This window comes from Neovison vison, chromosome 1, assembly GCF_020171115.1.
Source record: "Neovison vison isolate M4711 chromosome 1, ASM_NN_V1, whole genome shotgun sequence".
Lineage (NCBI taxonomy): Eukaryota > Metazoa > Chordata > Mammalia > Carnivora > Mustelidae > Neogale > Neogale vison.
The window spans coordinates 16181873-16326051 of NC_058091.1; the positions used below are offsets into that span (position 1 = coordinate 16181873).

The following is a 144179-nucleotide window of genomic DNA, read 5'->3' on the forward strand; positions in this document are numbered from 1 at the left end:
GAGGGGCTCTCTGTCTCCAGGGTTCAGGAAACCCCCTCCAAGTGACTCATGAGCTGTCTGGTACCGCTTGTGACATCTCGCCCCTCCTTCCATAACAGGTGCTGTCTCAGAAGGAGCAGAGGGAAATTCAGAAAAATTCTTATCACTCCAAACGAAGGGGATCCCAGGCTGCCACCACCATTAAGAAAGAGCTTCTTTTAGTCTCGTGACTATTGCCAAAATGGAATAAGCTCTATTCCGTTGCTGTAACTCATTGCTACAGCATCCCCCTGCTGTGCAAGGTGTGGCGCTAGATGGATGTTCTCCGCTCCCAGCCTCTAGGAAAGGGACTTAGCATGTGCTTGGGGAGAGTGACGTGTAGGGCATTAAGGATATAATACGCTATAGCAGCAACAGACCCACAGTTGCGTGGGTTTTGGTCTGTAATTGGGTTGGTTTGTATATTGAAAGGTGTTTTGAAATGAGTCACAATAACCATGTGCAGCATTCACAGGTTGGTGCAGAATGAGGCGTGGGTGCTGGGTGAGAAGGGGAGAGGACAGAAAAGGAGGAGAGGGGCTGGAGTGTCCTCCCCTCGGTCAGCACTGGCCCGGAGTGAGGGTTCATCTCCCTTGACAGAGAAGCCAAGTCCACAAAGGCCAGTGGGTCTTCGAAGTTCACAGAGCTGGCAGCTGCACCCACTGTTCCTGGGTGGGAAGGATAGGTGGGCCGGGCTTCTCTGATCAAACTGGCTGAACCCACGGGGTTGACATCAGTTTACACTGACAATCTCCAGTTCCTCCTCACGGAAGTGGACACTCAGTTGAGTGTCCAGTAGAGTCTCATGGATATTTTTTCCAGGTTGCTAAGAGCTCCCTCTTCACTCTCAGCAGCATGTGGCTGAGCATTAATGAAATGGTCATCCTACTATTTAATGAAGGTAAAGAACTTAAGGTTCGGGACATGCCTGCAAGTGCCTGCCAGGCCTCCTGGACAAGTAAGAGGGAAGGTGTCCCCAGACCCAGCTGGAAGACTGCAGGCCCCCTAAGATGGCCCGAAGCTTGTGTCCAATCATGCTTGTTTTCTTCATCCAGCTCTTTCCCAAAGTATTGGTTAAGTTCAAAGTCTTTTTTTTTTTTTTTTTTTTTTTTAAACACTGTGCAGCCATGTTCTTCATGCACACAAAGCTCATGGCTTGTTTTCCGAGAAACCAGTTCCAGAGCAAGACCAGACCAGGTGCAGACAACACTGTTCAGCACATCTGCCCCACCCCTTCCCACAGAACAGCCCAGACCCTTCCACCAGTCCTGGGGAGCAGCGATAGCAAAGCTTGAGAACCCTTTCCCCCTTGAAGTTCTGGCTTGACATTGGGTGCTCTTGGAGAAAGGAAAAGGTTAGAAGTGTTTGGTGTTGAGAACACTTGGTGTTGAACAACAAATACCCAAGTCTGGACAGAAGAGAGTTAAAGGTAAACATCAAGTGGTTCCTTGAAATACAGTGGGATTCTGAGCATCCTGGCATTCAACAAAGGGAGGAGAGACAGTGGGTGACAACAAAAGGAAGAGAGGCCATGGGTGACAATAAGGGGAGGAGAGACAGTGGGTGACACTGCTCTGAGCAGGTTTCTCGAAGCGTGAACTGAGGACTTCCTGAGGATGTGGTGGTGACTACAGATTCTTGATCCGTGTCCAGGAATCTGAGAACAAGGTCAGAAGCTACATCTATAAAGACTCCAGGATCTTCTAATCTAAAACACATGCTTGAAAGAAATTGATTTTGAAACGTGTTTCAATACACTCTGACCATTCTTTTTATGCCTTTTCTACACCACCATGTGGTTGCTTAATGGGCCTTTTTCCCGAGATCCCTGAAGACACATTCTGATTAATGATGGAAAGAATCAATCAATCCATCCATCCATCACAGAGGGGCAAAGGGAGGTGAGGAAGGGAGAATCAATCATGTGAACATCCCGCTGTCTACAGTGAACTGCCCCTCCCCCTCAGATAACACAGCTGACTGGGCTCATGGGATTCAGATATTTCCCCCTGGTATTGTCCTGGTGGGTTGCAGGCCTCATCTCCCCGTGGCCTCACCTTCTGCTCATCCTATTTGCTGTAGGGCGCCATCAAATATCTTTTTCTCTCCAAGCCACGATGCAGAAAAGATGGAAAAGTGCTGAAATTATTTCACCACACACTGTTAACCTTCCAAGATTCTGCACCTAATTCTAAGGGGTGCAGGACTCCCCACGGACGAGGAAGTCTTCCACAACGGCTGCGTGTTCTGCGATTGAACTCAAGTCTGACGCTATCTACCCAGAGACAGCATCCGATCCCACAGGTTAAGGACTCGGTCCACAACACTTCTCCCCCAGTACCCCAACTTCAAATGCCAAGTGTAAGCCCAGGTAGTCACCCAATGTTTCTAACTGCCCAACTATGGATTGGAGCTTCCAACGACCCCCCTCCTTGGATTCTACTGATTTTCTAGAGTGGCCCACAAAACTCAAGAAATATTTTACTTAGTAGAAGAATAGTTTGTTATAAAAGAATGTAACTCAGGCTGGAAGAGAGGCATAGGGCAAGGTAAGGGAAAAAGGGCAGACCTTTCATGCCCTCTCTGGGGCACCACTCTCCTGGTGCCTTCCTGTGTTCACCAGTCTGGAAGCTCTTCAAACCCCATTTTTTGGTTTCTATAGAAGCTTGCTTACATACAGATGATCGATTAAATTATTGGCCACTGATGATTGACTCAACCTTGAGCCCCTCTCCCATGTCCAAGGTTAGGAGGTGAGACTGAAAGTTCTGACCTTCTGATCCCACAGCTGGTTCCTCTGGCCACCAGCCCCCATCCTTGTGGCTACCTGGTGGAGGGGTGAGGAATGTTTTCCAAAAGAGACGTCATCTATAAAACAAGCGATGCCTTTATTGCTCTCATCACGTAGGGACTTTGAAGGGTCTTAGGAGCTCTGTGCCAGAAACAGGGATGAAGACCAAATATATAATTTTTATTATAAGCCACAGCACCATATCCTCTCTTTCACAGGTTGATTTTGGGTGGAAAGTGCTTTCCGTTTGCTTGTTACTGAGTGGGGCAGGGAAGCAATGTTGTCTTATCCGCGTGTTCTTTGTCAAAGTCCTACCATCAACACAAGACTGGTTGATCACCAGAACAGATGGAAGGTTGTCTGTCTGCCCATAGATTCTCTTCAGAAGAGGCTGAAGCTCACACACGAATTCGACCTGAAAACCTCGCATCTTACGCCTCCCTCTTCTCCCCCTGCTTTCCTTCTGAGTTCACTTCTCCTGCCACATTTGCTGGAGGCTTGTGAGGTGTCGGCAATAAAAAGGAAAAGCGTGGGGTAGGGGTCGGGGGAGTATCTGAGTGGAGAGGAGAACAGGAAGTGCTGAGATGCTGCTCACCAGCCCTGCCCAGCCCAGCTGGTGCCCGTCTGCCTGGCAGTCTCACCAGAAGGTCCAAGAAGCCAATGCATTTCAGACCTTTTATGTCTCTGCAAACTGTATGGCTCAAAGAGAGAAAATGAATATGGCTTTACCTCTGAGAGAATCCATTTAGGACCGATTTGCCCTTTCAAGTCCTGCAAGTGTGACGCCAGAAGATGTGGGAGGCTCTATTTAACCTCCACCCCAAACCCAAACCTCAGCCGTGGTCAGGGTGAGGAATCAGCCAGCACTGGCCTTCCCTCTCACCCACAACGAGGTCAAGCAAGGCCAGACCGGCTGGGAGCCCTCAGAAGGATATTTATTGGTAGCAAAGCCGCAGACACTGCTTTTTCCAGAGCAAAAGGCTGCAGCAAGCTAGCGGACTTGCCCTGGCCTGCTGTTTTCCCCTGGGGGAAGAGAAAGGAAACCATGTGCTAACTTTTTGTGAGCTTCTGTAACGAGTCTGAACGGATGTTAAGGGAGTCATGGAGATGCTCCCCGTTTAGCACGACCTTTGTCCACACGCTCTGGGGAGAACGAAAAGCCCTTATTCATTCAAGGCTCTTCCTCCCACTGGCCAGACACCAGGCAGCCGTTTGACAATTCTACCAAGTGTCTTCTTTGTTGACTGGAGAAGACTGTGAGCCTTTCTTCATACCTTCCGGAGAGTGATGGCCAAATGCTATCTATCAGCATGGGCAAAAGCCTGAACATACAGGCTGTAACTATACCAGTTTTTTTTTTTTTTTCAGTTAGCTGTAAAAAATGAATTTGCTCGGGGTGCTGACTGCTACAACAGTAAGGGGTGATGTATGCCTCGAATGTGGATCTAGAAAGATCCGCATTCACACAACGACCTCACTCCGCTATACGTTCCTGGGTCTTGTTGGGTTGTTTTTAAAATCCCAGACTCGGAGGGAAAAAATGCCCAAATGTTACTATGTGGGACAATTAAAATTAGTTTTCTTTTACTTCCTGTTAGACACATTTTCCAATGTTCTGCAAAAAGCCATCTAATACCTTTGTCATCAGAAAGGAGACATGTTCTTGGCACTGGGACGGCTCTATGTTGTGCTATGCAAATGGGGTCCCTTCGTGGCAGGTGCTCTGTTCCGTGGCATGGAGGCGTCACCTTCGTGAATCCTGCAGGTGGAATCCAGCGTCAAGAAGTCGGCCACCACATGGGCAGAACTGCCCTCCCTCAGGAATATGGCTAAACCCAGAACCAACCCAGCCCTGGAGTTAGGTAGGGAAGCAGAGGTTCATGAGGTGTGGCTCAGTCACACTTAAAAATCCCATTGTAAGCAGGCTTCCAGAAACCGTCTTGAAAGTTCAAGAACCTCTTTCTCCAAAAAAGACATCCCAATGGCCAGCAGACACGTGAAAAAAATGTTCCCCATCACTCGGCATCAGGGAAATACAAATCAAAACCACAGTGAGATACTACCTCACATCGGTCAGAAGAGCTAAAATGAACAAGCTGGGAAACAACAGATGTTGATGAGGATGTAGAGAAAGGGGAGCCCTTGCACTGTTGGTGGGAATGCAAGCTGGTGCAGCCACTCTAAAAAACAGTATGGGGGGGTCCTCAAAAAGTTGAAAATAGAGCTATCCTAAAACCCAGCTATTGTACTACTGGGGATTTACCCCCAAAATACAAATGTAGTGATCTGAAATGGGACATGCACCCCAATGTTTATAGCAGCAATATCCACAATATCCAAACCATGAAAGAACCTAGATGTCCATCAAGAGATGACTGGATAAAGAATATGTGGTATGCACACACACACACACACACACACACACAGAGACACACACATACACACTGGAAAATTACTCAGCTGTCAAAAAGAATGACATCTTGCCATTTGCGATGACATGGATGGAACTAGAGAGTATTATGCTAAGCAAAATACATCAGTCAGAGAAAGACAAATACCCTGTGATTTCACTCATATGTGGAATTTAAGAAACAGAACAGATTAATATAGGGGAAGAAAGGAAAAATAACACAAGATAACCATAAGAGACTCTTAATTATAGGAAACAAATTGAGGGTTACTGGAGGAGAGGTGGGGGGGATGGGGTAACTACGTGATGGGCACTAAGGAGGGCATTGAATATAGTGACCACTGTGTGTTATATGCAACTGATGGATTACTACATTCTACCCTTGACACTAATAGTACATTTTATGTTCACTAAATTGAATTTAAATTAAATTTTTTTAAAGTTTGAGAGCTCTCAGCTTTAATGAGAGCTATCATCAACCATCCAGTCTTGGCAAGGGGTCTGGGAACAAGATTTGAAGAGAAAGAAAGGAAGATGAATGGGCTGCCTTTGGCCCAGCTGATTCTGTCTCTAGCTCCTAATAGTGGCCATTGTCAGAAATCATCGTGAGACTTGCCTCATATTGGTTTAGCAAGTCATTTCTCCAAACTGTAGTTGCCTTGAGCACAAATTGGGTACAGGGGACAGAGTAAGTGTTTGGATTTTCTAGGTAGATCTATATGGGCTTCAGTTAGGAAGCTCATGAAAATATTCCCTCTTTCCGTCTCCCAACACTAAGCTTTAATAGCATATACTAGACAAAGGCATATTCAGATACTTAGTGAAGTAGAAATGCTCACCTGGTAGCTCCTTACTCCAACATTTTTCTAAGGACTTTCATATATTATAGGCCTTTTGAACAGATTCTAAGCAGAATTTCCCAGACCCTTTGCAACTAGGGTTTCTGGAGGGATTGGAATTTACCACTCAAATGCACTCATGCAGCCTTGAAGAAGCACCTGAGTTAAGTTGGGGGGGGGCGGTGGGGAGAAGCAGGACTCATAGACATTGTTTAGTTTTTCAGCTAACAGGTTGGATAGTAGCTTTTGATCCTAGGATCAAAGCTAGGCCAGTGTGTTTCTGGAACCAGTATTTGGAATACCTACTTCCTGATCCTTGGAGTATGTCTAAGGGATAGGACCTGGAGCCTTGTATTTGCTACAGTGGCTTTGCTGATCCCCTAGTTTCCTCAAATTCCCTTAGTGGCTCTGTCCTGCACTCCTGTTTTCCTGAGAGTCATTTCTGGGGGCCCAGCCTATAATTCCACTCCTTTAGCCCTTCTGACAATTTTGTAAGCAGCTAATGCTCTGTATTGAATCCCTTTCTACTTAAAATAGCTATTATGGACCCTGTTACCTGCAACGGAACCCCAGCTCTCAGTAGTGGTATGCTGAATGCCCATAATATGCCAGGATCTGTGCCACCCAGAGACTACAGACATGAGTTAATCTGTATTGAGCACCTCTTCCATGCCATACATCATTCTGATATCCCTTTCCTTCAAGACCTTATTGGTGATAACTACATTTGGGTATGTGTAAAAATAATGACAGATGGTTCATTATTATGTAACCAGTTGGTGTTATAATAGGAGATCTAAATACAGTTAAGGAGGAGCAGAAAAGACAGAGAAAGAGTTGGTTTCGGAAGTGGGGTTGCACACCCCCATCCTTGTAGGACTACTACCAGCTGCTGCTAGACCTGCTACGTTCTCTGCTTGTGCACCTGCTGGGGTTTGCCCCCTTCCACTCCAGCCAGCTTGGTCTTCTCATGATTTCCCACTTCTCTGTCTTTGCTCATTTTAATCCCCAACACTTTAAGTGTGCCTCCCTGCCCACCAAGATTGGCTTTCTCATTCAGCTCTACTTTCTCTGTGTTCCTGTATTACTGGGGGGCCACACTCACAGTTTTGGGCTCAGTCTCTGTTGTGTGGGGCCTGGATAGTTTGTCACTGTCACCATTCTGCTTATTCAGTTCCCCTGGCCTTTGGAAACAAGGGACTATTCATTAGGCATGTGACAGTCGCTGCACAAGTGGGTAGACACACTTGATTTGCGAGTAGCCACCATATCACGATTCACCTGCTTATGCACAGGCCCTCACCCTTGCTGTCCTGAAATGAGATCAACAGCAATTGGAGTTTAAAATTGAAGAGAGGACAAGAAAGGCAGGAAGGAAGGGAGTCATGCACAAGAAAGGAGATGAAAAAGGGAAAGGTAAAAAATACTTTGAACCTGGCTGGCTCAGTCTGAAGAACATGTGATTCTTGATCTCAGGGTTGTGAATTTGAACCCTGCATGGGTGTCGAGCTTACTTTAAAAAATAAATAAGTACACTTAAAAATTTTAAAAAAATGTTTGCTCTTAGTCTAGACAATACTTTTCTGTCTTCGTTTGGAGGCATTTCCATCCTAGATGGTACCAGTCTGACTTTCTAAGTGCCCAGTCAGAATATATGAGTCATCCTGGATCTTTATGATGCCCACAGGAGTGGAAAAACAGAGTCCAAGTTCCCAAGAAGCCTCTCCCCACAAATTAAAACCCCCCAGCCTGCTATTTGTAACCCCCATCAGCTAAGGCTGTGCAAGCCACTGGCATTTTCTAAGCATCAGTTATTCTTTATCCCAGGACCAAGAACAAAACCCTATCCACCCTTTTCTGTCCACCATACCGCTAGGAAAATCAATCTGTCTCTCTTCCGCCAGTAAGCTCAGAAAAATAGAATACTTCCCCTGGGAGCAAACTGGGGTTTGGAAGGTCTTACGATATTTATGTCATCTACTCATCCTCCACATAGTCCCACACACAGTAGTCCATGTGACCAGCGAAATGTCTTGTCAGCAGCTGACCTGCATATGGCATGAGCGTGGGTAAATACCGGCCGGTACCCGGAGATACATGGGTCTTCAATGGGTCCAAGGTTTTTTAACCTGGAACTCATAGGCCCTTGCTTTTAACACAGAGACGATTGCTTGTGCTGTTTTATGATTCTTCCCCAGGGACTCTTTCTAGACATCACTTACTCATCTAGACACTCCCAAGAGTGAGATGCGGATATGTGGTATGACAGTGTGTATTCAGGGTTATCCAAAGACACAGAACCCACAGACAATGAAAGGGGTGTGTGTGTGTGTGTGTGTGTGTGTGTGTGTGTGTGTGTGAGAAGGTATTTATTATAAGAAATTGGCTCACATGATTATGATTGTGGACAAGTCTTAAGATCCGTAGAGTGGGTCAACAAGCTAGAGACCACTGAGAGCTGATAGTTTCATTCCAGTCCAAGTCTGAAGGCCCAAGAGCAGGACAGCCTATGGTGTAATTCCTGCCCAAAGACCAGCAGGCGAGAGATCCAGGAAGAGCCATCGCTCTAGTTCTCATCCAAAGGCAGAAAAAGACCCAAAGTCTCTGTTCAAGGCAGTCAGGTGGGAAGAATTTTTTCTTACTTGGGGAGAGTCAGCCTTTTTTTATCCTGTTCTGGCCTTTAATTGAGTGGGGGAGGCCCACCCACCCTAGGGAGGGCAATCTGCTTTACTTAGTCTACCAGTTTAAATGTTAGCCCCCTTTAAAAACGCCTTTGCAGAAACTCCCAGAACGATGTTGGACCTAATGTCTGAGCACCCCTTGGCCCATTATATTGACACATAAATTAACTATCACAGGGTGCCATGAGGACAGACAGCTAGAAACCCAATCACGGGCTTCCATGATTCCCCCCAAGACCCCACTCAGGGTCTTTTCTCTCTGTTTCATAGTCCTCATCACAGCCCTTGTCAGAACATAAAGCTGTTGGTTGTGTGTCTCTCCCACTAGACTACAAGCTCCTCAGCGTTTCCACAGTGCTGCTAAGACCTTGCCATGAAGTCACACCAACTAGGTCAACGCCCTGGCTTTCCTACATTTCTTTCTTTTTTATTTTTCCTAAAGATTTTATTTATTTAATTGACAGAGAAAGAGAAAGAGCACAAGCAGGGGGAGCAGCAGACAGAGGGAGAGGGAGACACAGACGCCCCGCTGAGCAAGGAGCCCGATGCGGGATCCGATCCCAGGACCCTGGGAACATGATCTGTTGGCTCTCCTACTTTTAGCTGGATACGTGGGCAAGTTTTCTAACAATACTGAGGTTCAGTTTTATTTGTGAAAAGGGATCGTAACAGTTCCTACCAGCCTCACAGGAATGCCGTGAGGGTTAAATGACATAGTAAATGGGAAGTGCTTAGTGCTATCTGGTACACAGTAGGTCCTCAGAAAATAGTGGCCATTACGGTCACTCACTGGGGAGCTCCCAGCATGTGACCAGCCCCATCCAGTAAGATCTTCTGTTCACAGAAAGACTGACTTCAATCAGGGAACTAACTTTTTGGCCAATCACTTGAAAGGAGCAGAGCTCCAGACAGTCCATTATCAAGCATTTGATTTCCACTTGAAGGAGAAACAGTATTCAGGGGAATGAATCAACATGGGACAATTTCATCTTTTTCCATCAGTAAGAATGTGTCTTTCTCAAGAAAGAGACTTTAGTTCCTTGTTAGTCTGAACTCAGTGGTGGGTTCCCGTTGCCTACCACAACCTTCCACCTGCAGCTGCCGAGTGAGTCTAGGAGGGGGATCTCCCTTCAGACCCTGCCTCTCTCTACTCTGTATCTCAGTTACTGCACCTGTAAAGTGGGGACAATCACCTTGTCTATGCTTCAGGGTGATCTCTTGTGATACAATACCTGTGTCAGGGAATACTGGTAAAAGGGGTGGGAGAGTACACAGTGTTACACACATACACACACACACACACACACACACACAGCAGTAACACTACATGGGAGGAATTCAGCCTGAAGGCCTTGAATAACCAAAACTAATTCTTACATGGGAATAAATGTAAAGTGGGAGAAATAACTTCTCACAGCATGTAAATCAACAACTGAAGTTGTACTGCTTTAGAAAATTATCTAGCATCATCTCTAATTATTTCAGCGAGCTCCCTTTCTTCTGAAGCTAATAGCATAGTGTACCACGGTGCCCGGCCTTCATCATAGCTTTTTGTTTCTAGTTTTCATTCCAACCCATCCTTCAGCACTAGCACCACCAATTTAATGAGCTAAAGATATAAAGATAAGCAATTTAAAAGATGCTAAAACATAACCACAGTGAATTTCAAAATAACAGCACAGTGGCCCCCAGCTTCACTCTGGCTGGAGGCCCTGGGCATATTCCACTGTGTACTTTAGAATTAGCTCTTTATTTATCAGCTAGAGAGCACTGCCTCAGGGACAGAACATAAACACAGCTTATCATTCAATAAGCCCAGTATGAAAGCTGGGTATTATGTTTTGAACAGTGTTCCTCTTAAAAGATACTGAAATCCTAACCTCCATCCTCTTGAATACAACCTTATTTTGAAATAGCAGATTTGCAGATGATGAAGGTGTAAGATAAAGTCATTAGGGTGGGCCCTAGTCCCGTATGACTGATTTTCTTATGAGAAGGGGAAATTTGGACACAGAGATAGACACACATAGAAAGAGGATAAGGACTATGTGAAGACACAGGTAGGAGATAGCTACCTACAAACCAAGGAATGTCTGAGAATATTTTTTAAATTATTTAAATATCAGAGAGCTTATGATATGCACAATAAGTAGTAGTAACCTAATGATCTAGAAAATGTTTGAGGAAGAAGGATGTGTGGATCTCTGGACTTCCTACAGACAAAGAGTGTGGGGCTCAGAGCGAAAGAATTAAGTGTTGATATGTACATAATAATAGAATTGATAACTAATATTTATTGGGTAGTGCCATGTGGGAGGCACTGAGTAAGCCCTTCACATGCATTAATTCATTTAATGTGCACAAGAGCTCTATGTAATAGATACAGTGATCACCCCCATCTTTCGAATGAGGGGAATGGTCGCAGAGAGGTTTAGTTACTTGCCTAAGGTGGCATAGGTAGCAAGTGGGAATGCCATGCGTTAGTCCCTGGCAGTCAGGCTCCAGAGCACACCTCTTATGGCCAGAAAGACCTGAAGCCATTGATTTTACAAGTTATGGCTAATTCCATGATCTGCCTCTCTGAGATAATGGGTGGGTGACCCAAGGCAGGTGGATACATATTTACGGATGGCATATGGTGGCCAGGTACTATTCTGGGTGTCCAGGATCCCAAGCTGAACTTGATGCAGACCCTTCCTACAGGGGACACATCATTTATCAGTTTCATTTTCATCCCACTGTATTAAGTCTTAGTTCTGCCCACCACAAAACTGAGACCTACTAGGAAGATTTCTATAATACGGTTGTGATGGTTAGTTTTATGTATCAACTTGACTAGACCATGTACCCAGGTATTTAATCAAATGCTACTCTAGGAATCCCTGAGAAGGTATTTTGTAGATGTGGTTCACATCTGCCATCTTGATGGTAGATAAAGATTAATCTTGACAGTGGGGATGCACGTCATCCCATCAGATCCATTAGATCCATCCATTCAAGATCCTTAGAGCAAAAATTGAAGTTTCCCAGAGAACAGGAGCTCTGCCTGAAGACTACAGTGCTGACTGGTACTTGCTCCTGTCAGTGTATTGCAGAGAGCTCAACAGTCATCCCTGGAGTCTTCCCGAAGCCTCCACTCCTCCCCCTTGTCTTCTCACATCCTTCACAAAGCCAGATGACATGGTGCCTGTAGGGCCACAGGACCACTTAGCTGTTCCCAGGTCTTCCAGGTTTTATCCAGGCCAACAGACTGTTTCTGAGAACAAAACGCTTTCTTCGCAGATCCAACAGAGCCAACATTCCTCTCATATTGTAATTATAATTTAAAAAGTGTCCAGTGTGGGGCATCTGGGTGGTTCAGTCAGTTAGGCTGACTCTTGATTTCGACTCAGGTCATGATCTCAGGGTCATGAGATTGAGCCCTGGGTCAGCCTCCCTGCTGGGTGTGGAGCCTGCTTAAGATTCTCTCTCTCCATCTTCCTCTGGTCTTCCCCACATGCTCATTTACACATGAGCTCACTTGGTCTCTCTCTAAGAAAAGTGTCCTGTGTGACTGGCATGGGCTTGTTGGACACCCCACTGCCTACAGGCTGGGATTTCCTCATTTTCTCGAAGCTCCTTACCATACATATTCATCATAAATATTGATCCCATACTTACCCCCTGAAGACTTGTCATACTTTTATATTTTCAAGACTGTTCAGTGTTAATATTTGCTTTGTCTTCTAGGATTACCTCCTTTCCCCATATATTCTTCCCTCTACGTAGTCATAAAAATCAAAAGCCTGAATCAGTATGTGCCATCAAGTATGCCAAATAGTTCAAGCATATTTATGGCTCCATGTCCAGTGGGCACTATCTACCGCATTATCTCCATGACAGCATCTGCTCTGGAGCTCCGCCCCTAGAGGCAGCAGACTGTTCCCACACTGCACCCCTGGCCAGGCCATCACTTGGGTTTCTGGAAGTAGGATAAGCCTCATTCTAGAATTCTTCAAATATAGTTGATAAACATCTGAGCTCAAGCAAGAAGGTTCATTGTATAAAGAAATGATTGATTTGTGTGCAAACAGCATGTTGGAAGGAAGGAAGGAAGGGAGGAAGGAAGGAAATCAGTCATCATGGACCACCAGGCAGAAAACAGAGATGCCAGATTTTGTGCCTCTTCAAAATCACCGTGAGCATTTGATGATACCTGGTAAGTTTAGAGGTATGGATAGCCTCATTCCCAGCAGATGCCAGACCAGGGCCCGGCACTCTGCCAACAAGATGGCCAAATCCAGCTGGAGTAATATGTATGACCCTCAAGTTGAAAATGGTTTTTACATTTTTATAGGGTTGTTAAGAAAGGGGTGGTGGGGAGAGATGAAATGGCAGGACTTATCAAAAGCTGTGTGGCCTGCAAAGCTTAAAAATGCACGGCTTGCATGGAGCACTGGGTGTGGTGAAAAAATAATGAATACTGTTTTTCTGAAAATAAATAAATTGGAGAAAAAAAAAAAGAAAACACAGTAACTGGGAAAAAAAAAATACACAGGCTCTAGCCCTTTCCAGAGAAAGTTTGCTGCTCAATCTCAGGACTCTGAAATCATGACCTGAGCCAAAATCAGGAGTCTGACGCTTAACTGACTGAGCCACCCAGGTGCCCTGTAGCATTGCTTTTAATCACTAGAAGTCAGAGCTGGTCTCATTCATGAACAAATTGATATCTCCCTTAGAATAAATGAAGTGGCCATGAGTATTCAAAAAGGAAATTCTCACATGTAAAAAGCATATTGCAGATTAAGAAATGGAATATGATAGGGGTGCCTGGGTGGCTCAATGGGTTAAAGCCTCTGTTTTCAGCTCAGGTCGTGATCTCGGGGTCCTGGGATCGAGCCCCCCATCAGGCTCTCTGCTCAGCGGGGAGCCTGCTTCCTCCTCTCTCTCTGCCTGTCTCTCAGCCTACTTGGGATCTCTGTCAAATAAATAAATAAAATATTAAAAAAAAAAGAAACGACACATTCTTTAAAAAAAAAAGAAATGGAATACGATACTCTTTATATGAAATTTGAATTGGAACATCATTTATGGAACTTACATAAGTAGTAAAAATATAAAGAAATACATGGGAAGGGTGAAGATCAAATCCAGGTTAACAGCTGCCCCTACAGAGGGAAAGGGGTAGAGGCTTCAGTTTTATCTAGAACACAAGTAGATGGACAGATCATAGATTGCTATAAACAGAGGTTGGTATTCCAATATCATTGCCTGGATTTTTCTGGACACCAGAAATAGTTTATAATAGCGATCTTTAAAAAAATTACTGCTGATCTTCCTAATGGATATTCCAGGAAGCCAAAGTCTTTTAGGGTTACAGTGTGGGTCACATGAAAGAAACCCTGAATTTTCTGGTTCCTTTTTCAAGGATGAATTTATTGAGTGAGGAAGATTTCAAAAATCAACTAGGTTTTTCTGATTTTAAGAAAAGTCAGCAGGGTCCATGCCTGATTAAGGAGGTTTTTCTACCTCTTCTCCCAAAATTCCTTTTATCCCCTCGGAGTTTCTGGCTGAAAAAAGGGAATATCGCTTCTTTCTGGAAACAGCAGGAAATGCTGGTCAACATCTTCATCAAAAGACTGTGGACAGGTGGAGGCCAATGCAGGGGAAAGCAGGAGTGAGGGCCACTGGGGTGGTGATGAGCAGGGGGTGGGGAGTTAAGAGAGAGCGGGCTCTGCCCTTCACTGGCTCACAGCCAGACCCACTGGAAGAGAACAGAATGCAAGCTGAGACAGCAAGAAGAAATCCTCCAGATGACGCTTCCAGATAGGAGCTGCCGGGGAGAGACAAGACCTGTGAATAAAACCTCGAGGCCAGCGGGAGGTCTCTGCTAATTAGAGTATATAATTTAAGAGGTGAACGTAGCACAAAGCCCTCGAGAGACTGACTGCAGGTTTAATTAAAGATGATCTTCCATAACCTTGTCCTTCGTTTAAGATCACTGGCCCGGAGAAATGCTGGGGAAAACAGATATGCCTCGTTAAACGAATCTCCTCCTTTTTTGAACGTCGGATCTGGAAGGCCATCTCCCACCCATAATTTGGCCCACTGGGATGGCTGTTGGATTTAGGATTTTTGCTCAAGGACCACCTCCCTATGCCAGCCAAATAGGAGCCCCCAGGAGGGAAAAGTAATACACATACATTTCAATATTAAAAAGTAGAAAGTCTAACCCACAGACAACAACGATCAAAACACAAGTTTTTTTCAGGACCTCGAAGTGTCTGACTACAGAATTCCAGAGCTTGAGAATTCTGGGGTACAGATGCTTGTCCCCCACAGGCAAGCGCTCCAGACTTACTTCTAAAGCCACCTCCTGCATGTAACCCAGTTCCTTACAATGCCCCTGAACTTCCTATGGCTACCTCTCTTGTGGGTTAGCAGAAGCAGATGAATCATGGGAACTGACCAAGAGGGAAAAGGGAGGAGGAAGAATTAAGAGTCTTTAGGGAAGTGATTGCGTTTTTTTTTTAAACTGAAAATGAGCAAGAAAAGTATTCTGAGTACTTACATGTAGTCTTTTCCTAATTATAGAATCGTAACAGGTGCTTTTTATAGAACAGGCTTATAGACCTGTAAAATCTAATCTTGTTATTTTTCTAATTTATAGATAAAGCAAGCAAAGGGTGGGAAGCTAAGGCAGCACCAAAAACCACATGGGGAGGAAGCGGCGTGCAGGGCTGATTCTGAGCCCAACGTTGTGGAGTGAGGGAGTGACAGGTATCTCATTGTTGCAACTATTCCGGCTCCCGATCTGACAAACATACGACCTCATTTCTACAGGCATCTGTCCACTGCTGGACCTTTTTGCATTAATTGCTCATTTGCTCCTTTCTACATCTGGGCAGAATCACTTGCCCTAGGACACCAGGCTGGGTTGTGACAGATCCAGATATTCTTCTCACTCTATCAATCTCCCAGGGCCCACTCGAGGCCCACAGAAAAATCACAATAAAGACCATACCCTTCCCCACCTACTCCCTTGCCATTTTTTGTCTCATGGCTCCTAGGGTATTTTCCTGAACTAGGCCTTTCTCTGTGACATTTGCATTGAGGGAACGAAATATGCTGATCAACAAACCAGAATCATAGACTGCTTAATCTAGCACCCAGGGCCTACCTAATCTAGGCTTGAGTTTTGCTATTTTTTATTTTCAACACGGAAGGAAGCCCATACTCTGTTTGGGGAGGCCTGTATCACAAGACGGGAGCCAAGAAACAGACAGCCCCTCCTTCCCTAGCTCAGACAACTGCGTCACTTGGAATCCTAGTGAGAGCTTTAGCTTGGACTGGGTTTCTCTGCACAATGAGCATGTAGTGGTGGGGGCTGGTCAGGAAGGGCGTGCAGAGGCTGGATGGGGTTATCCAAGAGGAACAGTGGAAGGGCCGTCTTGCACCTGCTGTAGCTACTGCTGCTTTTCTGGAGAAGAAAAAATAAACCCTTCTCCCTGTCCCCAATTCTTCACCGTGTCTTTGGAGATCAGGAGACTGGGTTCCAATTGACCTTCAGCCTTTTCTCTCAGAGGAAAAATGCCTCTGGCTAAACCTTCTCTGCCAGGGCCTGTTGGAACCTTCCAGACTCTCTGAGCAGTCACCCAGGCCCAAGAACACAGGCCAGGCAGTGCAAACCACACTCAGCCTACCACAGACAGAGGTGTGAGGCTCACAGAGGCCCTGGGCGAGGCACCTTCCACCAACAGGTCTTATTCAAACATTGTCTCCTCACTAAAAATACTCAAACATGGGGCATCTGAGCATCTTAGTCATTCAAGCATCTGACTCTTGATTTCAGCTCAGGTCATGATCTCACGGATTGTGGGATCGAGCCCCTCGTCAGGCTCCATGCTCAGCTTGGAGTCTGCTTTAGACTCTCTCTCCCATTCCCTCTGCTCCTCCTCACCGCTCTCTCTTTCTCTCAAAGGAATAAATAAGTGAATGATTAAATGAATAAATCTTTTTTTTTTAAAGAAAGAAAATACTCAGACACGACAGAAATGTAATCAATAGTAAGTGGTCTTCCCAACACCTGACCCTATATTGTTATCAGGATAACAATTGATGACAAAGTATTCTTCTACTTTTTAAAAATGTATATGATCATATGTACATATTGTTTTTAAAAAGTGGGATTACAGGGATGCCTGGGTGGCTCAGTTGGTTAAGCAGCTGCCTTCAGCTCAGGTCATGATCCCAGCATCCTGGGATCGAGTCCCACATTGGGCTCCTTGCTTGGAGGGGAGCCTGCTTCTGCCTCTGACTCTGCTGCCACTCGGCCTGCCTGTGCTTGCTTTCTCTCTCTCTCTCCCTGGCAAATAAATAAATAAAATCTTTTAAAAAAAAAGTGGGATTACATTAAATTCTCCTGTGTAATTTCCTTTCCTCTCCTGGTAACCAACACCATGTTGGTGTATCTTTCTTAGAAAACCCATATAATGTTTGTAGATAGGCTTGAGTTGGTTTCCATTTTTCTCTATTACAAAAACACTAACAAAGAAACTTTACACATATATTTGTATAAGTATTAGGTACATATTAAAAAGTGTAACTATTGAATCAAAAAATATTAACATTTTATATTTTAATAAATATTTCGAAGTTGCCCTCCTAAAGTATGGTATCAGTTTATATGCCTCCTCTGCTCAGTCTATTGGCAAAGATTTTGACCTCCTTTTAGCTTGACTTCTTGTAAATGGAACATGAAGCTGCTCACATCACAGGGTTGCTGTAGGAGATAACTGAAATTCAAATGACATTCAAACAACCATTGGTCAGGTCCCCATTTCCCACTTTAACTAGCCCTCACAGCCTCATAACCTAACCCTCCTCCAAAATAAGGAATTGGATGAAAGTAAATATGCTTATAGTTTAAAGGCTCCTACCTGGGATATGGGCGGGTTAACTTGAAGGAGAATGGGGGTCTGGTTGTAGGATCTCCGGCACTGACGTGGGGGGGGGGGCGCGTTACAGAATTAGAGCAGAAGGAGAGCTGGGCTTCTGGAAGCTCACCGAGTGGTGCTGTTGACTCCACCAATTCTACTAACCTAAGCTTGTTCCTTAGAAGATTTTTCTTTTTGAAATCCAGGGCACATAGCTTAGCCTCATAGCCACCATTTAGGAGGAGAACAGAGGGTACCGGGCATTACTTTAAAAACCTGATGGGCAGTATAGTGGGCAAGCTCCATTCATCTTCTTGAGGAACCAATGTGCTCTGACAATTACAGGTAATTTAAAAGCTTTTATGGAGCCTTGGGTGGGACCCAGTGAAACTTCCAATCCCAGGCAATTCAATACAAGCATCTGAAAATTTAGTCATAAAACATCCCTTCCTAAACCATAGCAGACATTAACGTTGACTTTCCCAATGACCAATGAATAACCCTCAAGGACTTTTCACTAAAACTGACAACACAGAAATTATAAGCCCCTCAGTAATGAAATTAGTATCTGAGGGAGACACTGAATTGATTATTGGTTAGGATTTTTAAAGCACCTTCCTTTCTGCTTGTTTGTGTCTGGATAGTCATCACCGAATAAACATTAAGTTTGATATTATTGGCAACAAAATGGGAATTCCAGTTCTTTCACAGTTTCTGCCTCCAGGATCTGGATCTCATTAGAAATATGACTTTGTGTGGCCCACAGTAGGGGTGGATGGGTCATTCTGAATCTCAGGGAGTGGGAGGGGGAGCGAGTACTCATGCAGGTGCCATTTCTGCTGCTAATATGACATGTGCCTCATGGCTTTAAGTATCTTTAGTATTTCCGCCATACAAAGACCATAAATCATGGACCCGTGCTTTGGATTAAATGAGACTCGTGATAAGACACAAGCAAAACAAACAGCTAAGAGCTTCCTTCCTCCTAGAAGGTATAAAATATTTTATGGTATTTAAATTCCCAGCCCCAATTAAACACCAGCCCCAATAAAACACAATAGCTTTCTTTCTTTGCACACCTATGAAACAACAAAAGAATGTTTCAAAGAAGTGGCTTGTTCTTACCTTCTTTTCCTCTTTTTCTCCCCCCAGGGACAAGACGAACAAGTATGGACTTTTCTCCCACCCGTTGCTCTGCCCCGTATACCAGTATTCACATGCCCATCTCAACGTGTTTGTTTGAGAAGCTAAACAAGATGGCAGCAGGGAGTGGAGGCGGGGGTTAGGCTGAGGAAAGATCTTTCTGCAGGTGCCCTCTGGCACCCACCGCAGGCTTGTTAGCCAACGGCGCTGGCGGTTGAAGCAGACTGTGGAGCTGGGCATGTTGGAGATGAAGCTGTTCTGGAAGCTTATGATCATGGGAACCTTTGCACAGAGCCCAGTGCTGAAGGCAGAAGAGGAAAGACACCTGGAATCTGCCTCCAGAACAAGCCTGTTGTTCTCTGCCAGGCAGGCTGTTACTTGCTCCTGGGGCAGTGTGTCTGGGAGACTCCATCATCCATGGAAGGAATTCAGCAAAGTGGAACATCTGAGTATGAGGTGGGAAGGAAGGAGTTTGGGGAGTGCATTCGGGGAGGTCTGAGGCCGAGGAGGAGAGGCTGGCCTTGCCACCAGCTCTTTGGGGGGCTCCTGGCAACCCTAGCTTCCTGCACAGCTGTGGCCTCCAAAGTTCCACACCCTGGTTCTTCTCCAATTTTTGGTATGGACATTTTGAAAACCCAGTGGTAGCACAGACCCTCTCCTCCTCAAATTGTCCGTGCCTCTCTGCCACTTTTTGTGTCCTTTTCCTTTCTGACACATGATCTCTCTCTGCTGCTCTGTGTATGGTTCCGTCTCAATTCTGTTCTCTCTCTCTCTTTCCTGCAAAGTCTCAGAGGTTTTGAGGACTCCCCGAAGCCTCCATGAGCTGTAGCTTTAGGAAAATTTAGCTTAAAGTTATTGGCAGGGAGTTCTCAGTACACCTATTCAAACAGAAAATAAGATTCAGAAGGAAAAAAAAAAAACAATTTCTCACTCATCACTAATTTCAGGAAGAGGGAGGTCTCTAGGGCTTTGAGGTATTCTGTTTAAAGTGAGGTAAACCTACACTACCGATTGTACATTTTGGTCCCCACGCCCACAGCCCGAACACTGATCCCCTCTGGGATTATAGCTGAAAAGAGTAAGGCTCTGTGCTAAGGGCTATAAAAATATTTCTTAAAGATAAATTATCTTATTTATCTCCTTATCCATGAGAGATCAGAAAGGGGGTTTTGTCAGTGATGTCCCCTTTTAGGAATATAATCAGCCACAAAGGAGCATTTTCCTGCTACTAACAATAGAAAAACCAAATAGTAAATCACTTGGGCTCAAGCCACTTGTGACCCAGAAGGGCGTGTTGGGTTACACTTTCTATGAATCATCCTGCGAACTGACAGGAACCAATCTGGTAGCAGCAGATATTCCATGAACTCTTTTTCTATTTTTGGCTTCAGAAACTGGGTGTACTGGGATACACAAAGATATGACGGTCACATACCTGCTGTGGAGTTCAGTTTGGGCACTTCAAAACCACAAGCGATAATGTGCTACTCATATTATTCAGCCCCTGCCTGCTCTTTGCTTTAGAGGGAGAAATGTATTTTTGTCTTCCAATACTAACATTAATTCAAGCATGCAGAAACACAAGAGACCTGTGTAGAATTGTCTCCCAACAACAATCACACAGAGTTAAAAATATGTATTTAGATGAGATCAAGTCTATATAGCCATGATGGTAAAAGTGTACTTTTCTTTACCCTCATGTGCTTGCTAGGACTATCTACCTCTAGAGTCTACCAGAACAAGGTCAGCCCTGAGAAGGCCATCCAACAGAGTCACTCCTGAAGATGAAGGAAAACTGTACTAGAGATTAATCTGGACTTCTTTCTCCAATGGATCCAAGGAAAGCCCTAGAAAACCAGATTTCCAGGATTGGATTTGTAGTTGCTTTAACGTCAGTGTTCTAGTGAAATGCCTGTCCACCATGTTGTAGTAAGAACACCCATGGAGCCAAGAGAAGGGTTGAATGATCCAGTCTTTTAAAAATAATTCATCCTCAGCCAAGATATGCCATGATGGCTTAAGTACACTGAGAAAGTGAAACGTTTCTGGCATATGCATCCAAATAGGGGTGGAAAGAAACCCCACCAAGTCTGGAGAGACTCTGAGAAGCCAGCCATTTTTTCACAGGCAAAATACAAACACATAGTAAGGGATATCCTGAAACCCAAAGAAAATGGCACTAGTTCTTAGTAAAAACTCTGCAGGCCCCAAGTAAATTCGAGAAGAGGAAAGCAATGGGGAAACTACTGGTATTCCTACCTATGTCCAATTTGAAATGGGCTTTTTACAAAGTTCCAGTTACTGAATACATTGAATTATTTTGGTTTTTTAAGACTGAAGACCAGGGGTCCCTCCAACCCCAAAGTACTTTCCACCAGGCCTTCTTAGGTCCTTTGTGCCATTAGAGGGCCCCGAGTCTAGTGACCAAAGACGGGGAAAAGGAGGAGGCAATGGGGTTGGGAAGAGGGGAGAGAGCACCTCCAAAGTGGATGCTCTAAGAGAAGTTTCCTGAGAAGTGGAGGGAATCCTGAGGATCTTTGCCTCAGAAGCAAAAATGATGTGAGGATAGGGATGTGTCCATCAGCTGTGAGGCCTGCCTTTCCCCAGGCTGTTAGTCACATAGAAGCCTGGCTCAAGGCCTGGGAGTCTTGCAGAGCAAGAAAGTGGCAAAATCCTAGCACTGGGTGGGAGCAGTGCCCACCACAGAGCTAAGCCATGGAGCACATTTCTGGCCCCCACTGGCAGCCTCACTGGGGGACATCTCCCAGAAGCTATCCCACCTGCTTCTCCAGGTGCTGGGCTAAGTGCCTGGGCCATACTGGCCACTCTCGGTGGTGGCCCCTTTGGTCAGTGTCTCCTGGGGACACGGTAGCCATGGTTCAAAACAGCTCATGTTCCCAACCACTGGGTCTTCTTGGAAAGAGCCAATATAATCATGTACTTATCTATTGTTGATAACGGATTCTGCACAGCATGCTACCTTTTATGGGGGTTTTAGTAGTAAATGAAAATCAGGTATCTGTGTTACAGGAATTGAGAAACACCTTCCTTGAGCTGTTCTTCCTCCCAATTTTGCCTCCTTGGGAAACTGATGGGAGGTATTCCATGCTGAGTCTCCAAGACAAAGTCCAGGAGCTTTCTGTCAGGGGAGAGAGGGCAGGGGACAACAGCCCAAAGCCTGGGAGCCCCTCTTCTCAGGAGTGAGAGAGAGCCCATAGGGAGCCAAGGAACTGCTTCAACCACAGAGCTTCCCACTCCCCACCTCTCAGCTCAGGGGCTCGGCTCAATTTCGACGCATCTCCTGGCTTTCACTCCTATGGGGGGAGCTGAGAGCAATCCCCCTCTAAGGGGCAGAAAAGCCTAACAGTCAAGGGGCTTTGAATCAGACATAGCACTGGGTTTCAGTATCAGCTCTGGGACCACATGACCTCCAGGAACCTGCTCAGTGTGTCTGAGTTTACTTCCTCTTCCATAAAATGAGGATAATGCAATTTACCTCATAAGATTCATTTCATGATTAAATGAAATAAGTCAGATAAGTACCCAGGACAGTGATAAATAAGTGGGGACTATTATTATAATTGTTATAAATGGATCAAATTTAAACTTAGATTTCTTCACACTCAAGTGGAGCACCAAACTAGAAGTTGGGTACTTTGGAGTCATTCCCCTAGTTCTGGACTATAAACTCTTCTCCAGCAGAAGACAAAATGAGAAATAGTCAATGTGTTAAAGCCACAGATGCCACCTGCTGTAACAGCATCCAAGTGATGAACTGAGGTCAATGAGGTTAGACTTGTATGCCAGACTCCATGAGAATGAGCCAACGGCCCAGTTGGTGCTCAGTCTGGGTATTTGAAAAAGAAAAATGTCCAAGGTCTGTTCCTTCAAATTCTGATTAAATGGGCCACGACTTGTTTTTAAAGATTTCCAGGTGATACAAATGCATATTCAGTCCTAAGAACCGCTATCCCTGCCAAGAAGGAAACAGTTGAGTTTTCTTGAAGAATCTTTTATTATGTTTTTCAGTTGCAAACATGTATTGACCCCTTGGATGGACCAGACTCAGGACTAGGTGCTGTATTTCTAAGACTTGGTCCCAATCTCAAGGATCCTAGAGTCTAAAAGAAGAGATGAACAGGCGAATAGACAGTAATAATATGGCGGGTACTTGCTGTGATGGGGGTAAATACTAGAAGCTTGGGAAGGGCTGTAGACCAGTTTTCCAGATAGAACCCATGCATGGTCAGGGTATTCCAGACTGAGACAACAGTTTTGCAAAGCTTCAGGGGGAGAAAATACCTATGTTCTGGAAACCCTAGTTATTCAGTAAGACTGGATGTTAGTGGAAGGCCAAAAGATGAGGAAGGAGAGGCAGGGACTAATGTCTTGTAAGAAATGCAGAGGAGTTTGGGTTTTAAGTAGGGGGTAGAGTGTAGAGTGATCTTAGCTGTCTTTCAGAAAAATTATTCTGGCTACTGAGCAGATCAAAGATAGGCAAGATTGGACATGGGGAAGCTAATCCCCAAGATGGTTACAGAAATCAAGGCAAGATTTAACTAGGGATATGAGAGGTATTAGCAGTGGAAGAAGAGCGTGGTGATTGAGGGTGTACTGAGGGCAGAGATGAGGAATCAAGGAGGAGTCAGGGGAGTCAGGTGATGCAAGGCCCTCAGTGAGGGAAGGACAAGAGTAAGCTGTGTGGCAGCATCAAAGGGCTTCCTCCTTCATTAGCCCATAACCTGAGCTGGTCAGGCCTAGTGGAAATCTGGCACATGCGTACTTTTGTGTTTCTAGGGTGCATGGCATTCTTGCATAATTGGAGTATCTGATTAATTTGAAATTTTCTTCAGAATTTCTATCATATGGGTAAAAGGGAGTTTAAATTAAATGCAAAGCCCATGGCCCGAGAGGCCCCAGAGCACACAGTCAGGCAGGACCAAATACACAGAGCTCATTCTCACTTTTCTTCCTAACCCAGCAACGTGTCCCAACACCTCTGCTCTCCTCAGGAGAGAACCAGGATCAAAGGCCTGAAAATTTCTGGGGAATGAAAAGCGAAGTGTAAGGACTTGGTACCCCGGTCTGTGGAACATCTCACAGACTCAAATTATCCTTCAAACATGGCTTGCAATGCAAAGGTGGAAGCAGATTTGTAAGCAGCTCCATTTATTTGAGTAAATAGCTTGTAAATAAATCATTGGTAAACATTACAAAATTAAATACATTTTCCAAAGCTTGCCAGTATACATAAAATTCACAAACATAGTTCTTGTAAAAAATAAAATATGTTCAGAGCACCCTTGTTATAAAATGTCTGACTCCTGTCCTCTGACAGGGCCGCCTAGAGATGCCTTACAGTAGGTGGGGTTTCTGTGGGGAGGCGGTGGGGGCCTCCGGGGGGAAAGGGAGAGTTTCTACTCTGACCTTTTACCCAGCCCACATCCATCTGAATTTTGACCCGTCTCCAAGGAACTGATCTATCACTGGGAGGCAGGGGCCCTAAGCCTAGCTCCAAGCAAGGAGGCCGGGGTGCGTAACTGGGGCCAGGAGCCAGAATCCTCAGCACATGCCATTGAGAGGAGCCAGAAATGCAATCTCCACCACCCTTCCAAAGCAGCCAACACTCCTATATCAACTTTCTTGAAAGCAGGGGAGGCTTTCTCATCTCTTACCATGTTCAACCCTCCATTGACCTGCTCTGGTCTAATGCTACCCAGGCATGGAATTGACCAGAGCTATTTCTTAGGAGGAAAATGGGTGATTTGCTAACTTCCTTATGACCTGCTTTCATGGACAGAGAAGAATACACAGTATTTGGTTGAAAGCAGAGAGTTAATTGCTACACAGTGCTCCCTTTTTCCACTGTGAGACACCCCTTGCCGTGGGCATTTCTCTAGAAATCTGAGTAGTTCTTCAAGTGAAGGGTTCGTAAAATTTTAAAATACCACGAACGAGGCAAGAAGTACATGACCTGGCAAAGCATCTCAATGAATGAAATAATATGAAGTCCATGAATTAAGCCCTTGACCAACTCAACTTTTTGTGGCGTAGCTCATTAAAATAATGGATACGCTGAATTCTTTCACTTTGGTGCAGAAAGTGAGTACTGGAGGTCAGCTGAAGTCACATGAAGAATAGCTAGTGGCTTCTTGAAAACCCATGTGCTGTGACCTCCAATTAAAGGACAACCACAAGTGTATCCCATCAATGTGAAATAAAACCCACGTCTACATTTTAACTTAGTTGTGTGTAGATATATACAAGTACGAGAAATTTGACATCTGAGACAACTGTACAAGTTAAGAAAAAGTATTACCAAACAAGTCATGAGAAAACCATCATCCCTGTATAGTTAGGTTCTAAACCTGCGATTTCTCAAAGAATCTGCTGCTGGGATCAACCCATTCCTGCGTGTCTGCCTGGTTTGATAATCCTTGGTCGTGTTGAAACCAAAGACCTGCTGCCTTGCTATTAAAATAGTACACTAACAAAACCTCCCCAAACAAAAAAGGAACACTCTTGAATAAATGTCTAATAGACACCCCCCCCAAAAAAAAAGTTTCTCAGAAGGGCAACTATGCTTTAATAAATGTCTTCATGAAGCCCAAATCCCAGGACCCTTCTTCGTCTCTGGGAGAGTTGCACCCTGTGCCAGCATTACACGGTCTTTTTCTGTGGAGGGCTCAGCTTCCTCATGCCTCTTATCCGAGAGAGCAGCTCCTGGATAAATTCCTAGAAGAGAGCAGAAGGAGTTAATAATGACAGGCTCACTCTACTACAATTGGGGGTTAAAATCTGCTTGAAGTCATTGCGGTCAACGCAGTTATCTTGGGTTGATGAGTTTGGTGGGAGGTGCCAAGCCCAGGGTCTTCAGTAGAGGACATTTTTAAGCAAATGAAGCATGCTTGAACCTCACACCACCATCAATACCTTCTCCCTGTTGCTCTCTTTGGGGGAGAAACACAGGCTGCCTTCACCCACTGACATTGTCTACATGGCCTCTGAAGACACTTGTGGTTTTAGATCAGCCTTCTCAACCTTTAATAAACCTTTTATATGAGCACACAAGTCACACAGGGAGCTTGTGCCTTCTGAATCAGTAGACCCAGGTGGGGACCAGGAATTCTGCATCTCTAACTGGCTGCGAGGTGATGCCCATGTTAGTCTCTGGACCATGCCTGAAACAGCAAAGATTGACCAGTGGCTCTCAGATGTAAGTCCTTACCTAAATCACCAGGGGGGCTTATGAAACCAGAGTGCTGGGCCCAAGAATTTGATTCAGTAGTTCTTGGGGGGGTGTTTGGGGGGGTAGGTCCTGAAAATGTGCACCGCTGAGAAGTTCTCAGCAGACACCGGCTCCTGGCTCCAAGGATCGTTCTGAGAACCACTTACCTAGATCTCAAAAGAGTCTTCTGACTTCTCTTGACTGCTAATCAGTTTTTTAAAAAAGCCAAACACGTTTTACATTTACAATTCAGTATATTCAAATACATACCTGCAATAAAAATCTAAAGAATGAATACTTAATATATAGAATACACCCTCTATTTTCTATTCTAATTTCATTTAAAGGGGTTGCAGAGGGAGATCCACTAAAATGATTCCATGTCCTAGTCACAGACGAACACGCAAAGACCAAAGAACAATCTAGAATAGTTCCTATGTTCTACCATCAGGAATCTTTCCTTGTCGCCTTCTGTTTTAAAATATTTGCTATCTAAACAGTCACATTTATTAGATAATAATTACTTTGTCTTTCTATGTTATATATCACAGACAAAGAGGACAGCCAGACTTTCTGATCAACAAGTGGCAGTTGTGGGTACATCAAGAATGTACCGAGAGTGAAAACACTAAGAAATCTTCCTCTCCATTTGGCCTTCTGAGAAACCATGCTCAATCTACCCTTCCAATCATGAGCTCCCATGAGCTCCCAGGCCAAGTGATCCCAGCAACTATTCTCCAGCTCTAAAACACAGTAAGCTTAAACGTTCAGTATTTTGTTAGCCACCCAAATTTTAACATTTTTGCCTTATAAAGTAATATGTGCTTTTTCTAGACAACTTGGAAAATATAAGCCAGCAACAATTACCCTCAGAACGAACCACTAAAGTATTTTCCCTTATGCAAATGAATTTTTACCTAATTAAGATCACACTGAATAAATATGCCCTTTTCTTCAACGTAGCATTATGCCAGAAGCTTTCTCCCACAACACTAGATAGCCTTCCTAAAAATTTACTTCAATGGTTATACGATCCTTTATTATATGGATATTCTACCATCTGCTTAATTCCTCCATTATTGGATATGTGGTTGGTTCCGGACTTTTCAAAAGTAGAAACAATGTTACAATTAACATCTCTGTGTATAAATCTGCAGTTTTGAATATTCCCTTTGGAGAGTTTATCCAGAAAAGTGGTACAATTCCCTCTCTCTGTATCATGATGCCCAGGGGGGACATCTTTTTTAGTAAGCAACCAAGATGAGTAATTTTAATCTAATTGCAAACCAAACTAAAATGACTTCAAGTGTGTGTGAAAAACACAGTGATCCTTTAATGTTTACACATGGGGAAGGGCTGACCAGAAATGTGGAGGACTGTTTCATAGGTAAGCTCTGGGAAGCTGTCTCCAGAGCACGAACCTGCCCTCCATTCTGCTCACAGCCTCTTCCCAACACATGAATATCTCAGAAGCCCTAAGCTGCTGCCTTCTAGACTAGAGCGAACTCATAAATTAGAGAAGAAAAAGAGGAGGAGGAAGAGGATGGAGCAAAAAGGAGAGAATGAGAGAAGGGAGAAAGGAAGAGGAGAGGGAAGCCGGAGTGTTGACCTTTCTTTTGCCCACTGAAACCCAGGTTCTGCCCAGCCAGCTGACTCCTCGGGGCTCCCCATGGCCACGTGCCCCTGCCAAGCTCTCTTCATCTGACCCTGCTAGGACAACTTTCTCTCTCTCCCTCTTCCATCCATCCATCTTTCCTTCCTCCCTCCCTCTCTTTCTTTCTTCCTTTCTTCCTCATAGCTTGCCCCTCTCCTCTACATTCTCTTTGTAAGACTCTGACTTTCACCCTTCACTCTTCTTTTTTGGCCACTTACTTCTGCCCCTGATCTGCTGGTGGAATGTGGGCATTCTCCAAAGCCTGGTTCCCAGCCTTCTCAAGGCACTGTCTCTCAGTCAGCCAATTCCTCATACTCTCGGGCCTACTCTTGGGCCTCCTCTCGGTCTTCCCCCTTGAGATCCAGGCCTGCATTTCCTGTGGCTCCCAGAGGTCTCCACAGGGAAGTTCCATGGGCACACCAGTCTCAAAATGACCAAAAGCAAACTCACTGTTACCTATCCTTTCTTCTAAGTGTCCCTCACCCTGAGGAATTCACAGTTTTTATTATTCGGTCCTGAACAAACCATCATAAAGATATCACTTACCCCCCAATTAATCTATAAGTTTAATGCAGTTCCAAACAAAATATAAATATTTAAGAATAGTCAAGATACTTTTAAATTTTTTTATTAACATATAACGTATTGTTTGCTTCAGGGGTACAGGTCTGTAAATCATCAGTCACACATTTCACAGCGCTCACCATAGCACATACCCTCCCTGATGTCCATCACCCAGCCACCCTATCCCTACCCCCCACCCCCCAACAACTCTCAGTTTGTTTCCTGAGATTAAGAATCTCTTAACGGTTTGTCTCCCTCCCTGGTCCCATCTTGTTTCATTTTTCCCTCCCTTCTCCCTGCCCCCACCCTGCCTCTCACATTCCTCATATCAGAGGAATCATATGATAATTGATTATCATCAATTATGATGAGAGATCATATGATAATTGATCATATGATAATTGTGAGATCATATGATAATTGTCTCTGACTGACTGACTTCACTTAACATAATAGCCTCTAGTTCCATCCACATTGTTGCAAATGGCAAGATTTGGGGGACTTTTGATGGCTGCATAATATTCCATCATATGTATATTGAATAAGAAAATCCTGGCCCTTGCTAAGAACTGATTATAAAGCCCTGGCAAGGGGCACCAGGGTAGCTCAGTCGGTTAAGCATCCGCTCAGGTTGTGATCTCAGGGTCCTGGGATCGAGCCCCAGCATTGGGTTCCCTGTTTAGTAGGGAGTCTGCTTCTCCCTCTGACTCTCCACCATCTGCCCCTGCTTATACTCTTCATCTCTCTCTCTTTCTCTAAAATAAATGAATAAAACCTTTAAAATAAAATAAAATAAAACAAAGCAAAATAAATCCCCGATAATTGTGATAGTGTGCAGTGATAGACAAACAGCAAGTTCTGCATATCAGGAAAATTTGATATACAACACAAGATGATTACCTATCAGTGGGAGTAAGGGCATAAGGATGGACTGACTGCATAATAAACGGTACTAGAACAACACAGCTAAGGTAAAGTTAGATCTCTATTTCACACCATACACAAAAGTAAGTTCAAGATGGTTTAAGTATCTGAGTGTGAAAAATAAAAGTGAAAAGTTGTAGCAAAAAATATAAGATGATTATCTTTTTTTTTTAAGAGAGAGAGAGAGTTCAAGCTATGGGGGGAGGGGCAGACAGAGAGGGAGAGAGAGAATCTTAAGCAGGCTCCATGCCCAGCACAGAGCCCAACCCTGAGACCTGAGCCGAAATCAAGAGTCACCCACTCAACCGACTGAGCCAATCAGGTACCCGAAGGAGACTGTCTTTAAGACACCGGAGTAGTAAAATCTTTCTTAGGTGCACATCTTTTAAAAGCATAAGCCATAAAGGATGTCATGGATAAATCTGATTTCAATTAAAATGTAAAACTTCTATACACAAAAGACAACACAAGCAAAATAAGCTTCACAGTTTGTGAAACATATTTGCAACCTACACAAAGGTCAAAGGATTGTCATCCACAAAATATAAATAACTCTTAAAAATCAATAAGAAAAACGCAAACAACTTGAAAGCAGACAAAGGATTTGAAATGGAAACCCCCAAAAAGGAAACATAAACAAACAATAAGCACATGAAGAAAAAAATGTGTTCAATCTTACTAGCGAGCAGTCAGGAAAAGGTGTGCTAAAACAATGAGATCTCCTCAGATTGGCAAAAAAGTCTACCGTTTGGCAATACCAGGTATGGGGATGACAAGGTTAAGGAGAATTCTTAAATTCTGCTGGTGGGCATGCAAGCTGGGGCCAACTTTTATGAGCAACTCTATTTCTTGGTATATTCCTGGGAGACTCTTTGTATGCGAGTCAACAGATCAGGAGTTTTTAATCACATCATTATTCATAATAATAAAAAACTGGACACAGCGTAAATGAGTGTCAGCAGAAGAAGAGATAAGTACTTTAATACATCAGAATGCCACACAGCAGTGAAAATGAATGAACCAGAGCCTCCTACATCAGCAGGAGCAAATCTCAGAAATCTAATAATGGGCAAAATAAGCAGGTTGAAGGAAATTTGCAAAACATTACTTACATAGTTCTACAGCATACAAGATAATCCATAAGCCTTTCTGTCACTGCTGCTTTGTTGCCAGAACCCCATTCCTGTCTTCCTAGCATGGTGTGTAATATACAAGAGTTCCTGGGCAAAGGTTTGCAAAGTAAAGGAATACATGCGTGGACTCATTAAATCACACAATAGTGGCAGTGAGGGGAAGGAGCAGAGAGGGGAGACACTAGCATCCCTGTGCACTAATTCTGCATGTGTGTGCATGCATGGGTATGTGTGTGGGGGGGGTTGTACAAAGTATCTGTTGGCCCCCACTACTATGGAGGAAGGTTCTAAAGGTTCTCCTTTAAGCACAGGAAAACTAGCCAATGTAGGGGAGTTAGGCAAGAGGAGAAGCATCTGGGGAAGCATGCAGCCCAGGAAGCGTGTGTGCACACACGGGTTCACAAGCACACGCACACACGCACAGAGAGCTTAAAGAAACAATAGAAAGAAAAGAAATAGTTCCAGTGACCTCATAAACCTGACTACATAACACGCAGCCCCCTGACTGATGAGAGACTTCTAAGAGCCAAAGCATGTTTGTGAAGGGATCTGGCAGCAGACGTGAAAACAGACGGTCCTTCCTCGCTCTGGAGTTTCTGCCGGGTGGCACTGTCATGGGGCATGGCGTCCCAGTGCCACGTTCTGCTCTGAGCTCTCATCCCCGCATCCCTCCTTGGCCCCGTGGCTTTCAGCTTCCACCCCCTCCCGCCTGCCCCGGCCAGGACCAGAGGCGGCAGATGGACACTCAGTCTGTAATTACCACCGTGGCCAGGCGTCTGGGACCTTTCCCTTGTCACTCACAGTGATTCATGTTACATTCATTGATGTTCTGCGCTGCGGTAACAATGACGGGTCCAACGGAAAGCAGGAAAAGGAGAAACCACAGTATGTTTGCAGATCTCTGCTTTGTGCATAATTAAACCAACTTCTGTCATAATTTCAGTATTTAGAGTCATTTAAAAAGACAAATGGATATTATGTGGCAGCCCTTGAATTATAAGTCTTTCCCCACAAAAGGACTTTTTGAAAGATATGCTTAAAACTGTTGCTTAGTGCGTACTGTCACCGATCACAATAGTTGTGCAGATCAAGTGAGCTCACGTAAAAGGTGGGTATTATAGAGGGCACAGTTTGCATGGAGCACTGGGTGTGGTGCAAAAATAATGAATACTGTTATGCTGAAAATAAATTAAAAATAAATTAAAAAAAAAAAGGTGCCCAGCAGAACTCTGCAGAACTCTGAAGGCTCAAACTGCTTTTCCAAAAAATATCATCCATCCCTGATACAGAGTCCAGGGTGGAGTGGAGAGAGAGAGAGCAGGTGAAGATTCTGAAGGCTGGGATCCGTGTGGCTCAGTGACTTCCCCTTGTACTGTCCCCTCTTTGTCACCCCAATCAATGCATCAGTCACTTCCTTAAAAGGCATATTCATGGGGACCATCTGCTTAGTCTCACTGCCCAATGACAGCAAACCCAAGTCAACCACCCAACTTTCACAGATCAACCTGACAGTTCCCAAAAGCCTGACATGCATCAGAAGACATGGGGATCAGGCAATGCATGATCAGGGGGAGGGAAAGAAGAATTTCCAAATCCACTGAAGTTTAAATAGGTGAGGGTGATGGAAAGGCAGTACTCGCCTCTTTTAAAAGTGATGGCAACAACTGAGAACTATTCCAAATGGCAAAACGTCCCTGCTTGAAGAACCAACCAGGCATTTGGAAAAATCACACTTTAAGTTTTTATCAGCTTGCGTATGCAGGTCATTGACAACAGACAGGCAGTGAGTCAGCACTGACAAACAGCTTTGGGGGGTTCCCCAGCCCTGCGTCCTCCAACCCAGCCAGGATTTGCTCCCTGCCCTCTGAGGCATTTCAGCACCACAAGTGCCAGCATCACTCACAGGTGAATATTTAATTGTCCCCCTCTTTTTAGAGGGGTGGGGAGAGTGTTATTTATCTTTAGAGAGGTTTGTCTGTTCACCATGCACAGCAGAACGGTCCATTTTCATGATCTGAAAAGAGGTTTATGAAATCTGTTACGGGGAATAGTTTATGCCTGCTCTCATTATAACCCCTGCTGCCCACGGAAATTCCAGAAGGTCATAAGTGCATCCTGGTTGTTTTCCTCTTTCCTTCTTCAAACTTAAAGCCACTTGACACTGTGCTGTCCATTTATGTTCTTGACTGTCTGCCTTTAGAGATTAATTTGTTTTGCTGGTGAAAGTGGTCCCATTAATCTATTTTAGAGACTCAGGCCACTGCTCTTAGACTAATTATTTTGTACCCAGAGTCTAACCTTCATTTGTATGTGGCACAACAGTTCACCTGCCCTCTCCATACTCAGCCTCTTCGGCATTCAATTCTTCCTTCACTTACTAATGACTGGCTTCGCAGAACTAGTACACTTGCTATTTGGACAATGTAAAATAAAACCCACATCAATAATCCCACTGCAGTAAACCACCAGTGGAGTAAATCCAGCAAAATTTTAATCTCTAACTTTATAATCACTAAGAAAAACTGAAATAATTTTATCAAGGGCCCCATTATCAATGAGAGAGAATATTACTTGTTACCAACACCTAAATCTTGTTAAAATGACATCTTACTGAATTTACAAGCGATGAGATTTGTTTCTGATTATGACTCCCTTTTCTAACGATTTAGAAATCCAAAAGTCATGTGTCAAATTGTCTTTAATTGGTGTTCTTTCTTCTGTCCAAATTAAGTCCAAACCCAAGAAGAGAATGTGGAGCTGTTTATAATTTGGATTGATCAGCTTCAAAAACATGTTCATTCTGAATTTAATGAACAAGGAAAAGGCCAAAAAATCACCAACAATCAAAAATGCCAGTCACTTAAAGACCCACTGTCCTTGAAAGCCTGTACTGCCTCCATCGTATGTTTTTAAAAAATAACCATCATTAATTACTGGGGGGAAAGGGTTGGGTTCCCTGGGTGGCTCAGTTGGTTAAGCAACTGCCTTCAGCTTAGGTCATGATCCTGGAGTCCTGGGATCGAGTCCCACATCAAGTTCTCTGCTCAGAAGGGAGTCTGCTTCCCCTCTAATTTTCCCCTTCTCATGCTTTCTCTCTCACTTTCTCATTCTCTCTCTTTCAAATAAATAGATAAAATCTTTAAAAATAATTATAATAATTACTGGGGGGGCATCTAAAGCCAGACCTATATGGCTCACCCTATAATAGCATCTACCTCTTCTTTCCTTATGTCCCAATATTGTCATCATCATCATTATCACTCTTCTCATGGCCATCCTGCTTGGTAAAGAATTTCACCTTGCCCCAGAAGAGGTGGTCTTTGCCCTCAGTTTCTGGGAGGTGAGCTCTAAGCTCTTGGACTGCCTTGCCTGATAAAAGTATCTTTGTTTACCCCAGGGCCCTTGACCCACACTAGAGAGTCTAACAGTGTGATTTATTGGGGGAGGGGCTTTGGGTGATGTGATATCAGCTCAGTATATCAAGGGACTGGTGACTGAAGTCAAGCTCATGGGCAGTCTAAGTAACCAAGTCCCAGGAAAAACTCTGGGCATCAAGGACCTGGTGAGCTTCTTCCCTGGTTGGCAAGACTCTGTACACAGTGTTGCATGTCATAGCTAAGAGAATCAGTGCTGCCCAGGATGCCACCGAGAGAGGACAGCTGGAGGCCCCGTGTTTGGAACTTTCCTGGACTCTGTCCCATGTATCCTTCCCTTGGCTGATTTTCATCTGTAGCCTTTGACTGTAACAGAATGAAATGATGCATATAGAAGCGCACAGTGAGTGCCGTGGGTCCTTCTAGCACATTGTCAAATATGAACAGGGTCTTGGTGACTTCTACACTTACAATAGGTGCTGGAAATGAGGATGGGCTTGTGGACTGTTCCCTAACTCTGCAAAACATGCTGAATAAAGATGGAAGGAGACATGTGGAGTTTTGCTCCATGACTTCATGTCCTTGGCAAGCTTACTTAACCCTTCCGGGTTGATTTCCTCAAGGAAGACAACCTGAACCAGGTTTACAAATATTCCAAAGGGGTGCTGGTGCTGACCTAGTAAGAGTTCAGAGAAAGGCAGTGAGAGGTAGACAGAGCACAGATGTGGACTCAAATATGGGTCCAAGGGCGAGCTTCAGCACCTCCTGGCTCCTTCTCCCTGGGCAGAGGATGCCTGGTGCCTAAGGAGCCCTCAGGAGAAAGTATGTGAGTGACGGGCATGTGGGGGCCAAAATCCTTTTGGCTACTTGGTAAAGCTACTCCTGTTTCTGGTTAATAAATCCCAGTCCTTTATTACTAACCACTCTAATTACCCTAGAACATAACAAGGCTTTCCTAGCCAATGGCTACAACCTCTAGAATGTCATAGTCATTGATTCCAGGCTTTTCTTGGAAGCTCCTGATGTCCTCACTCTTTGGAAACATTGTTCTAAAGCTGACAGCTTCCAACTGGTGTATTTCAACTCATTAATCCGGCATTCAAGCTCTCTTCCTCATCTCAGCCCCAAACTGCAGTCTTTCTTGAGCAAACCCCATGAGAGCTGAGAAGAAAGAAGGTTTCTCTGCATGGAGTCACTGTGACCCATTTATAATGGAGTGAAATGGCTATTCCCTTGTCTTTCTCTACCAAGTGCGGAGCCACTCAAAGCACATTCCAGTAGACAGTTTGGTAACTAACTTGGAAAGCGATGGGATAAGCTGACATCCTGGCATTTCTGGCCTTTTATTCCTATTTTAATACCCTTTGAATACTTAATTCTCACCATAGTCAACTGTGAACTTAGGAGAGACTGTTTTCTCAATGGATGCCCAGGTTCACTGCGTTATCTAAGTCCCTAGATTCATTATAGGCACATAGATGTCCAATAAACATTTGTTGAGCAAATGAGTAGAGAGAAGATAGCAAAATGCCAAGCCATGTCTCCTCCGGTCACACACGCAAACTTTCTATGTTAGAAATACCCAGTTTATCTCTTCTGTCCACCGCAATGAGCTCAGAACAGGAGCTCTGAGCACTACCATGACTTCCACGTATACATAGCTGAACGATATTTTGCAGGATGGCTTAAAATGCTAAATGGAGCAAGACCAATGTGAGCGGGGTGAGTAACAATGGGCCCCACAAAAGTCGGTCAGAAAAGTGAGATGCAGTCACCAAGATGCCATCGCGAAAGAGGGAGATCCTACCTTCCCACCATCAACATGGGGAGAACAACAATGCACGCCTGCGTTTTCGAAACCACTAGTCAATTTCTACTGCAAACCACGATCAGACATCCATTTCCTGCATCATCATGTGTCTGTGACATTTCTGTGACCCGACAGATTACTAGGACCCAGATATGCCTCTCACCACCTACTCATAGGTAGTCATGTGTAAAAGCCTGATGCGTATCAACCTACAGGCTCTGATTGCTAAATGCACAGAAAAAAAAATATGATGTTTATCAGAGAACAATGGCACAGCCATCAGCTATAAAAAGAGATTCCTACGAGTCCATTGACTGGACTGACAACTCCTGTAACAGATGGTAAGACAGATGCCCTCGAGCCCAAATTAAAAGTATTTTCTGTCCACCATAGCAGTAAGTGGAAATGCTCCTGTGTGATCCTAAGATTTGAAAACCATGCAAAGTAAGAATGAGAAATAAGACAAGAAGCTCTTCCCCAGCCTGGCTAGCTGGCCCCAATAGCCCATCTCAGATTTCTATAATGTTCACCAGGCTGTCACTACTGATCATTCAAATCCAAATATCAACCAAAATTAAATGACTCCTTTTCCTCTTACATTATATAGAAACATTATTTTTCTACATTTAAATCAGCTCTGTTTTAGGGTGCCTGGGTGGCTCAGTGGGTTAAAGCCTCTGACTTCGGCTCAGGTCATGATCCCAGGGTCCTGCATCGGGCTCTCTGCTCAGCAGAGAGCCTGCTTCCTCCTCTCTCTGCCTGCCTCTCTGCCTACTTGTCATCTCTGTCTGTCAAATATATAAATAAAATCTTTAAAAAAAATCAGCTCTGTTTTAATATCAGCTACATCAGAAATGTCATCCACTCAGGGGGAAAAAAAATTAAAACACCACTCTTACTAATCAACCACAAATACATTAGTGTGGTGACCACAATTACATTGCTGTGTCTTGAAAGGCCTAGTCAGAAAAGATTTGCACACTGAAAGTCCACAGCTAAGAATATGAATCAAAATGAGAACATACAAGTTCTTTTTTGATTAACCAGCACCCTTTCTAAAATGAAACCATGGACCCAAAGCACATGACACACCAAAAACAATATCACTTCTGTGAAAATAGCAAGTTCTTTAAAGCGCACTCTTCAAGCTGAATAATTCAAGATGTCATTATTGGCGAACTGGGATATTTTGCATATTTAATATGTAATGGAGAAATATTACATTATATAGAACAAGATTTGACTAACATGTGTCAAGCTCTATGCTGGGTGCTTTTGTACATATCCTGACTTCTCCAACTATTAATTATATCACTTCAGGCAAATGACATAGTCCTTCTATGTCTCAAATTCCTGGTAACAATAGTGTCAACCTCACAGTTTTGTTGTGGAGAAGAAATAAGTTAATACATGTAACGTACTTAGATCAGTCCCTGACATGTGCTTAGTAATTATTGAGCTATTATTATTATTATTATTATTGCTATCTCTAAAATTATCAGTGCAAATACTGGTTATGAAAACCCAGAGAGGTGGTTATTACCTCCATTTTACAGGGGAGGAAATGGAGGCTCAGAGAGGTTGAGAAAATGCTGAAAGTCACACACATGTAGTGCTGTTGCTCACATAAAACTCTTGTTTTAGAGGGCGCCTTGGTGCTCAGATGGCTGAGAATCTGATTCTTGATTTTGACTCATGTCATGATCTCAGGGTCCTGGGATGGAGCCCTGGGTGGGGTTCCACACTCAGCGGGGGGTCTCCTTAAAGATACTTCTCCCTCTCCCCCTTTCTCACTTGCATGCTTACTCTCTCTCTCTCTCAATCTCTCTTTAATTTTAAAGAGTGTTGAGAGTCACACTTTAAAATTTAAAATTTTTAAATCTCTCTTAAAATTAAAAAAAATAAAAATTAAAAAAAAAAAAAGACTCTTGTCTTAAAGTCCAGTCTTCCTACCACCCACCCCACCTCAGCAAGGAGACTATAAATAAATGTCCCCGAATCAGCAGAGATAATTTCCTTACATTGGTTAACTTCAAAGTGACATAAAAATGTATGCCAATTCCTTTGATCAAAAAAATAGCACCTTCACAATGGGCTACTTTGAAAAGAACATTGTTAATTGGTAGGCACTTAGTTGAGATAGGACAAAGTCCTTTGATGTCCTAAATGTCTTTTCAAGTCTAGTAGCTTAGGGAGCCAAGCAGGGGGAAAGAATGAGCACAAGATCAGGTGTCTGAAACTCAGGGTTGAGTCTTCCCTTTGCTCACTGCTGTGAGGTCAGAGACAAAATAACTTAACTTTCTTCTTCAGGTCATGACTGTGAGAATTAAATAAGATAATGTTTATTACTGCGATGTGAACTCTAGAGCTTTGGGAAAACAATAAGCTATAATTTTTACCATCATAACCCAACTGCCAACCTTTCCTGAAATGACCCCTTTAATGGATGAATGAACTTGCCTGAAATTCCTTAGCATTTGTCACCATTTCTATTTCTAGAAACCATGAGCTAAAGGACAGAGAGAAGTTCACATGTAAATGCTTTTTCTTCTTTCTTCCTTTGGAACTCCAAAGAGAATTCAAGTATTACATCTTTCATCTCTTAAACCTCATCATAAAAACCAGATGAGGAATACTTTTATTCTTGGGGGAAGCAAGACTCATCGTTTTCATTTAACTGCCTGGCTTTTAACAAGTGTGAATATTTTGCTTCCTAGATACTGCACAATTGGAAGAGAATAGGTCTTATGAAAGTCCAACCTTTCTTACCTAAATACCAGAACATGAACTGCCCCACTAGAAGGAGAAGTGAAGAAGGGAATGATTAACTGAGTAAATGGCACGTCTACACCGAGTCTGGATCTACTTTCAACAGCAACCCTCCCACCCCCACAACACACGTGATCAGTGACACAATCTATTACCTTTCTTGACTATTCTACTATTCTTATTTAACCTTTCACAACAATTTAATATAACTCTCCAAATATCTAATTAATTTCTTTTTTTAAGATTTAATATATTTATTTGAGAAAGAGAGGGAAAGCACAGAGAGAGCAAGAGGGAGAAGCAGACTCCCCACCTAGCAGAGAGCCCAACATGGAGCTCGACCCCAGCACCCTGAGATCATGACCTAAAGGCAGACACTTTAACCAAATGAGACACCCAGGTGCCCCTCATTAATTTAACTCTTCCATTAATTCCCCAGATAACTATAAACAAAGAAGTTATTTTCCCAAAAAAGCTGATGGTGAGGTCTCTTGCCTCCATCCTTGTCCTTGTTTCCAGAAAGCCTCTAATCTAACTATCAACTCCTCAAGGAGTTTATATGGTCCAACTCTTAAAAAAACAAAACCAAAACCTGAATCTTTTCAGTAAAAAGGTGTTCAAATAGTGACATTTTTTTCATTTATTTTCAGCATAACAGTATCATTATTTTTTCACCACACCCAGTGCTCCATGCAATCCGTGCCCTCTATAATACCCATCACCTGGTACCCCGACCTCCCACCCCCCCACCATTTCAAACCCCTCAGATTGTTTTTCAGAGTCCATAGTCTCTCAAGATTCACCTCCCCTTCCAATTTATCTCAACACCTTTCTCTCTAACTCCCCATGTCCTCCATGCTTTTTGTTATGCTCCACAAATAAGTGAAACCATATGATAATTGACTCTCTCTGCTTGACTTATTTCACTCAGCATAATCTCTTCCAGTCCCGTCCATATACACTATGGAGTATTATGCCTCCATCAGAAAGGACGAATACCCAACTTTTGTAGCAACATGGACGGGACTGGAAGAGATTATGCTGAGTGAAATAAGTCAAGCAGAGAGAGTCAATTATCAAATAGTGACATTTTGAGTTGAGTTGGGACCACTTCTTTTGCACACACACACACACCATCACCACCACCACCACCATCACCAAAAAAAAAAAAGTTGGTTTGTAACCTAATCACTCCATGGTGAGACCCACCAGTAGACAAGCTGTGCTCATGCTACATGAATTTAGTCAGTTTACTGGGTCCTAACACTCATGGACATGCTGCCAAAAATAAGCAAGGACAGATGAAAACAAAAAGAAAAAAAGTGAGATTCAGAGAAAACAGAGAACACACATGGAGCAGAAAAATCTTAAAAACAAAAATAAAGAAATCAAACATTTGTTAATATCCTCAAAAAAGAGAAAAAAATTATAAAATGTGTCCATGAAACACTAAGAAATAGTAAAACAAAATAGTGAACAGAGACCAAGAAAGTGCTCTTAAATATTAAAAATAACACAGCTGAAATTTTAAAATATCAGTAAAAAGACTAGATAGTAAAGTCAGAAATCTTTCAGAAAGTAGAATAAAAATGGCCACAGTCGCCAAACTATGGAAAGAACCAAGATGCCCTTCAACGGATGAATGGATAAGGAAGATGTGGTCCATATACACTATGGAGTATTATGCCTCCATCAGAAAGGACGAATATCCAACTTTTGTAGCAACATGGACGGGACTGGAAGAGATTATGCTGAGTGAAATCAGTCAAGCAGAGAGAGCCAATTATCATATGGTTTCACTCATTTGTGGAGCATAACCAATAGCATGGAGGACAAGGGGCGTTAGAGAGGAGTAGGGAATTTGGGTAAATTGGAAGGGGAGGTGAACCATGAGAGACTATGGACTCTGAAAAACAGTCTGAAGGGTTTGAAGTGGCGGGGGGGTGGGAGGTTGGGGTACCAGGTGGTGGGTATTATAGAGGGCACAGCTTGCATGGAGCACTGGGTGTGGTGAAAAAATAATGAATACTGTTTTTCTGAAAATAAATAAATTGGGGGAAAAAAAAAATCAAGGAGATGGACAATGAAAGGGAAAAGATAAGAAATTAGAGGCTCCATCCAAAAGACGTAACATCTAAATAAAAGGAGAGCCAGTATTATAGAATACTGAGGAAGAAATTGTTAATAAATAAATAAATAAATAAATTTTGAAGGATTGAAATACATATAACTACAGACTAAAAGAGTTTGCAAAGTACGCAGCACGTGAATAAGAAAGGACCCACACTGAGGCATATTACCATAAAATTTCAAAGTGTGGATAATCCTAAATGTAATTGTGGGGGGAAATAGGTCACATACAAAAGTCTGAGAATGGAAGTGGCATCAGACTTTTAATATGAGAAATGATTAAAAAATAGGATAATGCCTTAAAATCCCAGAATTCTATACCATCCAAACGATTAATCAAGATACATTTTTATACAAGCAAGGATTCAAAACATTTACCTTCTATGCATCTTTTCCCAAAAACCTACTGGAGGATGTACTCCCACAAAAATGAGGAAGACTGAGATTTGAGAAACAAAGCATCAAACAGGACAACAGTGAACAGAAATCTTATTACAGTAGCTACTCAGTAGACCCAGAGAATAACTTCTCCAGATTGTTGCATAGGGGTACTACGAGGAAAGCCTGGGGTGGGAGCACAGTAATGACAGGTTTGAGTACACAGAGAAGAATCTACCTGTTTGACAAAGATATTGGAGAGTTCATTAAAAAATAGCAATAGGTACTAGACAAAAATAAAAGACAAGATAGCATGAACTCCAGAAAAAACAAAGAGCTATACAAAAAAGGAGCAATGGTTATATGTTACTGTTTGGCTTAGCAGTGAAAGATATCTGTTTAAATCATAATACTATAAACCTTGACCACTGATTCAACAAAATACTGGTCAATAACTTTATCAAGGGGATGGAGGGAAATGAATTACAGGGAAAGTGAGAGAGCTATCATATTTCTCCTTAGGTGAATAAATGAAAAAAAAAATAGCAGTTGCATATTTAGGAATACAAGAGAAAATAGTAGGAAAACAGCCAAAAGTGTTGATGTATAAATCTATTTGAATATAATATATAAATATAAAATATATACCTTTAGGAAGAGGGACTGAAGAATGAAACAGGCAATGTTATATTTCCTTTATAAGCATAGCTGTATATATGGCTTTCAAAACTATGACTCAAAACTATGACTATATGCTACATTGATTTAAAATATATACTTAATATCTTTACAATTTTAAAATTAGAATTAAAAATCTCTACGATGCAATCAGCATAAAGGAACACTGGAGACTATAAGAATAAAGCTCAAGTAAGTAACTGGCCAAAGCCAAACAATCACAAAACACCATATTCATTTTAATCTTATACAATCTTGTGGAAGTATGCTTTCCTCTCTCTTTGTAGCTACATCACTTTAAAAATCAGAAGTCCTAGTACCACTGCTCCAATGTTGTGAAAAACATTGGATGGATATTCTAATTTCTCTGATTTATCACAGGAACAAATTGAAAAGACTTCTTTTATTAATTTTTTTCATGATTGATCAAATCCCTAATTTCTCCACCATGCTTTCACTCTTTGGAGTATACCTTAAATGCTTTGGTCTAACCAAACTAATACCCACTGTTTTTTATACTAATATTTATCCACTTGATGGTAAATACGCAAACACAGCATAAAACTTCTTCCAATAAAGGCAATTCTTCTGAATGACAGACTTCACTTAACATTTCTTAAAAATGCATATCTATTTAATAAATGAATGCATTCTCCAGTTACAGATCTAACACTTTACTAATATTTTTCTAAAACACTAACAATTCACTAAAATGATTCCAAACCCTCTCATAATTACCTTTGAATTTGGCTTTTGGGGATTACTGGGTGATGGGCATTAGGGAGGGCAGTTGATGTAATGGGTGTTATGCACAACTGATGCATCACTAAATTCTACCCCTGAAACTAATAATAGAGTATATGTTAACAATATCAGATATAAATAAAGAATTTTTTAAAAAGACAAGCAACACACCCAATTCCATTAGTTTTAAATCATCCTGAACCAGATATGCCTGGGCATACATTTAAGGAAGTTAATACTAGTCAAGCATGCACTTGACCTACAGGTAAGAATAATTCCTTAGTATACACATAACCAAACCACGTATTGTTGTTTGGCTTTAAAAATATGCAAACTGGTTTAATAAAAACGAATTCAAACACAGCATTTAGGAAAAGCGATTTGTTTACCTCTGTTGGTTTGTAGCAGTCTACAAGAGCTTCCTAGAATAAAATACACAGAAGGTAAGTTTGATTATTTTAAAATCCATTATCATTTTAAAAGTGAAATTAAAAATTATTTTCTCTTCATGGTGTTCTACTATGCATGGTAAATCCAGATTTTCTATCGACCGTCTAGAAACACACTTTATCTCAGCACCCGTGGGGTCGTCTTGAAGATATCGAAAATTGTACATTCCTACGCACGAACGCTTTGCACTCTTCAGAACACACACACGCCTTTCCTTCGGGCTACCAAATGGTTAATAGTAAACCGTATATGCTGAAGTCGAGACAGCCTGTGGGAAACGGTAATGATTAGCCCGGACATGGAAAGCCAGGGGTCTGGCTGTGATTCCTCCACAAACCACCATGTCACACCCCTCCAGGCCTCAGTGTCCTCGCCTGGAAACCAAAGAGGGTGGCCTGAGTAGCTAAAGCCCCTTTGAAGTTCTTAATTTTATAAAAAACCTTTTATAGGCCACTACATTTTCTGCAGAACCTGGTGCCTGCTTTACTGTTTCTAACTTTCGTAACTAGATGCTAATGCAACCCAAGTAAATTTACCAACAAGGAATGATCACTAAGCTGAGACTGTTCACCACACGAGGGACACTAGTAATTATTAACACACGGAACATATTAATACATTAAAACGTGTCCTTTCGTTGCCTTTAGAGATCCCTTGCCGTTGGTGATGACCAACGACCATTAGCAGTAATTATCAGTGACCACAAAGAGCCATGACAGGGCAGAAGCTAATTGGTTTTCGAAACTCCCAAATGCAGATATTAAAATGATAGATCTGACCTCCTGTGGGAAGGGAAAGAAGTGTTGTTTTGCTCTGGACTGAGGAAACAGGAGACAGCTTCAACATCCGCTGTTGGACTAGGAGGTTAGCAGGCAAGTGTACTCTAACAATCTTTCTTTTATTAGGTTGTAAACCATCTGCTCTAGAAACTGATTTCATGGGTGATAGAATCCAAAACCGGGAGACCAGAGTCCTGGCTTGGGCGCCCCAGATCTGGCCCAGCACCTCTCCTCTCACATAACTGTGGAACATCACTTCCTGTCCTGGCAAACGGATTTCTGGAAGCCAGAACCAGCTCTTCCTCCAAGAAGATGTGGCTACAGAAGCTCATAGCCGGTAGGCAGTTTGAGAACTGACCATAGTCAAGAACTGCTTTACCATCAGAGATGCCGTGCAGGGGAACGGATATTGAGCACCCCCCCACCCCGTCTCCTCTCGGCCCACTGCCTGCTCGGGTCCTGGTGCTAACACCTGGTGCTGGGGCAGGATCAGTGCACACCAGGTTCGGAGATGCAAGCCGATTCAAGCACTCACAACAGGCAAGTTCTAGATTTTGAAAGCTGCTTACCCGTAACTTTAAAGCTCTCTCTTCTTCGCTGTCAGCATCAAGAAGATCATCAATGTCAATTTCTACTTCTGGCATTTCTTCTTCCTGGTTCAGGGAGGCAAATGGGAAGGCATTCTATTTAGTGAGAGACTACATTGCACCAAACCAACTTAGTTGACTTTTAAAGAAATAACTAGATCACTGATGGGGCAGGGTGGGGAGTGGGGCGGGGATCAACAATGGAAGGAGAGACCAGATGGAAGAAGAGGGAAAGGGGGGGATGGGGAAGAAGTAGGAGAAAGAGAGAAAGTGGGGAGAAAGGGGAAGCCAGAAGAAAAGGGAAGAAAAAGAGGGAGGGAGTAAGTGGAAGGCAGGAGGGGGAAAGGAAGCGGCAGGGGAGAGGGAGCAAAAAAAAGATTTAAGAGTCACAAAACAAATTGGAAGGGGAGGTGAACCATGAGAGACTATGGACTCTGAAAAACAATCTGAGGGGTTTGAAGTGGCGGGGGGGTGGGAGGTTGGGGTACCAGGTGGTGGGTATTACAGAGGGCACGGCTTGCATGGAGCACTGGGTATGGTGAAAAAATAATGAATAATGTTTTTCTGAAAATAAATAAATTGGAAAAAAAAATAAACTAATAAAAAAAAGAGTCACAAAACAGTAGAAAGTATTTCAAAGATGACAATTTCCTACGTTATGGTAGAAAGCTACAATTATGAGTAGAGGACGGGCGTCAGAAGATTACAGAAAGAACAGTGACACCTTCCCGGTAGGGGTCACCTCCTCCCCAGCTCCTCCCCGTCGCAGGGATGGGTCTGCAGAAGCTAGAGAGAGACCTCTATGAGGGACATCTGGGCTTAGTCGCTCAGTACTGGCTGCATCACGTGGTCCTCGGGGGCAAGGCCCACTTCCTGAGTATCTCCTTTCTAGTTAGATGCGTTCACTAATAGTGCTCAACCATTCTCTTTTTTCTATTCCAACAAACAAGAGGACCCAGGCTTTTGGAGGAAAACAAGAAATATGATATAGCAGTGTGAAAGGATAAGAAATCTATATATTGGTCTCTACCCTGGTTCCTGGCACAGAGCTCCTAAAACCCTCATGAATGGGGGTGCCAACATTTGTTCTAACATTTAGTCTCTGACCCCAGTTCCTGAAACAGCGCTCCTAAATCCCTTAGGATTTCCTGGCTGGTAGGAACATCTTGAGTTTTAATGAGGTAACTCTTGGTGGGCTCCTGGATGGGAGCTGCTCACAAGAAAGACCAAACCATGATCAGAAGTTTGGAACTTTCCACCATACCCCTCACCCATCCTTCTAGAAAAGGGAGGGCTGGAAATGGAGGGAAGCACAAACGTAGCCTCTATACCAGGTTGAAGCTGCTGAGCAGATCCGCACTCCATGGTCAGGATGCTGGGAAACCCCACGCTGGATGTGCGTGCTGCTTCCGTCCATCCGTGGCTACCAGCCTCCCTGGCCGCCACCATGTCCCCTCCCCCACAAGCTGGTGCTCTGTCACTCAAAGCTGCCCATGCCCCACCTCCTATTTTTGTGTGTATGTGAAATCCCGTCTGAAAGGAGTCATTTAGAAAGCCACAAACAGAGGGGTGGTAGAGCTCTCAAGGGTCTACCTGACTTCCCACAGTGAAAGGACGTGTGGAGACTGAAACACCAACAGAGAAAATCACCAGTTTCTGAAACAGCCGGTAGCCCACAAACACAGACCACAGCTAGGGAGCCACAGTGTGGACGGAGCCCACAGGGAACCTCCCCAGGCCCATGAAAGCTGAACCAATGGCCATCGGAGCGGAGCCCAGCGCACACTGGCTTACGTTCTGGTAAATGTGGTTAGAGTTACATCCACAGTGCAATGCGGCTTTAAAAACTACCATATAAGGCCAAAATACCCACCGCCAGTTTCAGCTGCTTCTACTCAAGAAAAGCAAAAGAGACAAACCCACAATTTCCTATCTGACGATCCACACAGAACCTTCTTCCGTTTCTCCACTCCTCCCCCCAAAACAGTCATCTGCGTTTGGCATTAATTTTTGGTGAGGACACGAAGTCTATATTTAAGGCAAGGTTCAACGTCCTGGAGCATGGGAGCAGAATACAGAACCTGCTTGAGGAATCACGGCTAGGGGAAGATCAACGTCTGCTATTCGTAAAGGAAATGACAGAGTAAGTCAATAAGGCTCTCCTCAGAAGAGTAAGGCGGTGGGTTTCCCTGCAAACATTATTCAGCTCTGATTCCCGGCCAAATTCGGCCAAATGGGCCTTTACTTGCTAGCAAAGCAGACTCCCACCCCTGCAGGAGGCATCCGCCGTACTCTCATTAAGAAACACACTCGGCTCTCCCTCAGATACTACATTTGACCCATTTTCTCCAACCCGCGAGATCTGGGCTGTCCAATATGGCAACCAAAATATGGTATTTTCATTTAAATTCACTAAATGAAATCCAATTAAAAATTCAGTTCTGCAGTCTCATTAGCCACACTTCAGTGCCCAGCGGCCACACGTGGCCCATGGCTCCTGCGCAGATGCGGAACATTTCATTCCATTGGACAGGACTGCCCTAGAGTCCACTCACCACCTGGCCCAGATATTGGGAAGCAAAGCCTCCTTCCCTCTCAAAGGAGCTTGACAGGAGGAGAGAAAACGCCCGTATCACAAGGTCAATACCATTACCAAGGGTATATAGCAGGGAAAACCTAGGTTTGGCTTTCCTGAAGCAGACTGTCTTCACCGACTCAGTAATTACAACAATCATTGGGCATGGACACTTGCTACCAAACGAGGACGCTTCTCATTACCACCACCCTGTCTGTCAGTGGCTGGGAGGAGTCCAAGCTCCATGTACACCCCAGGAGGGTGGAGTAGGGGGATGTTCTGAAGGTCGGTGATGGCGAAACCAAAGCCCGGGGCACAATGACATGGAGACATGGGCCATGGAAGGAGACATGGGCCATGGAAGTAAACATGGGAGAGACCTGGGGAGCAAGGAATGATCTAGTATCAAGTAGAGAATCCTATGTATATTTGGAGGCACCTGGGTGGCTCAGTGGGTGAAGCCTCTGCCTTCGGCTCAGGTCATGATCTCAGAGTCCTGGGATCGAGCCCCGCATCAGGCTTTCTGCTCAACAGGGAGCCTGCTTCCTCACCTCTCTCTCTGTCTGCCTCTCTGCCTACTTGTGATCTCTGTCTGTCAAATAAATAAAATCTTAAAAAAAAAAAGAACCCTATGCATAGTTGGTATTTAAAATTTTTAATGAGGAATGCAGAAATAGTCCACATTTCATGGAAATTCTCTTTGGCGCTATTCAATGTATAGAGCAGTGTCACCAAATAAACAACTTTAGTGACAGATCACATCGTCGACGAGGGAGTAACCACAGCCACAGCTTACTCTGATGTCCTCGTGTTTAGCTGGGTTTGAGGATTTCCCCACATTAAAAATAAATCAGAGGTTATGGTAACACTAAGTGAAACCATCTCCTCAGGATCCCTGGGCTAAGTCACCAGCCAACATATCCCCCTTTCAGTCAGAGGCCTTCCTGTTGGTACCACAGAACAAGCCCCTTGATCATCACAACCCATCTTCTTGTTCATACATCTGTTGGGAACCCACTATACGCGAGACATTGTGGGCCAGGCCCTGTGAGACTCAGCCTGCGAGGGACTGTCTGTCAGTCGAAGCTCGAAACAAAATAACATACAATGGCACCCAAAGAGAAAAACAAACCCCAAGTTCTTGAGTAATTCAAGAGAGGGCAACCTTCCTCCACAGGCTGCCTGGGAGGGTTTCAGGCAGGATTTGGAGAGGGTTGTGGGGGAGGGAGATTGTCCACAAGAGGCAAAATGTACACAGGAGGCAAAAATACAATGTGAGTTGTAAATATGGCATGTAGGAAGGTCCTTGGCCCAGGAGTTAGACAGCTCTGTGTTGTCAATTTGAATGCCTATGGAGAGCAGAGGGGTTATAGAAATGAGCACTAAGGCAGCTGGGGGCACTATAAGGAGTAGTGAGGAGAAGGGCAAACTGGAGTAAACACGCCCTGAAGAAAAACAGCAAAGACCACTCCATTCCTGCCAATTAGAGCCACCAGATTTTCTAACTTCTCAAAAGTTGAAAACACAGTTTTTTAATATAAAAACATTGCAATATTTTAAAAGTTGGCTAACAATCCCTTAAAATCCTGTAAAGGACAAACAAAATCCATCCCCCTACAGGCTGCAGTTTTTCCTCATCCTGCAGAGACTGGCCCACAGAGGGCTCCGGAGCAAGGCTGGAAACTGCAAGAAGGGGAATCCGCTGCAGGGCCGCGGGCCAAAGGGAGGAGGAGAGGAGAAGCAGAGGCCCGCGGAGAAGCACACACTCATCCCAGAGTGAGCGAACCGGGCTTGAATGAGTTGTGGCAAGAACGAAAAGATCTTAAACCAAGATTAACCGGGAGGGAAAACGGATGGCATCTGGAAGTGAGCTGGGTGGCAGGTGAGGGAGAAGGAAAGGGTAAGAGAAGATCCAGGTTTCAAGCCCCAGAGGTGTTGGGGGAAAATGCCATAATAAGGAGCACATCTGGGCCCTGGAGTGCGGTTCACGACCAGCAAGCAGTTCAGAGGGAACCCATCGGCAATGCCCACTCCCCGCCCCAAAGCTCCCAGCTCTGGAGCAGATGCCAGAGATGCAGGACCCCTGCCGTTGCCACTGCAAAGGGACACGCTACCGTGCTGAGCAGCAGAGGCCCAGCCCGGAGCGGGCAGAGGCTGCGGCCTGGAGGTGGCCATCTCCGCTGGGAGCGCACAACAGGCCCCGGCAGGAGGACACGCTCAGGCCGCCACGCAGGCTCCCGAAGCTTGGCCGGCCTGTGGGAACACACACACCCTTGCACATGCACACATTCTCACATACTCTCATGCATACATACACCCTCTCCCACGTGCATTACACACACACACACACACACGTGTGCATTCACATGCATACACTCTCATAGGCACATGTGGACACACTCATGCACATTCTCATATATGCATACACTCACCAGCACACACTCACATACACCCACACCCAGGCTCATACGCACACTCTCACGTGCACACACACTCACATCTCACACTCTCACGTGCACAAACTCATGTACACACACTCTCACCTGCAGTCTCCCAGCACACACACGCACATGCTCACACTCTTTCACATGCACACATGTATACACACTCTCACATGTGCACATGCACTCAGATGCACACAGTGCCATGCTCACACACTCAGGCACACACATTCACGTGTGCACACACACTCACATACCATATACACACACACTTGCCAGAAAATTTACACCATGAACCCTGTTCAGTGTGGTGTCAAGTGTGCTTGTATTTTAAAAAAAGACAGCTCCGCAGCAGTGATGGGGCCAGGAGCACAGGAGCTAAAACAGCTTGTACACGGATTCTGGTTTTCCAGCTCTGTGACCCACAGCCTAACGGCTCCCCAGAAGTGCCAGAGGCTCCCAGTTCTCAGCAAGCCTCCAGCTCCAACAGGGCTGTGAAGGGCTGCGGGACGGGAGCCTGTGACCCTGGCGGGGCGCGGATGGACACACACGGGGTGGGACACCCAGGCGGCAGGGCAGGGCTGGGCAAGGGCCCGAACCCGCAGTCGCATTCACAGCCGCCTGCTGGGAACACGCAGGGCAACTGGCTTAGGAAGAACATAAAGAGAAGAGAGGCGAGCATTCCGGGAGTTCCCTCTGAAAATATTTACATTTCAGGTTCTCACTTTAATGACAAACCCCAAAATTTCTGTAAGTAAGAATATTTGTCTAAGAATCGTCTGGACGACCACCCTCTAACCTTCAACTCGATTCTGTCTACACATTGGCATCAAGCAGAATGAGTGTAACTGTCCTGGGGCTAATGAGTAGAAGGCCAAAGGTTTAACACCCACTGGATGTTAAACATAGAGACCCGTTAGATTCCTACCCCCGCGAGTATGCCCACCAGGTGAAGCCAGAAGACCTCTCTCACGGGATGCACAGGGGCAGGGCGGGGCCTCCTTCCTAACTTGGAAGGAGTGACATTAGCTACCCCGGCTAAATTCATGTTGTGTCCCTGAATTCCATTGGCTGGGTGCTTTCCAGTCAATTTGCAATTTTTATTTGATTTTATAACTGGAAAAACCATTAGCATCAAGAGTTACGCTTAGTTTTAAGTGTCACATATTTAAATATTATATTACATGTACAAGTAAGTCCTGGAAACTGCCAGAAATCCTTTCCACTTAAAAAGGAACCTGGCCTGCCCTACGGTACCTTGCTGTGGAATTTCAGAACATAGGGGACCAAGAGAAGACACTGGAAATGTCCAGAAAGGGAACAGGTCACGGAGGCAGGCAGAGAATCGGTGTCATCAAGCATGGGAGCAGTAATTTCAAAATCCTGAGGGAAAACGATTTCCAAATGGGACGCCTCCATGCCCACAAACTGCCAACCGAGAGAGAAACACCACAGACATTTCAAGACACCTCAGGTTTTACATCTTAATAGATGTGCCTCCCATCTGAGGAAGAAGTGCTCCAGTGAAACAAAGAACTAGGAAAGGCATCTGTGGTTGATCTGTGGTTGGCAATGGTACGGACTGGAGGGCACACGCCCCAGTCGAGCTGGAGGAGGGTACCTGGGAGGCCGGGAAGTGAAGAACAAAGCACGTGGGCCCTCAAACCTGGGAAGCTGAGCAGAAAGAACGGAGCTGAGTGTACTGGGCAACAGAGGCTTGGGGACGAGCACACACCTGCCTGGGGCCAGGCATTCAGGGGGCTGGAAGAGGATGGCCTCACGTGGATCCAAAATGGGGCAACACATGAGGTCATCCCAGCTCCGATGCCCTTGGCAAGTCCTATGATCCCACATTACCAGCCTTTCCCTAATACCCACTTATTTTAAAATTTAAATAAGCTTCAAGGGTTGAAGCTGGCTTCAGGCCAAAAAGCAGTACCCCCCAAACTCTTCCTTTAAAATAAAAAAAAATGAAAGAGCCTAACGAAACTTGATCCTGTGGCAAAGGGACTGTTAAGGTAACATCCACGAGGGATGCTCTTCTTGCCATCCAGAAGAGCAAGTCTGTGTCTCCCTTTATCCCAGACACCTCCCAGCTGAAGTTCACTGCCAGAGCACGTAGAGCACCCCTCCATTGTCACCACCCACATCCACCTAGTACCCCACACAGAGAGCCACCCCTGTCCTCTCGCCAAGAAAACATGATGTGATACAGGTGAGCAACACTGACGTGATTTGATAAACACCATAAACTGTTCTAATATGTTGGTAACTCACGTGCTTGATTTGGTACTTCCCACCATTATCATTGAACAAATGACCTGTCACACAGCCTCAAGTCACAGCAGCCCAGGGGAGAGCTGCCGCCTTAACATTCAACAAGAGAAAATGAACACGGACTCATAGAAAGATTCGCGTTACTGGTCTTGTGAGATTATTCTAGAACAAGCACATCTACGGCAAACGCTCAGAGCACCAGGAAGACCCACGCAACATCTACTGGCAACATACCTACCACCGCCGAGCACTTTCTAGACGCCAGAGAGAAAGAACAGACAACCGACAAAAACACCCGTTCTTGTGGAGATCAAACCTTGGAAGGGGAAGACACACAATAAACATGTAAGCACCACAGACAGCACAGCAGACAGCGGTAAATACTTGGGAGGAAAAATAGGCAGAGGGGAGGGGCAGGGAGCAGCAAGGCTAGAATTTTACCCCTGGTGAGAGAAATATCCGAATAAAAGACCTCGAAGAGAGAGAGGGAAGCGGGTTCGATGTCCGGAGGGAGACATCGAGGGGGACTAGCAAGTGCTCAGGTGTATCTGAGAGCTGCCAGGAGTCAGGCGTCACTAGAGGGGGCTGGGGGTGGCGCCCCTGTGAGGACTGACTTGTCCCACCCGTGAGAGAAAAGCCACTCCGAGTTGGAGCAGAGTGGTGGTGTGATCTGAGTCACCTTTTAGAAAGGGTCACACCGGGCTCTGCGAGCTATGGGCGTGAGCAGAGTCCCCGGTAGAGGCGGCAGAAATCACCTGGTAAGAGACAATGCTGCCGTAGACCAGGCGACAGAAGTGAATACGTAATTCTCCTCCTACTTGGTTCGCTGGGAAGTCAGGGGGGGCCGCTGAGGTGCTGTGTGGGAAGCAGCAGGACGGCGCCGAGCCGAGCTAGGGAGGTGCTTTCCTGGATGCGAACCTCATTCCCTGGCCCCCGTGTCAATTGTTCCTCTGCTGACGGGCTACACGGGGCAGGCCTCTGCCACCCCCAATCTCTGCCACTCCCCAAACCTGCACAAACTCAAGGATCAGTAACACGACCTCAGACGTGGCTAAGGTTTCCGAGCCCATCTGATCAGCGGATCCCTCTTTTAAAAAATTTAATATCAATGTTTCTTCTGGCACATCCTTCACTCCTTACACCTGAAAACTGCAAGTAAAGACCTAACACATCACCAACTTACTCAAAACCACAAGGATTAAACGGGCAGGGGCAGGGACAAATGTAAGCAAAAATCCCCAGAAGCAGAGCTTTCAGGAAACAGTAACACTTTGCGTTTCTGCGTTCTGCGTATGAACGCTCAACAGGCACAGCGGGTCATGAACAATGCCAGAGTGACCAGAAAAATATCAGAGGTTGTGTTCCTAAGCAGGTATTTGACAATACGGGAGAGCTTAGGCAGGTTGCAGAGACGGCGAGGACAGCCTTCTCAGCCAGGGCAGAATGGATGTCCCGAAGGTTCTGGCTGCATGTGGCCCCCTGTGCTGACCCACAGCAGGGGGACGCCTCTAGGTCCCCAGACCCCAAGAGCAGCACCTGCATCACCAGGAGCACCATGTGCAAGCTCCCAGACCAGCGTAGAGAGGGCTGGTGGACACACACGCTCAGAAGCACGTCAAGCAGAAGACAGGAGGGATCAGATGGGTCAAGAACGTGGACAAGATAGCGGGGCCATGAGCTCAAGTTGCTGTGGGGCCGCAGCAACAGCTAAGGACATGGGGAAAGAATAAAGGGCTGTCCCAGAAGAGAGGGCTGCTGTCACCCTCGGGGAACAAGAGGCAATGGGTGTGCAGCCTGTCCCTAAGAAGTCACACTGGGCTATGACCTGCTTCTCCTCCCTTTAGTCATATGGACGAGACGGTCTTCTGATGGATGATGATTCATTCCTACGCTGAAGGGCCCAGCAGAAGTCTTCAGGCTGGAAACACTCAGACCCAGGGTGTCACAAAGGCAAACATCTGTTCCAGCTCAGTTCTTAGAAGGCAGTCCTCCCGCACTTTCAAACTGGTCACCGCACTGTTCGTGACTCAGTCGTTCCAATGGGAAACAGCGTGACCAGGGTGTTGGGAATACGGGAACACAGAATACTGAATGTGGACATTTTCCCATCTCCTATCTTGGGAAAGCTGCTACATCTGCTATGGCTACACGTGTTGGGGGTTGACAGGTACACAGAAGAGTAAGACTGAGAAGGAGTCGTAGAGCTGCTATTTGGAAGAGACGCCAGACACCGAAAAGAAAGTGGGATTCCCCTCTGGAGACTTCCAGGTACAGACCGGCAGGCATGGCGCACTTGCAGTGTGGCAGACCATGGGTGATATGAGCTCTCAGGTCACAAAAGAGACACGGAGGAACCTTATATACCTATCGCTAAGAGAAAGAAGCCAACTGGGAAAGGCTCCATGCCAGAAGATTCCAACCATATGACGTTCTGGAAAAAGGCAAAACTATGGAGACAGTGGAAAGATCAGCGGTTGCCAAAGGCTTGAGGGGAAAGGAGGGCTAAACGGGTGGGGCACAGGACAGTTAAGGGTAGTGAGAGTGTATGACATTGTCGTGGTGGATCAATGTCCTTAGCGTCAAGCCCATAGAGGGGACAACACAAAGAGTGAGCCTCAGTGAAAACTCTGGTGAGTGGCTGAGAAAACTGTATCAAAATCCTTTTTAAGTGGAAGGCAGGCAGGCAGGGACAAGGGGTTCCCCCGGCTCCGCCCTCAGGGGAAACCATCCTTACAAGGATTTTACACCGCCCTGGAAGGAGCCCTCCACCCTTTCCCATATTATAGATCGGTGACAAAACCCGGATTGGATGACAGGTGCGGGGGGTGGTATTCAGAAGGAAACAGCCCGCCAACAAGCCCATAAAAACCCCTGGACTGGGGCGCCTGGGTGGCTCAGTGGGTTAAGCCACTGCCTTCGGCTCGGGTCATGATCTCAGGGTCCTGGGATCGAGTCCCGCGTCGGGCTCTCTGCTCAGCAGGGAGCCTGCTTCCTCCTCTCTCTCTCTGCCTGCCTCTCTGCCTGCTTGTAATCTCTCTGTGTCAAATAAATAAAATCTTAAAAAAAAAAAAAAAAAAACCCTGGACTTAGAAACTCTGGTGGCAACACCCTTGGGTCCCCTCCCTCCTTGGGAGCTCTGTACTCTCACTTTGCTATCACTCAATAAACCCTTGCTTTGCTGCCCACCAAAAAAAAAAAAAGTATCAATACTGGCTCATCTCTTGTAATAAATACACCAGACTAATACTAGATTTAGCAACAACGGAAGCAGGAGGAGGGGAGGGGATGCCGCGGGAGTGTATGGGGGTACTTTCCAGAAGCTCGGTACCTTCTAGGGTACAGGTGAGAGCTCAGGGCCACCCACTGGGATGTTCTGCCTGAGGAGGAGAACTTGCCAGAAGTTCCTTCCATTACCTCTCTCACACGGCAAGGGAGGGGAGGGTCTAGAGGAGCTCTTGCTCCAGGGACCACAGTGGGATCAGAGGGCAGGTCCCTGGGCACACTGGGCACACCCAACTTTGGTCAAACTCTAGACTCAGAAAGAAAGGCCAGCCAGGGGCGCCTGGGTGGCTCAGTGGGTTAAGCCTCTGCCTTTGGCTCAGGTCATGATCTCAGGGTCCTGGGATCGAGCCCCGCATCGGGCTCTCTGTTCGGCGGGGAGCCTGCTTCCTCCTCTCCTCTCTGCCTGCTTGTGATCTCTCTCTCTCTCTGTCAAGCAAATAAATAAATAAATAAATAAATAAAAGGCCAGCCAAAGAAAGTGACTCACCAGCACTTCTGTGCGAAAGGAACAGATCAAATGGAGCGCTGCTTCACAAACTGCCATGATCATTTCCACGTAATAAGTGCTACTCAGCCTCAGCGAGGTCACCGTTCCAGGAAGTGTGGCCCCGGACCCCGCCTGCCCCTCCATTCCCCTCATCTAATCCATCGCCAAGTCTATCTGTTCTCTGGCTTAAATGGCTCCTGAACCTGCACTTTCACCTCCTGCACTACCCCACACCTATGCTAAATCATCTCTTGCCTGAATTATTACCGGTTTCTCCCAATGGCTGCCACACATCCAGTCTCATCCCTCTATCGGTCCAGTCTCCACTCTGTAGCCAGGGTAGCAACTTTAAGAACACGAATCTGGCACTGCCCTGCCGAAGACCTTTCGGTGGCTTCCCATTAGTCTTAAAACCAAAATTCCTGGCACGGCTTATGTGGCGTGCTGGGTGCCTGCCCCTTACCCCCCACCCTGCCCTGTCCTGATCCCTCAACATGCTCCCCTCTGAGGCCTCCACAGGGCCTTTGCACATGCACATGTGATATGTTCTTCTCATTAGCTGAAGTCAGCAGTCACTTCCTAAGGGGGAACTTCCTTGGTCTCGCTTGTGCCAAGGTCAACCTCCCCACCCCTGAAACTGTATTCCTAAGACCACACACTTCTTTGTTGCAGGTACCACACAGGTCAAGTTTTACACCTGTTGGTGTCCCTCCCTAAACTGTAAGTCCCCAGAGCAGTGCCTTGCATGGAGCCCGGCACACGGGAAGCCCTGGCTAATCATTTCTTGAATTAAAGTCTGAACAATTCACTGAGTTAGGTCTTATCCTTGCTGCGGTTTCTGGAAATGTTTGAGTATCTTGACTCATGGACTGAGGGCTTAGTTTCAAACTCAGACAAGCTGACCCCAATCTGCATGGCTTTATGCCAACATGTGTGTTCTCCACCTTTCAGGATGCAGCGTGCTGAGCAAAAGATTTGTCCCTGCTGATTTCAGTGACTTTGGGAGCAGCAGGAGAATGGCAGAGCCCTTTCCAGAGTGCTGGACGGCAGCCAGAGGGCCCTCCAGGGATTGCTTCACTATCATGGCTTCTGGACGCTCCAACACATCAGAAATAGCCCAGGCACTCACCAATCTGGAACCCGGGAGGTGATTCCAAGTTTCCATGATAGCTGGAAGACCTGAGCCTCATGTGTTACAAACATGGCGGAGATGGTCGGTGCAAGCATTGTTCTTTCCTGGGGCTGTCACAGAAAAGCCCATGTCCACACCGGAGGATATGATCCATCAGGACAGACAGTTGGGATGTGGGCAAGGGACCAGTGTCTGTACTAGTCTACATTACCTACTGGTCAGCAGTGGGAATGGGAACTGGACAGAGCTACCCTAGGGTGCCAAGTGAAACCTAAGTCTTGGACAGAGAAAGATTCAAGATTATAAGGGAGTGGGGAAAAGGCCAGTTGTTCCACAGAAGCAAGTAATTAGGAAGCTACTTGGGAAGTGGCTGTGATATATTGCCAGTCTCCTGGGGCTAACACAGAGTTTATTTAAGATCTGGTGCTTTGGAAATTTAACCAATTTTTAATTGTAGGTCTAGTAATTTATTTTGTGACTGCTCTTCTACAAAAGTACTCAATTTTCTAAATGTCAACAGGTTTCAGCCATGCCACTGAATAGTTAGAGTGTACTTGAAGAGCACGGCAAAAGGTCCCCATGGGACTCGATGGCGCAGTACACAAGAAATCAAAGGTGTGGAAAATTCCGGGTGTGTGATCAAAGCAGCGGGAATGAGTCAGAGTTCCTTCTTGGATTGTTGACTCCCCACTTGAAAAGCCTACTTCCAGAGCACTCTGCGGCGAGAAGCAGGAAGCACTCCTTCTCAAGTCCTGACCTGCAGAACACCTGCCTCAGAAGCCCCATGTGAAATCGCAGACCCCTGGGCACTGCCCCCCACCCAAGAGCCACTGGACCACAGCCTCTACACAGGTAACGGGAGCCACAGAGGATTCACAATCCAATTAGTTTGCTTCAGAAGGGGTTGAGTGTCTTTGCAGAAAGGGAAGACATTCCGTGCCAGAGAAGGGCAACAAAAAGGAAGAGCTACTCCTCACATAGGGTGTCCACTCCCCATCTAGAACCTTCGTTCTACCGTGATGGGCTGGGTGCTGAGGATTCTACCACCAACGAGACATGAGACCCCCACCTGACGTTTGGGGAGCAAGACAAAGGCAAATGGAATGGCAGCTACACAGAAGAACACTGTGGCACGTGGTTTGGCTGTGAAACACAAGCAAGAAGTGGCTGTTCCGTCCTACTCCATCAGGGGCCACACAAAGACCAATCCCCGCTCAAGGCCACTGTTGCTCGGCCGCTTCTCCTTTCTGCTTCTCCTAGACCCTCCGTGAACAGATGGCACTGCCGGGCTCACCGGAGTGTCCCTCAGCTCCTGCCAGGGGCTCCATTTTGAAAGTGAGTCAAAAAACCCATCCTCCACAGTGTTTGTCATTGTACAGGTCTTCAACACAGAATGAGGCGAGATCAGGGAGAATGCCAAGGAAAAACAAAGCTCTGGCAAGGGAACCGAGCCCTCTACACACCTCTCACCACGGAGCAGCCCTCCTGTCCCTGTGGAGGGAGGTCTTCTGATGTCGGGTAGCCAGGCCACACACAAAACCCTGAAGCCAGTCCTCCTCCTCACAGCCTGTGGTGACAGGGGGACAGATGTCATAACCAGATTGTTTCCACCCTGGAAAGCAATGCTTCAACTGCTTGCATACCCACCACCAGATATCCCATAACAGTCTGGAAATCAGCAATTTGCCAATCCTATACATCAACCCTTTAACTCTGGGGCCACCCACACCCATCTCCCTAATCCTACAGATCCTGGGCAAGCAGCAAACATTCAATTCAGTTCAAACTCAGTGCCTTCCCCACATGTGAGCCCAGAGCTCCCCAGAGCCAGAGATCCACTGGTGTGGACCTTCTGGGAGTGGCTGTTGATGAAGGGGGTACACAGCATCACTTCCTAGACAAACACCAGCAACTAGAAGGTCAGCCTTCACCCACAGTGGATCGGTAGCAGGTTCTCCTTGAACTCAACAGGCCAGAGCTGAGCCTCTTACACTGGGCTCTTCTGACTTTTTCCTCCCCAAGAAAATACTCCCCCCATCCTCCATCTTGAGGAATGCAAGTTCAGGAGATAATCCTTGGGAACACTGGGTTGAGATATAAGTGCCCCCCACCTTAAGGTTATGGGTCTGGAACCAAAAGGGGGAAGCCAGGGGCAGAAGTTTGAGCCTCAGTCTGTGGCAGGTGGGAGGTCACGTTTATGTGAAGGGAAGGGGAGAGAAAGAGCGTCCAGAACTTTCTTATACCTAGAAACTCTCATCTGTCTTCCAAAATGCTGTCAGCCCTGACTCTGAAAGAGTTTCACCTTCGATTCCAGGCAAGTCGCACAAAACACAATTCCAGTCTTTCCAAAAAGGCCAATTCTGTTATTCTGATTCATTGCAAAGTAAGCTTCAACTAAGACAGCAAGTTGTTACCTCATATGCATCTGTCACTTTTGCTACTGGAACAGACACTCATTTTAGCACACGAGTAATGGCAAATGCACAGAAAGAAAGGGATGCCATGCTTTATTTTTAATTTCCACAAACGGACCGATCTCCATGTCAAAGGAAAAAAGCGGTGACAGATAACAAAGGTGCAAATGCCTTACTCCGATCTATGTTTTTATTCCCAGAAAGAGGGGTGACATGGTCAAATCTTTCCCCAAATCCTTATTTAGTTTCTTCCGGGCGGGGAATAATTTGGATTGAAGATGACATCTTCTAAAAACCTTGCAAATTAAAACAAAACAAAACCCAAAATCAAAAGTTCTCTGGAACAGAAATTAATTAGATTTAAGAATCTGATGCCCTGCAGTCTGCTAACTTCTGACATCAATGAGAGAGGAGACAGAAGGCCTCACACATAGTGGGCACTCCATAATTGTCTGTTGAGTGTCCAATCACATGATTTATCCCAAGTCCCAAAGGCTCTTTGCACTTGCAAGCTAATTCAGTTGTCATAAAGGCAAGCAAGGTAGAAGATTTATGATTACCCGGTTACCCCAAATGACCACAAATCCTTGCCAACCTCTAGACTGTTCCAAGCATCCCAGCTAGTAGTTCGGCAGGCATAATGATGGTATATTTTGATGATTCCCTTTGGAAGGCCTTGGTGATGCTCTTATTTAGAAAGTGAAGGTCTACCAGGAGTACGGTTCTTATTCGGCCTCTGTAACACAGACCGGGAGAATCCCATCCCTCCACTCACGGAGACAGGTTCTTCAGCCCAGAAAGGGACCAGCCTGAAGGATCTTGGGTCTTCAATCTTCGATACCCAGTGCACATCAGAAGATGGGGTGAAAGTCATTCGGGCTGACCACTGCCCATGACCCAATCTGGGTCTGGATCTCCTGTCCTCTTAGGACCTGGATCTCCTGTCCTCTGGCCTCCCACAGCTCTGTAGTCACGGGCACATTACATTCCATCATGATCCCTAGCCCATTAAAACCCTAAAACCCATCAAGATGTATATATCTGTTGTCTCCACCACTACAGTAAGAGGTCCTTGAGGGTAGGGACTATGTCTTATTTTGTAATGCTCACACCTATCCGGCCCATGTACCTGCATGGTGAATTTTTTATCAAGTGAATAAATGGAAGCTCTCACCAAAATAAAATAGTTAGGCCTAGAACTACCTTTAGACACATTTTCTAGGATACTGACGTTAAGAATAAAAGGAAATCGTGTAACGCCATGAATACTTAATTTCTTCTTGAAATTGACCCAGAACTGGAGATAAAATGGTCGTGCAGGTTTATGTAAGAAAAGGGCTATAAATAGAAACTTCTCTAGCTGTGTTAGTAAAGAAAATGTGAGGGAAAGTAGAATATATTCTTTTTATAACTCTTGCCTTCATTGATTGAGAGACAATGAGACAGCCTCTTGGATCAATTACTGTGTTTATGAACTGGCTCCATCTCACCCAGAAATTTCTTGTCAATAACTACATTCAATGTGCATGAGCACTTCAGTGAGCAGACTTCCCCCTTGACTCATTGAGATGCTAAAGAACAGCAAATATCTAGCACCAAGCAATTTTTTGATTAATTTTTTTTTTACCCAAGTGTAGTTGATGTACAATATCATATTAGTTTCCAGCATAGAACACAGTGACTCAACATGTATATTCATTACAAAGTGATCTCCATGGTAAATGTAGCTTGGTCATTGTACAGGTCTTTGTACAGGCCCCTCACCATACAAAGTTATTACATATTACTAACTATATTCCTATATGCTCTACATTGTATCCATGTACCTTATTTATTTATTTTATAACTGCAAGTTTGTAGCTTCTGCTCCCCTTCTCTTATTTCCTTCATCTGCTCCCTCCCTATCCCCACCTTGTTCTGGCAACTACTGGACTGTTCTCTGTATCTATGAGTCTCTTTTGTTTTACATTATTGTTCATTTGTCTTGTTTTTTTAGATTCCACATACAAGGGAAATCTCAGGGTATTCTCTTTCTCTGATTTATTTCACTTGGAATAATACCCTTTGGGTCCATGGCAAATGGCAAGATTTCATTCCTTTTTGTGGCCAAGTAATATTCCATTGTATATAAATACATTTTCTTTATCCATTCATCTTATCAATGGACATGGACTGCTTCAATAACTTGGCTATTGTCATAAGGCTGAGGGCTAATCCCTGAGGCCTCCAGTAGGTAAAATTAGAAGTGGAGAACCAGCAAAGTGACTGGAGAGCGTTTGGTGCCTGGGAAGCCAGAAGAGGAACATGCCTTAAGGAGGAGGGAATGAGATCACCTGTGCCAAGCTATGAAAGTGAGACAAGGACCAAGACTGGACCATTGGGTTGAGCAACAGGGAAGTCATGGTTACTCAACAAAGCAGCTTTGGAACAGGGCTGAGGCAGAATCCCAGAGTCAGTTCCAGACACAGTGGGAGACTGGGACTGGGTTTGGTATTCAAGAAAGCAGTCATCCTACCCACCATCTCCAAGTTTCAAATACCTGTGGTCAAAGTTGGTCTGGAAGCAGATGACCCTCCTTCTGACCAAGCAGCAAAAGTTCAAGAGCAGCCTAGCACAATATCCCAAAGCTTAGGTCACTCCCTTCATCTCATCACACAGGCTCACACCATTACACCATCACACCACACAAGAAGCAGGCTGAGTGCAGTGCAGTAAGGTATCATGAGAGAGAGAGAGAGACCATGCTCGCAAACTTTTATTTCAATATGCTGCTGTAACCATTCTATTTCATTATTAGTTATTGTTGCTAACCTGTTACTGTGTCTAACTTATTGATTAAACTTTATCACGGGTAGGAACACAGAAGGGAAAAACACAGCATATTCAGGTTTTGGAGTTAGGTACAACTGGAGGCATCCATGAGCAATCTTGGTAGGTATCCCCTGCAAAAGTGGGGAGCCGCTGCGCAGAAAACTTTCTCAAGTTGTTTTGAAGAGAAGGACAGGGTTGTTAGCTAACAGGAGGAAGTGGGGTCAAGAAAGGATTCTAGACTTTTTCTTAGGGATGAAGAAGTAATAGCATGTTTATACTCCGCGGGGAACGAACAAAGCAGGAAAGTGGGAAAAGTTACCAGAACAATATCCCTGAGTAGACCAGAAGGGTGGAGCCCCCTGCAGAAGGGAGAGTCCTTCTTGGGCTGGAGACAGCTCATCCGCCGCACTAGGAAGTGAGCAATGTGTGTGGGCACACAAGCCCGTGGGGCACTAGGAGGGCCCTCCAACTGTCCCCGTTTTCTCTATGGGAAACCAGAAGGCTGAGGCGGGGCCTGTGGAACGTAGCTGCCTCTGGCATCTCAGGGAACAGGAGAGCAGCCAGTCTGGGCTGGCTGGTGCACGCAGGGCCTGTCTCTAGTTCATCGTCGTGAAATTACAGTGTGTCCAGGCAGAGTGGTAAGAGTGAGGAGAGAGCCCCAAGCCAGAATCTCTACAAAACAAAGTCTGGCTGCCTCCCTTTTGTCCTCCAAGATGAAGTCCCAGCAACACTGGGTACCATAGGTAATGGGTCCTTTTCCATGGGCCTCAGGCACCTCCTTGCACATTGCTGTCCCCTCATGAAATATTTGCTCTCAATAAATGCATATCCAACGTCACTTTTGCCTTCAAGTGGGAATAGTACTTCCAGAACACCGACTTGTGGCCGAGCAGACCAGGGGCTTGGTCCCAGCCCCGCCCATCACTCACCATGTGACCTAAACCTCTCTGCGCCTCTACTTCCTCATCCATAAAACGGGACTAAGTAAGAATAGTTCTCAGTGGGCTGCCAAAAGGATTAAGTAGTATGTCCTGTGCCTCACGCTGTGTCTGCCTTATTCTGTGTGCTTCACCAGCGAGAGCTAACAATCAGTCTGAGGAGTCAAGAGCAGACCCAGGCCAGAGAAAGATGGGTCCTGATCCAAATTCCTTATCACATCTGAGCAATGCCTTTGTTGGCAGAGCTCAAAATGTAAGTTTTATTAGTGGCTGTTCAGGGTTCCTGGCCTCTGTCCAGATGACTGCTTAGTACCACCTGTCTACACCCTCTAAGATTCAATAAATCAGTCCCAGAGCAGAGAATATTACGTTCAGTGATTAATAATAAAAAGACAAAGTTTCAAGCCATAAATCAGCTACAAATGAGTGACTTAGAGTCACTTATGAGTCACTAAGTCACAGTGACTTAGAGTGTATATTTTCTTTAAGAAACTTGTGTAAAAGCCAAATTATCACAAAGCATGGTCCTAGGTCTGGTCAAGAAGTACCAAGTTGGGTATTATTTTTTCAAAATAATAATAGTTCCTATTTGTAGTACCACTGTGCTGGGCACCATGCCAATAACTTCTACCATCAAGAATTTAATTACGGCTCATCTCAACCCTCGCAGCAGGTGCTATTATTACAAATGAGGACATGAAGACTTGGAGAGGTGACAGGATTTGTCCTGGGTCAGGCAGCTTGATCTACAGGTGGTTTGAACCAAAACCATCTTTCTTCCCTCTTTAATGTGCAAGTGGAATGGGAAACTAAGGTCCAGTTAGGAGCCTTGCTGAACAGGGACCCTCTTGGCCTTCCCCTTCCTATAGCTTCCGGGACCTGTTCTTGTCTGGGAGGGGAGTGGACAACAACCCAGACCAGATTGGTGTGATCCAGTTCAACCCCACTAGGGAGGTGGTAGCTGAAAGAGTCAGTAGAGAACAAGCCAGAATTACAGTTCCAAGCTACGGTTGTTGATGTTAAGGTGTCTATGGCTTTCAAACTCCATCCAGAATTGTGTGGGGACAAGGAAACATTCGAAATTGGTCTGAAGGAAAGTTTTAAAGGTTCCAAATGAGAGTAGCCTAGAATGTGAAGTCAGAAAATGTTCCCACTGCAAGAGAAGTTAAAACACAGAGAGATGGAGAGGAAAAGGGAGTTGGGGGAAAATGGAGGGGGAGAAAACCATGAGAGACTATGGACTCTGAGAAAAAATCTGAGGGTTTTTTTTGTTTTGTTTTGTTTTGTTTTTTTTATTTGACAGACAGAGATCACAAGTAGGCAGAGAGGCAGGCAGAGAGGAGGAAGTGGGTTCCCCGCTGAGCAGAGAGCCTGATGTGGGGCTCGATCCCAGGACCCTGGGATCATGATCTGAGCCGAAGGCAGAGGCTTTAACTCACTGAACCACCCAGGCACCCCGAATCTGAGGGTTTTGGAGGGGAGGTGAGAGGGAGGTTGGGTGAGCCTGGTGATGGGTATTATGGAGGGCACATATTGCATAAAGCACTGGGTGTGGTGCATAAACAATGAATTCTGGAACACTGAAAAGAAATTTAAAAAATAAAAAATTTTTTAAAAAGAGAAGTTAAAACAATCGATATCAACATGATGAACTTAGCCGTCGCCAGAAATCCCTCTGTCATACAAGATGGTGTGGTAATATATTACAGATGAGACTTGGGTATTTTTCTAGCCCTCCACGAGGAGGCTAGAACTGTTGCTAGATTCAATCAGGGACACCCAGGTGTCTTCCTTATCCAATCAAGAGACCAGAGTCCCCCTCAAATCCAATAACTGTGACCATGAAAAATGGCATGAGGATGTCAATTAAGTCATCAAAGAACACTGCAAATCTTCTCTATTGCATTAGGTCCACCGTCTGAGTGGGTGCTATGTCAACAGAAAGAAATATATGAGGATGGGGAGTGAAAGCAAAACACTGGAAACTTATCGCTCTGCACCTGGCACTTTTGGGGAGAAGGGATTGCACAGACCCTCAAGGGTTGATTTCAGTTATATCCAGAAAAACAAACGCAAAGGAGTGGGAATTTCGTGTGCGAACAAAGTTTTGAGCAAAGGGAAGGCGGCTCCCTTTGTTCTGTTCATCACCAGCCAAGCTTCTGATTTCCATTCCCGTCTCCCAGGTGCACTGCCCACCTGGACAGCGTGTCCTGAGCAAAGGACCACTGTCACCTTCCTGCTGGACATCACGCCCTTCCACCGGCAAGTCCCATCCATCCTATCTCCAAAGAACACCCCATCGGCACACCTCGCCACATCCCCACCGCTAACATCTTCTTGGTCCCCTTCTGCCCCCTCCAGCTCTTCACTCCTCTCGACCTTTGCCACTTGCCATTCCCCACACAGCAGCCACACGGCACTTTTCAAAATTCTAATCTGCCGTCAAGTCATTTAGGAGCAGAACTTCAAGCTTCTGAACGTGTCGTATAAACGTTTGTGTGACCATCGGATTAAACTATTACCAAAAGAAGAAAGATTTGAATGAATAGAGTATCTCACCACAAAACTGACAAAAGCAGCAGCAGATTTGTCTGTTCTAAACTAGAAACTTTCATGCTTTAAATCCATACGTACAAAGTTAAATTTTGACAAGATAATGAATTGTAGCAACCACCTAATGAAACAAACAAGCCCTGAGAATAATCAGACCTCTCTCTCTCTCTCTCTCCTCTCTCTCTCTCTCTCTCTGCTGTGATTGAGTCTATGTTACAGTATAACATTCCACTTCAGTTTTCTCACATGGCTAAATTTTCTGTGTGAGTGAAAAAAAAAATACTGGAAATGATCAGATTTAAATGCGGGTATTCGGTGTAAAATAGAACTTGAGGTTTAAAACAGAAAGTAATTAGTTGTGGAAATGTAAATCATACCAAGAAGTAAGGCATGTAAGAAGTAATGAACAAATCCAGCATAAGTTAAATTTAAAAATTCAAGGCATTTTGTTTCGAGGCATCTTTGAGCTTGCCGAGCAGACACGATAAGCAAAACTCCTCTCCTGAGATGAAAAAAATGATGGGCCAGAAGTTATGGTCACAATTAAATGGTGGCAGATGAGGCCAAGGAGTACCGAGGGGATCTGGTCCCTTTATGATACTTTTGACGGATAACCGTGTGGAGATGAGGCGACGGAACAATGTGGGAATGGTGGGGACGGGGGGAAAGAGCCTTGGCGGGAGCACAGGTGACAGCCATGTTCACCCAGTGAGAACCACTCTTTCTGTGTGTCCCTCTTCACAGCACCTTTTTTTTCTAGGATATAAAAATCAGGTTGTGTACCTTCTAATATTGAACTTTCCTGTTCAATACACTTTTGTAATAGTAAAAAAATAATATTCTGAACTGACCACCTCAATACCCTGTGTCTGCGGTTTCTAACTAAACTTAAAATTCTGACTCCCTTACTTGGCTCACAAAGTTCTCACGGTATGAACCCTCTGTGTCTCCCGATTCTGCTGCCCTACGGCCTGGAACCATCTCTGGACCACGCCCCTCCTCTTCATGTCAGGTGAGCAGATTTCTCAACCTTGGAGAATCTTCTGCGGGAAGCTCTCCCCTACCTGCTCTCTCCTTCGCTTATTCTCTGGCACACTTCCCTTTGCTGCTTCTTCCCTCAGGCTGCCGTCATTTTATTAGCCATTCTGCCACATAACCTTAGAACCCCAGCTCCCAGCTCAGGACTGAGCCCAGAGAGGCCAGTCCCCAGAGGCTTATTTATGCTTCTTACGGTGGATTAAAGGCCATATAAACCCTGAACACACGAAAGGTCTCAGCAATAGCCCAATAAAATAATGAGTCAACCGAGGGGCTTTTCATGTGAATCACTCTCCTTGGAGGCCCAGCTCTAGATTACTTAGAATATTTTCTCTTCAGACAGATAGTTATTTCCTTCAAAGTGGATGAGTTCCTCAGAGCTTTGGAAGGAAAACTCCATTTGTGAAGCTTCCTGGGATTCATGCCTTTTCTCACAGACTAAATTATTTTGAATGAGGATGGATATGCGGCATGGAACAATCCATTTGAAGAGTGACAGTAACAATTAGGAAACACTCTCTTTGTCAGCAAAATCTCTCTCTGGTCACGAGTATCTTAGTGGCTCCTTCAGGCTTGGCTGGTCCCTCTAAGGTTAGATGTGGAGCGAGACTGGCTTTGGCCAATGAACGAGGTGGTGGGAGCGATGGGTGCCCTTCCTGGTGGAAGCTTTTGGAGTCAGTGGGTGTTTCTCAGGGTCCTCGCCCTGGCCTGCTAATTACAGAAGCATGGTTCTAGATGCAGCCTCATGGGTCTGGGTCCCCGAGTGACACTGAGGAGCGGAACCCCCACATCAGGTCAACACTGGTTACACAGCTTGAGTGGGAAATACAATGTTATTATTTATAGCTGGGAAAATTTGGGGTCACTCCTAGCCTATCTGGACTGACACAGCGAGCTGATTTGTCTCCAGTTGCCAGAATGATAAATGATCTTTCGGTTCCTGTCACAGGCAGGAGGCTGGAGAGCCACCACGCAGCAGCCTGGAGCCCCCAGTACGGGGCGAGGCCAGCTCACAATCTTCCAACTAACAAGTGTTCACTGATGTGCATTTTTCATCAGATGCTAAGCTGAGTGCTAGGGAGACAGTGGACTGTCACTAGAAGATTCCAGTGGATGCTGTGAGGAGGGTCCCCCTGGCAAGCTGAACAAAGTCGGGAAAGCATGAGGTGGCTGGCAGGGCCAAGAGTGTGGGGGAGATGGCCTGGGCCTCAGCGGGGGCAGCTGTGCTGGTGCACAGGACAGGGTGGGTGACTCGGGGATCAGAACAGACTACCGCAGGCCCTTTCCCAGGCAGCCACTCCCTGCATCCCCCCAGAGCCTATGCGATAGGAGGCATGACTGCTGTCATTTCCTACACAAAGAAAGTGACACAGAAAGAAGTTACGTTAAAAAAAAAAAAAAAAAAAAACAGTTACATTAAATAACACCCCAGCTGCACTGAGAGGCAAGGGCGTGAAAAACACACACATTAGAAATTAGGAAGGGTAATAATAAGCTAGAGTGGAAAGGGGAAAGGCCTGCCACACAGGGTGACAGCCAAGACCCAACCACAGGTGGCACGGTCAGCTGAGAGAAGCTGCTGGCTGCCCAGACAAGGAATCAAGTGGATGAAAGGGGAAGCGGCCATTCCAGCCTTGGTGGGGGAGTCAGGACCATGACTTCCTGCTCACCGGTCTCAGCTGGGCCAACGGCATCCATTAACTCAGTCACCCATCCCTGGGGCACCTGCCGTGTGTGAGTCACTGTGTGCTCCAAGATACAACAGTGAAGAAAACGGGGCTGTCGCTGCTCCGAAGGAGCCCTTCTTTCCAGTGGAGAAAACAGACCTAAACCAGAAGTGGGGGGTCGCACACAAAACGGGGTTCTCTTAGCCACATCTCGGGCAGAAAAAAAGCTCAAAACATGGGTCAAGAGGCACCTGGGTGGCTCAGTCGTTAAGCATCTGCCTTTGGCTCGGGTCATGATCCCAGAGTCCTGGGATCAAGTCCTGTATCAGGCTCTCCACTCAGCAGTAAGCCTGTTTCTCCCTCTCCCACTCTCCCTGCTGGTGTTCCCTCTCTCGCTGTGTCTCTATCAAATAAATAAATAAAATCTTAAAAAAAAAAAAAAGATTTTCTCAAAATAGTAAAAAAAGAAAACAACAACAGCAAAAAAACACAGGTCAAGTGGATGTCACCCAAATGCAAGATGTGGTAAATCACAGCCTGTGGTCACAAGGGGAATGAGGCAGGGGAGGGGACAAAGGGCCAGGCATCCATATTCACCGGAAGGTGACAGGAAGTGCTCACCCAACAGAAGTCAGACTTGCCCCTGAGCAAGAGGCGGAGTCTGTGAGTGAGACAGCTCCCACACTCCATGCATGAGCCACCGCAGCTAGACATCGTAACAGCCCAACGATGAGCGTCACATACCACATGCTACCTGGGACACCTTCACCAGGTGTGGTGTTCACAACACTCTGACATGACACCACCCCTGCAAATTAGTTCCTGGAGAGTACAGATATTAACTTCTGAGTCCATCTAGATCAAAAGAGAAAATACCCGATTTAGCCTGTCAAATTCGACAACTCCTCTTCTTCGAAAGCTCACAGAATCGCTCCCCTGACATCAAAAAGGACCACTCAAAATGAGAGAAATGTGTGAAGAGTCAAAAGGTGAGCATCACACCACAGCACATCCCTTCACCTTTGCTAAGTTGTTGACAATAAATAGGCTTAAAAAATAAAGTTAAATTGAATTAAATTGAGAGGCTTATAAATGTTTGCCTCAATATGAATTTGATATAAACCACTGAAACTTTTCTATGCTGTGCTTACTTATTTCAAGAAATTCCCCAGTCTGATGATTCAGGTAGAAACCCACACTCAGACGTTAGACAGTTGGGTCTGTAACGACTACACCATGACATGTGGAAGCACTTTTCTGAACATTGAACTTGCCTGAATTCTTAAAACAAAATGCAAAATTTTATTTTCCATTCTATTTCTTTTCTGTCAAGGTAGAGAGTTACAGTTGGATTTATAAACCCATTTTCCCCAACTCATTTTCCTTTTTAAAATTTTCAGGCTAACTGTACTATAGAAAAGTCAACTGAAATTTATAACTAACATTAGCCACAGTGGCTTGCTAACAGTCCAAGATAACTCATATTAAAAAAAAAAATCACTTCCTTTCAAAAGTGAAAAATGTAAGGTACCACAGTAATCAGGAAAGCTATAATCCACAAACCAGCCAAATATTTATGCTTTAAGTGGGTATTTATGGAGTTCTACAATTATATTGTGCATACTTGGTGAAAGGTACTATATACTCTGCACTACATTCACACCATATCATCTCATTTACTCCTCACAGTGACTCTGTAAGGTAGGTACACACCTATATTATTTCTATTTTATAGTTGGAGCAAGGTACCCAGCTTGGAGTTGATGGAGCCAGATTCAAACCCAGCAGGTCTGGAAGGACAGTGTGCACCTTCAGCCACCATTCTAACATTATTCTTTTGTTTATCATAACCTAAAGATCTATACATACCAACTGATTTGGTGAAAGTGGCTGAATTCAGCCAAGTAACAAAACCAAGCTTTCTTTTTCTTTAATATCATTTGCACCCAGGCTCGTTAGCGGTACAACCCAGATCAGACATAGCACTTCTAAAAAACTAATTCATATTCTACCCCAGCATCGTGTTTCTCACTTTATCTAGCAACTGCTATGGGAGAAGAAGAAGAAAGGGGTAAACATATTGCAAACCATTTACTGCACAGAGTAATTTTATTTCAAGTCTTAAATTAGAGAAGCAATGAAAAAGAAAACCTGTCATAGCTCCAAATCCAAAATAAATCAAGTCACATTAATGAAAGATCTTAACAAAGATACACTCCAAGCGTGCTCTGTTTGTCAGAAAGATAGCTCACACAGACTCCAAGCCAACCTCAGTGGCTCAGCTCTCCAGCATGCTACAATCAAGGCGAAGGACAGAGCATCTTCTTATATCCGGAAACAAGACAGCTAGGTTCCTATGTGTCGTTTTTCCTAATTAAGGTATAAGCAAGAAAACCATTACATGCCAGAAACCATTTCGTAACTTGGGAAGTGGGCTACCTGGGGAACAGGAAGCGGACGAAAAGGGAAGAGCTAGGACGACGGAAAAGAACGATGTTCATTCACAGTTAAGTATTCAAGACAAGATTTTTCAAATGTTCTGCCATACTTTTAAAATGCCTCCTCTCAGGACAACCTGAATCTCAGAGCAGAAAGGAAGGAAGAGGCCCAATGGCAACCCCACTGCTCACCCTGAAAAAGCACAAATAACCATTGCGCCAAGCAGGAGCTCGGGTGCATGGCAGGCTAGGCAATGCACACCCAGAATCTCTCCTAAAAAGGCAGCCTTGCTGGAAGCAGCCAGCCACTTCCTGGCAAATAGATGAAAATAAATGGAATAAAAATTTCAATTCTGGGGACGCCTAGGTGGCTCAGTCTGTTAAGCGCCAGACTCTTTTGATTTCTGAACAAGTCATGATCTCAGGGTCATGATATCAAGCCCCGAGTCAGGTCCGCGCTGGGTGTGGAGCCTGCCTTAAGGTTCTGTCTCTCCCTCTGCCCCTCCCCATCCTGCATGTGCTCTTTCTCTCTCTTAAAAAAAAAAAAAAAAAAAAAAGTCATTGAAAGAGTTGCAATTCTGAAGACAGAGACACTTGATTTCACCTAAAATACACACACACACACACACACACACACATCACTTACTTCTAAATTTAAATCTGACCATTACTTCCAAAGGGAGAAGCTGTGGTTTCTCTACCTTCCTTTCACCCAAATCAACCTAAACTTTGACATTCTGTCCTTATTTCAGATGCACAGTGACAAAAATGTGGACACTGATGAATTTTCCTGGTGATGATGCAGAGTATCCCTGTCATATCCTGTTTCACCCGGAGCCCCTCTTACACCTGAGGATGTGGTCCACGATCACTGTCCAGCAGTAAAAACGCACCGCTCCGAACAGGCTTCCTTCAAATTCGAACCTGCACACGCCCCTCCCCCAGCCACACTGCTGGTGACAGTCCTAAAAACCTCTGCAATCATCCTCATGTCACTCACATCGAGGAGCTTATTACAAAGACTGTGTTCCCTGTGTCACCCACCGAAGTGACCCCAGGGAGGTCCTCAAGACACACACTCAAAACAACTACTCCAAGAAGGGCTTGTGTGGCTGGGACAACATTTGCAGCAGAGAAACCAACCAAAGGCAAACTTGGGAGCTCGTGAGGTTTATCTGCAAATGTAGAGCACCGTACGCAGCCCCGGAGAAGATACAAAACTACCCCACACCTTACACCCCAAAGGGCTTGCATTTCACTAAAGCACTCTTCCCAAACATGACCAGGTGTAGCTCTCGTGACTATGCTTTCATGGAGGGAGAACTAAAATTACCCCTTTTGACAGATGGAGAAACCGAGACTTGTCATATATCCACAGTAACACAGCTGGAGGGGCAGTCCAGACCTTTCTCCGTTGCTACTCCTCTGCCTCAACTCTAGAAACAGCTGACACTTCCTGAGCGCTTACCATCAACGAGACACGGTGATAAACGCTTTATTACATAGAACACCTCGGTTCACTCTCACAACATCTCGTTACCCACTATTTGACAAGTGGAGAAACCAAAGAACAGAGAGGCCAAGTGATTTCCCCAATTGCACAGTCAGTGCATGACTCAAACCTGCATCTTCCTCACACTATGGTTGGCATTATTCTTGGGTTTCATCACGCCTATTCTAAAAATACTAATAAGCTTGTTTCATCTCACGGATGTAAGAGTCACCATGGATAGAACCAATTATTTGTTAACAGTCTGAAAAGCAACAAGACTTAACATGAGACATACACTTCAGATTCAGAGTCTAACAAATGGTAAAGCTACAGAGTTAGTTTCCATTTCAAAAGGCCCTTGTGGGGTGCCTGGGTGGCTCAGTGGGTTAAAGCCTCTGCCATTGGCTCAGGTCATGATCTCAGGGTCCTGGGATCAAGCCCCGCATTGGGCTCTCTGCTTAGTGGGGAGCCTGCTTTCCCTTTTCCTTCTCTGCCTGCCTCTCTGCCTACTTGTAATCTCTGTCTGTCAAATAAATAAATAAAATCTTTAAAAAAAAGAAAAGAAAAGATAAGGCCCCTGTGGCCAAGCCCCCATGTCTAGACACTTACTGGGACTCTCCACACAGGGTATTCCATCCTCCTCACTGTGAGGATGAAGGCCTCTGTGGGTGGTCCCTCTTCCCTGGGTCTCTTCCCATCCTCCCCATGCTGGCTCTACTCTTAGGACAGGCAGACCCCACAGGCCTCTCTTCATCTCAAGAGGAAGTGAATTGGGAGGGTATTTTAGGAAGCAGAACAGAGCTTTGAAAAGGACTGCACTCATAGTAACAGGCAGACTCTAGAAAGCGAACAAGTGCAGCTGGCTGGCTTTCCCTGGAGAGCTCCCCTACCTGCGGCATCCACTGTTTGGAACCCATCCTCCGAGGGGTACCTCCAAGAGGACCTCATTTTTCTCCTTTTCCGTGAATGATGAGTCACCTCTAAGATCTGAAAATCCGCCTATCAGATGTGGATGCCTCTAGACCTCCCTGAGCTGGGTCGGGGTTGGAGAGAAGCCACTAGGAGCCACACTCTCCTTTTAGGTGAACACTTCAGTGCACCCACACGGTAACCAATGGCACAAAGATCCTCTGTAGTATTTCTGGACACAGAATTTTGTATCGCCATGATAATTTTGAAAGCCAGGTATAATCTTATCTTTAATGATTCCCAAAAAACAAGAGAGGAAACAGAGAGCAATCAAGGTGAAGCGTCTATTACATGGTTAGGTCAGACACAGCCATTTCTTTGGTTGAGATGTTTCCAGTAGGTCTATGAATGAATCGCACTGACTTAAGTTGAAGGAGGGAGCTAAAGAGGCTCACGCATATTAAGAGAGTAACAGGTCTCCACCACTGTAACTCCTTTCCCCTCCAGGGATCACCCAGAGATCCTTGAGCTGGTCCTGCCCCTCTCCGTCATCCCACATAGGGCTCCCATTGACCTTGTGGCCCCAACACCCTCCCCTGCCCACATGTGGTGTTTCCTCCAGCCTTTCTACATGAGCTGAGTTATCAGCCAGGCCATCTGGATGCTTCCTTCATCTAAGTCTCTCCACAAGGGTCCCAGGTGGGCCCGAGACTGGTCACTATAAGCCTTTCCAATATGGTGCCTATCCCCGATCACAGGACACAGACAGACAGGAGGGCACGAAACCTCCACACAAAAGCCCCACAGTATCTACTGGAGTGGTGAGGGGCCACACGGGGGTCAGGAGACACACACACAAAGCCCTCTAGGAGATGATGGTCACAGCACTAAAGTTGTGGCAGAAAGCATGTTCATGAGTAAGGTAAAACATTAGACTGATGAGCAACTGGACAACTGCCCAGAAAAGAGGGAAGACATAGACCACAAAGAGAAGCCCATCTTCTTGGCTGGCAGTGGGGTCTTGGTAGTGAGGTCTGTCCCCATCTCCTCACTGGGAGAGTCACTGGACAGGTGGGCCTCTGGGGTTCTGATGTAGGTCTGATCAGTCCCATTAAGGTAGCTCCCCCTACCCACACTCTAGCTCCCTCTGCCAAGAAGAGAGGGACAGGAATGCACAGAAAGGAGAAGAGAAAGAAAGCCTAGGCATGAAACCATTCCATGTTCACAAAAGCTCTATCACCCGGGACACTCCACACATGACCCCGTGTTGTCAACAGAGAGAGGCGAGTCCTCCGTCACACTGGCAAGAATTCTCACTTCTTATCTACCAAGATAGTTCCCTTCCCAATATAAACCTGGCCTGAAGGTGCCACTAAGACCCATATATAGGCCCAAATTATCATTTCATTTTCCATCTCTTCTTCCCAGGTCACTTCACAGAAACAACAACAGGTAGAGAGGGAAGCAGTATATCTTAGTTCTTCCAGAACTTTCAAGATGCATCTCTCTCTTTTTTTTTTTAAGATTTTATTTATTTATTTGTCAGAGAAAGAGAGGGAGAGAGAGCGAGCACAGACAGACAGAATGGCAGACAGAGGCAGAGGGAGAAGCAGGCTCCCTGCTGAGCAAGGAGCCCGATGTGGGACTTGATCCCAGGACGTCAGGATCGTGACCTGAGCCGAAGGCAGTTGCTTAACCAACTGAGCCATCCAGGCATCCCCAAGATGCATCTCTTGAAGCAGAAGCTCATTCCCATTCTGGCTGTCACACGGCATCTGGAAAAGGCCTGCTTCCTTTCCACTGAGTGTTAAGGCTGGCTTACTGGTGTCTGGAGGGCAATGTGGAGTCAGAAACTTCTAGAACAAAACCACCCAGAGAGAGATCTTGGGAAGTAGGTTTAAGTTGTAGGCTGGGTAACACGGACATTAGAATTTCTGCTACAGAGAAGGCAGCAAACAGGACATGGAGTTAGGAACACAGGAAGCCAGAAGCCAAAGGCTAGCTGATACACAGGGCAAACGTGGGCTACTTGCCTGGTGGGACTGCCTTAAATAATTGGCTGCTCCTAGTGATCCAGCTTCCCATTTCCCAGGGTGGCTCATCGGTCAGTATGAAGCCCACTTCCTCACCCACAGGGTCCTCCACAGATTCTCCTGATTCAGCCCCTCCTTCCAGTCATCTGTTAGACCTCTGTGCCAATGACAGGGGCCTGCCCTTCCATGGGTCTCCCTCCCAATAACACTTAAAAGAACATCTCGTTTCTATGAAACGAAAGAGTGTGTCTGAATGGGAACTAGTTGAAGACGATCACAAAACTCTGCCGGCTCCAAGACATGAATCCACTGATTCACCCAAACATCACAGGAAGAAACAGATTATGCATTCGACCAACAAGTCCTTCAAACAAACTAAGGAAGCTGTCACAATTACTGAGTCCAATTACCTCCTCGGCACTTTAAATAAGACTGCATGGAGTGCGGCATCTGGGGGGCTCAGCGCATTAGATGTCTGCCTTCGGCTCAGGTCATGATCCCAGAGTCCTGGGATGGAGCCCCGCCTCAGGCTCCCTGCTCAGCAGGGTGTCTGCTTCTCCCTCTGCCCCTCCCACCCACTCTGCTCCTGCTCGCTCTCTCTCTCTCAGATAAATAAGTAAAAGCTAAAAAAAAGATTGTACAGATAGAAACAGGATGTTGCTTTTCTGTCATCTCTTTGACACCAAGACCTACAATCATGGGGAAAGGCCAAGTTAAACTGAATGATAAGCCGCGAAGCCAGAAAAAAGACAAGAGGTGGTTGCCGAGGGAGCCAGAAACAAATTGTACCAAGGGTGACCTGCCTCAAGCTTAGTTTTTAGGGGCAGTTGCTGGCTTGGTAACTCAAGGAGGCCGTGGGGCAGAGAGGGCATCCTTCCACACTGTTCTGTCCAGATTAGCCAACAGGGTGGCTGAAAACATTGCACAGGCTCCTCAATCCCAACCCCCGCCGGCCCCAGCCCCTCACCTCCTAGAGCCCGACAGGGTCCCTCCTATTCACTGTTATCAGGAGAACTCCTTCCCCCCAAAACCAGGTAAGGAGTCAAAAGGAAAAACCTACAGGAAAGGGGGAAAAAAAAGAAAAGGGCAGAGGCATGTCGGGCTAGTACTCTAAAAAGCCACAGTGGAGTTGTGAATTCTTCTTGAGCAGAGGAACTTATGACTTAGGTGTGGCAGCTCTGGGGATCCTGCTGCCAAAGAGAGAGAACCTTGGAATGTTCGGGACCCACCAGAGCAATCGCAACCAGCAAGCCAAACATCAGTTCCAAATACCAGAGGTATGCTTGTGGTTAAACCGCATTACCCAAAACAGGCCACGGGTATGACATCCAGGTTTTATTTTAACTGATTCTAAGAAAAACACCAGCCTTAAACCTAGCAGAGTGAGAAGCCATGTGCTATGGTGACCCGATAACACATGGTTAGATGTTGTAAAATGATTAAGCATTAGAACAGAGAAAACACACAAAGTAGGAGTTCTGATAATGCCCTACCACCGCCCCCCCCCCCCCCGGTCCTGGGGGGACCAAATCCCCACCCAGAAAATGCCAGAGCAACTTCCTTGCATTTAGAAATCCTCCACACTTGGGAGCTTGCCTTTATTTGGGTTTTTAATTGGTAAAGTATTGTATTACAAAGGAAGTTACTAAGCAGTCCTAAAGAGCAAGAAGTTAAAGATTTATAAAGACTCACACTGGCAATGAACTCACTTAGGGGAAAAAAAAAAAAAAAAAAGACACTCAGCACATCAAAGTTCTGACCTCTGACCTCACAAAAAAAAGAGATGAGTTCTGAGGCCCCTGTGACCCCACTGAAGGAGACCCAGGAGATCCAGCCCACAGGGGACAGTCCTTCCTGCCCACCATCTCCTCTGTGTATCTCAGTGAGTTACTGATCTCTCTGTGCCTCTGTGCCTTGTTCCTACCCTATTAAAATGGGACTGATGAAAATATGCGCCTCAGATGTTTGTTAAGAGGGATGAACAGTTAATGTGGCAGGTGGGGGTGGTGGCACTGGGTGGCTCAGTTGGTTAAGCAACTGCCTTTGGCTTGAGTCATTATCCTAGGGTCCTGGGATCGAGTCCTGCATCGGGCACCGTGCTTCTCCCTCTCCCGCCGCTCCCACTGCCTGTGCTCCCACTGCCTGTGCTCTCTCTCTCTCTCTCTCTGTCAAATAAATAAATAAAATATTTTTTAAAAAAGAGTTAATGTGGGAAAGGCCTTAGAATTGAGCCCAGAACCTAAATAAACACTGATGCCCATTATTGTTGGTTTGGGTTTTATTTGGTCAAGAGTGATTCAATGCCACAGCAGCTCCATAAGCAAAGCTCAAGCCATCAATAATATCTTTTAAATAGAATGAGACACTCTTCACTATTATCAAATGATATTCCAGGAAATCACACTTAAAACACATTTATTCAACAGAGACTGTACACTGGACTTTTTGGATAACATAATACATTATAAACCAAAGTTCCCTGGAAAACAGTATGGAGATTCCTCAAAAAGTTGAAAATAGAGCTACCCTGTGACCCAGCAATTGCACTAGGGGGATTTACCCCAAAGATACAAATGTAGTGATCCGAAGGGGCACGTGCACCCCAGTGTTTATGGCAGCAATGTCCACAATAGCCAAACTATGGAAGAGCCCAGGTGTCCATAAATAGGTTAATGGATAAAGAAGATATGGTGTGTGTATGTGTATATACACACATACACACACACACACACACACACACACACACACTACACAACAAAATATTATGCAGCCATCAAAAAACTGAAATCTTGCCATTTGCAATGACATGGACAGAACTAGAGGATATTATGCCAAGCAAAATAAGTCAACCAGAGAAAGACAATTATCATATGGCTCACTGATATGTGCAATTTAAGAAACAAAACAGAGGATCATAGGGCAAGAGAGGAAAAAATAAAACAAGACAAAACCTGAGAGGGAGACAAACCATAAGAGGCTCTTAATCATAGGAAATAAACAGGTTTTCTGGAGTCTCTACCCACTTCCCCCTCCAGCAAACCTGTTTATTTCCTATGGGGTAACCAGGTGATGGGCATTAGGGGCATTAGGGAGGACATGTGATGTAATGAGCACTGGGTATTATATAAGACTGATGAGTCACAGATCTGTACTTCTGAAACCAATAATATATTATATGTTAATTTTTTAAGTTAAAATTAAGTAAATTAAGTAAAAAATTAACCAAGTTCCCACTCTCTAGGAGCTTACAGTCAAATTGGGAAGATTAGATGCACACCCATAAGAAATCACACACACAGGAAGCATATGGTAAGTGCCAGTTGAGAGATAAAGCCTTTATTCTAATTGATTTATAAGTATTAAGAAGGCTGGGTAAAAAAACTGATTTCAGCCTAAAATGAAAAAAATAACTCTTGGAAATGAGATTTCAGTTTGGCTTTGGAGGATGAGTAGAATCCTCACTAAAAAAATGGAAGGGTTTGGTGAAGAAATGTGGGAATGGCATGAGCAAAACTCACGGGGCCATCTTGAATTTGAGACGAGAGACTGGAGTGCTCAAGAACTTAAGGTCCACAGTTAGACTCTCTCAGTGCAAATCCTTGTTCAACTACATACTGGCTGTGTGACCATGGCCAGTTACTCCCATTTCTATGCCTCAGTTTCTAACTGGTCTCCTTCATAGGTACTGCCCTAAAGACTGAGTAAGATAAATAATGAAAGAACACAGTTCCTGCACACAGCAGGACTCAAGGTTGGCAACTGTGATATAGGAAGCAATGTTAGGGAGGCTGCCAAGAGATCCCCCAGTCTGCAGAAGAGGGCCAAAGTAGAACCTGGGAAGTGGTTCAAAATCATGTTTGAAGGGTTAGAAAAGAGGCTGTGAGGAGCTCAGCTTTCAGCCAGGAAAGGTCTGAGCTACCTCACAGGGGTCCATTTTCCGATGGTTCCCTGCCAGTTCTGGGCAGCTCCCAAGAAGGTCAGAGAATCTGGGGACAGGAATCCAATAATAATATGCCAGGGTCCACAAGTGAGTTAGTAGTAAGTAGCTGAGGCTAAGCTCAGGCGCTTCCATGAGAATGGAAAAGAAGGGCAGGTATAAGGGACTAGATTAGGTGGCTGCGAGTGGGTGAGACATGAGAGGAGCCAACGACAAACACCACCAGATGCGAGCTGATAGATCCTGGATTAGGTCCTGCTAGAGAAAAAAGACATTAGTGGAAAAAACCCCAGGGAAATAGAAATAAAGACTGTGGTTGAGCTAATAGTATTATACTAGTGTTGACTTCTTGGTTTTCATAAATGTACATGAAAAGATGTTAACATTGGATGTTAACATTGGTGACAGGGGAATGGGAAAACTCATCAGTGTCTCTGCAACTCTTCTGTAAATCTAAAATTACTTCAAAAACAAACACAACCCAGGTCTGTTGGGGTGATTCACCACACCATCAATAAAAAGAGGGAAGCCATAGCAAGTGCCAGTTTGGCCTCAAGACGATTTGACTGAGCGACACTAAGAGCAATATGGCTGACGCTAGACCAAGGAGATACCCAAGCATGGGATGTGAGAACCTGACCTCACCCCCACATCTGGCCACCCAGTGAAGCTGGATGAATCTGGCCTTTTAGGGACACGGAGCAGCCTGACTGTCCCTTCAGATTCCTTGCCGGGAGCCCATCTCTGCACCCATTATGCACAGCACCCACACACCCACTGCTTTCCTGTTACAGATCTGTGCCCACCAGGAGAGATGTCAGATAGGATTTCCAAAGAATTTTATCTTCAGACTAAGGAGCTTCTGTTTTGAGGCCCATAATAAACCAAGTCTTCTTAAGGAAAGAAGAAATATCCATAACACCAACTCCCAATAGCCCAAAGGAAGAAGAATCACCAGCTGGTGAACAGAGCAGAGCTGGGCTTCATATTCAGGTCTGCCTTGCTCTGCAGGCCATGTGCTTCCCACCACACCACAGGGCCCCATATGGGAAGTCTAGTGTGGTCTGCCGCATTAACACACACACACCAAAATACAGCTTTACAGAACAGCTCCACCACGTCATAAAGGCACCAGTGCCCCAGGGTTAGAAAGATCTAGAAAGCTGTCTGGTTTCATTAGCCCAAGAGAATCAAATATTTCCTATCTATAGGAAATTAAAATATTAGTTCTGAATGTCAGAAATACCATATAATGAGTATATATGGATATATATATATAGGTTTTATATATATACATACCTATGAATATATAATAAGCCTGTATAATAAATATCCTTTATAGATGGATGTTGAAACAGTAAAATAAACTCTTCATCAAAAAATCGGAACTACAAACCACCCACCACATAACAAGCACTAATAAACATTTGCTGATTTTACTTAATGACATGGAGGTCTTTGAATGAATCTTTTCCCAATAAAACATGTCTTGTCCTAAATCATGAAATCAGGAATCATGTTCTTTTCATGAGAATGAAGCTGGAGATCAACAGGAGAAAGACACTAAATTCCAGGGATGGTTTGGGGCGGGAGAAGCCCGTGTCCCTTCACCTTCAAGCGCAAAGGTCAGCGGTAGATTCTGTACCAGGACAGGAGAAACGTGAGCGGCGGAAGCCTGGGACTATCCTTTCACTGGCTGTAGATGGAATTAAAGTGGCAGGTGAAGAGGTCAGAATGGATGGGGGGGGGTCTCTCTTAACTAAAGGTTTCTGGGATTCTCTTGGAGAGTTGGTTGGACTGTGGTTATGCTCGGATAAGATGGTGTCACCTCCCTCAGCAACAAGGGACTGGGTATGTGCCGGAAACGGCTCACAGCTGACGGAGTCAACTGTTAACCTTCCAGGGATTTTATGAGCCAACTACCAAGCACAGCCCTTGAAAATTAAATTATATAAACATACAAGGAAGCTAGTGACAAGTAAAATAAAGTTAATAAATGTTCAAAATTTAGCACTTTTTAATGACTTCATTACCTTTCACTCCAGTCTACACTTCGGAGGTTGCTTACATCTACCGGGTCTGTATGGATGAAATATTCTTCCCTGCTCCACACTCAGTGACTTCACAGTGATAGCCTGAGGTCAAATTGGTGGTGGTGGTGGGGACTAATCCACACCAACAAAAGGCACAAATGCTATAAATCAGGGTTGGCTGGTTGGTTGGTTTCCTGAGGACCAGCTATTGAACATTTACCAGCAACCCACTGGATACCTGTGTCCTTCAAAGACAAATGGGAAACTGCACTGTGTTGGGCAGGGGTGGGGGAGGGGAGGAAAAGCAGTTGGGCAGGGGAGGGAGGTGGAGGGACCAGGGTAAGGAAGAGTGGGAAGAGAGAACAGCAGGAAAGAAAGCAAGAAGAGTGAGACAGAGAGAGGGGGAGAGAGAGGAAGAGAGAAGGAAGACAGAGAGAGAGAGAAAAAAAAATACTTATTATCCTGAGGAAAACAATGGTTCTCTATAAGCAAGTTATTTTAGATAAACTACACTGGGCCTCTTTTTCTGAAAATCTCTCTAACATATTACTCATGTGTCTGCCTTCTGAAGCAAAGGCTACCAACAGAATTAGTATTTTCTTAATGACTCAGGTCAGCCCTGTGAGCAGACGTTCCTTTGTGCTGCATTATTACCCTCCAGGCCACTGGCACGCAGGGAGCTCTTTGTGTCTTCTGTGAGACGGCTCTAATCTTCTGAGCTTTTTATAGATTCTCTGTCAACCCCTCACTGTCAGGCTGTCAGCTGTCACTTGGAGACTTTCTCCCAGTACTTCAAGAGAGCAGCATGGTGTGCGGCTTCTAGAGCCTGGTGAGCTAAGAAGTCAGGAGGCCAAGCTTGTTGGAATTGTGGCTCAAGGAAGAGTTGACATGCTCTCCCCAGCCCAAGACCCCCCCCCCCCCAAGAAATGAAAACATAAACTACAGGGCAGCTCCTCAGGTTCTCAAAGTCCTCCATCTGCTTTCTCCCGGGTTCTTTGCTGTGTTTGAAATGGCTGAGGTCGCAGAATTAGTGGCCTCGGGATAGCTGAGGTTTCGCTAAATATACTACACATTCAAGGAGAGAAACTAAAAACAAAACAGAGCCGACGTTGACTAATAAGAAAGCAAATAAAAGTTCTATCAAGTAAGTGACAGTCGATAGCACAGACACCCTATTCTCTTTGCCTGAGGCAGAGGGCAGAGCCAGCCATGGCTCGGCTCCCTGGCTGACTCTTCCAGAGTCCACAAAGGGCTCCGAACAGGTGGAACTGGAAACCATCAGAAACAGGCAGCAGGAGGCGAGAAAGAGCTGACAGGAACCGACCGGGAAGCTATCGTGATTGCTCTGGAGGTGGAAAGGAACTTATACAAGCACCTGCAAGAGCTGAAGAACTCGGCTTCTAAGAATCATGAAATTGATCTCTTAGAATTCGTGAAAATTTTCTTGAATAAACAGAAAAGGAACATAAGATATCTGCAATACCAGCTTAGCTATCAGGAGGAATTAGAAAGGCTGTCTGGGAGGGAAGGCACACCTGAACCTTCCAGCAGCCAATGCCAAGGGCTGGCCCCAGCTTAGACCATCAGCCCACCCCACCACTCCTCATGAACACCCCTGGGGGGAGGCAAGGAGCAGAGAGGTCCTGTGATGTGAACCAGGGCCCTACCATAACTGAGTAAGATGGCGGCCGTGGAGACGCCATTCATAGACAGGCCCCCTGATGGACAGGTGCCAGAGCAACAGCGGCCCTCAGCATGCCCCCCATTTGTAGTGCAATCTGATGTAAGGACAACTGACTGGCCCCTTCTGGGCATAATGCCAGCCTCCAGAAAACACACGTCTCCATTACACTGGATGTGGTCTTGGGGCTGGCACTAAATTCTGAAAATAAGGAAAGCATTTAACTGCTCATTGAATCCAGTAATAGTGTGCTTTTTAAAAATAAATAATGTGCTTTAAAAAAATTTTTTTAATCACTTTTCTTTTGAAGGGTTCAATTTGTTTTAAAATATTCTGATAGCAACATAAAAGTTCTAATGCTTAGACCTACTGCCTGTTTACCCAGACTGTCACACACAAAAAATTTTAAATAACTACAATAGAATAAGCTATCCTAGCAATAGAAGAAAATTCCAAAAATTGCCCTTCTTGTACTGAGTATTTAACTTGTAAAGAAAGAAGCATTTAGCTTATAAAGAAAGAAACAGCAAATATTCTAAAATTAAAAATGGAAACTCTGGAAGGAATCCCATTATTTAGTAGTTCTCCTTTATGCCTGGTACATAGTAGACCCATAACAAATTTTATTGGGTGGCTGGCTGGATGGTTGAATAGATACAGTACTACCGACTGGATGGTCTAAAGCTAGCTGACCTTCCCTAGGACTTCCACCAGCAGGATGACTCCAAAACTATATTGGGGCATGTTGAAGAAATACAATTAACTAGTCAAGTAAAGTCTTTTCTAAAATGAAATCTGAGTATCTTTTCTTTGAGCTTGAGCCTAGAGATTTTAAATGCACTTGTCTAAAGGCAAGTTCAGACCTGCCCTTTGAATAGTTGATATTTACTAACCATTTACCATTTTAGTGCATGGGTCACCATGCCAGGAAATGAAAATGTAAGTATTGTGAGCAAGACTGGAAGGCTTAACCCAACATTAAAACACACTCAGCAGAATCTGTAACAGACCCACAGAGAAGCAGTCCCCTGATTTGTGACAATAGTGCACTGGAGAGAGGATGACACTTAATGAATGGTACAGGGTCAACTGGAGGGGAAAAAATGAATCTTGATCCCTACCTTATACCATAAAAATCAATTTCAGATAGATTACAGATCTAAATATAAAAGGTAAAACAGGGAAGCTCCAAAAAGTAACATACAAGAACATCTCCATGACCTTGGAGCAAAGATTTCTCCAACAGGATGCAAAATGCAGAAAACTGGTAAACTGAACAATATTTACCATTAAAAACTTCTATTCATCAAAAGACACCTAACATTACAAGAGTGAAAAAAAAAGGCAGCTCACAAGGTGGGAGAAAATACTCAAACAACACGTTATTTCTGACCAAGGACGCTTATCTAGGATGTATAAAGATTAGTAGCCAGGATTCATAAAAATCAGTAAGACTGACAACTCCACTCAACGTTTTACTTTTCAGTGGGCCAAAGATTTGAACAGGCACTTCGCAAAGAGGATCCCCCAAGTATCAATAAGCGTATGAAAAGGGGCTGAACTTTCTAAGTCCTTGGGTAAATGCCAACTAAAACCCCAATGTGATGGTCTCCCTAAGAGTGAAAGTGAAAAAGAGAAAGCACCAAGTGTTGGCAAGGATGGGAAACAACTGGTCGTCTCCTTACCTCGGTGGGAGTGTAAGTCAGTCTAATTACTCTTGGCTGACATATATACAATCCTCTGGAAATATACAGTCTGCAAAGCCGAACATATGCACTCCTACTAAGCCAGCAATCTCGCCATGATGCATAGAACCCAGCAGAAACGCAGGCATATGTTCACCAAAAGACGTGTGCAGTAACGTTCATGGCACCTCGATTCGGAACAGCCCCAAACTGGAAACCTTTCAAATGCCCATGAGAAGCAGAACAGATGAAAAAGAAGTGTGACCACTCACACGTGGAATGGGATGGCAACTGAAATGAGCAAACTTCAGTGACATGTACCCCCAGGGCCTTTGCACCACTGCAGTCATCTCTCATCATGAAGGTTCAGGTGCCCGTGTGACCGCTTGCCTGGGGAGGCCCATCCTTGGTCCCACCAAACAGGCCACAGTGTACCCTTTATCCCCCAGGCCTGTTCTGTTTCCTTCACAGCACTTCTCCTGGGCTGAACCCACTTCGGTTTGCTTACTGTGTTTGTGTTTGGAGCACAGACTCTTGGCCTCTTTGGTTCACTGCAGGGTCTCCGGCACGTGGGCCCTGCCGTCTGGCATAGTTACCCAACTGATCTGAAGCTTTTATCCACAGAACAGCCTGCATGCAAATGTGTGTATCGGGTATATTTATAATTGCCCAAAACCCAAAGCAACCAAGATGTCCTCCAACAGCCAAATGGACAAATAAAATGTGGTACATTTATACAATGTGACATTATTCAGTTATAAAAAGAGCTGAGCTACCAAGTCACAAAAAGACATAGATGATTATTAAATGTCTATTGCTAAGTGAAAGAAGCAGGGCTGAAAAGGCTTTATACTGTCTGGTTCCAGTTCTATGCCCTTCCAGAAAAGGCACAACTACAGCAATGCTAAAAAGATTGGCGGTTATCAGGGGCTTGGGGAGAAGAAGAAAGAGCTGAATGGGTGAGGCACAGGAGACTTTTTTACGGCAATGATATTATTCTATGTGATATTGCTTTTTATTATTAATTTTTATTTTTTTATAAGTTTTTATTTTTTATTAACATATAATACATTATTAGCCCCAGGGGTACAGGTCTGAATCATCATGTTTACACACTTCACAGCACTCACCATAGCACATACCCTCCCCAATGTCCATAACCCAACCACCCTCTCCCTACCTCCCTCCCCCCGGCCACCCTCAGTTTGTTTTGTGAGATTAAGAGTCTCTTATGGTTTGTCTTGTTTCAATTATTCCTTTCCTACCCCCCAAACTCCCCACGTTGCCTCTCAACTTCCTCATATCAGGGAGATCATATGATACTTGTCTTTCTCTGATTGACTTATTTCGCTAAGTATAATACCCTCTAGTTCCATCCACGTCACCGCAAATGGCAAGATTTCATTTCTTTTGATGACTGCATAGTATTCCATTGTTATTCTATGTGATATTGTGAGAGTACACATGACACTCTGCATTTGTCGAAACCCAGAGAATTCTACAGTGCAAAGAGTAAGCCTTTCGTATGCACATTAAAAAAAAATCATTTAGGGGATTGGGGGATCTCAAGAAGGGATGCAGAATGTGACAAACCAATCTTACCAAGGACACCATGATTTCCCAAAGCGTTACCAGTGCTTAGTCGGCAAAGGTAAAGAACAGAATATGAACAAAATTGTTAGCTTACTTTTTCCTTAATTATTTGCAATTGAAAATAAAAACCCTCTACTGGGTATTTACCCCAAAGATACAGATGTAGTGAAAAGAAGGGCCATCTGTACCCCAATGTTTATAGCAGCAATGGCCACGGTCGCCAAACTGTGGAAAGAACCAAGATGCCCTTCAATGGACGAATGGATAAGGAAGATGTGGTCCATATACACGATGGAGTATTATGCCTCCATCAGAAAGGATGAATACCCAACTTTTGTAGCAACATGGAAGGGACTGGAAGAGATTATGCTGAGTGAAATCAGTCAAGCAGAGAGAGTCAATTATCATATGATTTCACTTATTTGTGGAGCATAACAAATAGCATGGAGGACAAGGGGAGATGGAGAGGAGAAAGGAGTTGAGGGAAATTGGAAGGGGAGGTGAACCATGAGAGATTATGGACTCTGAAAAACAATCTGAGGGTTTTGAAGGGGCGGGGGGTGGGAGGTTGGGGGAACCAGGTGGTGGGTATTAGTGAGGGCACGGATTGCACGGAGCACTGGGTATGGTGCAACAACAATGAATACTGTTACGCTGAAAATAAATTTAAAAAAAAAGGAAAAAAATTTAAAAAAATAAATAAAAACCTCTTGGCTGCCTCAGAAAGGGGAGAAGGCAAAACCCCAGAAAAGCTGCTCTTAACATGGTAAAGCTCTGTGACAGGGGAGCTGGTGTCCTTGAAGGCGGGGAGCCCTTTCCTCATAGGTGACGACAGGCATACCCACGCCCACCGCCTTTTTAAAAGAACCGTAGATTTCTCACATAAAAGGAATGCATTCATTGGTTTACATACATTGTAAACAATATAAAAATTATAATAATGACACTAAAAACACTATTAATATTTATTACCCATCTTTGCAGCCCTTTTTCTAGGCATACATGGAAGATAACCTATGAAAAGGACTTTGATCCAGAATGAATGTTATATGATAATAGATATATTATCACTTAACTCACATGCAATAATTCTCTTGAACTGAAAAGGTAATTCTCTTGAAGCATCCCGGCAACATTTTTTATCCCGAGGCACTGGCAAGGTTATTCCATAATCATAAATCCTGGTGTGTGACCAAAATTTTCAACCATGGCCTAAGTCCCCTCCAAAAAAAAAAAAGAATTTTTTTTTCAAAACAAAAACTTCAAGAGCCTCTGTTCTCTTTTTGGCCAAAGAATGTATCTTTACCTTGAGTATTTGCAATAAGAAGACTGAATCGATCGTGGTAAAAAGAGCAGAGATGTTGCTAATGGTACTTTCATAAATACTGCGCGCTTCTTCTGGGATGATTTTCTTAACATTAACCCTCAAAACATCCCTGACAGGGCTAGATCATTTAAAAGGGGAAATTAAAGGAAGCCAAGGATGACGCCTCAGAACCATACTGTGAATAAAGGCAGGTGCAGGGAGCCTGCCTCATCCTTTTGGGCAGACCAAGCCCATTTCTGCCCCAGGGTGATGCCCCATCTCCCTTATAATGCGATGCCCGCACCAGGCCGGGCATCTAGGCATTTGTTTATTATTTTTTAAAGATTTTATTTATTTACTTATTTGTCAGAGAGAGAGCGCGTGCGCACAAGCACGGCGGGGCAGCAGGGAGAAGGAGAGAGAGAAGCAGGCTTCCCACTGAGCAGGGAACCTGATTCGGGGCTCCATCCCAGAACCCTGGGATCATGACCTGAGCCAAAGGCTTAACCCACCGAGCCACCCAAGCCAGGCATTAAGCATTTAAGAGGAACCCAAGGTCAAAACCAATAAGGGATCCTGAAATGAGACAACTTATTTCCGACCACCAGCAGGAAGCCATCTGTAGGAACTTTCCCATTTGTTTTGATTTTGTAAAGTGGGGCCAGAGAGAAAAAGACAGCCGGCATTCCTTGAGAAGAAGGCTGGTCTACACCCCACGCACCAGACCTGCTCAGAGCCCCCAGCCTCGCACCTGTGGCGGGGGACAGTGGCTTCGTCATAATAACTGACTTGAGAACCAATACTTTGCTAAATGTTCTATGTATTCTCTGTATCTCTTTTTTTAAAAATTTTATTTATTTATTTGACAGATCACAGGTAAGCAAAGAGATAGGCAGAGAGAGAGGGGGGAAGCAGGCTCCCCTCTGAGCAGAGAGCCCGATGCAGGGCTCGATCCCAGGCCCCTGAGATCATGATCGGAGTCGAAGGCAGAGGCTTAACCCACTGAGCCCCCAGGTGCCCCTCATTCTTTGCCCTCCTTCAGTGTCTTTAACTGCTTTATGCAAGGTGTCAATGACAAACAGACCAGTTCCTCATTTTCTTCTTTTTTAGAGCAACGAGTTAATTCGAACTTGGGATATTTCACTTAACAAAGCGCAGCCCACTCTCCCTCTCTGATTTTTATATGCGAATATCCTAGAGGTTTGAGACATGAATGGCAGCTGAATGCGTTTAAAGTCTCAGGCTAGTTTAGACGATGTTCTGTTTACCTAAATACACACGTTTTTATTTAAACATCCATCCATATAAACTGCTTCTGGCAGAAGATTCCTGAATGCTGAACCATCTGGGCTTTGCTGCAGAAATGGGATATTCTAGCTTAACAAAAGGCACTTGTCTACCAGAGACAGTACATGTTATTTTATTTTTTAGTTGTAATATTTGTAGGCTCTTTTCGTTGTGGCAAGCATAATCCTGTTTTCGCACCAAATCAATGACTCACTCATCTTCTCTGACTTGTCGGAGAGCTGCCACACCCCATCACCAACAGAAGAAAAACCAGCTGACTAATTAGAATTGTTAGGTCGATCAGCCGCAGCAACATCTTCCTAGGAACATCGCCAAAGGCAAGGGAAGTAAGGGCAAAAATGAACTTTTGGGATTTCATCAAAATCAAAAGCTTTTGCACAGCAAAGGAAACAGTTAACAAAACCAAAAGACAACTGACAGAATGGGAGAAGATATTTGCAAACGACATATCAGATAAAGGACTAGTGTCCAAAATCTATAAAGAACTTAACAAACTCAACACCCAAAGAACAAATAATCCAATCAAGAAATGGGCAGAGGACATGAACAGACGTTTCTGCAAAGAAGACATCCAGATGGCCAACAGACACATGAAAAAGTGCTCCATATCACTCAGCATCAGGGAAATACAAATCAAAACCACAATGAGATATCACCTCACACCAGTCAGAATGGCTAAAATCAACAAGTCAGGAAATGACAGATGCTGGCAAGGATGCGGAGAAAGGGGAACCCTCCTACACTGTTGGTGGGAATGCAAGCTGGTGCAACCACTCTGGAAAACAGCATGGAGGTTCCTCAAAATGTTGAAAATAGAACTGCCCTATGACCCAGCAATTGCACTACTGGGAATTTACCCTAAAGATACAAACGTAGTGATCCAAAGGGGCACGTGCACCCGAATGTTTATAGCAGCAATGTCCACAATAGCCAAACTATGGAAAGAACCTAGATGTCCATCAACAGATGAATGGATCAAGAAGATGTGGTATATATACACAATGGAATACTATGCAGCCATCAAAAGAAACGAAATCTTGCCATTTGCGACAACATGGATGGAACTAGAGCGTATCATGCTTAGCGAAATAAGTCAAGCGGAGAAAGACAACTATCATATGATCTCCCTGATATGAGGGAGTGGTGATGCAACATGGGGGCTTAAGTGGGTAGGAGAAGAATCCATGAAACAAGATGGGATAGGGAGGGAGACAAACCATAAGTGACTCTTAATCTCACGAAACAAACTGTGGGTTGCTGGGGGGAGGGGGGTTGGGAGAAGGGGGGTAGGCTTATGGACATTGGGGAGGGTATGTGCTTTTGGGTAAATTGGAAGGGGAGATGAACCATGAGAGACTATGGACTCTGAAAAACAATCTGAGGGGTTTGAAGTGGCGGGGGGCTGGGAGGTTGGGGTACCAGGTGGTGGGTATTATAGAGGGCACAGCTTGCATGGAGCACTGGGTGTGGTGAAAAAATAATGAATACTGTTTTTCTGAAAATAAATAAATTGGAAAAAAAAAAAAAAAAAAAGAATTGTTAGGTCGAGCACTGGCCCTAAGAACCAAACAGAAAGATCATCTTTACCAATCTGAAATCTCAACACCTTACCTCTTTGGCTTGAAACAGATCGGATTCTTTTAACATCTGCAGAAATGAATGGAGCATCTAACATCCATTGTACGACTGACACATAAAATGTAAAAGATATTAACAGATGATTGAAAAAGCAGCTCAGGGCAAAAGTATCCGTTAACAGAAGCGAAGGAAGCTGGTAAGACGTCTGCACATTTTATTTAGAAGCCTCGTTTCTCTACTTCTATCACGTGACAGGTAAGAGCTGATGCTTTCAAACAGGTTGGAGAAAATACCCACTGTGCAACCAATGCTTTATTTAAAGTGAGTTTCCAACTTCACCTGAAAACTCCATCTGTGTGGACAGCTGAAGAGCACAAGGGCTCCCGTATACTGTTTGTGCAGACTTGGCCATCCAAGAAATACGCAGTACCCTTCCTAGGATATAGACTTGAGAATTGATAGATTTGAATTTTTCCAAAGAAATGGCTGAATCCTGTTGATGGTTCATCTAATGAATTGGGAATAAACATAGAATGGAATCCTGTAAACTGTTCAACTAAGATGAAGCATGTTTGGAAATGTATCCAATGATTAGGCACAAGAACTCTGCTCAAGGCACGGGGGCAGACGTTCTAGAATAGCTGGAAATGACCAGGGTGGTGGGAGGTGACCCTCGAGGTCATGGTTTCCAAGTGCACATCTTCCTCTTTTTCCTGCCAGTAACTTACACTCGGGCGTGGAACTGAGTCTCTCTGAGCCTCAGTTCTGTTGTTTTATTTTATTTAAGATTTTATTTATTTGAAAGGGGGGGAGCACAAGTGGGGGGAGGGGCAGAGGGACAAGAAGACTCCCCGTTGAGCACAGGTGCGGACTCGGGGTGCGATCCCAGAACCTTGAGATCATAACCTGAGTCCAAGTCAGATGCTTACCCGAATGAGCCACTCAGATGCCCTTGAGCCTCAGTTCTGTTGTTTTAAAAATGAGGTAGCTACTGGGACACCTGGGTGGCTCAGTCCGTTAAGCATCTGACTCGTGATTTCAGCTCAGGTCATGATCTCAGGGTTGTGGAACTGAGCCCGCACTAGGCTGGGAGTTTGCTTAAGATTCTCTCTCTCTCTCTTTCTGACCCTCCCTTCCGTGCTTGTGTTCTCTCTCTTTCAAATAAATAAATCTTTTTAAAAAATGAGGTAGCTACTTATATGACAGAGTCTTTGCATGGATTGAAAGGGTTATCTGATGAATTGCCTTACGGATTGCATCATCATACAAAATAAACAAATATTATTAAGAGCAAAAAATTCTGCTTTCCACTCCCCCCCCAGAACTGTGCATGAAAAATCTCAATTTATTTTTTTTTCTATCCTGTGTCATGCTCATTCTCAAACTAACTATAAAATGTCATTCTAGGGATAAATTCCCCAGCGAAAATAAATTTGTTTATACAGATTTCTTCAGCCCCTTTTTTAGGCTACTTCATCTTTTTAAAAAAATTAAATTAAAAAAAATTTATTTCCTAAAGTTGCTACTATTTTCCCTCTCAGATGCTCATTTTATATCAACGCAAGTTAAAAATAAATACCACTATTAGTTAATTGTGAACGGCCAAGGTAAAGGACAAATAAAGGAAGAGGAAAAGCCTCCCAAGAGCCAATATTATAAGTTAGACACCAAAAATTTTTAAGTCAAATATGCCAGCTCTTCTTAAAGGTTAACCTAATTAAATTTTTCTTTAAAAGGCAACATCCTATCTAGGATACCTATGATATCAGCAGTGTCAAGATTTCAAATTTAACCTAGAAGTCAATAGTGGGAAGTGCTGGAGGAGGGAAATAAGGTGTTTTGTTTTTTTTCTTTTGTTTTTTTTTTTGATGTTTTGAGAATTTATTTACAATCATTGAAAGGAGATGGTTCTAAAAAACATACAAGGAATTACAGTCTCCTTAAACTTGGAATGCTTATTACACATATTTCAACATTTAAAGAGAAGCCCATTTTCAAAAGCAATTTTCTACTACTTTCTCATAAAAATATAAAAAGGGACAACATTCATATTTTTAAAAATCCATATTTAGCCCAAATCAGGATTTTTCTACAAATGGTACCTCTTTCCAAAAAGCTTAAAAGACATCACAGAATGATGTCATGCGAAACTAAGTAATTTCACCACAGCAGAGTATTTTCCTTTTAAGAAACATTGTGCAGTATTTCTCTTTAACTTACATGCTACATTTCAACTGTGTATATGGTATGTAAACACACCAGATTAATCCAAGTCACCCATATTTATGTACTAGAGTGTCAGATATGACCAGTTGCCATGTAAACCATCAAGCTGAGATCAAGAGTTGGAAATAAGGTGTTTTAAAAGGCTTCTCAATCTGATTCTTCCTATCCAAGCCATGTCACCCAGGAGACCACGCCAAGGGAAGGATGGATACACTCTCACTTGAGCGACTGGAATTGGCTCTTGTGCAAGTGGATGCTCCTTTGGTGAACTAGCCTAATGCCTGTCTCACATTTGCCTTAAGAGAGAAAGACTCTTCAGTTACCACTTTAAGTATCACCCTGTCTTCAATAAACCCCATTTTCTGCAGTGCAGGGCACCCTTATCATAGAAGCTCTGAAGCGTACAGCCTAAAAACCCTAGACCACCCTCATTTTTTCAGATAAGGAAAGAAAACCTGAAAACAGAAGTCTGGCATGAATATGACTTGCCAAGACCATCCAGCTAATTAAGCAGCAGCCCAACTAGTTCAAGTCCCACAGGCCGGGGTCTCTTCCCATGACATCCTGGGAACAATGGACGTGCTTTGAGTCCATAGATTTCATAAATGCCAAGAAGGTTCCAGAGCCCACAAATAATATATTCATTGATTCCTGTTCATTGATTCCTGAAGTTCGCTTAAGAGATTACTTTGTCTTACTTAAAGCCCTACTTCCTATAGATAATTAAAGTGTGCTTAGTCATTTACATTTTCAAGTGAACAAATTTATCATATCCTTTCCTGTGAAAGGGCTTTGAGCAAAAGAAGCAGCACAGAGTCACTATGTAGTAAAGGAACGTACTGAACTAAGACAACCGCAAACAGGACATAGGCTCTGCCCTCATAGGCCTTCGATCACATGGACACCTCCATTCTTCTCCTGTAACAGGAAGAATTCCTTTCTTTTACTTTGCCCTTACACAATGTTAAAGGACAAAGGCTTCCTAGTCCCCTCTCCTCATTTTGCAAATATCTGCTGGAATTGAATGAACCCCATCAACCAACCCACCAATCCATCAATCTCCCAAAGTTCCTTCCACGTTGGCCCTGAGGAATCTTCAAAAAAGGAAAAGCCCTTCTTTGATCATTTTTTTTCCTCAACCATAAAGTCATGTGTTAGAGATGAACCTGCACTCCGGTGTCTTCTTTTTTCTCAGGTTTTACACAGTGAAACAGATTTCCAGAGCACCAGTCCTGACTCAGAAAAACCTGGTGAGACCTTACTGGCCGAAACTTTGAAGCAGACGCAGGAATCTTGGCTCTCATTCCCTGTCCTAATAAGACTTGCATGAGCCTGTTGCTCTGAATCTTATCTCCTGATGGAAAAGAGCTCGCCCCCTCTTGGCCCAGCAAGCAAAGCCACTCTCAGAGAAATGAACAATGACTGTGCAAATAAAACAGGATTCTTGTACATAGTGAAAATATAAAATTATAGAGAAGAATGGCAGTAACCTGTGATTACGTCCTCAGAAGACTTTCATCCCCCTGCCTCTGTGCTTTATTCCGTTGCCACTTCCTTGCCATTCCCGGGTTCATAGGGATGCACAGATATAATTCACAACCAGGGGAGTGAGCTGAAACTTTGAGTCAACAATGAAAAAGTAGACTTATAACCCAGGCAGATCCAAATGACATTAGTGCAGTTAATTGAGGTGTGTCTTTCTGAAACGCACAGTTCCAGAAGACGGTCTGGAGGGCGAGTTTCGGTCACACTCACTTGAGGGCCAGGTGCTAGACACCTTAGGGCACCCAGGTGTGTGAGAGACACTGGGGCCTCAGGGACCCCCCCAAGATCATACCCTCATGAAGCTGTAAGAGACAGGATTACAGACGTGTTCCAAGAAAGGGGGAAGGAAGCACAAGCTCCTGGAGGCCAGTCAGACAGGCTGCCATGAGGGGACGTACCAGAGAAGCTTCTAGAGGAGATACACCAAGGGTGAACCTGAAGAACAGGTAACAGGTGGACAAGTGAGGTAGGAGAGGTAGGGAGAGATGGTCTGGCAGGAGGAGAAGCAAGTCTGAAAGGGTCCTGTCTGCCCTGCATGAGGATCTCATGGGAAGGGGACAGGGCAAGAGATGGGGTTACAGAGGCAGCAGGCAGGGCGAGCCCCTGAGCACTGGCTGCAGCCTGAGGGCTCAGCTTTTGCCATGAAGGCCCATGGGCCATAGGAGGATCCAGTATGGATTTCAGAAAACACTCTGAATGGCCACAGTGAGGGACAGCTGAAGGGGAGGGCTCCGAGGGGGAGGTCCCGGCCCAGGAACCAGAGACCACTATCCGTTCCTGACTCTGTCATCCAGAAGGACATGGCCTCTGACCGGAGCCTATTGGTCAAGCCCTCCATAGCTCTATTCCTTGCAGAGTTACTGCAAGGATGGGGTATCCAGTAGGGGCTCAATAAATGGAGCTGCTGGGTGCAGTGGCAGCATCACAGCTATGTGCCTTGGGGTCAGCATGATCGTAGACAGGGACAGGTCACAGCTTCTCTGGTGCCCCACGATTGCAGAGGAAGAAGAGGGGGTCTGCAGAGGAGGGTAAACTCATCTGCCAGCCAGGGAACCATGAGGTTTCCATGGAGCATCTAAGTGCAGTTGTCCATTTCTTTCTTTTTTTTTTTTTTTTAAGGTTTTATCTATTTATTTGACAGAGAGAGAGAGAGAGAGAGAGAGCGCAAGCAAGGGGAGCAGCAGGCAAGGGAGAGGCAGGCTCCCTGCTGAGAAGGGAGCCCGATGTGGCGCTCCATCCCTGGACCTTAGGATCATGACCTGAGCTGAAGGCAGATGCTTAACCGACTGAGCCACTTAGGTGTCCCTGGAGATGTCCATTTCAAAACTCTCTGAGTATGTCGGGTCCTCAGAAAACTAATCTGGGCTAAAAATACAGATTGAAGAGCTGTCAGCATATGGCCAGCAACTGAAGCCACGGGAATATTCGTACCACCCAGAGAGAGTGTGCGGGGTGGGTGGGGGGATCATCACAGAAGGCAGCGCAGGGGCCCAAAGACAGACCCTGTGCAACATCAGACCAAAGAAATGGACAGAGAAAGAACCCAGAAGGGGGCTGGCGGAGTGGGAGACCCAGCGAGGCTGCCCCTGGAGCCAAAGGTTTCCCCAAGGAGTGGCAAAGGGTGCCTACAGAGGCAGGAGTCCAGGGAAAATAAAGACTCATGAGGTCCCCCTGGACTGAAAAACAGCACGGTCCTCAGGGCAGCTGTGGAGCATCAACAGTGTCTGGAGAAGGATCCAGAAAAATAGATAGTAAGAGTAGCAACCAGAAGGGATACAGGATTGAGGAAGGGAAGTGTTTTTCATGGCAGGCAATGGCTGTTCCTGGTTCTAGCAGGGAGCTGGGCTGCAAACCCATCCCAGGCAGGAGAGTGATGAAGGAAAGAGGGCCCTGGGCGTCCGCACTGGCTGGTGCAGGACGGGGCCAAGCACTGGGCCGCAGGGAAGGAAAGAGCAGGGAAAAGTCGCCTTGAAAAGGCAGATGATGGTTTGAAATAGCTGTAAAATAATCAAGCACGGCCTGGGGAGACTAGGGAGTAAACGGCAAAATGAGATGGTGCCCACAGTGGGAAGAAACCATGCAGACCTGGCTCTTCCCTCCTCTCCAAACAGGAGCTCCTCTGAGGAGCGCAGTCAGTGAGGCATGGTTGGCCAAGAGCAGCTGGTTTCAGAGCTGGGAGAAAAGCAAAAGACCCTGGAAGCAAAAAAACGTGAATCCCAGGCAAGAACCCAAGGCAGAGCTGGTGTGTCAGGGGCACAGCAGAAGCAGAGGGAAAGAGGGTGGGCGGGAGACACGGGGAACATCAGATTCTCAAAAGAATTCCCTCGATCTAAGCTGAAAAAAATCAATGCACTGCAACCACAATTTGTAAACTCCTGTTTGGAGCAAATAAGTCAATGAAGGTAGGTGTACTTTTCAACAACGCTGAAATAAAACAGTAATAATGCAAGAGTGGGATATGGATTACTGTAACAAAACCATAAATCTGGTTTTTCTTTTCCTAGCTGTGACTCTTAACAAAGAAAGGCCACCAACTCATTCAATGCTAAAACATGTTTTCTGGTGATTGACTCTTTTTCATTCATTTCAGTAAATGCTTAATGACTGAAGAACTGTGCTCTACCGCACCAGGACAGGCGCAGAGAAAATTAATGCAGATTGAAGTATAATTTCTCTATACATGCAAGAAAACCCACTGGAACTTCCAGAATAAGGAAGATTCTAGGAGGAAAGGGAATGATAGACGATTTGCCCATGTTCAAGTTCAAACACATACCAACATCCCTGACCCCAAGTATCCACTCATCTTCTCCAAGTTCTACCAGCAAACAGATGTGAATGCCTTTTCTCTTCCTTCCTGTCCTCTGCCCACATGACAGAGAATAAGTGATAGTGGCTGGTTATGGTTCCAGGTACAAGGGCAACTGCATACCTACTGTGTTCCGGATCTATGTTCCATGCCTTTCCCATCTGGTCCACACAACAACCCTGCCGAGAGGGCAGGGTGATCCCCTTAAATAGAAGGGGAAGATGGGGCTCCAAGAGGTTATGAAAATTGCCTACGCTCTCACGACCACTGAATGCTGGGTCACGATGAGACTTCAGGCTCTTCAAGCAGTGGAGCACTGACTCTCTTAACTGCCGCCTTCACCCCGAATTTCCCTAACTCTGTTCTGAGGGGAAGCATGTGAAGTACTTTTCTTCCCTTGGCAATGGAGAATTCTTTTATTCATAGACTTCCAACATGCTTCATTGATTCCTTACAGATTGCATTTATGGAGATTTAAAAAAAAAAAAAGCAGGTTTTTAAAAAAGTCTATTCATCATCCAATACCCAAACCCATGATGCTTCACCAAATAATCCACAAACCAAGCTCTCAGCAACAGATTCTACCTTCTGGCTCAGGTACTAAGAAAACAGCAAATCAGGAGAAGGTGATGTCGTAGAGTGGGACTCCATATACAAAACAAGGACCTGAACTTCAAACTAGAAGCCTCATCCAGGCATAAGAACAACTCCCTGATGGTGGGATTTCCCTGTACACGCAAGATCAGCCAACTCAGGGGCTCCAACAGCCACTTCCGGGGAGTAGACAGTACACGGAAGTTCATGGAAGGTGCCCAGCGCTGTCCTGCATTGAGGAGCAGTCGGTGCATGGGGAAGGGATGGGGGGACATGGACCTGCATGGGCACGTTTCAGCCGTGGGCCCTGGGGCAACTTTCTGGCATCTCCAGGACTCAGTTTCTATACCCACAAAATGAGAATATCGGAAACTGTGACTAGGACTACATGAACCATACTTGATGCATTGAGAGCATTTAATAAACACCAGCTAATTCTATTACATATGTTTAGGTTTTTCTTTCTGGAGGAGTATTTTTTTTAACATATATTTATTTATTCTAGGGAGACAGAGGGGGAGAGGGACAAAGGGGGAGAGAGAGAGAATCTCGGGCAGACTCCCTGCTGAACATGCAGCCTGCCGCTGGGCTCGATCTCACCACCCTGAGATCATTTCCTGAGCTGAAATCAAGAGTCAAACGTTTAACTGACTGAGCCACCCACGTGCCCCTCAAAGAGTAATTTTAAAACTGCATGCCGCTGTCCAAAAATGTTATGGAATCTATTTATTTTTTAAATTAACTTACTTTGTTAGAGAGAAAAAGAGCATGAGCTGGCAGGGAGAGGGCGAGGGAGAGAGAGAATCTTAAGCAGGCTCCCCCCCACAGAGTGGGAGGTGGGGCTCGATCTCACAACCCTGAGATCTGACCTGAGTCAAAATCAGGCATCAGACACTTAACTGACTGAGGCACCCAAGTGCCCCTAAAATCAACTTAGAGAGTCACAACCAGCAATTCTGGAAAAAGAAATAGAACAGAATATTGTATTTAAACATGAATAAAGTCCTATTTTGGATGACACTTGTCATTTTTTCTCTAGCATCCACAGTAATATTGAGCGCTGCTTTGTGAATCCATGTGTCTTTCATACATCCATGTGCCCGTGTGTCAGGCAGCAGTCTAAAGGCTATTTCTTTCTAGGGTCACCATCAAAACATTTGGAAAAACACTGATTTGCAGAACGAACAATGACAGGGAGTCAGGGAATAGGCAAACATGACAGGAACCACATTTTAAAATGCAGACAGCTGGGGCGCCCGGGTGGCTCAGTCGTGCAGCGTCTGCCCTTGGCTCAGATCATGATCCCGGGGTCCTGGGATCCAGCCCTGCCTCGGCCCCCTGCTTGGCAGGAAGACTGCTTGTCCCTCTCCCACTCTGCCTGCTTATATTCCCTCTCCCGCTGTCTCTCTCTCTCTCCCTTTCTCTCTCTCTCTCTCTCCAGTGAATAAATAAAATCTTTGAAAATAAAAAAAAAATAAAATGCAGACAGCTGCAAAGGGAAAGCCTAAGTGGACCCTCAGGGTAACCGAGGAAATGCCCTCCGCGCACAAGTCTGTTTACGGGGAGCTGCTACAGGAATTGCAATAATCTGAGGTTAACAACAGGCTTTTATTTCCAAAGCAAACCAAATTGCAACACTGGAAGTACAGATGTTATCTGGATGCTGGGCAAGATGAGAAAAAATGATTATGACTTACCCATCTTGCAATACTTGTCAAAGGAGATGCAGTGCCAGATTTCAAATGTTCTTAAAAACTGTCTGGGTTTGGACGAGATATGAAAATGTCTCAAAACAGAAATCCTTCAATGTGGCTACAGATCCATCCTCTAACAGTTCCATTATAACCAAATCCCTGGCTGGAAAATTTAACTATCTGTACAAGAAGATGAAATGGAAAATAACTATAAACATAACTAAGCATTTCAGAACTTAGAAAAAACACTTCTCTATACATCCAAAAGCCTGTTTGATGTGGTGTGCCGCAATACTGTCCTTACACTGGGTAGGAAGGGCCATGGTCCTGGGTCTTAATCCCCCCACACCCAGCCCCACTGCAGAGTTCCCAGGACCCACTGGACCCACCCGCCCCTCTCCTTTCAGGCCCCACTACCGCTCCCCAGAGTTTCCTGATCCAATACCAAGCCATTTCCAGCGCATGAATAGGCTCCTCCTGGATCTGTCCCCCCAAGGGGGCCTTTGCCACCACTGGTCTGAGCCGAAGGTATGACAAAGAGGGACAGAGGGTATAGACAGAGAGTGGGTATGGGAGTGGACACAATGCTCTTCACCAGGTGAGACTGTACCGCGGGAAGAAAAGAAAGCATGCCCAAGGCCTGGGGATTCTCCAGCTGCATACCAGCTGTGAGCCCTGGGAAGTCCAAGAATTCAAAATTCTTAGCCTTCCAGGTCACTGTGTCGAGATATCACTGTCAAGGTAGGCAAACAGAGTAAATTTTATATCATGCTTGTTACAACTGCATTATCTTTAAATATGTAGACCTCTGCTTTGAGGGCCTCCATCTGTTCTCTTTGCCTGGGCCCCTGCAAACTTACGAGGCAGGCCTGGTGCTTAGCCGGTGGGTTCATACTGCCATCCCCGTGCCCTGCCCTTCACCAGCTCTGCAGGCTTGGGAGAGCCGCTGACTCTGTGTCTCAGTTTCCTCGTCTGTAAAGCAGATAACAGCACCCTCTTCATAGGGTTGTCGTAAAGACTAAATCAATTAGTCGGCACACAGTGTGGAGAGCAGCGCTTAATAAGCACTCCACACATGCCGTCTCTAGATTTTTCTCCATATAGAATCGACGGTCACTGCAAACTTCGAACTCAGACCACAGCCAGGAAGGTGTTCTGTGTATTTCTTCCTTCCCACTCCTGATTTAAACATCGTGCTTTACGCCTCTCCAAAAGATCACTATTTTCTATGCCGAAAAGGACAAGTCTTCCAACTGCTGACCGGCCTGATAGACATTCTTCTGAAATTAAATAGGGGTTCATCATCTCCCCCAGCTTGGCAGAAAGCTCAGGCCTCTGGCCAGTTTGAAGTCTGGCAAATTCGCCTTCTGTGTCAATTGCATGAAATGAAAATTTGACAACATTACCAATTTTAAGTGTAAAAGGGACAGTCCCTACCCTCTGTATTCATGAAATTCAGAGCTATTAGCCCGGGACAGTCCCTCTCGATTAAGAGCAGAGGCTGAAATACTTGAAGCCATCAGCAAGAAAAGACTACCAGACCAGAGAAACTAAGCTAAAAATAGAGCCCCACCAGTGCAGAAATAGAGGGAAGAAAACAATTCTTTATATGTCTACTTAGGAGCACACATACTTTTTGTCATTAAGGGAAGCTGTATTGTCAGCTTAGTAATTAATTACAAACTGCCAACAACCTTCTCAATGACCAATATTCCTTCAACCTACAGTGAGAGAGCAAACAACTTGAAGAGAACACTTGCCACATTGTAATGGCACACTGACGGCACAGAGCCCCCTCTCAAATCTCTAGTTCGCTGTAGGTCAGAAGGTCTAAAACGGGAAACGAAATGTACAGGGAAAAGATTCAAGGTCATGTTTACCCTTTCCAATATATTTTTAACCTACACATTCAATACAGTGAACATCCAATCCACCATCCCCCCCTCCACCAATTATTCTGAAGAATTTTTAAGATTTTTGATTTGCCAATCTGCTAAGGGGCTGGAACTCTCTAGCTTCCCCCCAACTACCCCTAATTAGTCTTCCCTAAAAGGAGTGCTGCTCAAGCACTGTGAATTTCAACAGCAGTATTTCTATTAAATCTTCTCCAAATCCAAAATGGAGTATAAAGGTCAGTATGAAATAAATGAAAATTAACTGGATTCTACAGAGGCAAGACCGAGCACATCCATCCACCCAACAGTCATCCCATCTAAATCAAATAGTGTTTCTTGCAAGAGTTTTGGCAACTTCCTACAAAAAAAAAAAAAAAAAATCAATCCCAGGAACACTTCCTGTGTTGGCCAGTTTTTATTTACGCAATTAAGATGGCTTTTTGTAAGAGCCAGGCTGGAGAAAAAATATATTTTTACAAGCCCATTAGTCATATAGTCAAGCTTCATTATATGCTGATCATTCATCAGTAGTCCCTAATGAGGATGCTGTTGCCTCCTGCCATGAGAACGTGAAGGAAAGGATGTGTTCACAATAGGCCATAAAATGTGTGAAAAACAGAATACCCCAAACCAGGAGAAAAGCCAATGAGTTCATCCGGCTCTCATTTTTTTTTTTTTTTTTTTTTTCCTGAACAGCGTTAGCAGCCCTATGGACACGAACCTGCTTTAACTGAGAAGCCGTCTCCTTAATTATTAATTCCCTCCATTTTCCCACCCTTCCCAAACTCCACGCCCTTAAGAGAAGTACAATACTTCATTCAGAATCGCTGTTATTAAAGACTCTCCTGGGCAATCATTTTGGCTTCAGGCATTTTTCTAGCAGACGTCTGCTACAGCTTATTCTAAATCTTCCTCCTAACACCAGGCACCTCTGCAGCCGTCGGACTCGGGTGTGAACCTTAGCCCCTGAACCGTGGGAAGTCACAGGGTCCTCGCGGAGGGAAGCTGGAGGATTCCGAGCATCGCGCAAACCACCCGCGGAGCCTTCCTTTCATCCAGGCACCTTTCCAGGTTGCCCAAGGCCCTCCCTCGGCTCCCATCAATGGGAGTAACCGAGCTCGACCAAGGGGTTTAAAATCTGCTTCAACAAAGCCTAACGTGTGCCGCTTGGGGAAATGCAAGGATAAATTATGGGGACGCGCGTCGGGGCTGGTTGCAGAAGCGTTCATCTCCTGATTTTGATGTAGAATTTCAGGAACCAAGAGGTCCTCTGAGATCCCCAGAACCTCTCCTCTCCGATAAGCAGCTTTCAGGTCCCTTCCCTGCTCCCTCTCCACAGAAGCCGGGATTGCTAGGATCTCAGCAGTTAAGAACTGTTCTTGTGGGGTTAGGCGCAGCTGGTGTGAGCCCTTCTGAGCCCCGCTGCGTGGAGCTGCCTCTGGAGCCTAGAAGCGCCGCCCCCCCCCGGCTCCGAGAAAAGCAATGTGCTTAGCAAAACACATCCTTCCTTACTGCCATCCAAGGGGCCCCGCACCTCTGAGGGCACCGGGCATCTGGACCCAGGCAGAAGCGTCCCAACTGTCGCGCCCCGGCGCCAGAGGGCACCCCGGAGAGAGAACGCCCTGCGCCTAGCTCCCAGAGCTGGGTCCCAGGGAGTCAGGGGCCCAGGGACAGAGAATTCCTGTGTGGGCACCGAGCGGCGAGGGAGGCCCACGACCCTCCCGGCCCCGCGCTCAGGTACCTCGCAGCCATACAGCTGACCCAGCTGCTCCACGATCCACTCCTCCAGCACGAGCCGCTTCCGAAGCTCCTTGCGATCGTATTTCACTGTCACTTTTCCCTGCTGGTGGCGTCGCTGCTGCTGCTGCTGCTGAACCTGCCCCGCCGCTGTCGCCGTGGCCACCGGCGCCGAGTCCTCCCGGGAGGAGCCTGAGCCACTGCTCGAGCCCGGGCTGCCGCCGGCGCCGCCCCGGGGACTCTGAAAGAAAACCCGCGCGCCGCCGCCGCCGCCGGCCCCACCGGCCGCCTCGCTGCTGCCCGTCGCCACCGACATGTCCCCGCGCGCGCCAGAGCCCGAGTGCTGCCCGGAGGAGGGGCGCGCGGAGCGCGCCCGGCGCCGCTACCACCTCCGGCCGGGCAGCGGCATGCGAGGGGCTCGCCCGCACCTGCTCCGCGCGCCGCGCACGCCCGGCAGCCCGGCTCCAGGGGAGGTCGGGAGGAGCCGAGGCGACAGCGAGGAGGACGGGCGGGGGAGGGCGGGGAAGAGGCAGGGGCGGGGACCGCAGCCTTAAAGACGCCGCGGAGGACCCTCTCGCTCCAGCCCGGGGAGGCGGATCCGGCGCGTCGCAGGCACTGGGCCCGGGGCGTGGGAGCGGCGCGCGGAGGCGGGAATGTGTGCGCGCAGGCACGCGCAGCCGCCGCGCGTAGACACCGGAGAGGGCTGTCTTGGGTCTGGTGGCAGAGATGGTCCGCCGCGCGGATGACGGTGTCCTCTCCTGCCAGAGACGCGGAATTGCGCTTTTCGCCCCCAGCGGTGCCGGAGCGCACGCTACCCGCCGCCTCCTGCGGCGTCGGCCCCGCGCTGCCCCGGGGGCAGGGTTCCGCCGGGAGAGGGACGCGCGGAGGGACGGCGCCGCAGGTTCCTCGCGAAGCTTTTCTTGCCTCTCTCTCTTCGGGTGGCGGGGAAGCGTCTCTCTCCCTCCTGGCCCCACCCTCCAGCTCCAAACACATTCCTATTCATGCCACTTCCTCTCTCAGATTGTGAGAAAAATTGACGAGGCGATGTTTGTGCAATCAGACGATCAAAGCGCCTGAGAAATTCTCTTCAGACCAGTTTTTCTCTCCTTACAAAGTGTCTGTTTATTCGGAGACAGAGCATTCTTATATCTTTGTATCTAAAGGACCGCAGGCTTGATCCACCGCTTGGCTAAGAGGCTGGGGACCTCCAGACAGCAAACATTTCTCTAAAGGAGTCAGTGCTGTTCACTGGGCTTACATTTCTAGTACTGTATTCCCTGACTAGTTTGCTTTCCTCTCTCTCAATACCCCTGCCAAGCTACCTCTTTTTACCGGGGAAAGCCACTGCACTAATTTTACTCTGAAAACATCAGGCTGCCAAGTAGAGTTACAAATGAATGAGCTTATTATAAGGTTTAGGGCAAAGAGATGGGGAGGGAAATTATAAACAGAAAAGTGCATGTGTATGTGTGTAAAATTATAGGGAGACACTACTATATGTCTCCTGTGCATTGCATTTCTGTTCAGGCAACAGAAAGAAAACACAAAGGTGCTCCAACACAGTTAAGTGGCTTTCAAGAACTTTTTGAAAAAGCTGGTGAGGTTTACCAGCAGCTACTCAAAAAAGTTTCTCGGAAGGAAAGTAGATAAAGTAGATTTCTTCTGAGCATTTTCTAGGGTATCCCCCCTGTGGGATTCTAGACCAACAGCTGCAAAGGGAAATAAAAGACATAACCAGAAATTTTCTCCCCAGCTTTTCTGGCTCTGCAGTCAACTGGTGTGCAGGTCTGCTCTACCCAGATTTATGATCACCTTTGTTCCATCCCTTTAATGTTTTCACCAAGAGCCTGAGAAGGGATTTTCCCCCAAAAGTTCCATGCCTGAAGTTCATCAGCAGGACAAGGCAGGCCCTGAAGAGTGAAAGGAAAGGATCTAGTGGGGAATTGTGTGAAATGGGATGGCTGGTGTGGGGGCCCTGGAGTCCTATCACCATTAGAGGGGGTCAAGGCTGAAACCTTTCTTCCCCATGGCAGAAGCCAGCTGTCCTCAAGTTAGGTTCCCCACCCAACTTTTCACAGACATCTACCAGGATTGGCCCCTAGAGACTGATGACTGTTTTCCACATCACCTCCACACCCACCTGCCTGGGGCATCAGAGGTTGTTCTAAATTCTGAGTGGGTAGCCAAGAGGGTGAGCACCTCTGCTGGCGGGGAGGAAAAGGGTGGAAGGCGGTGGTGATCAATGACAGAATAAGCTTGTCTGTCTCCAGCCATCTGGCCCTGGTCCAAGTTAGCTAGCACCAGCTTTAACTGGCTGAACCAACCAGGAGAATTTCAATCAAAACAAAACCAGCTAAAATTAGTTAGCAAAGGAGAAAACTACATAAAATCTGCCCCTCATTCTGGCACTAGGACCAGGCTCTACCAATATTTTGAAAAATTGTGCCTATGATCCAAGAGTATGGCAAAGAGTGGAAAATTCCAACCAATTCCAGCTCCTTTGAGTCTCTGGACAATGAGTTCAGTCATTCAAGAACAACTTCAAAGAGTTTATAAAAATTCACTAAGTTCTTTCTGAGAAATTCTTGTGTCAATTTTTTTTTTTCACTGTGTAGGATCCTTTTTTCCTTTGTGCTTAAAACTCAGCTTTCTCTTACGACTTCAAAAATGACAGGTACTAAGAGATATGTAAGAAGAAACTTAGGGTTTTTGGCATCTTCACTTGTAGGAAAATAGCCAGTGAGGAGTCAGTCAGTGTCTTCCCTCACATACACTGACCTTCAGTGGCCCAAATGAGTCACCTTGACTTACAATTAGGAGTTGAACTAACATGAAAGTTCCTTTTCCTGTAAATCCACTTGCCCCACCCAGGACATGATATACACTCGGAGGGAATTCCCCACCACACAGACACACACAGACAGACAGATACACACACACACATGCACACAAACACACACACATGCACACTTTAATTCCATGTTTCAAAATATTTGGGAGTAAGGGGCTTATTCACAGGCCAGAGACCCCTTACATAGATGACTATATTCAGCAAAACCAGCAATATTTTTCATCTTCAAGACTATTCATTTTTGTTCAAGGCAAGCACTTTCATTTCTAAACTTTTTAGACAAGATTTTTCACATGCTGGTTAATCAAAAACAATGAATGGTTTTTAGTGACTTGAATGGTCTGAGAATGTTCTAGAACACAAGAGAGGAGCTTTTTCCTTAAGGCAGTTACTCACTACTGTGAAAGCAACCTAAGGAAGATTCATCAATATCTTTTCTTCATAACTTCACACTTTCTTAAATTGCTCTCTGATTTGGAGAAAGTTTCTTTTAGGAATTATATATAGTTCCTTCATCTCTGAAAATGATCTTTATGCCCAAAGTTTGTTAAATAAGATGACTTTATCAGAGGTCCCAATATTCTTCACCCCCCCAAGGGAAGCAAAGATTAAATACAAATATTTATGCTCAGATGCATATTTCCTTAGTCCTTACAGACTAGATGTGGCAATAATTATGCAACACCTGGTAACCTACCTTGAGGCTGTGATAATGATAGTCCCTAGGGCCCAGGAACCTGAACAGAGAAATCTTATCTTGACTAGTGAATGTCAGCGATAAGCTTCCTACATCCGAATTCTCGCAAAAGTGTGGTAAAGCCAAAAGACAAATCAAAAGTAATTTCAAGTATGGTTTTCATTGTAAAAATAGAAGAAATTCAGTCTGACCTGTTGGATTCTATCTGTTACCCATGGCATTGTCTGTTTTCAGAATACAGTCCATTATTTCATTATTCTTTTTTTATTTAAGATTTTTTTTTATTTTATTTATTTGAGAGAGAGAGACAGTGAGAGAGAGCACGAGCGAGGAGAAGGTCAGAGAGCGAAGCAGACTCCCCTATGGAGCTGGGAGCCTGATGTGGGACTCGATCCCGGGACTCCAGGATCACGCCCTGAGCTGAAGGCAGTCGTCCAACCAACTGCGCCACCCAGGCGTCCCTTTTATTTCATTATTCTTTATGCAGTGAGAGCACTAATGCTGATAGCCTACCAATGTCATTTTTCTTTTGGCTACCGTTTCATCCTCTTTTTCTTTTCCTCCTCCAAACTCTGGGATTTTGATTGTATTGTGCATTACAATTTGGAATCATAATTCCCAAATAAACTTGACCACTGCTTGTATAAGTAACCAGAGCAACAGCAGTCATTGTCACCCTTCTACAATTTTGTCTCCACAATTACCAGAAGTTCTTACCCGACTGTTCGGAGAGGATGGGGGTTGGGGCTGCAAATCCAGAGCTTCATCTCATCCCTTCTAACAGAGGCTAAATGTCCGACACCTTCTTATAAGCCTAGCTTATATTTTGTCTTTCTGTAACACTAGGGCCAAATTTGTCTCCGGAGGAGCCCGTTATCCCCCATTTGGCCGATACCTTCTTGCCCTCCCCATTTCATTGCCAAACATTTTGGAAGAGCTGCCCATTCCTCCCTTGTGTCTGTCTTCCCTGGTCACCATTCAGTCCCCCACAGTCCAGTGGCCACCACAGACTGAAGGCACCAACCAAAGTCACCAAGGAACTCCATGTTGCTCAATTCAACGTGTGCCTTCCAGCTCTTCCCTAACTTGACCTCCTGCCACATTTGACAATCTTAAACCTTTCCTGGCTTTTCAAACTCTCTCCTCTTTTGGCTCCCATGCCAACATCCTCCTGGTTTCCCTGCCACGTCTTTGTCTGTGTCTTGTGAGCTCCTTTTCCAATACCCCTGCCTTTAAGTAAATGGTTCCCCAGATTCTACCCTCTTCTCTTTGATCATTCACACACTTTCTCCAGATGATTTTGTCTCTTGCTAAAGCTTCCATTTGGACAAGCTACCATCTACATGCCACCAACCCCCCAAATCATGATAGAGCAGGTTTCTGGTCGAAGCTACAGATCCGCAGAAATACTGTATTTCCTGTCAATGCACTGAGCATAGATGTGTGTAGTTAAAGTACACAGGTGTACGCCTATATCAGTTCATTAGAGAACAAAATACAGTAGTCCCCCCTTCTCCACTGGGGTATATTCTCAGGACCCCCCCCCATGGACATCAGAAACCACAGACAATACCAAACCCTATATATGCTATGTTTTTTTCTCTACACACATACTTATGATAAAGTTTAATTTATAAATTAGGCATAGTAAGAGATTAGCAACAATAACTAACAATGAGGGCTCTTGGGTGGTTTAGTTGGTTAAGCGTCTAACTTCGACTCAGGTCATGATCCAGGGGTCCTGGGATCGAGCCCTGCATCTGGCTCCCTGCTCAGTGTGAAGCCTGTTTCTCCCTCTCCCACTCCCTCTGCTTGTGTTCCCTCTCTTGTTGTGTCTCTCTCTGTCAAATAAATAAATAAAATCTTTTAAAAAATAAATAAAATAAATAATGAAATAGAACAATTATAACAATATACTGTAATAAAAGTTGTGTGGATGTGGTGTCTCTTTCTCAAAATATCTTATTTGTACTGTTTCAGTACATCACTCTCGTGCTGATGTGAGATGATAAAAGGCCCACGTGATGAGATGATTTGAGGGGAATGACATAGCATTCGTTGTGCTGCTGTTGACCTTTTGACTTGTCAAAAGGAGGAACATCCACTTCTGGACCGCCCTTGACCATGGGTAACTGATACCACAGGTAAGGGGGAGGGGAGCTACCATACATAGTTCAGTGAGTGTGTGTTTGGCCACGGACTGCCCAGTAAAGGGTGCTCTGGCTCAGCATTTTCCAGACATTCAATAAAAAGCACATTTATGTCATGACCCAAATATATATGCACCCACATAACTTACCCAGATTCCATGTAATATACCCCCTACATGGCCTAGTCTCTTCTGTCCTTTTTCATTATTTGGAAGGAATGCCGGTTACGATCTACTGACTAATTTCCCAACCCACTGAAGGGTTGCAGCCCTGAGTTTGGAAAGCGCTGCTGTCAGCCAGAGCTGTGCCTACGAGAACAGGTCCTGGCTCTCCTTGGTCTTCATGGCACACTCCAGGCTGGTTATTTATTCCCCTGGCACTCTCTTCCTGCCATGTTCTGGTAAACAACTCTGATCCAAAATGGCTGACCTAGGGCATGTGTGTGATCCTCCTGAAAGCGCCATGAGAGAACTAAAGAGAAAAAATATTCTGGACATAAAGGTATACCTTTTGCCGGACCTCCGTGCTCCTCACTCAGGAAATGGTGGAAGGCCTGGAGGGTAAAGATCAGGAGGACACTAGGGATTGGTAGAGCCTCCGGCTTGAGGACAGGTATGTTGTGGTGGTTGTCAGCCTGAATCTTGCCTCCAACATGCCTGGATTGAATCTGGCCTCTGCCACTTAGGCACTCTGTGACCTTGGCAAGTCACTTTACCTCTCTGTGCCTTCACGTCTCCATCTGGAAAATGAACAACAGTGCTTGTCTAACACGTTATTCTGAGTGAAAATGAGTCACAGGAAATAAAACACATAAAACAGTGCCCTCTGTTATGTGTGAACAAAACATGCCATAAATGTGGTGGAGAGCACACACTGTTGTCCCAACAATGTCCCCAAGAAATTATGGCCACAGGCACATCTTGATTTCAGAGATGTGAAACAAGCAGTTGGAAATCATCTCCATAGGCATCCTGTTGATGACCACTCTACAGGTGACTCAGCTGTTGTCCCCATTGGCAAATCCCAGTAAAGAAAGGTAAGATATGTCTCCAATGGCTTACTCAGTTGGGACCTGCACCTGCATGTCTTGTAGTCACCCCCAGTTAATAGATTCAACACCATCTGTCCCAGCTGAACCTACTTCACTTACAGTTTCCCTTCTGGGGGGGGCTGTCTAATAGCACTGTTACACCTAGAAGTTCCTGGTCTTATCCACCATGTCCAATCCACCAGTAAGCAAACCCTAATGATCCCATGCTTGTCTGGGTCCGATCTGCCCCTCCTCTCTGACGACACATTCCGCCTGGGTCTCTCCTATGGTCTCCTCACTTGCCTCCACACCTTGCCTTCCACTCATTCTTTCTATTGCTCCCACAGAGAGCTTTCTAAAAGCAAATGTGATCATATCATATGCTTAAAATTCCCTCCATATTCTCTGTTCCCATCAGGCTATAGTCCAAACAACTTCACATCACCCATAAGGCTTTTCTTCCTTTCTTTCCCAGCACCTGTTCTCCCCACTGCATCCCCAGACACAAACCCCTCACTCTACTCAACACCTTACATAGCCTGGGGTTCCCAAATACAGAGCATTCCCTGCCTGATTTTGTCTGTGCCTACAACATCCCATGCCAGTCTCCTGTGGCGCCAGCCTGACCCCTCACACCCCCAGCTGGGGTTAGTCACCTCCCTGACTAAGCCCTTCCCACTTTCCTAGCAAGGTCTCACTCTCATGTCTGCCCCTTGGCCACCACCCATCACATCACGCATCAAACCTTTCTGTGATCAAGTCTCTGCTTAAATGTCACCTTCTCAGACAGGCCTTCTCTCTGCACCTCTGGCCTCTTGCTCTCTTTCTTTCTCTTTTTTGCTCTTATGACCACTTGAAAATTATTATTCTATGTCCTGCCGAAGCGAGCACCCACTTGAAAATTAGATGTGTAATTATGGAAGATATTACATTTTATATATTACATGTGTATTACATAACAGCATACATTATAGGATGACGGAAGGAGTCTATTGGGTCATCTGTCCCTCCCACCAGATTATAAACCCCTGAAGACAAGTATGTGGCCGAATGGAGTGTGTGTTCTCAGGACCAACAACAGTGCTTACAACAGGGTCGGCACCCCAAACAGTGCGTGAGTAAGACTATCTCCACTTCTGGTTTGACACATTTTTTTTCTTGATCGTCCAATAAAAATATGCAAAAATGCAGATCTCATCACTTCTCAGTACAGGTCCAATCTGGTGTTGGGTGTTCTTATAAATCATAGGAAGTTATACTTCTCCCTTCTACAGAGACACTTCCAGGATTCTTACTAGGTTTCTGTAGGAAGCAAAGGAAACGGTGACCACCCAAACTTCCCAAGACCCTATACTTGAGCTGGAGTCTTCTGTTTCTCCAGCATTAGTCTTGGCTTTGGAGCACCTGGTTGGTTGGAGGTTGTTATGAGACACGGCTGAGGCATCAGGTGTGAAATCAAATTGTCATTCCAACTCTACTCCTATCAAGACTCCACCATCAGTTGGTGGCAGTTTCCCCAAGCTATTGTTTTCAAGCTGTAAAAGGAGGACTGGTCAGAAGGCCACCAGCTTAGGCCATCTGTGAGGCAGCACCAGTTTTGTTTCTTTCCAGGTCATTGTGGGAGGAGGTGTGGTCTTTCCTGTGGGGCACAGCTGGTCTGTAGCTTGAACTGCCTTCAACACACTGAGTCTGACCCCGGGCTGTACCACTGGTCCTATGACAACGTCAAATGTCTCTAGAACTTTTGAGACACCATTTCTTGAGTTCTGCACTTACCTCAGCAAGGACCAGACACTAACAGTTCACAAGTTGGCACCAGGTCAGGAAGCACGCCCCACAAAGCACCATGCCATTTTGTAATTACAAATGGCTTATAAACTTCAATAGTTATAGTAATAGCAATAATAATTGGGCATCATCCTCTAGTTAAAGAGAAAGAGCCACTGGTTTTATTTCCTCCTCTGGAAATCTTTGATAAATTCAAGCTTAGTCCAAAGCTATAAGCAATTTAAACGGAATGGTATTGGCATAAAGACAGACACACAGATCCCTGAAACAGAATAGAGAGTCCAGAACAGAGCATCTGGGTGGCTCAGTGGGTTAAGCCTCTGCCTTCAGCTCAGGTCATAATCCTAGAATCCTGGAATCCAGCCCCGCATCGGGCTCTCTGTTCAGGGGGAGCCTGCTTCCCCTTCTCTCTCTGCCTGCCTCTCTGCCTACTTGTGATCTCTCTCTCTGTCAAATAAATAAATAAAATCTTTTAAAAAAAAGAAATAAACCCACATATATATGGCCAATTCATTTATGACAAAATAACCAAGAATACACAATGAGGAAAGCATTCTCTCTACAATAAATGGTGCTGGGAAACCTGGACAGCTACATGCAAAAGGATGAAACTAGACCAGGATCTTATTATAAGATCATAAGATACAGAAAAATTAACTCAAATGGATTAAAAATTAATTCCAAATGCTTGAGTGTAAGACCTGACACCATTAAACTCCTAGAAGAAAACATAGGTAGTAAACTTCTTGATATCAACCATGGTAGTGTGTGTGTGTGTGTGTGTGTGTGTATTTGTGTGTGTGTGTTTTAATCTGACAGCAAAAGCATAAGTAAATAAGTGGGACCATATCAAACTACAAAGCTTCTGCTCAGCAAAGGAAATCATCAACAAAATGAAAAAAAAAATGAAAAACAATCTGCTGAGTGAGAGAAAATATATGTAAATCATGTAACTGACAAGGGACTAATATCCAAAATATATAAAGAGCTCATACAACTCAAGGGCAAAAAAAGAAAAATCCAAATTAAAAAATGGGCAGAGATCTGAACATTTTTCCAAAGCAGACGTACAGATAGTCAACTGGTACTTAAAAAGATGCTCAACATCATTAATCCAGGGAAATGCGTAACAAAACCACAAGATATCATTTCCTATCTGTTAAAATGAGAATATCAGAAAGACAAGAAATACTAAGTGTTGATGAGGATGTAGAGAAATATGAGCCCTGATGCATTGTTGGTGGGAATGCAAACTGATGCAACCACTCTGGAAAACTGTGTGGAGGTTCCTCAAAGAATTAAAAATGGAGCTACCATAAGATCTGGCAATTTCACTTCCAGATATTTATCCAAAGAAAACAAAAACATGAACTAAAAATACCTGCATCACGTGTTTATCATAACATTATTTACAATAACCAAGATATGACAACAACCAAAGTGGCCACTGATGGATAAATAGCAAAGAAAATGGGACATAGATCTATTTGCACACCATTGCTGTAGAGAAGGGCGTGAGAATCCTTGCTTTAGAAATCAGCATCCCTGTTCCCATATGTGTCTCTCAAGACTGTGGGGATTATCATGTTGTGTTGATTGTGTTGTAGTGTATGTTGCGTTGTGTTACGATGGGCTCCATCCCAGTGGACAGCAGGCTGGTTATTCATGAAGGGCTTGACATTCCCAGTGTCAATTGTCTCAATATCTGGAAGGTCCTTCTTCTGTAAAGCGAACTCTAGTTGCTGCAGAGGGGGATAGGAGAAAATGTTTTTCCTTGGCCTTGTGATTACACTGGAGAAGATGTCTAGAACTAATTCTGTTCTACTTACGGTGTCCTCCATGGGTCAGTGGACCCACAACAGGGTCGGCAGGTCCTGAGTTCATCTTATCTGGAGCAGATGATACAGGGTGAGAATATTTTGAGTCTAACAATAGCAAAAGCTACTCATCACTGACCTCTATTAGATGTCAGGCATTTTATTATAAATGCTATCTCATTAAACTTCCTACAATCCCACATGCTTATGTGCCTACAACAATGATGACTATGTTCATTTGAAAGATAAGGAAATCAAGCTACCAGAAGCTAAGTAACTTCTACCTCTAACCTAAGGTTTTATAGAAAGTGGAGCTGGGATCTTATTTTGCATCTGCGGGCCTAGTTAATAATAAAATCTGACTTGAATGTCCCCTGTCTGCCCTCAGTTCTATGCAGGGGTTAGGACAGGGCTATGCTTAGGGCAAGGCCACTATGTTGTGGGAATACAGCATCTCCTTTCCTTCCATTTTGGCTTGGCTCGGTGGAGCCTGGAATCATTGTGAGATACCCTCAGGGGTACAGTCAGCCTCAGAGGAGCCTAAGCCCACCCCTCACAAGATTGCTAGTCTACTTCCAAGTCTAGAGGAACCAAGTTTTGTTTTTATTGACGAAAAAACTTTTCCTCTCCCCTTCTCTTCTTTGAAAACTGATAACCTCTGGAAAGATCAGCAATTATATATGGCATCTGCTGGCTATCCAGTTCCATGTTCCCTGCCACGTGGGAGGCAAACCTGGTGCTAGGCCCACCCCACACAAATTAGGTCAAAGCCTTTGGAGGCCAGGACTGGGAACTGGTGCTGCTCAGAATTTCTGGGTGATTTCCCCTGCAGCTGGGGCTGAGGACCACCACCACAGACCACCTGGGGACAATCCTATGTGTGACAACTTTCTCAGCCTTCCTCCATTCTTTCCCACTCTTAACTCTCCTCTGGAGTTTTGCTCCACCAAAACTTTGGAATCATCATCATTGACCCTGCAAAAGTGCTTAATCAAGTATGCCAATTTCTCTAAAATCTACACTGTTCAGTCACAGTGTGAATCTCACCGTTCCATCTGAAACCAGTGAAGCAATTTGCCCACTGTTTTGAAATATAAAGGGTAGATACTTATTGATAGACAAAACACCTTGATTATAGAATAATAAAGGGATTAGATAGAGTTATATGATGGTATAAATAAATAAATCTCTCATATCACCAAAAAATCTAATTACCTAACTAGGAGGGGAAAAAAAAAAAAAAACTTCCAGCGTATGGTCTATCAGAACAATGTGTAGAAAATCGTACCGAGGGACACCTGGGAGGCTCAGTCTGTTAAGCATCTGCCTTCAACTCAGATCACGATCACAGTCCTGGGATTGAGTCCCACATTGGGCTCCCTACTCGGTGGGGAGCCTGCTTCTCCCTCTGCCTGCCACTCCACCTGCTTGTGCTTTCTCACTCCCTCTCAAAAAAATAAATAAACTCTTAAAAAAGGGGAGAGAGAAAAGAAAATCGTATTGATCCTAGGAATGATAACGTGTTGAAAAAGTAGAGAATGGTGTGTCTTTCTGGCTTTCATATTTAAGATAACAGAAAAATCCATCATGCTGTGTTGCATAAATAATGTTTGGAAAACAGACCGAATTATAATGTTCTATGTCATGGTACAGCAATAATGCTACAACCCAGAAAATAAGCCAAGCAGTAAGTGAGCCTGATGCCATCAGTGTAGACAGCCAAGCAGTAAACTGCGGAATAAGTAATAAATGTCATTAACTTCCTCTGCCCCAACTGCCCTACCCATAGGCAGGGAAAATTATTATTATTATTTTTAAGATTTTATTTATTTATCTGACAGACAGAGATCACAAGTAGGCAGAGAGGCAGGCAGAGAGAGAGGAAGGGAAGCAGGCTCCCTGTTGAGCAGAGAGCCCGATGCGGGGCTTGATCCCAGGACCCTGGGATCATGAGCTGAGCTGAAGGCAGAGGCTTTAACCCACCGAACCACCGGGGCGCCCCGATAGAGAAAATTATTAAAAATTCCACAAATGCCCTTTGGCTGTCTGAACCCTCCTGAAGGTTTCATATAGAAAAGCCCAGAAAGGCTGCAGAGCATAATGAACAGAGATAAGCCTCAAGGAACTTCCAAAACTGTCACTGTATATATCACAGAACTGCGATTATAATCACAGCCATCCTTTCAGAAAATAAAAATGCTGGTACATTCATGCTTCTGGCGAACCAAGAAATGTGGAGTCTTTCCGCGAATGAGGGTGAGGATCTAATTCGCCTGTTGTGCCTTATCCCCTATTCCGTCCTATACAATCGGTCAGGCTGGGCTGTCTGCCATGGCTAATCCCGGCATGCAGCAGTGGGTGGGTTCCAGGCTGTGAGCCAAGCTGTGAGTGGGTGATGTGTGTCCTTCTTCCCGATTTCTGGGTCTCCCAGGGGCATATTGCAAGTGCCTGTCCCTCCATCACAGCATTTCACCGGCAGAGGTTTTCACAAGGCTCTCTCTCCCCTGCTAAATGCCTTCCGTTCCTCCTTTCCTCTCTGCCCCCCAACTTCCCAGCCCCCATCCCCCACCAGCCCTCTCTCATCTTTCAGCACAAATGCAGATATAATTAGCCAGGATGAAGCCATCCTGAAGTAGGGTGGGCCCTTAATCCAACATGCCTGGAGACCTTATAAGAGGAAAAGAGACCCAGGGACGCAGACACCCACAGAGAAGACCGTGGGTGACAGAGACAAAGATCGGAGTGACGCACCTCCGAGCCAAGGAATGCCAAGCATTGCCAGGAGCCCCCAGAAGCCAGAAGAACCAAGGAAGGCTCTTTGCCCAGAGTCTTCAGAAAGATCATGGCCCTGCCAACAACTTGATTTTTTTTTTTAAAGTGTGAGCTTCCAGAACTGGAAAAGAATAAATTTCTGTGGTTTGAAGCCACCCAATCTGTAGTACTTGGTGAGTCTAGCCCTAAGAGCTAATACAGAGCTGAGAAAAGCAAAAGTGTCCCTGGTGGCAGGCCAGAGCCTCCTGCAGACTCGAGGTGGAGATGAGTTTCTTCTCCAATGTCAGCTCAGTTTCCCTCACAGGGCCACTTAGCACGAGGCTTGGAACTGGGCTATGAAGCCATGTCCATGCTCCACAGGGAAGAATGACATCAAGCACTAGCATTGTCCACCATAGACCGCAAAGAGAGAGGGACAGCTCCCGCCCATCCTGCTGGTGGCACTTCCCAGGCTCACAGCCCACGTTTTCTGGTCGGCGACACCCACTCATCCATGATCCCTCATCCATGGTCCTACCACATTGCAGAGTTTTCTGTTTTTCACTTTATAGGTAAAAAAAAGGAAATAAATACAGCATAACATACTTAAAATTAGAAGTTAAATTTTCAAATATAATCTGTAAGAAAAGGTGGAATTATTCATTCTTATAGAAATGGACTGAATGTCAGCTGATTTCTTAATTACTGGAAACCAGACCCAATACCTTGTTAGTAGACTAAAGAATGTTGCAGAAAGATCTGGCAAGAGAGGACCAGCTTGTAAAAGTTTAAATAGATAAGACACAAAGTCAAAGTGGTTCCATAAAATTTGTGAGGCTGGATAAACACCGTCTCTAACCAGTAGGGTTAAGATGATAAAATCTTGGAAGAAAAACAAAGAATGATTTGGCTTACTTGGTACCCCTACTATCTAGCATGGTATTTGGCAAGTAGTAGATTTAATAATGAATACATGACTACATATGTTAATTTTTTTAAAAACTCATTTATTTAAATACCAAATACTACTTGGACATAAAAATACCATCTTGATAAGCTGTAACTCGCTATATTCTTCCACTCAAGTTTATTAAGAGAGGAACATTGAGAATCACGTCAACATTCTGAAAGTCAATACTCAAGGAGAATATTAATACTACCACTGTAATAACAACGGCTCTCCTCATGTACGCTCCTAAATGTCAGCTACTTTCCAGATTGTTTCTCTACATCTACTGACTGTGCAATCGTCACAACTCATTATTTGTAGATGAGGCAACGGAAACACAGAGAGGTCAAGTACTCACCCCAATGTAACTTGCCAGGGTAGCTCCCAGTGCTATGCAGCCTCTGATCAGAGTCATTCCTCCGGCAAATCCTCCGGGAGTATCATTCATCACAAGACTGGCCATTGCACCGAGACAAGCACCACGGAGTCGCTGCAGGGAAAATTACTCCTGGTTGCAACGCACCCACGTTCCTGCAAAGGCCAGATTTGGACACGCCATGACGTCCTTCATAAAGCTGATGTTCAAACTCAGCAAGCTTTCACTTCCTCAATTCTCTCTCCCCACTGAGTAAGGCAAGCACAAAGGAGCCTTTCCAGTATAACACACCATGAACAAGGTATGAAGCATGGTGTGATTGGAAAGGACCTGGAGATGTGACTTGGTCTTCCTGCAGGAGAAAAGGCAGTGTTTGCAAATAAATTAATTTAGCTTATTTCAAAAGCTTCTGCGCAGCAAAGGAAACAGTCAAAAAAACAAAGAGGCAACCCACGGAATGGGAGAAGATATTTGCAAATGACAGTACAGACAAAAGGTTGATATCCAGGATCTATAATGAACTCCTCAAACTCAACACACATGAAACAGGCAAACACATCAAAAAATGGGCAGAAGATATGAACAGACACTTCTTCAATCAAGACATACAAATGGCTATCAGACACATGAAAAAATGTTCATCATCATTAGCCCTCAGGGAGATTCAAATTAAAACTACATTGAGATATCACCTTACACCAGTTAGAATGGCCAAAATTAACAAAAACAGGAAACAACATGTGTTGGAGAGGATGTGGAGAAAGGGGAACCTTCTTACACTGTTGGTGGGAATGCAAGTTGGTGTAGCCTCTTTGGAGAACAGTATGGAGATTCCTCAAGAAATTAAAAATAGAGCTTCCCTATGACCCTGCGATTGCACTCCTGGGTATTTACCCCAAAGATACAGATGTCGTGAAAAGAAGGGCCATCTGTACCCCAACGTTTATAGCAGCAATGGCCACGGTCACCAAACTATGGAAAGAACCAAGATGCCCTTCAATGGATGAATGGATAAGGAAGATGTGGTCCATATACACTATGGAGTATTATGCCTCCATCAGAAAGGATGAATACCCAACTTTTGTAGCAACATGGATGGGACTGGAAGAGATTATGCTGAGTGAAATAAGTCAAGCAGAGAGAGTCAATTATCATATGGTTTCACTTATTTGTGGAGCATAACAAATAGCATGGAGGACATGGGAGTTATAGAGAAGGGGGCTGGGGTAAATTGGAAGGGTAGGTGAACCATGAGAGACTATGGACTCTGAAAAACAATCTGAGGGGTTTGAAGTGGCGGTGGGGGGGGAGGTTGGGGTGCCAGGTGGTGGGTATTATAGAGGGCACGGCTTGCATGGAGCACTGGGTGTGGTGAAAAAATAATGAATACTGTTTTTCTGAAAATAAATAAATTGAAAAAAAAAAGCTGAACCATTTGTCTGCTTAAGTGGCTATCTTTGCTGATGTCACATGTCCCCTGGACATGGTTAGAATGGCCAGATCGCACTAAGTTTTAGACAGGTAGGTGAGGGCACAGCAGTGATGGTTCTATTTGCACGATGAAGTGATGACTTCCTTTTGCCAAACCTCCTGCAAGTTTAAATAAATGTTTTTTAGTACAAATGAGAAATTAGAATGGGATGGAGGGGATTTTTGCTAATGGGGATGCTTTACCTGATGGGGCCATGATAATATGTGGAGTGTATTTATTTATGGACTCCTGGAATGGGCTCCCAGGACACCTCCTAGGTTAGAGTTAGGCAGCTGAGCCTTTACTGGCATTCAATGATATCTTAAAACTATTCAGAAGTACTGTAATCAATACATTCATTTTCTTGGAAATAAATACCATGCATGGATTTTACATGGCACTTGTCCCCATCTGGCCATCAGCCACACGCTCTGCTTATGCACATGCGTACTATCTGTAATGCAGTGTGTGTTCATGAGAAGAGCTAACTGCTATGTCCAAGACCCAAAATACATAATGGTTCCACCCCTCCAGAAGTCTGTGCTGGGCTCCCATATTAACTCTGGTTGGATGAACAGCCCCCCCACAACAGCCCCCTCCATGCAGTCACTTAAAAGAGACTCAGGCTATGAAAATTCTGTCATCTCCAACTGTGACTTTCAAGGGAGTCCCAGGTATAGAAAGCAAGCCTTTCCAGAAAAGGAAAGCCTGGAAGACAGCATGGGGTAGGTTTCCACAGACCAGGCCAGGAGATGGCACACATCACGTTCTGTTGGGTAAGACTTTGTCACAGGTACCACCTCTAATCGCAGGGTGTGAAATTTGATTTGTAAGAAATATTTATTGGGTCATTTAGATGGCCAGAGTATATTTCTTATATGTATTTGGGTTTCCTCCATAGTTCCTGTCTCAAAGCTCCCCAAATCCTTGCAATGTTTTAAGTGTTGAGAGTGATAAAGGTATCTTCTGTTACATTAGTAACATGCCTTTGGAAACTCACCAGGGGATGGCGGTCCCTCGAGTCCGCCCTGTGAATACAAGGTTGGAACTTCGGGTCTCACTCCCTGACCTCTCGGGAGAGGCAAAGGACTGGAGATTGAATCAGCTGCGGATAGCCAGTGATTTAACGAACCACGCCTAGCTAAGGAAACTTCCACAGAAACCCCAAAGGGCAGGGTTTGGAGAACTTCCTGGTTGATAAACACTTGGCAATTTGGAAAGGGTGAAGCCCCAGGGAGGGCATAGTCGCTCCACACCCTTTTCCCACCCCTTGCCCTATGCCTATCTCCCATCTTTCTGTTTCTGAGGTACCCCCTTTTCCACTAAACCGGTGCTCGAGTAAAATGTTTCTGAGTTCCGTGAGCCAGTCTAGCAAGTAAATCAAACCCAAGGAGATATGGGAACCTCTGATTTATAGCTGGTCTGTCAGAAGTACAGGTGACACCTGGAACTTGCAACTGGCCTCTGAACGTGGAGGGGGGGGGTCAATTGAATGTGACGGAACCCTTAACCTGTGAGATCTGGTACTATATCTGGGTACTATCAGAGCTGGGTTGAGTTGAGGGCACCTGGGTGGCTCAGTTGGGTAAGTATCTGCCTTCAGCTCAGGTCATGATCCCAGGGTCCTGAGACTGAGTCCCACATTGGGTTCCCTACTCTGTGGGGAGTCTGCTTCTCCCTCTAGCCCTCCCCTCTTCTTGTGTGCTCTCTAATGCCCTTGACTCAACCCAATTCTGACAGTACCCGGATATAGTATCAGATCTCACAGGTTAAGGGTTCAGTCACATACAATTGTCCCCCCCTCCCCCACCCCACCTTCAGAGGCCAGTTGCAAGTTCCGGGTGTCACCTGTACTTCCAACAGACCAGCTATAAATCAGTGGTTCCCACTCCTCCTTGGGTTTGATATTTGCCAGACTGGCTCACGGAACTCAGAGAAACATTTTATTTACTCGAGCACAGTTATTTATTTGAGAGAAATAAATAAAATATTAAAAAAAAAGAAGTGACTTGAGCTTAATTCTCATACACCCTACTGGTAAGAGAGAATTGCTTGGTGTTCTGTGGGAAACACACACACACACACACACACACACATGCTGGAGTTGGGTCCAGGAACCTAAAAGGCAAGGACACCTTGGACACCTGGGAAATAGAGTTCAGCCATGAAGTCTCCAGGGAGAAAAGGGGAACATAGACTTTGATGAGCCCCCCACCCAATGGTCTTTGCTACATAGAGCTGTGAGATTATGAATAAACCCTGAACCTTATGTCCCACTTGCAATAAAGATGTTCCATTCTGAACAGGGTAGCTATAGGAAGAGTTTTAGTTGCTACTTTCAAGTTCTGTTTTTAGGCCTTTTCTGGACAAATAAAAACTGACAAAAGTCTTCACTATTGCAGAAGCCCTATTAGGTCCTGGCATCAGAGAAACCTGGATTAGAATCTGGGCTTTGACAGTAGCTGCTGGATCTGGGCAAGATACTCAATTTTCTTAGCCTCAATAAAATGGGTACAAGAATAGTAGCTGTCACATAGAGGTCTTACAAGGATGAAATGAAATCACGGGGTTAGACTCTGTATTATGGAGTGATTAGCATGGGGCCTGGCATGGCTGTTCCCACATTCTCCTAGGAGATCTACCACCAATTGACGGAATTCTGATTTCGCTAAATCGCACAGTATTACACAGTGTTACACAAAATCACTCTCTGCTCAGAACACCAGAGCTACCGGGCGTCCATCAGTGGTTTACATCTCCTTAAAGCATCCAGTCTCAAAAATACCATCTTGATGAGGTAGGGGTCCCACTCTGGTTAAGCTCTGCCAGGACCAGCTCTACCACCTGGGGTGGGTGCCTAGTGTGGGGCCTTTGTTCAAAGATAGTAATAATTTCAAGAGCATTAAACCTTGCATGAGGCCCTTCCAAGCATGGGTGCTGTGTGACTGTTCAGGTCACACACGCATAAGGTCAGCCCTGGGCTCCACTCATACTGCCCCAACAGGCTGCTTCCCCAGAACTGATTTTCTGTGACTTTTAAGAAACTTCCCAAGCAATACAGCTTCTGAGTTGGTTAGAAGTGTTGACATCAGCCTCTCTGTGAACCATGTTTCATCAGGTCCAAGATCATCACTTACTTCTGTCACTTTCTTTTGGTTCCAGAAATGCAAGTTCTGAGCCGAGAATCCTGACTCTGACTTCCTCCTAAGAGGCCCCAGCCACCAGCTACCCAGGGGCCTGGTGGCTCCTTACCCCTGCCAGCAAGGCCTTCCTCAGTCTTCAGCCCTCAGGGCCCCAAGGAAGGGAGGACAGCCAGCCTGTTTGCGTTTTAAACCCAGAGAATGTTCCTCGTATCTTCCAAGATCTATTCGGGCCCCCCATGGTCACATCTTCAGGTTTTCAGGAGAAACCAGAAGTGCAGATTTTTTAAATAGGAAATCTCTGAATTCTAAAATGTTGATGACTAAATGAAAGTTTAGGAAAACTGCAAGCAGAACGGAAGATGTCTGTGAGCCTGAAATTGCAACTGTCCAACTTTGTCTCGTCTGAGGACCCCACACCCCCTTAAAGATGCTTCTGGTCACACACACCCCCCCCCACACACCCATACCCCTCCTTCAGGCTGCACTGACCTCCCCCACTGCTGCTAGGGGCTCCAGAAAGTGCGGACGCTCCCCCTGCCTATGGAGCATCTTGGGATTTCCGGGGCTCCCTCCAAAGAAGCAGAAGGGACCCTGGGGCGCTGTGGTCTCTCTGCTCAGCCCATGAGTCAGGGGACCCTGGAGGAGAAGGTAAGAAGGTGAAGCGCATGGTGTTCTAACAGACCCAGGAGAGGCTGGCCTAGGAGAAAGCCTGCTGGCCTGGGTAGTAGGGGCTAGTGGGGAAAGGGGGTGGAGCCTGGAACGAGAGCTCCAGAGAGAGGATGGGAACACGTGGGACTCCTGCTCGTGCTGGGGCAGGGAGGGAACAACAGGACAAGCCCACCCACTTCGGAGTTTCACCCCAGGCCGTCCTCAGAGGTCCAGGCCACCTCAGAGAACTGGGGACAGACAATAAAAGCCATTTTGCCCTCCCCCACTCCCCCGCAGATGGTTTGTGCGCCTGGAGAACAGTGTTCCCTTCCAGACGTTCCCTACCCAGCAGTGAGAACATGACTCCTGACTGTGAGTTCGGGTTGCTAGCTGTGAGCTGGAGGCCCCAGGATCTTGGCCGGGTGAGAGGCACAGAGCCTCTCCTACCCCAGCAGCCCCAGGAGGAGCAAACACTTTAGGATTTGTTCATACTTTCACTGTGGGTTTCTGTTTGATTAATTCTGCATTCCCAGGAAGTGCCCGTGGCAGTTTCAACAACACAATAGCTCTTGTGGAGGTGTGGGTGGAGTGGATTTGGGGGGGTGGTGACAGCTTTGAGGGCACCTGATTGATGCCAGGAATAGGAAAAGGCAGTTGGCCCCATTCTGTCCCAGAAGCATGCTGTGCGGCCAAGAGCCAGTCTGAGCAGGCCAGCCCTGGGGGACCGGGGAAAGATGGGGCAGGAGCTAGAGAGGCAAACAGCTGACCCCACCCCACAGGCTCAGGCTGGCAGCTTTCTCTCCCAGACCATGGGACCTAGGACATTATTAGGACAGAGAGGGCCATGTGGGGGCGGGCCTGGAGTGGAGCACGAGCTTCAGAGAGGATCTGAGCTTCCAAGGAGGACTGGAAGGACTTAGAACCCTCTGTGGCCCCTTACACCCTAGGGCTCAGATAAGTTATCAGACTGCCTAAGGCCACTGTTAACTGATGCTTAGCCACGTTTGACCTAAGTGAGCATCAGTAGATTAAAAACCTAAGTGGTTTGAGGTGGGCGAGTGATTAGGGGTTGCCTGTATTCTTATACTGGAATTATTGACATCGCTTCCAAAAATCTATCCATGCAATATGGAGCCAAGTGAAAATTTGCCAATATGGCATTTTGCAGATTCACTCAATGTAAATGAGGTATATTTTCTTGCCTAAATTACCCAGTATGGTTTGAACACTGACTACATTAACCATACAGACTTTAACTTTCATTTCTCTCTAAATTGTATAGCTCCGTGGCAAATGTTTAAATTAGAGATGGCTTGTGTTAGCAAACATTTTAAAGGAAACGTGCGTACCCTTCAAGTATTTGTTTCGATTTTTAGCTTTCTAAAGTAGGAGAATTAATCCTTACAGAATTTCGTGCAGTGTTTTCCATAATCCTTGCCTCTAAAGCAATGCAGAATTTCCACTAATTAACTGAATGATTCAAATGCACTGGTTAGGATCGTAAAGATCCAGCTTATGACTGTGCCTGGTGTGCGAGAATATAGAGAAGGAAGAAGGTAGAGAAAGGGAAAACAAGGTGCGGAAAGATTCAGTGTCTCATCTCCCCATCAGCCAGGGCCCCTTCAGAAGCAGATGGCAGTGGGCCAGGCCACCTTTTTCAAGGCCAGAAGGAAGTAGCTCACGACTATTCCTTCTAGCTCATTCTAGCTCATTCCATTCATTCTAGCTGGGTTTGTCTCCAGGAGTACTTGTCAAGGCAACACTCCTGGCACGTCCACATGTGCCACCTGTCTTGTGCAGGTTAGCTCTAGGGGGGTTTCACCCTTGTATGGACTTCTCAGGACATTTTCTCTCCTTCTGGGTTTGATGAAGAATGTCTTCCACAAGGTTTTTCAAAGTCATGCCATCCGCAGCAAAGCAATCAGGCACGATGGTAGACATAAGAGGCACAGAGGTCCAGGTTGACCTGATGGGCCCTAATGACAGTAATAATGTATCTGAGGGAGGAGCCAGGGTGGCCCCGGGGAGGGAGAAAAGAGAGTCTTGTTTGGGGGAGCAGTTAGGACAAGCAAGCCAGGAGGCAGTGCTAGGGGTCCAGGCACAAGTGAAGCAAGAAACTGAGGCAATCTCTCTATGCTGAGCATTTGACCAAACCGTGATGATTTTTCCTTTATACCACTGAGTTTTACTTCTACCAAATGAATAGTCATATGCTACATATTGCTAAAAATTGATAGGACTGAGAACACAAGACTGTGGATTCACAAAGAACCAATAAAATCAAACTGCACATGGCATGTGTATTTGTTGTCTACTATCACATAGCAGATTACCTCAAAACTTAGTGGTTGAAAACAAATATAAGCATTCACCATCTGACCCAGATGGTATAGGTCAGGATTTGCAGAACAACTTGGCTGAGATGGTCTAGCTTCCATCTTTCCTGAATTAAAGACAAGATGTTGGTTGAGGCTGTAATCATCTGAAGGCCTAGCCAAGGATGGAGCATCTACTTCCAAGAAGGTTCACTCACATTGCTGTCAAGTCGGTGCTGGCTATTCATTGGCACATGGACCTCTCCACATGGTTACTTCAGGTTCTCACAACCTGGAGGTTGGCTTCTCCCACAGCAAGTGATCTAATACGGCAAGGTGGAAACCAGAATGTCTTTTATAATCTAGCCTTGGAAGTTATACCCCATCAAAACCACAATATCCCATTGTTTAACATGGGATTGCTCCATTATTCAGTGGGTCATGGGAGAAGAACCAGAAATACCAGGATGCAAGGACTATTAGAGGTCATCTTGGAGGATGGCTGCCATACCATGGGAAATGCATGTGTAGGTAAAAATTCACTTAACACACATTCTTGAGGGAAAATGATCACCTGAAATCTTCAGAAAATTTGTTCAAGTTTCAATTCCATCCTGCATTTGAACGAACCAGAAGCCCTTGTAGCAGAAATGACCAAACTCTAAATTCCTTTCAGCTTCCTGCCCACCCATGAGAGACGAGGGCTCAGGCTTCATAAAATACTCAAAGGTCATTGCAGGGGAAAAGGCGGGAACACCAGCTTTCTCTTTTCTTTCAATTTGCTGGAAGTATATCACCACATGCTTGAAAAATACCTCCAGGATAAAAGACTGCTCTTAATCAATAAATCAAAGCTAAGGAATAATTGAAATCCATTGAAACTCGGTTCTAATACAAAAGCCAAAGAGCAATTTGCTAACATAACACAGATGAGAAATGGTGGCATCAAACTCAGAGAAATGGAAGAGATAAAGGAATGAAGAAAAAAATGTCCTGATGTTAACAAAGTCACTTTCACTCAGTGTGATTGGGAATTCTAAGCCATGGTGGCCAAAGTGAGAAGGGGGAACATTATTATATTCTGTTAAGTAGCAATGCGTTCAAAGAAAGTTTCAATTAATTGCAGGTGACATCCATAAATCAGTGATACATATTATCTATAGAGGAGATCTAAAGACAAATAAAACATGGTTCCTGTGTTCAGGGAATTTATACTTCAGGGAGAGAGAGAAACAAACAAGATACTCACATAAGCAAACCATGAGTCCCCAAAGGAAAGTATAGGCAAGGGATTTGGGGAGTACTGAATGAAGATGAACCAAGGAAGCCTTCCCAGAAGAGGTATCAAAGGAGGGAGGCATTGAAAGATACACAAGAAGTAGACAGGGAGGACCACAGGGGAGAGGAATGGGAAATAGAGCAATTCCGGTGGAAGAGCTTAAACAATGAAACAGAGATTGGCAAATGCAGGACTGGTTTGGAGAAACCATCTAGACTGTCAGTAGAGTAAGAGATTGGAAGTAGTCAGGGTAGAGGGTTGTCCTTGATGGGAGAAGAGAGTGAGAGTGTGCATTGGGATTAGAAGGGAACTTAATGCCATGAATTTATGGGAAAGCCATGGAAACCAGATTGGCAAGATTAAATCCCAGCTCTATCACTTATCAGTTGTATGAACTTGAACAAGTTACCTAAACTCTCTGTACCTGAACTTCTTCACCTGAAAAAGGGGATGAAAATAGTACCTACCTTATTGGTTATGTAATTCAATGACATCATATATGTAATGCGCCACAGGAGTGCCTGGGGCAATGAGCCGCCATTGTCGTCTTCTTCTTCTTCTTCTTCTTCTTCTTCTTCTTCTTCTTTTCCTTCTTCATCATCATCATCACTATCATTTGTTCTGTGAATAGAAAGTAGGGCAGATCTGTGGAATGTTACAAAAGTAGCATGGAAAAGACTAATGACCTATCAGATGTGGAATTATGAAGCGAGAGGAGTGCAAATGGATGGTTAAATTTATATTCCCAGGTGAACTGAGAGGATAAAGATTGCACTGAACATGCATGATGAACACAGTTAAGCTAAAGAAACAAATTAAAGCCTCCAAATCCTAGGCTTAATACAGTAATGAATTATTTCTCACCTGGGAGACATCCCCTGCACTGGGTTGTAGGAAATTTCAATCCACTCAGTCACCCAGGGAGAGGGAACGCCCACCATCTTGGAGCTCCAGCTCTGGAAGAGTAGCCTCCCTGGTCACTGTGACAGGGGATAAGATTGGTGTCACTCACAGACCAGATCACTGCTGGCCCACCTAAACGCTGGGGAAATTATATGGATATTCAGTGAACAGTAAATGCCTCTGAGGGCCATGGAATGAATGAATGAGTTTGAACAAGGAAAGAACACATTTGGTTTTGGATGTTGTGTTAGTCCTCTAGGGCTGCCGTAAGAAAATGCCAAAGATTGGATGGCTTAAACAATGGAAATTTATTTTCTCACAGTTGTAGAAGCCCAAAGCCCAAGGTCAAGGTGCCAATAGCTTTGTTTACTCCTGAGACTTCTCTTCTTGGCTTACAGATGGCCTCCTTCTTGCTGTGTCCTCACTTGGTCTTTCTTCTGTGCCCATCCCTGGTGTCTCTATGTGCATCTAAATTTCCTCTTCCTACAGGAACACCAGTCCAGTTGAATTAAAGTCTCACCCAACAGCTTCGCTGTAACTTGACCACCTCTTTAAAGGTTCTATCTCCAAATACAGTCATGGTCTGAGAAATGAGGGGTTGGGGCTTCAACATATAAATGGTCGAGGTGGGGGCCACAATTCAGCCCATAACAGATGTGCGGAGTTTGGCCCAACTGAAGCAATCATCTCACGGTTGCCTTAAGAATAAATCATTTTTGTCAGATGTTGGGAAGTTTTGCCTTAAATCAAATGAGTCCATTCAATCTAAGAAGCAGTGATCATAAATGCTATTTCTGTCTAGTTTCTGAAAGAACCAACAAATTTAATGCCCTAACCATGCAACAAAAGTAAATTTTCCTGTTAGGTGAAGAAAGAAAAATCTGACTTCTGGAATACACATGTGTTAGAGAAGAATGGAACTCATTCACAGCTGGGAAGTAAGTAATGGATTTAACCTGGCATTCATTAAAGAACTTGAGGCCACACTGATGACTCTAATTAAAATAAAATTATTCTTCATGTCACACAGTAAATACTGACAGAAGGCAACACGTCCATGCTTACTTCTTTAATGGCTTTTGTTAGACTCTGACTGGAATCTCTCCCAGAGATTTGTCCTTTCTCAGTCTACAGGCTGCACACACTTGAAAGAACAGTTTCAAATTCAGTCCTGAGTAATGTACAGAATTGCCTAACCAATACGTTGTCACAATTGAAACTAATATAACATCCTATGTCAATTATCCTTCCATAAAATAAATAAAAATTATAAAATAAAAAAATTCAATAATACAAAGTAAGCAAAGAAAAACAGATGACTGAGTTTCCTTTCGTTCGCACGTTTTGGCATCACAGAAAAATAGCTGAATTTTCTTATAACTAGAGTTATAAGAAAAGGTGCCTCGTGAACCTTCAATGAAACTCAGTCCGGTTGCCCCCTGCATTTTGAGGGGACTGTATCTTCCACATTTTACGTCTCTCAATGCCTCTGCTCAAGGCTGAACATAGCTGGCCCATGGGAAATCTGTGTTATTGCAACATTAACAATACCTTACATGCTAACTGCTTTTCAACAGCCACTCAGTTAAATCCCCCCGCCCCCCCGCCCCCGCCAAGGGAGTTTGACCAAAATCATCTTTTTTTCCTCCCAACCGGCAAGTGGAACAGGAAGGTAAGGTCAGGCTAAGTGCCAAGAAAGCCCTCCTGGACAGAGACTGTCTTCTTTGGGTGTGCCTTCCTGTGGTGTTCATGAAGAATGTTCTGTGTTGTAGTCAAATATCACCACCACATCTCCAGACACCACTAAATGAATACACGTAGTCACACTGCAGCATGTCGTAAACACTTGTGTATGGGGGACCAAGAGCAGTCCTGAGTGTCTAAGAGCTCACCTCCCAGCAGGTTACAAGTACATAAGCTATGGTAGGAAGGAGAGGGAATCACATCACAATTATGGTAGACATGGTGAACAAGCAAGAGACAATTTTGGTAATTGTTATAAAAAACCTCAGGTCCCACCCAGGCAACTTCTTTCTTGTTGGTTGAGGATTGCCAGACCACGTGACTTCTCCTGTTCCATGCCCCACTCCCAACCCCCTACTACGGGTCTCTGGACAATCAGTGACGTCCTCCCAGAGTCCTCCCAAGACAACTGGCAGAAGAGACTAAAAGCAGAGCAACAGTCAGGAGGCCACTTGTGCCGCAACCCAGAGCAGAGGATACGAGGGCCTGGACTAAACCACCTCAGTGAAGAGAACAGAGAGGACAGACTTCCAGATAGGAAGGGGTGGACTTGGGACTTCACAGCTGGTTGACCATGGGAAAGGGTTCCAGCCCTGTGTTCCAGTCATATGCCTCTGACCAGGCAAAAGGGCAAAATATTGGTGTTGGTTTCTGTCTCCAATAAGTTGCATGGTAAATTCTAGTGAAAAGATTTTTTTTTAAGATTTATTTATTTAAGAAAGAGAGAGAGAGAGAGAGCAAGCATGTGGGGGGAGGGGCACAAAGAGGGGGAGGAAAAAGTCCTGAGCAGACTCCATACTGAGCATGGAACCCAACGTAGAGCTCAATCCCACAACACTGAGATCATGACCTGAGCTGAAACCAGCAGTCAGAGGACTAACCAACTGAGCCACCCACGTGTCCTTCCTATGGGAAGATTCTTAAGGATAATAAAGTAAATGGACCCTCAGCTCAGAAGAGAGACTGAGATGAAAATTTTGAGATGGGAATCATACAGACATCTGGGCTGCGGACAGGCTCTTGGGGACAGTATGTGTCTTGTGAGGCACCACCAGGTGATGGCATTCAGAAGTGTGATGTCTTGGTAAATCTTCAACTGGAACATTGTGTTGTTTTTCTAGTTCTGAGTAGACATATTAAGAAGATTTTACTGTACTAAGACTACTACCAGGAAGAAATAAAACAAGGCTGAAGCCAATGGCTAACTAAATATTTTCGATCTATTTCTAAGATTTTCTATCTTGATGACCAAACCATTGTCCCATGCAATAAACTTGTGTGGTGTTACTGCTTCTCCATCTGTATGGGACATCTTATTTACCACTTTGGACCCCCTCAACCTCACCTGTCTTTTGTTTCAGCCTCCACTAGGATACCCACTGATGGCTCCAGTCAGTTCCACGTACACCTCAAAGCTCTTACCACCCAAACTAGCGCCTCTCTGTGGATGCAGAGCGGGATGCCTCGGAACCCACCTGGTGCCCACAAACCTGGACGATGGGAGAGTTAACATCTCACAGGCAAACCCACAGAAACTAGGGGCCAGTCCTTCCCTTTCCTTCCCCAGATGGGCAGTCTTGAGATGCATTTCCTATGGCTCCTCAGGGGGTCCCAGTGATCCAGGGACCAGTGACCACTGCTGCAGGCAACTCTGTAACACAGCCTTCCTTCTTTCCCAGAGACCACACTCCCCAGGAAATTCTCAATACGCTTTCCATTCTTCCTCTGCCTGTAGCAGTCAGACCCATTCCTCCTCAGCCTTCTATCGGCTCACTCACACAGAAGCAGTCTTGGCCCAAAATGATGTCCTGGCATAGATCCTGCTTTCAGGGATCCCTTGGTCTTTTCTCTGGAAAGTATTACTGAGAATAAGAGCATAATGTAATTCACTGCAGAGATCCGGATCCCTATCTGGGAAACCACCAACTCCCATGCATTCTGGTCCACCAGACTGTGACCTCCTGTCCCCCGGAATCAGTGACTTCCAGACTTTTTTTTTTTTTTTTAATCCTGATGCACAGAAAGAAAAAATATTTTACATAGTGCTTAAAACTTTTTATCAATCTACTTATAAACACATTTCAGAGTTATTTTTATAGTCTTGCTGTTCAAAACACCAAAGGCCTCTAGCCAGCCACTCAAAGATTTATTTATGGTGGGGACATTTTGTGGAAAAAGAGAATGGTTATTCTTAAACTAACAACTAAAAGAAAAGGAATGTTTGGATAAAGGTCACTAGATCCTTAACTGATACTGACAGTCAGTTGGGTGGGTAAGTAACCAGTGTCCTTGATCAAGTCTTAATCCCATTAACTTCAGAAAATCTTCAATGTTCTAACAGAAATGCTAGTTTCTTCCCGGAAAGAAGTTGTAGATTCCATCATTTGGGGATCCAGGACAATTTTCTCTTTATAGTTACAACCCAGAAAATGCCTATATCACTGAACCAGAAGTCTGAAGATAACGATTTTTGTCCTTACCAAGCTAAAAATGTTTGAATTTTCTCTTACTTTCTCTTTCCTAGAAAAAAAAAAAAGTGTTTTTCTTCCTTCACAACACACTGGTAGTTCCCAATCTGTAGTATGCAAAACGCTGCTGGGAACTATTCTGCTTGTGTGCCAAAGAGAAAAATAATGCCAGGGACTCACTTTACGACGTTGTGATTTACTTACAAGAATGATGGCATTTGAAATGGTCATTGCCCTTGAAGTGCGGAAGCCTTCATTTAAATGTTTGATGTTTCCTATTACTTGTCAAGGTCAAAGTGTCTTCCAGGAGACTCATCTGAAATGTATAATAGAAGCCAATATTAAAAGATAAGAAAGGTCACACCAGTTCTACTCATAATAGTGGAAAACTGGACAAATGTCCATCAATATTAGAATGAGTGTGCAGATGGAAGAATCGTGATAAACAAAGGGATGATCCTCACCATTTCAAAAACAAACAAACAAACAAAAATACTGGCACACACAGCCATAATCATCATGATGAAAAAGCAAGACAGACATGAAAGAGAACACACATTATAGAAAGTTACAGAATGGGCAGAAATAAATCAATGGTGACAGAGTGGCCACCTCTGGAGGGGAGGGGTATTGGCTCTGAAGGGGCATGGAAACATTGATTTTAATCAGGGTAGCAATTACATGGAGATAAACATATACAAAATTGTGTAATATTTTATATTACAGCACCCCCCCCAAAGAAAACTAAAAAACACAAGGAGGATGCTCTAAAGGAATTCACTTTAAAGATAGCTTCTTTAGGAGTGAGTATATGATGCATTCCTAAGTTTCATGAACGACATCACATGCTTCATAATGCCACGTGCTTTTGCAGCATGCTTTGCCTGTGTCCCCTCACATGAATATGCATGGCTTGTTACTGGCTCATTCTCCACAGTTATCAGCCATCTTTCTTTCACCCAAGAATGCAAGGACAACCCTAGGAAGACCCTCATTGTCATCTCCTTCTGATCCCCACCCCTCCTTCCCCCACCCTCTCATCCCCCCCTTTCTTACTTAAAGGAATGACTGGCGGGTGGCACTTATCTATTAACTGCTCGCAAAATGAGTAAAGGAAACCTCATTTAAAGTGGAGTTTGCCATTCTAACTGGTGTGTTAGAATGGCCAAAATTAACAAAAACAGGAAACAACATGTGTTGGAGAGGATGTGGAGAAAGGGGAACCCTCTTACACTGTTGGTGGGAATGCAAGTTGGTGCAGCCTCTTTGGAGAACAGTGTGGAGATTCCTCAAGAAATTAAAAATAGAACTTCCCTATGACCCTGCAATTGCACTCCTGGGTATTTACCCCAAAGATACAGATATTGTGAAAAGAAGGGCCATCTGTACCCCAATGTTTATAGCAGCAATGGCCACGGTCGCCAAACTATGGAAAGAACCAAGATGCCCTTCAACGGATGAATGGATAAGGAAGATGTGGTCCATATACACGATGGAGTATTATGCCTCCATCAGAAAGGATGAATACCCAACTTTTGTAGCAACATGGACGGGACTGAAAGAGATTATGCTGAGTGAAATAAGTCAAGCAGAGAGAGTCAATTATCATATGATTTCACTTATTTGTGGAGCATAACAAATAGCATGGAGGACAAAGGGCGTTAGAGAGGAGAATGGGGTTGGGAGAAATTGGAAGTGTAGGTGAACCATGAGAGACTATGGACTCCAAAAAACAATCTGAGGAGTTTGAAGTGGTGGGGGGTGGTGGGAAGTTGGGGTACCGAGTGGTGGGTATTATGGAGGGCACGGATTGCATGGAGTACTGGGTGTGGTGAAAAAATAATGAATACTGTTTTTCTGAAAATAAATAAATTAATTTATAAATAAATAAATAAAGCCCTCTAGTTCCATTCAAAAAAAAAAAAAAAAAAGTGGAGTTTGCAAGCCCTGAGTGGGGAGCTGTCATGCACTTGCCCAGAACCAGCCAGGAGCAAGCTTAGCTTGCGTTCCTTAGCGGGAAGAAAGAAGAGTTTCTCCTGACCCAGCAACAACCCCGCCAATGAGAACTGCATAACTCAGCCAATGAGAAGTAGCCACGACTCCAAACCCTTACTCTCCTCCAATGGACTTTCCTTCTAAACAGCTCCTCCCATCTATGTCCTTTCCTCTATAAAAGCAAGATTCTCTTTTGTTCTACAGACTTGCTTAAAGGTTATCACACTTTGGCCAACCTGGTTTGCAAATTCTTCTGCTTTTCCTGAATAAATGCATTTTGCTGCCATATTAACTGGCTATTTTATTTTTAAGGTTGACACTATAAATAAAGCTACCATGTGTTACAGACATATTACATGCAAATAATGTTTCCCATTTTCATGGTTGGTTTACTCCTCTCAACAAACTTATGGGTATATTTATCACCACTTTATAATGGCAGTAACTGATATTGGCAGAGACTCAGTAACCTGCCCAAGGTCACAGCAGGTAAATGGGAGGCCTGGGGTGATTCAAATCTGGGTCTGCCTGACTTCAAAGTCCGAGTTTCGTTGTTTTTGTTTGTTTGTTTGTTTTCTGTTTTTGTTTGATTGTTTATTTGTTTAAACGAATCATTTTTCCAAACAGGACGAGGAAGTTGTTTTTTTTTTTTTTAAAGAGATTTTATTTATTTATTTATTTATTTGAGAGTGAGAGAGGGAGAGCATGCACAAGGAGGGAAGGAATGGGGACAAAGAGGTAGAAGCAAACTCCCTGGTCAGCAATAGCCCGACACAGGGCTTGGATCCCAGGACCCTGGGATCAAGACCTGAGCCAAAGGCAGACACTTAACTGACTGAGCCACCTAGGTGCCCCCAAAGTCTGGGTTTAAACAGTAATACTCCTACCTCTATTAGGACACTCCTGGTTCTTCTATCAAGTTTCAACATGAAGCAATTTCCTTAAGTGCACACAACGGTGTCCCATCTCGGGCCTGTTTGTTGAGCTCCAGGTCTTCAGCCTGTGGACAAACTGTCACCTAGTAGAACTCTTGTATTTGGATCCCAAGAAAAGAAATCCCTCTTGATGCACCACGAAGATATTGATGGGGTCAGAAGCAACAGAGAATCTGAGAAGGCAACACTCTTGTCAACATTTAAGTAAACCTGTTTACTTGTACAAATTGTTTTTACTTAATGACAGCATCCAATACAAAGCAAAGTTACCCTTCCTCAAGCCGTCCCAAAAAATCAATGAATGCAAGACCAGATGCTATAATTCTTTTCTCATGTTCACTTACTAAGATGCCTCAAGGTTGCCATGGAGTGTGTCTTCCCCACCACAACGAGTAACAAATCCAACCTTTTCAACCACATGTGAGTTCCTGGTGCTCTTTGGCTAAAAGCACGTCATCACCATTATCTACCTGCCTTCCCTTTTCCACCACTGTAAAGAATAACAAATTTAGGAAACAAGATGAAACATATTTCAGTATAAGTTGATTAATCCTTCTTTAAAGGTTGACTTCTCTGTAATTACATTATAAACCAATGTCAAGGGGTATCAATGAATGAGCAAGTGCTTTTACTTATGAACAAAACCTTAACGAGGACCTATTAAGCAGGTTTTCCTTCCAGCTTCTATGCTATGTAAGGCTCAACATAAGATGAAGTACAGAGGGGGATGATAAAGAGTGTTCCCATCTGGAGGAAAGACCCCAAGGAGGGGCATTCAGAAAGCCTAACCCAACAACTGGAAGGAAGTAAAATGTAGGTCCCTCACTATTCCAGGCATGAACACAGCAGTGAGCCAGGTGGAAAGTTCCTGCTCCCTGGAGGCTTACAGGGACAGACAACCAAGAAGCAAACAAACAGGTTAATGTAGATCATGAAAGGGAAATGAGACTAGGGGATAATGTGAGAAGGGCTCCCTTACATGGTGTGGGCTCATAAAAGATCAGTTAGAACTATTTAGAAATACCTGAAGAATAATCAAAAGATGATGAGCTTTATCTTTTCCTTACGATGCATAGATGCCAGTTCGGTGCTACCAGACTTCTGGAAATTTCTATGAAGAATTCTAGGTGGCATAACAACACTTTTTAAAATCATATCATATCGCATGACCAGTTGGAGCTGGTTGCCCACTGGGAGCCCAGTTGGTGCCATCACTCCTGGACCCTGTCTGACTGACCACAGTTTTAAATACATGTGCTATCCACCCCTCCTCAAAATGAATACGGATGACGGCCCGCTGCTCTGCCCTACACAAATATCCAGCTTCTAGATAACACTTTGTTGTACTATGGGATTGCTCACCTTGTGGGGAAAACCCAAAACTGAGGAACACAAATGATCTGGTCATGGTTACCCAGCATTGTACTATTCCACAAATTGGCTCAGAATCACATCCTGGAGTTCTTCAGAATTCCGGTGTGGAAGGTCAGCAGGGCGGGGAGACAGAGCAGCCATCCAAAGAACAGTGATGTTGTGTATGTGTTTAAAGCATTTGCCCTACCGCCCGGCAACTCCCTCATGCTTAATTAACGTGTAGACTCTTCCTAAAAGGGGATAAGATACTAAGATACTAAGCAAGTGAGGTCCGAACCGGAACAGGATTCAGATCAAACCACCACTGAGAAGCGGAGATGGGGTCCTGAGAATCCTTCATGCAGCATCACACCAAGTTGCCTCTCCAGGGCCCTGCCTTTTGTAACTTCCTTCTCACTTGGAGTTCTCCTATAGGCAGTGGCCACCGCAGCCGGAAGCAGCCCAGAGGTGCCTGGTTGCCCGGATGATTACCTGGATGATGTCATCATTTGTCATGAGCAGGGGGAGGTGGGCTTCTGCAGTCACCCGGCCCCAGAGCATTCCCCACAGCCTGCACGCCACTTCTTCCAGCCACGTCTGCAGGCCCAGGGCTCCCAGTGTCTCCTCATTACCCAAGAAGGAATTCCAGAACCTCCCGATCTTGGCTCAGAACCTCATTCCAACATAATTTTGTCCCACCCCAGTCACCATCAGGCTTCCTTTGGGCCAGGCTTTCTCCTCTCACTGAGACCTGCACCGTCTCATGCTGAGCCTTAGTCCTTAATGTTCTCCCCACCAAGGCTGTCCCACCAGGTTGACATGACCAAACCCCCACCTGCCATGTTTTAATACCCAGTTCTTCAGACTTCCTTCCCTGCAAGGCTTTCCCCTACTGTCCCAGATGAGACGGATCTTGCCTTCTCTGAGTTCCATGGCACCAGCTCTGGACCTCCATCTTCCACTTGTCACCACCTGCCTCTGTTAGGTGATTCAACTCCCCTAAAGGCCCTGGCTTCTCCAAGTCTGATTCCTATATATTTCCTCCAGAGCAAACAGTGTGGTTCCCAGGCATGGTGGAGTGTTTAGTAAATACTTATTGAATAAGTGGAAGATTGCATAGTCATTGCACATGATAAGACACATGACACTGGAATAACGCATCTGTTCTCTCTTTACTCTTTCTTCCTTTCTTCATTTGTTTTATTTATTTACCTGTGGTTGTCTTCTAAACTAAGATAGCCTCTGTTTCCAAAGTTCCACCTGTAAAGTCCAGCTTTTCCAAGAAGTCTGTTTCTTTCTTCTCTCCTCCTTAGCTCCATATAAAATCATAGTCTTTCACGAGAACGGATAAAAACAGAAGATGAAAAAGCCAAGTTCAGAAGGAGGTGGAATGTTACTAGGGCTATATCAAGATGCTGTGAACTTCACTGAGAGTCAACGAGTATGTTGGAGACCATGCTGAGATTCATCTCAGTTCTCACCTGGTTTTCCACCACTGAATGTCAGGGTCCTTTCTGAGACCCCAAATCACTCTGCATCCTGCTATCTCTTTCTTAGTCCAGGTGGCCAAGACTCAGACTACCTTTGTCCCCTGACAGAGTAGCCCTCCTCACCTCCCCTCAGGGCTGTGCTCCCCCAGGCTCCTAAGACTCAACCATCACCTTGCCACTGTCTCCTCCTCATATTTTTTGCTGCCCAGGAGGCAAGCATGGGTAATTCACAAAGTATTTTCACAGTGAGAAAACTAGCTAAGCAAACACAGAACGTCCACAGCAACTCCAGAAGTTCTTATGGCCACGGTTCCTGATCTCTGGGACATAGCCCTCCACTTCTGAGCTTAAGTTTAGGGTTCACCTCTCCCCTCACTCTCCTCTGTCCCATGAAGTGTCACAAGCCTTTGCCTCCCCCGCAGTCCCTGTTCCTGTGACAATCAGGTGAACCAGCCATCACCCCCTCTACCAAGTGGGCAATCCTTGGCCCATTTCTACTTAAAGAAAAATAATTAGAAATGAATTCATGGTTGCCAGGTGGGAGAATTCGAGTTGCTACTAGAAATATCATTTAGCTGTTACACACCTGTTACAGGGAAGAGTGGGACCTCCTCCATGAATGCAGGGGAGGGGCAGAAGGAGAGACTCTTAAGTGGGCTGCACACCTAGCACAGAGCCCAATTAGGAACTCGATCTCATGACCCTAGGATCATGACCTGAGTGGAAACCAAGAGTCAGACGCTTAAACAGAACCCCACCAGAAAGCCTTTTAACCTGGTAGAATTTCATGTCTCTGGAACAATTAGATACGTCTGCCCAAAGCCAGGGAAATAAATGAACCAGTTGTGTTGTCCTCCTACTTCTCAGCCACCACCTTTTATGTTGACAGTTTCCTCTTATTTCTTTGAATATCCATTCCATCCAGCCCAATACAGTGTCTTCTCCATCACAGGTTTGTCATAACACATGTCAAAGCAGTTGGGACCATCCCAACAGAAACACCTTCAGGAAACCAAGAGTCACACAGTGATGGATTTACTCTGGCAGAGGGGACGGTGGGGGGCCTGGCAGTTGCTGAGGAAGCTGTTACTGCCTGGATGGCTTCCCAGGGCATCAGGCAGAACAGAGCAAAAGAGGGGAGACTCTGCCCCCAAGAAGGGGAGGACGTACCTCATCCCTCAAATGTGATTAGGACTCAAGGTTCAACTTCCCACCAGGTTGAAAGAACAGAGGAGGTCTGTGCCAGTAGAGTCAGTCTTCTCCCTTATGAGCAAACATGTGGATGTGGCTTTAGAGAAATCCGTGGTAGGAACAAGAAAAGTTTGAAAAGGGGAGACGTCATCTGTAGCGCCATGGGTAAGAGCTCAGAGAGCTGTGGCTGGAATCTGGCTCCAGCCCTACTTTGCACCTCGTCCTAGCGATTAAACCTTAGGAAGCTTCATTATCCCAGTTCATGAGTAAGAATAAAACAGTTCCCACCTGACCACATTGTCTTGTGGTTTTAAGGCCAGGAATCCATGCAAAATGCTCAGCCCAGCTGCTTACACAAAGTCCAGGCGAAATGAATGTTGGCTGCTAGTATTGTCGTGATGATTATGATTATGATTTTTAGCACATATGATGTTCCCTGGAAGCTCCAGCTTTGAGGGCATGGAAAGAAAAGGGGACTTTGTCCTTGGGCTAAACTGGGAAGTATCAGTAAATTAAGAAAAATCAGGGGTGCCTGGGTAGTGCTGTCGGTTAAGCACTGGACTCTTGGTTTCTGCTCAGGTCTTGATCTTAGGATCTTAGGGTCCTGGGACCCAGCCCCACAGTGGGCTAGGCACTCAGCACTCGATCCCAGGACCCCTGGATCATCACCTGAGCCAAAAGGAGACTTAACCTACTGAGCCACCCAGGCATCCCAATAAATAAATATTATTTTAAAAAATCAAAGTGGCCCTACATGTTTATATACAGGCCATATGGGGACTCATATCTCAGTCCCCACGTTTCATGGCTGGACTTCTTGGGACTAATTATCTCATGGAGTGATGAAAGGACCTGATCTGGACAATAGCCCTAAACCTTTAAAAGCTTTTCTCAACCTTTTCTTCTCAAGGTGCTTATTCTCAAGTTTTAAAACATAATTGTAATGAGCACCACAGTAAAATCCTTGCCTTCAACTAGACTTCAGAGTGTCAATAAATAACCTAACTTTGCACTTCTCTGAGAGGCTAGCAAGCCTTGGTTGGAGGAGCCATCTCCCTTCCAGGCTAAGCAATAAAGCCAGCTTTATCTTCAAGAAAAATACAACAGACTTAACACAAAACAAAAAGCACAGCGGTTGAGTGTGCATTGATTCTAGAACATCTCTGCTTCCGAACTGAAGAGAATTGGCATGTCATGGCCTCCTGAAATGCCCCTCTTTGGGGTCTTGTAAAAAAATATTCCCAAATTGCACATCATTTTTGACAGTTTAACTATGAAATATGTGGGCAGATTGAAACGGAGCCCCAAAACTGGTTGACTTCCAAAGAAAACTACCATAAATTGGAAACCTGAATATAGCTATTCATCCATGGGCCTTGAGATATGAATGGATCATTAATTAGGGCCAGGAAAAAAAAATGGTGCTGTCTCGGACAGGATGGCAAAAAGGAAAGACTTTCCCTAACTAGCAGGAGTTCCTTGTAGGCAGGGACCATGGCTGATGTCCGCCCCCGCTCCAGGCCCTGGAATAGATCCACAAATGGGGAATGAATGAAAACAAGATGGGTGTGCAAAAGATTTGGGCTTGAGCCGCTGCTCTACCTCTTTCAGAGAATGCACTCCTAGAAAAATCCTTCCAATCTCCAAATTTCCACCTCTGTAACACAGAAACTAAAAACAACACACGTCCCTTAAAAATCATTATGAGAATTATAAGCTAATTCAGATGCAACTTTATGACAAGCTACAAAAAATGTTGTGGAAGAAAGGGAGAAGCGGAGAAGGGGAAGTGGCATTCCCTAATGCCTGTTATCTGCTAAGTGTACTGACAAAGTCGTTTCCTGTAGGTTATCTTATGCAACGGAATACAACATGAATGGCTACTACATGTCCATTAGTGAATATGTCTTGATCGACTTATTTTCTAAGTGGATTCAGCTCTTTCCCCCAAATCCATCATCTTTTTGCTGGTGAAATGGGCCCCACTCCTTGACCAGTATTGCTCAAAACCTGCCTGAGGCTCCCACTACCTGGGATAAGCCACATCTGAAGGGAGAATGCCAGGAGCTGGGGGTCTGGCCCAGGTGTTCAGGCGCCCGAACGCTGGGAGGCCAGGGATAATGTGGGTAACTCAATCCAAGAGAATTGTATCTTGGTTTCTGACAGCCTCTCTGAAATCTAAATTGTTCTCGGCAGGTGTAATGAACAGGTCAAATTAGCCGTGAACAAACAGTTCAATAATGAACTTGAGAAAAGATAACCCAACTTACCTTTTAGGCTCAAACAGAACTTTTGTAAAGATCTGTTTGTCTTCCTCCTCATCTCCCCCGCTGTTCAACCACACCTACATTCCCCTTCTAGAAGGTGGTGAAAGGATATGCCAGCAAGTAAGATTCCTAGACTTATTCAAGAAAGGAACCCCCCCCCACCTACAGCAATGCTATAAGAACTAAAGGAGGCAACATATTTAGATAAAAAGAACAATTCCCATGTGATGAGCCCTTGCCACGTGACAAGCACTGTGTGAGGTGCTTTTTATGTGCGAGGGAATCTCCATGAAATAGCTAACATCCCCACTCTACAAATAAGGAAACAGTGGCTTAAAGAAGGTAAATAATTTGTCCAAGGTCAGAAAGATGTATTGAGTAACAGACCCAGAAATGAAATCAGATCTGACTCTCCAATCTCTTCTTAACCAATTCCCCCCCTTCTGCGCCTCCCCCCCAGAGCCTCTGGCACTTACAACCACTCAGTCGATGTTAATTTCCTTTATGAAAACTTGCCCATCCATTTGAACGTGTGTATGTGTGCATGTGGTATATGAATACGTGTGTGTATGAGTGCGTGTGTGTGTGTGTGTGTGTGATCACTATTGAGCTCTCTGATCACTGATGTACTTGGAAATCCTTTTTCTCACAAAGGCATGAAATAGACAGGGTTTGACAGTTGCTCAGATTCTAATCACCTTTTCAGGTATAGAATACGTGATGGTTTACAGTATCTGAGAGACTCATTTAAATTCTGATTCTACCTCTTCCTGGCTACGTCAGTAGAGTTTCCAATTCCACACAAGAGAAACCGTCTGTAGCAGAGAGAGCCTGTTGAAAGACAGTCCCCCTGAACCCGTGGGAGGGACTGGAAATCCAGACTTGCCAACCACAGAAACCAGACTGGGCAAGGCCCCTCCAGGATCCCCCATAGAACATTCTGTCTAGGAAGCCACAGTTGCCCAGTGGACACTCGCCCCACACTGCTGCTGTCAGTAATCCTGTCTGTCCCTGCACTCAGGGGCCTCTCCTTCCAAGCTGGAATCGCAGGCAGAAGCATTAGTCAGCTGGCTCCCGCCACAAGCCTACCACACACTGCCAGAGAACAGAAAGAGAGAATACGGTCCTCACCGTCTCCACTCTTCCCACTGTGGAGCTGGGTCCCATAAACATTAACCCCCTTCCCACCTTTACTTTCCTGGCCCTGTACAGAGTCCTGCAAACACCCCAGCCACCGGCAAGCCTCTGGAAAGAACAAGCAGGTTAACAGCGAGCCATCCTCTCTTGACACACCCCGCTCTTCGCTAGAGTGGCCGCGGGATATAGGGTCTGCACAGGCTCTGAACACTTTTAAAGCTTAGATCACAAAGGATGTTGTTGGCATTCTGCTAGAAGTTTAACAACAGAAAGGCAGCAAATCAGTACAGGAAGCATTCTGAGAGTTTCTTTTAGAAGTAACCAGGAACGCAGAGAGACCATTACAACTTGTTGCCAAGTAATGGGAAGTTCAAACCTGCCGGCTCTGAGGAACCAGCGTCTTCTTCGACTTTTCAGTTTACCTTTCCATGGAGTAAATGCAACCATGGAGTAAATTATTTTCTGTGCCAACTTGCAAGACAAGGGCCAAGCGGGTGCCTTGGAAGGAGCTGCCCAAACAGGAGCTTGGCTTTGCAAAGGTGGAAATAGGGCCATGTAAGGGAAGGGCAGAGAGGAGGAAGGCACCAAAGCTCTGGCCTCAGCCTGCTGTGCTCAGGCCAAGGGCAGATCTGACATCGGTTTCCCTGACTCGTGCCCCAGCAGTGCCTGTGTGTGCAGGCTCCTCCCTCCCCATAAACAGGGCTGCAAGGAATCCTGCCTCCTTACAGCCAGGCTCACTGTCTCCGCGGAGCTTCCAATGGCTGGTCCTGATGCATAAGATTAAAAAAAAAAAAAAGTAAAAATAAATAATAATAAATAAAAATTTAAAATAAATAAAAATTAAATTAAATTTAAAAAATAAATAATAAATAAAATTTTAAAAATAATAAAAAGCATTAAAAATTTTTGTTATTTCTTTTCCTTTCTTTTTTTTTGTTCTTTTTTTTTCAATTTATTTATTTTCAGAAAAACAGTATTCATTATTTTTCACCACACCCAGTGCTCCATGCAATCCGTGCCCTCTATAATACCCACCACCTGGTACCCCAACCTCCCACCCCCCCGCCACTTCAAACCCCTCAGATTGTTTTTCAGAGTCCATAGTCTCTCATGGTTCAGAGTAGGTTTGGAAAAATGAATGGCAGCTCAAATTTGAAATGGAGAAACAGTCTCGTTATTCCTAAGCATGCACGGCAGGGGAGTAAAATAATATTCCTTCCCCCTGTAAGACACTTTGGGCCACCTTTTTTTCTTAGAATTTTCTTAAATTTTTTAAATTTTAAATTAAAATTTTCTTAAAATTTTTAAAATTTTAATTTAAAAAATAATGATAATTTGCATACCCCTCTACATTCTGAATTCTAAGGTGCAACGTTCATATTTGCACTTTCTCCTGTATCATCTCCTGGGGGCCCATAGCTTGGCAGCTGCTTGTCAGAAAGGAAATAGGCAGAAAACAAAGGATCCACAGTTGTGACTGGCTATTCATTGCCATCAAGTACATTTTTAAAAACACAATTTTTAACAATATGGATCGTTTCAAAACTCAGATTTTAAGAATAAACAATGACCTTTCTCTGACCACACCATATGTAGAGAGATTGGGAAAAAGTCATTCAGTAGAGAGGAATTGCATAAACCATCTTCAGAAAAGCTCTGCTGTAAGACTTTGCTTTAGGGCAGCCCTCTCGGGTCCCCTCTCTCTTCGGGATCTCAGTACTATCACTTTACTCTCGCTCAATAAACTTTGCTTTTCTGCCCACCAAAAAAACAAAAAACAAAAAACAAAACAAATTTTGCTTTAGACTTTCAGAGCCAAATGCAGTGTCACCTTATACCCAAATGAGCAAACTGACTCGTGGCAGTCAATCTACTTGTCCCAGTGCTACCGAAATCCACGTTTGGCAGCCCCTGCCTCAATCAAAAGACCAACACTCAGGACGTGAGTTTTGGTTGGGAAGGAATATGAGCTTCATATGAGAGGCTGGCGACCTGGGGAGATGGCAGACTCTTATCCGAAGATCTGCTCAGAGGTTTCCTCCTGGCCCAGGGACTTAAGGGAGCTTCATCAGTTAAGGGAATGCAGTGGTCGCTGACATTTCTTGATTATGTGCAGACTGATGACGTCAGCTACAGAGTTCTCTTGGTGCTCCCAGGTTGTGTGAGAAATTCTAGCTCCTTGGTGTGGGGACCAGAAGTGGAGGGAGGGGCATTATGCAAGAAAGCCAGAGTCTTTTCTGGTGGTGACAGATTTTAGTTTAATTTGTAGGGGAGCAAAAAAGATGCATGGATTATCTTTTCTCTCAACAATCTCAGACTGCTAGCTTTTCCTTGTCAAACATACCCCTCTGTTGAATGTTCTGGCCAACCCTAATTTGTTTTTATAAGTGTTACAACAATCAAGATTTTAGGGACACCTGAGTGGCTCAGTCAGCTAAGCATCTGCCTTCGGCTTGGGTCTTGATCTCAGGGTCCTGGGTTCAAGCCCTGTGTTGGGTTCCTTGCTCAGTGGGGAGTCTGCTTCCCCCTCTGCCACTCCCCTTGCTTGTGTTCATTCTCTCTCTCCCTCTGTCAAATAAATAAATAAAATCTTGAAAAAAAATTTTAAATTTGTTTTGAACCTAAAATCATTAACATTATTATACCCTCAACTTCTAAACAGGTGGCATCCAGAAGGTCATCTGCCTGCCATTTTTATTTTTATTTTTTAAGATTTTTATTTTTAAGTAATCTCTGCATCCAACTTGGGACTTGAACTCACAAACCTGAAATCAAGAGTCACATGGTCTACCGACTGAGCTAGCCAGGAGCCTCTGCTCGCCAATTTTTAGAACCCAGAACTTGCCTTCTATCAGAAATCATTCTACAAGTGGGAACTGGATTCCCAGCTCATTCTTGCCAGGGGTCCAAATCCATATTTCACTGAAAAAGCTCCACTAGCTCACTGAGCATGTAGGGCCCTGCAATAGGAGGCCATCTCTTTCCCATGCCTTCATTCCTATGGAGACTAACACTATTCCCTTTCTTTACCTCTCCCAGTTTTCACTTAAAAATTTTTTTATTAAAAAAAAAAGAAGCCAGATATGAAATTCCAACTGTCTGATCAAAGCAAAAGCCAATTCTCCAATAATCATGCACCGATTTTTTTCATTGGGATTCTTCCTGCTGCTGGGTGAGAAGAACCTCCCCCAACTCCCGTTCTGATCAGACAAATGGGGAGTGGACCGTGTGCATTAGAAATAGAGGGAAATTTTGTATTGCAAATCCGGTAGACAAAGAAGGCTCCTGAAAATTCCACCACTTTTCTACCACTGTTCAATGTGCC

The 144179-nt window shown here is 45.0% G+C and overlaps 1 protein-coding gene across 1 annotated transcript; it reads right to left on the reverse strand.

Moving 5' to 3' along the window:
- Nucleotides 1–23949: 23949 nt before the first annotated feature.
- Nucleotides 23950–102449, reverse strand: PPP1R14C (protein phosphatase 1 regulatory inhibitor subunit 14C). The gene is made up of 4 exons (XM_044244105.1): nt 102112–102449; nt 43982–44065; nt 42573–42605; nt 23950–25532 (listed from the first exon to the last, which is right to left on the reverse strand). The coding sequence occupies exons 1-4, from the start codon at nt 102421–102423 to the stop codon at nt 25458–25460; spliced, it is 504 nt and encodes a 167-aa protein (XP_044100040.1). The 5' UTR covers nt 102424–102449; the 3' UTR covers nt 23950–25457.
- Between the last annotated feature and the right edge of the window lie 41730 nt (nt 102450–144179).

Bases quoted from the DNA above. Each gene is read 5' to 3' on its own strand.
- PPP1R14C (XM_044244105.1), bottom strand. From the start codon at position 102,423: ATGTCGGTGGCGACGGGCAGCAGCGAGGCGGCCGGTGGGGCCGGCGGC. The intron at 44,066-102,111 runs GTACCTGAGCGC...TCCCTGAACCAG, and splicing joins GTCAGCTGTATGGCTGCGAG to GAAGAAGAAATGCCAGAAGT. The intron at 25,533-42,572 runs GTAAACAAATCG...GCTCTCTTCTAG, and splicing joins ACTGCTACAAACCAACAGAG to GAATTTATCCAGGAGCTGCT.